General features: G+C 42.8%; 1 protein-coding gene across 1 annotated transcript; it reads right to left on the bottom strand.

The window, feature by feature from the left end:
• Positions 1–43713: 43713 nt before the first annotated feature.
• LOC106562896 (mitogen-activated protein kinase kinase kinase 1) lies at positions 43714–125276 on the bottom strand. The gene is made up of 19 exons (XM_082957558.1): positions 125262–125276; positions 124605–124826; positions 124009–124149; positions 119646–119762; positions 116446–116597; positions 115874–115995; positions 114650–114731; positions 103779–103965; positions 103226–103480; positions 101029–101150; positions 100295–100386; positions 98345–98537; positions 85655–87035; positions 67121–67273; positions 66573–66735; positions 65864–65995; positions 65420–65562; positions 64262–64393; positions 43714–51863 (listed from the first exon to the last, which is right to left on the bottom strand). The coding sequence occupies exons 1-19, from the start codon at positions 125274–125276 to the stop codon at positions 51714–51716; spliced, it is 3954 nt and encodes a 1317-aa protein (XP_082813684.1). The 3' UTR covers positions 43714–51713.
• Between the last annotated feature and the right edge of the window lie 18903 nt (positions 125277–144179).

Raw genomic sequence — 144179 nt, 5'->3', positions numbered from 1 at the left:
TCGGATGTAAACGTTTCCATCAGTGCGTATATGGACAACTATATGGACGAAGTCATTGTGGAATCCGTCCACAAGCCCCTTGAGTCAATCATGAGGAAACCACTAGCCGCAACCCCGCCAAGGCTACAGAGAATGATCTTTCAACTACAAAAATACAACTTCGCAATCACTCACCGTCCAGGCAAAGATCCCTGTCGCAGACACACTCTCCAGGAAGTTTCTTACCTACAAGCAGCTTCAGTGAAGGCATGGACATGCAAGTGCACACTTTGTACAGCAACTTACCAGTTAGTGACACAAAACTGAAGGAGATCCGAGCAGAAACAGAAAAGGACTCACAACTCACACAGCTGAGGAAAGTCATACAGGATGGATGGCCTGAGGAGAGGAGAAAATGCCCTCAGAGCGTCTCAGAATTCTGGAACCATCGTGATGAACTATCACAGATCAACAGAATAATTTTCAAAGGAGAGAAAATCATTATTCCTACCAGTCTCAGAGAAGAGATTTTGACAAAGATCCATGCTGGACACATGGGCATGGAAAAGTGCAAACAGAGAGCACGGGACATTTTGTTTTGGCCCTGAATGTGCAAACAAATAGAGGACATAGTTGGTAAATGCGCCATCTGTCTTGAACGACTCCCCTCAAACACCAAAGAGACAATGTTACCTCACTGTATCCCAGACCAACCCTGGCAGGTCGTGGCAATATCTGTTCACCTGGAACAACGAGGACTACATTGTAACAGTGGACTACTACAGCAGATACTTTGAACTCGACAAGCTTCACAGCATCACATCTGCAGCTGTGATACACAAGCTGAAAGCAGCCTTTGCCAGGCATGGCATTGTAGAGACTTTGATTTCTGACAATGGGCCCTGTTACAAATCAAATGAGTTTGAATCCTTCACAAAAGCGTGTGAGTTCACACATGTCACCACAAGCCCACATTCCCCTCAAAGTAATGGCTTTGCTGAAAAATCTGTGCAGATTGCTAAATCACTCATGGACAAAGCAAAAGCAGACAAGAGAGACCCCTACCTCAGTATCCTTGAATACCGAAACACTCCAGTTGACAACTTCAAATCACCAGCCCAGATGTTGATGAGCCGCAAACTTCGCTCAATCCTTCCCAGCACCAACCAGCAGCTGCAACCTGAGGTCGTCAGCTCAAGGCAATGCATGAAAAACATGCACAGAGACAACAACAACAAAAGTGAGACTATGACAGGTCAGCTAGACCACTGCCACCCCTGATCGACGGAGAGTCAGTTAGAATCCAGGAGCATGGCCTCTGGAAGCCAGCAGTCATCATCCAGCCAGCTAACACTGAACGTTCATATCACGTCCGCACCGCAGAAGGAGCGGTGTACCGCCGCAATCGTCGTCACCTACTGAACACAAAAGAACAACACACTGATGAGATTAACTGTTCCCCTGAAAGAGAACGTGATGGACTAGACACACACACAGCACAACATACACCATACACAGAAGCATGCTCAGCATCATATCGCACAAGGTCAGGAAGCGAGGTCAAGCCCAGAGCTGTCCTAGACCTGTGAAATGTCAAAGGGTGTAGCGGATCGCTGCCCTAAAAGAGTTCCAGACTGTAAACTTGTTATTGAAAGTGCACTTGAAATGCTTTGGTATTGTATTTGTTTGAAATGTTAAGATGTCATTTCTACAGTGAAAGAGGAGTTGCTGAGAATCCCTTGTTCGAAAAGTAACAGTATGTTGGATCATTGTTTCAGAGTCTATGTTGATTCAGTTGTAGTATGCAATGTAAGTGGTTACTTACCTTGAGTTCAAACTACAGAGCATGTATTCAAAAGAAACGCTTAGAATATGTAAACATTTTTCTTTTGTTTTAAAAGAAGGGGGATGTAATATTCACATGTGTAAACATACTGAATAAAAACAGTCCTGTAAGGCACACAGCTTACATACGGAACAACTACCCACAAAAACCCATAGAAAAACACCCCTACTAAATAGGACCTTCAATTAGAGGCAACGAGGAACAGCTGCCTCCAATTGAAGGTCAACACAATAAACTAAACATAGAAATAGAAAAACTAGAATGAACATAGAAATATACTAACAAAGAACATTAACCAAAAAACCCGAAACACATAAAACAAACACCCCCTGCCATGTCCTGACCAAACTACAATAACAAATAACCTCTTTACTGGTCAGGACGTGACAGTACCCCCCCCCCATAGGTGCAGACCCCGGATGCACCTCAAACAAAAAAAACACAAAAATAAACCCCAAAACAAAAATAATCCCAAACTAAAGGGAGGGAGGGTGGCCACCGTCACCGACGGTTCTTGTGCTACACCCCCCCCTCCCCAATCCTCCTACTATGGAGGTGGCTCAGGCTCTGGCCTTAGTCCCCAACCTAACCTGTCCACCACCGCTGAAGGCTCAGGGCAAAAGCGCGTCACTGGAGAACTCGGGCTGATGCGCGTCGCTGGAGAGCTCCGGACTGAAGGGCGACTCTGGGAGCTCCGGACTGAAGGGCGACTCTGGCTGCGCCGGTTCCGGACCGAAGGGCGACTCTGGCTGCGCCGGTTCCGGACCGTAGGGCGACTCTGGCTGCGCCGGTTCCGGACCGTAGGGCGACTCTGGCTGCGCCGGTTCCGGACCGTAGGGCGACTCTGGCTGCGCCGGTTCCGGACCGTAGGGCGACTCTGGCTGCGCCGGTTCCGGACCGTAGGGCGACTCTGGCTGCGCCGGTTCCGGACCGTAGGGCGACTCTGGCTGCGCCGGTTCCGGACCGTAGGGCGACTCTGGCTGCGCCGGTTCCGGACCGTAGGGCGACTCTGGCTGCGCCGGTTCCGGACCGTAGGGCGACTCTGGCTGCGCCGGTTCCGGACCGTAGGGCAACTCCGGCTGCGCCGGTTCCGGACCGTAGGGCGACTCCGGCTGCGCCGGTTCCGGACCGTGGGCCGTCTCCGGCTGCGCAGGCTCCGGACCGTGGGCCGGCTGCGCAGGCTCCGGACCGTGGGCCGTCTGCGCAGGCTCCGGACCGTGGGCCGTCTCCGCAGGCTCCGGACCGTGGGCCGTCTCCGCAGGCTCCGGACCGTGGGCCGTCTCCGCAGGCTCCGGACCGTGGGCCGTCTCCGCAGGCTCCGGACCGTGGGCCGTCTCCGCAGGCTCCGGACCGTGGGCCGTCTCCGCAGGCTCCGGACCGTGGGCCGTCTCCGCAGGCTCCGGACCGTGGGCCGTCTCCGCAGGCTCCGGAATGTGGGCCGTCTCCGCAGGCTCCGGAATGTGGGCCGTCTCCGCAGGCTCCGGACTGTGGGCCGTCTCCGCAGGCTCCGGACTGTGGGCCGTCTCCGCCGGCTCCGGACTGTGGGCCGTCTCCGCCGGCTCCGGACTGTGGGCCGTCTTTGCAGGCTCCGGACTGTAGGACGTTGCCGGAAGCACTGGACGGGGAACTGTCGCCGGAAACTCTGGACGGGGAACTGTCGCCGGAAGCTCTGGACGGGGAACTGTCGCCGGAAGCTCTGGACGGGGAACTGTCGCCGGAAGCTCTGGACGGGGAACTGTCGCCGGAAGCTCTGGACGGGGAACTGTCGCCGGAAGCTCTGGACGGGGAACTGTCGCCGGAAGCTCTGGACTGGGCTGACGCACTGGAGGCCTGGTGCGTGGTGCTGGCTTTGGAGGCGCCAGACTAGAGACACGCACCTCAGGGCTAGTACGAGGAGAAGGAACTGGATACACCGGGCCATGAACAAGCACTGGAGGTCTGGAGCGCACAGCCTGCACCACCCGTCCTGGCTGGGTAGTCACAGCAGCCCTGCACGAGCAGAGTGCTGGCACAGGGCGAACTGGGCTGTGCAGAGGCCTGATGGCTGCCGTGTGTAGAGCAGGCGCAGGGTAGCCTGGGGCTAGGAGACGTACTGGTGGCCAGATGTACTGCGCAGGCATACTCCTACCTGGCTGGATGCCCACTCTAGCACGGCACTTGCGAGGGGCTGGAATCGCTCGCACCGGACTGTGCGTGCGCATGGGCGAGATTGTGCGCACTTCCGCATAGACCGGCGCTCTCCTGATCCGCTGCTCCCCATAATAAGCATGGTGATTTGGCTTAGGTCTATTACCTGACCTAGCCACTCGTCCCGTGTGCCCCCCCCCCCCCCCCCCAATTTTTTTTATTGGGGCTGCCTCTCACACTTGCCAATCTGCGCGTATAATGCCTCGTAATGATGCCGCTCCGCCTTGGCTGCGTCCAGCTCCTCCTTAGGTAGCCGGTACTCCCCAGCCTGGTGCCAAGGTCCTGCCCCGTCCAAAATTTCCTCCCATGTCCATGACTCCAAATCCCTCTGCTGCTCCTTTCTCCGCTGCTTGGTCCGTTGGTGGTGGGTAGTTCTGTCACGTTCGTCGTAGGAATTGGACCAAGGCGCAGAGGGAATGTGTATACTCATCTCTTTGTTGTGAAGAAAGCCAAAATAAACACTTACACAAAAACAATGACAAAAAACAGTCCTGAAAGGCACACAGCTTACATACGGAACAACTACCCACAAAAACCCATAGAAAAACACCCCTACTAAATAGGACCTTCAATTAGAGGCAATAAGGAACAGCTGCCTCCAACTGAAGGTCAACCCAATAAACTAAACATAGAAATAGAAAAACTAGAACGAACATAGAAATATACTAACAAAGAACATTAACCAAAAAACCCCGAAACACATAAAACAAACACCCCCTGCCACGTCCTGACCAAACTACAATAACAAATAACCTCTTTACTGGTCAGGACGTGACAAATATATCAAAAAGCTTTATACAAGCACACTATTCCAGATCGATCTGCACGTGTTAAAGCTTGAATGACATTTCTAACTGAAACTGTGTAGGAGGAGTAGCGTTCAGAAGAAGAAGATTTAGAATGGGACATTTGCTTCGCAAGTCCCATTAACCCCTGTGCGGCCGGGACGGACATCCAGCGAAAAATCCTATCGCCATTAGCATAACAAAATGTAATATTTTTTTTTTTCAGTTTTTCTAAAAATTATATCGTTTTATAGATACACCTCTCCTGAATCGAACCACGTTGTCCGATTTCAAAAAGGCTTTACAGCAAAAGCAAAACATTAGATTATGTTAGAGGAGTATATCGTAAAAGTAGCCACATAGCCATTTTCCGACCAACCACATGCATCACAAATAACCAAAAAACAGCTAAATGCAGCACTAACCTTTGACAATCTTCATCAGATGACACACCTAGGACATCATGTTACACAATACATGCATTCTTTTGTTCGATAAAGTTCATATTTATATATAAAAACAGCATTTTACATCGGTGCGTAATGTTGACTAACTATTTTCCCTCAAATGCATCCGATGAAACAGCGCTACAATTTACTAAATTACTATTCAAAAACATTTTAAAAATGTAATATTGTCATTCTAAGATTTATAGATGAATATCTCTTGAAAGCACCTGTAATGCCAGATTTAAAAATAACTTTACTGGGTAATCACACTTTGCGATAAAAGGGGATGCGATACTCAGAACAATAGGCTAGCAATAGCAATAGGCTAGCCATCTTGGAACAATCGCATATAAAATCTAGTCTTGTATACTATTGTCAATAATCCCTTACCTTTGATTATCTTCATCCTTAGGCACTTCCAGGAATCCCAGGTCCACAACAAATGTATTTTCGTTCGAAAAAGTTCATCCTTTATGTTCCATTAGCTTGTTGTTGTTAGCGCGTTCTGAAGGCTGCACCAAAAGTTCTGACGTGCGCGGGGCTACTCTTTCAACAAAATGCATTTTTTTTAAATTTAGGTTCGTTCAAACATGTCAAATGTTGTATAACATAAATCTTTAGGGCCTTTTTCAACCAGAGCTCCAATAAGATTCGAGGAGGACGATTGCATTGTGTTTCAAAACGTTTCGAAAGGGGAGGGTAACCAGGGGCGCTGACGTCATAATGGTGATGGCCCTCTCCGTGTGACCACGTTCCACAGCGTGTCATTCTGTCAGTTTTCACAGTAGGAGTCTCAAATCACTTTGTAAAGACTGGGGACATCTAGTGGAAGCAATAGGAAGTGCTCAATGAACCATAGCTCACGGTGTGATTAATAGGCAACGTGATGAAGTTGAGTTCGCAATTCAGAATTCCACTTCCTGTTTCCATCTGTCTCGGGGTTTTGACTGCCATATGAGTTCTGTTATACTCACAGACACCATTCAAACAGTTTTAGAAACTTTAGGGTGTTTTCTATCCACAAGTATTAATTATATGCATATCCTAGCTTCTGAGTTTGAGTAGGAGGCCGTTGAAAATGGGCACGAATTTTTTTCAAAATGCGCTGTATCCTAGGCGACCGTCAAGAGGTTAATAATAACTTGATAGTCATTTTCCATGAAGGATTTATGTATTTTATTCATTTTCTAATGGGGGTGGATGTCACGCCCTGACCTTAGAGATCCCTTTTATTCTCTATTTGGTTAGGTCACAGTGTGACTAGGGTGGGACATCTATGTTTCTATTTCTTTGTTGGCCTAGTATGGTTCTCAATCAGAGACAGCTGTTTGTCATTGTCTCTGATTGGGGATCATACTTAGGCAGCCCTTTTTCCCACCTTAGATTGTGGGATCTTGATTTTGTTTAGTTGCTGTGTAGTCTGCAGAACTTTATGTTCGTTTTTGTACTTTGTTGTTTTTTTCGGTGTCATCAATAAAAGTAAGATGTACGCCTACCACGCTGCACCTTGGTCTCCTCATTCAAACGACGAGCGTAAGAGTGGATCAGCTTTAATAATGCAGATAGATTGTTGATTCCAGCCATGTAATTGTCTGCATCATTTCCAATCCCCCATATATACATTACCGTTCAAAAGTTTGGGGTCACTTAGAAATGTCCTTGGTTTTGAAAGAAAAGTAAAATACACCAGTTTCAAAGTCAACAGTGAAGAGGAGACTCCGGGATGTTGGCCTTCTAGGCAGAGTTCCTCTGTCCAGTGTCTGTATTCTTGTGCCCATCTTAATCTTTTCTATTTATTGGCCAGTCTGAGATATGGCTTTTTCTTTGCAACTCTGGCTAGAAGGCCAGCATCCCGGAGTCGCCTCTTCACTGTTGACATTGAGACTGGTGTTTTGCGGGTACTATTTAATGAAGCTGCCAGTTGAGGACTTGTGAGGCGTCTGTTTCTCAAACTAGACACTTTAATGTACTTGTCCTCTTGCTCAGTTGTGCACCGGGGCCTCCCACTCTTTCTATTCTGGCTAGAGCCAGTTTGCGCTCTTCTGTGAAGGGAGTAGTACACACGAGATCTTCAGTTTCTTGGCAATTTCTTGCATGGAATAGCATTTCTCAGAACAAGAATTGACTGACGAGTTTCAGAAGAAAGGTCTTTGTTTCTGGCCATTTGGAGCCTGTAATCGAACCCACAAATGCTGACGCTCCAGATACTGAACTAGTCTAAAGAAGGCCAGTTTTATTGCTGCTTTAATCAGGACAACAGTTTTCAGCTTTGCTAACATAATTGGGTTTTCTAATGATCAATTAGCCTTTTAAAATTATCAACCTGGATTAGCTAACACAACGTGCCATTGGAACACAGGAGTGATGGTTGCTGATAATGGGCCTCTGTAGGCCTATGTAGATATTCCATAAAAAATCTGCCGTTTCCAGCTACAATAGTCATTTACAAGATAAACAATGTCTACACTGTATTTCTGATCAATTTGATGTTATTTTAAATTGACAAAAAACGTGGTTTTCTTTCAAAAACAAGGACATTTCTAAGTGACCCCAAACTTTTGAACGGTAGTGTACATAGACTTAAAATCACTGGCCACTTTAATAATGGAACACTAGTCACTTTAACATTGCAAACATCTGAAAGCACTAAATAAACTTCAGCTAGTACTTAGTATGGCTGCTAGAATATTTTTACTCCTGTGCTAGCCTCTCTACGCTGGCTTGCTGGGGCTGAGTTTAAGGTTTTACTGCTAACCTACAAAGCCTTACATGGACTTGCTCCTACCTATTTCTCCGATTTGGTCCTGCCGTACATACTATACCTACACGTATGCTACAGTAACAAGGCGTAGGCCTCCTTATTGTTTCTAGAATTTCTAAGCAAACAGCTGGAGGCAGGGCTTCCTCCTATAGATCTCAATTTTAATGGGATGGTCTGACGATCCATGTGAGAGACGTTTACGTCTTTACTGAAGACTCATCTCTTTAGTAGGTCCGATGATTGAGTGTAGTCTGACCCAGGGGTGTAAAGGTGAACGGCAAGGCACTGGAGTGATGAACCTCTGCCTGGCTGGCTCTCCACTGGGATTCTCTGCCTCTGACCCTATTACGGGGGCTGATTCACTGGCTTGCTAGTGCTCTCCCATGCCGTCCCTAGGAGGGGTGCATCATGTTGTGCCAGGCTTTTTCCCCTATATTCGACTTGAGTGGGTTGAATCACTCAGGCTCGTGCCGTGAGGGAGATGTTTGTAGGCTATACTCCGTCTTGCCTTAGGGTAGTAAGTTGGTGGTCTGTAGATATCCCTCTGGTGGTGTGGGGGCTGTGCTTTGGTAAAGTGGGTGGAAGTTATATCCTACCTGGTTGGCTCTGTCCAGAAGTATTGTCGGAAGGGCCACAATGTCCCCCGACCCCCCCGACCCCCCGTCTCAATCTCCAGTATCTATACTATAGTAGTTTATGTGCCGGGGGGCTAGGGGCAGTCTTTCCTATCTTGTGTCCTGTGTGATCTTAAGTATGCTCCCTCTAATTCTCCCATCTTTCTCTCCCTTCCCGGGGGGCCTGAGTCCTCGGACCAAGCCTCATGAAAACCTGGCCTGACGACTCCTTGCTGTCCCAGTCCACCTGGTTGTGCTGCTGATCCAGTTTCTGCTGTCCTGCCTGCGGCTATGGAACTGTTCATCGGACGTGCTACCTTATCCCGTACCTACTGATTCAACCCTCTCTCTCCCTCTCTACTGCACTTCGTTGACCTGTCGTTGACCTCTGAATGCTCGGCTATGAAAAGCCGACTGACATTTACGCCTGAGGTGCTGACCTCTTTCACCCTCTATAACCACTGTGATTATTAGTTGACCCTGCTGGTCATCTATAAACATTTGAAAATCTTGAACGATCAGGCCTTTATAGCCATGTACTCTTATAATCTCCACCAGACAGCCAGAAGAGGACTGGCCATCCCTCAGAGACTCGTTCCTCTCGAGGTTCCTGCACTTCTAAGGAGTTTTTCCTAACTGTTGTGCTTCTACATCTGCATTGCTTGGTCTTTGGGGTTTTAGGCTGGGTTTCTGTATAAGCGCTCTGTGACATTTGCTAAAGTAAAAAGTGCTTTATACATTTGATTGATTAATTGATCCAAGACATCTAGTGAAAACGGTGCCTGAGGAAGGCCCGCAGCATCATCAAGAACCCCACACACCCCAGCCGTGAGCTGTTCACTACCTTTCTGTCAAAGCATGATGTCTGAACCAAAAGGCTCAGAGACAGTTTTATCAACAAGCCATCAGACCTCCGAATACTTAAATGATGCTTTCCTGTACTTTTTTATTGATCCGTTATTTTACCAGGTACGTTGACTGAGAACACATTCTCATTTACAGCAACAACCTGGGGAATAGTTACAGGGGATGAATGAGCCAATTGTTAACTGGGGATTATTAGGTGACCATGATGGTTTGAGGGCCAGATTGGGAATTTAGCCAGGACACCGGGGTTTACACCCCTACGATAAGTGCCATGGGATCTTTAATGACCTCAGAGAGTCAGGACACCCGTTTAACTTCCCATCCAAAAGACAGCACCCTACACAGGGCAGTGTCCCCAATCACTGGGGCATTGGGATATTTTTTAGGCCAGAGGAAAGAGTGCCTCCTACTGGCCCTCCAACACCACTTTCGGCAGCATCTGGTCTCCCATCCAGGGACTGACCAGGACCAACCCTGTTTAGCTTCAGAAGCAAACCAGCAGTGGTATGCAGGGTGGTATGCTGCTGGCATTATACTTCTGCTAAAATGTTTTTTCTATTCTACTTAGCCATTACTTTATGTTCGTATTCTTATCTTTTATTATTTCGTATTGTTGTTGCATTGTCAAGAAGGAACCTGCAAGTAAGCATTTTGTTGGACGGTGTATACCATGTGTATCCTGTAGATACGACTAATAAAATGTGAAACTTGAAACATCCATGACCACATTTTTAGGTTACTGTAACTAAATGTCTTATTATGTAATCATAGAAAGCGTGCATGTTCAAGATAGTATGCAACGGTCACAAGTCTGTGGAGATCTTCACAATTGCGATAATAATCTGTGCAGAGTCTTGAACAACATTGATCACTTGCAATATGGACTTTTAATGGAATCTCAACTGAAATCCAGGTAATTTGGTTGTGCTATTAAATGCAGCACAGTAATAACACATCAAGTTGTTGTTTAAATACAAAATATCTGAAATGTTATTCCTATTTGAACTTTTTTTGCACTTTTAAATTATTAAAAGTACAGTGATAACACATTTAGATGATAACAAAAAAAAAAAATCTGACATTTGTTTTTCCACTGAAATTTGGTTGTGCTTTTAGATGGTTGAAAGCACAGTGATAACACATTGAGAATTCACCAAACTTCTGGCTGTCTTTTTGAGTGGGTGAATAAAGGTAGAAATCTCATTGATAAACATCTCAAACAAATATAATCCACATTTCCACGTTGAAATGACATTATGTGCCCAGTAGGAAGTAACTTAATTTAGCAGCTGACTGCATAATTCCATCAGAAAACGATGTGCTGTATAAAATATGTGCTTCAATCACAATTACTTTTGGAAAAGTTGAAAGGTTGTTATTAAGATAGTTTGAACATGTTCAAATAAACACTTTCTTCTAGATAAAAACAATGGAGAAAATGCAATAGAGAATTTATCTGATATTTCCAGATACACAGCAAAGAACAAAATAATTTATGAAAATCAGGCCTATTTTATGCAAGTGTTTTCGTCCTATTCAGGCTTATGGATCCGTTTATGTTGCCGTCCTCACAAGTGAACGGTCCTCACAAGTGAATGATGAATGATCCAAAAACAGCAGGTTGACTAAAGTATCTTTCTCCATTAGATGGTGAAACACACAATGTTCCTCTGAAAGAGGAAAATAAACGTAGGCCTTTGCGTCCAGTCATTAAACGTGGTTAATTGTTAGGAGTATAAAAATGCACTGGGTTGACACAGCCCAACAGCTGGCAGTGAGAAAATGATCTCAAATCTCCAAAAAACTGGCTGAACTCTGAGGACATCAAGGAATGCAAGGAGACTTGTATAGAAGAGCTCGACACATTTTTTTCTAACATTGTGCTGTGTGGCAACTGGCAACTATATTTTTTAATCTGAAAGAAAAAAAGCATACTTTTCTTTTACATTATTTTCAATATAAATGTAGGTTATAAAACAACTTTGAAATGAAACTGGAACACATTGTAGCTAGGCATAATAGACCAGTAGCCTACACTATTTATTTAATGTAAAACTGTTAAATTAAATAAATGGCACATGATTTATGAATCTAAATGTGCTTAGCAATCTTAGCAATGAGCCGATGTTAAGAACATAATTATTATAGACTTATGATGGATTTTGTTTCCCACATCTCTGGCGTCATCTAGCGGTGAATGTTGTGTCACACGGAACAATTGTATGTCCAAGCCTATGGTCCAAATCAAATCAAATTGTATTTGTCACATACACGTGTTTAGCAGATGTTGTTATTGAGGGTGTAGCGAAATGCTTGTGTTTATAGCTCCAGCAGTGCAGTAATATCTAACAAGTAATAACTAACAATTCCACAACAACAAACACAAATCTAAAGTAAAGGAATGGAATTACAAATATATAAATATTTGGATGAGCAATGTCAGAGCGGCATAGACTAAGAGTAGAATAGGATAGAATACAGTATATTCAGTTGAAGTTGGAAGTTTACATACACCTTTGCCAAATACATTTCAATTCAGTTTTTCACAATTCCTGACATTTAATCCTAGTAAAAATTCCCTGTCTTAGGTCAGTTAGGATCACCACTTTATTTTAAAAATGTTAAATGTCAGAATAATAGTAGAGAGAATTATTTATTTCAGCTTTTATTTCTTTCATCACATTCCCAGTGGGTCAGAAGTTACCATACACTCAATTAGTAGTTGGTAGCATTGCATTTAAATTGTTTAACTTGGGTCAAACCTTTCGGGTAGACTTCCACAAGCTTCCCACAATAAATTGGGAGAATTTTGGCCCATTCCTACTGACAGAGCTGGTGTAACTGAGTCAGGCTTGTAGGCCTCCTTGCTCGCACATGCTTTTTCAGTTCTGCCCACAAATTTTCTATGGGATTGAGGTCAGGGCGTGGTGATGGCAACTCCAATACCTTGACTTTGTTGTCCTTAAGCCATTTTGCCACAACTTTGGAGGTATGCTTGGGGTCATTGTCCATTTGGAAGACCCATTTGCGACCAAGCTTTAACATCCTGACTGATGTCTTGAGATGTTGTTTCAATATATATACATAAATTCCCTTCCTCATGATGCCATCTATTTTGTGAAGTGCACCAGACCCTCCTGCAGAAATGCACCCCCACAACATGTTGCTGCCACCCCTGTGCTTCATGGTTGGGATGGTGTTCTTCGGCTAGCAAGTCTCCCCCTTTTTCCTCTGAACATAACGATGGTCATTACGGCCAAACAGTTCTATTTTTGTTACATCAGACATTTCTCCAAAAAGTACAATCTTTGTCCCCCTGTGCAGTTGCAAACCATAGTCTGGCTTTTTATGGCAGTTTTAGAGCAGTGGCCTCTTCCTTGCGGAGCGACCTTTCAGGTTAGGTCGATATAGGACTCATTTTACTGTGGATATAGATACTTTTGTACCTGTTTCCTCAAGCATCTTCACAAGGTCCTTTGCGTTTGTTCTGCGATTGATTTGCACTTTTCGCACCAAAGTACTTTCATCTCTAGGAGACAGAATGTGTCTCCTTCCTGAGCGGTATGATGGCTGCGTGGTCCCATGGTGTTTATACTTGCATACTATTGTTTGTACAGATGAACGTGGTACCTTCAGGCATTTGTAAATTGCTCCCAAGGATGAACCACACTTGTGGAGGTCTATCATTTTCTTTCTGAGGTCTTGGCTGATTTCTTTTGATTTTCCCATGATGTCAAGCAAAGAGGCACTGCGTTTGAAGGTAGGCCTTGAAATACATCCACAGGTACACCTCCAATTGACCTAAATTATGTCAATTAGCCTATCAGAAGCTTCTAAAGTCATGACATCATTTTCTGGAATTTTCCAAGCTGTTTAAAGGCACAGTCAACTTAGTGTATGTGAACTTCTGACCCACTGGAATTGTGATACAGTGAATTATAAATTAAATAATCTGTCTGTAAACAATTGTTGGAAAAATTACTGTGTCATGCACAAAGTAGATGTCCAACCCGACTTGCCAAAACTATAGTTAGTTAACAAGAAATGTGTGGAGTGGTTGAAAAACAAGTTTTAATGACTCCAACCTAAGTGTATGTAAACTTCCGACTTCCACTGTACATATGAGATGAGTAAAGCAATGTGGATGTGGAGGATGAGGGCTGCAGTAAATATCTCAGATAAGGGGGAGAGATACCAAAGAGGGTTTTACAAATAAGCATCAACCAGTGGGTCTTGCGACGGGTATACAGAGATGACCAGTTTACAGAGGAGTATAGAGTGCAGCGATGTGTCCTATAAGGAGCATTGGTGGCAAATCTGATGACCAAATGGTAAAGAACATCTAGCCGCTCGAGAGCACCCTTACCAGCCGATCTATAAATTAACTCTCCGTAATCTAGTATGGGTAGGATGGGCATCTGAATAAGGGTTAGTTTGGCAGCTGGGTTGAAAGAGGAGCAATTACGATAGAGGAAACCAAGTCTAGATTTAACTTTAGCCTGCAGCTTTGATATGTGCTGAGAGAAGGACAGTGTACCATCTAGCCATACTCCCAAGTACTTGTATGAGGTGACAACCTCAAGCTCTATACCCTCAGAAGAAGTAATCACACCTGTGGGGAGAGGGGCATTCTTCTTACCAAACCACATGACCTTTGTTTTGGAGGTGCTCAGAACAAGGTTAAGGGCAGAGAAAGCTTGTTGGACAGTAAGAAAGCTTTGTTGTAGAGCGTTTAACACAAAATCCGGGGAGGGGCCAGGTCTCATGCATATAAATGGATGAGAGAGCTTCATACTGCCTGAGCTATGTAGTTCATGTAAATTGAGAAGTGCGTGGGGCCTAGGATCGAGCTTTGGGGTACTCCCTTGGTGACAGGCAGTGGCTGAGGCAGCAGATGTTCTGACTTCATACACTGCACTCTTTGAGAGACGTAGTTAGCAAACCAGGCAAAAGACCCCTCAGAGATAGCAGTATTCCTTAGCCCACAAAAATGGAATTGGCTACCGTATCAAAAGCTTTGGCCAAGTCAATAAAAATAGCAGCACAACATTGCTTAGAATCAAGGGCAATGGTGACATCATTGAGCACCTTTAAGGTTGCAGTGACACATCCATAACCTGAGTGGAAACCAGATTGCATACCAGAGAGAATATTATAGACATCAAGAAAGCCAGTCAATTGATTATTGTCAAGTTTTCAACACTTTTGATAACCAGGGAAAAATAGACATAGGCCTATCAGCTTAATCTCCCCCTTTAAATAAAGGACGCACCGTGGCTGCCTTCCAAGCAATGGGAACCTCCCCAGAGAGAAGACACAGGTTAAAAAGGTCAGAGATTAGCTTGGTGATGATAGGGACAGCAACCTTAAAGAAGAAAGGGTCTAAACCATCTGACCGTGATGTTTTGTGACCGCCTGAAGGGAGAATCTTTGAAGCGGCGCAAGGGGAAAAAGGGAGAAGCATCGGGGATAGTTGCATTAGAAGGGATGGGAGATGAGGAAATGTTGGATGGGCAAGGAGGCATGGCTGAGTCAAATAGGAATCCTGACTTAATGAAGTGTTGATTGAAGTGCTCTGCCATGTGCTTTTTGTCAGTAATAAACATCAACATTAAGGGACATGGGCAGCTGTGAGGAGGAGGGTTTATTTATTCTCTTTAACCGTTTTCCAGAACTTCTTCGGGTTTGTCGTAGAATTACAACATTATGTTAATCACATTACTTTTATATTAGAATGTATTGCTATATTAGTACATTCACATTGTCTGTTTTTCTGAGAGGCAACATAATATGGTTTTTATAACTCTCATGTGTCTGTGTGAACTGAGATGAGCCTCTGAGATTTTACGCTGACAGTCGATTTACGATTGCTTGGTGATAAGACAACATTCCATTCCATTCCATGATTAGTGTCTGTGTGCCTGTCTGTCAGTGCCAGGGAGACCCAATCTCCAGTTTATTTTTTCCATATGGAAGATGAACACTGGACTTAATCATTTGAGGGAATGACCTAGTGTCCTAGGTTACATTAGTATTTCTGTATGAACAAGCAATAAAGGAACTAGAGACAGATATTTGGCGCCATGTCGATCTTGATGTCTGTTGCATAAGAGCACAATGTACCTTTGTCTAATTTCTATATCTGTTCTTCGTCACAAGGACTCAGGAAGAGTATAAAGAGTTGTAACCTAACCTTGTTTATTGGGGCTTTCACTCTACACCATCGGGTGACCGTTAACGCTCCGCTACTGCAGTAATTAATTAATAATAAAGTTTAATTGTTTAGAAGAAATCTAGAAGTCTCTCTCCTTTGATTAGAATAGTTACCATGACAGGTTAGACCTACAAAGAGAGAACTGCTCCTTAACCTGTTTAGGATAGGGGGCAGTATTTTCACGGCCGGATAAAAAACGTACCCGATTTAATCTGGTTATTACTCCTGCCCAGAAACTAGAATATGCATATAAGTATTAAGAGTACCCAGCCAGAAATAATCACACAGCCATTTTTCAAGCTAGCATATATGTCACAAAAACCAAAACCACAGCTAAATGCAGCACTAACCTTTGATGATCTTCATCAGATGACAACCCTAGGACATTATGTTATACAATACATGCATGTTTTGTTCAATAAAGTTCATATTTATATCAAAAACCAGCTTTTTACATTAGCATGTGACGTTCAGAACTAGCATACACACCGAAAACTTCCGGTGAATTTACTAAATTACTCTTGATAAACGTTTACAAGATACAGAACTCCTTTATGCAATCGCAGTGTCAGATTTTAAAATAGCTTTTCGGCAAAAGCACATTTTGCAATATTCTGAGTAGATAGCTCGGCCATCAAGGCTAGCTAAACAGACACTCGCCAACATCGAGGCTCAGTAAACTCAGAATTACTAGTAGAAAAATTGGATTACCTTTGCTGTTCTTCGTCAGAATGCACTCCCAGGACTTCTTCTTCAACCACAAATGTTGTTTTGGTTCAAAATAATCCATAGTTATGTTCAAATACCCTCCGTTTTGTTGCGTTCAGGTCACTATCCGAAGTGTGATGCGCGGACGCATGTCGTGACAAACAATTTCAAAATATTCCATTACCGTACTTAGAAACATGTCAAACGCTGTTTAAAATCAATTTTTATGCTGTTTTTTTCTCGTAAAATAGCGATAATATTCCAACCGGCGACGTTGTTTTCGTTCAAAGGCTGAAAGAAAAACATGGCCACTTCTCGGGGCCGCGCATCTCCTGTCTCTGAGCCACCTGCCTGACCACTCACAAACAGCGCTCCTGTACCTAGCCCAGAGACAGCAGAGATCTCATTCCACATTCTGGCGCCTTCAGAGAGCCTATGGGAGCCTTAGAAATTGTCGCGTTACAGCAGAGATGCTGTATTTTCGACAGAGATGCCACAGAAGCAATGGTCAGAGAGGGCACTTCCTGTATGGAATATTCTCAGGTTTTGGCCTGCCATATGAGTTATGTTATACTCACAGACACCATTCAAACAGTTTTATAAACTTTAGAGTGTTTTCTATCCAAATCTACCAATTATATGCATATTCTCGTTTCTGGAAAAGAGTAGTAACCAGTTTAAATCGGGTAAATTTTTTATCCGGCCATGAAAATACTGCCCCCTACCCTAGAGAGATTAACTAAGCCATGCCCGAATGAGGTCAGAAGAGCGTGTCAGTATGATGGAACCGCTCTTTTCGACCAGAGTGCTTAAAAGGACTCGCAAAGAGTTAACATATGCAGATCAGCAGACGTGAAGTGTGAGCTAAATGTAAAATGTTACATGAAACTCTGAAACGCAACACGAGAGCCTTACACCTATCAAGCCATTCCCCATAGTAGGATAGATTGGTTTCAACAGAGAGATGACAGATAAAGACATCTTCATGCAAATAAATTATATTTCTTACCCAAATGGGCAGGGACTCATGTGCAAGGTATATGGTTACTGTGAGCATAGTTACCAAATGTACGATAAATGTCCCTTTCTCTCTATCTCTCTATTTTCCACACCCCCTTCTCCATCTTTGTGTAATAAGTTGTCATATCTTGTCAGTCCACAAGGGACTTTTGTCTCATGTATGTGTATTCTGTGTTATTATTTAGTTAGTCAGTAAATAAATAATTAAATCAGTATAGTTAAATTAATTTGTGTAGAACTGAATAATCAAAAAAGGCTGGGATTCTTGCGGATTCAAGAAATCTGCAACGTTCAGAATGAGACTGACATGAGGTAATGATTAATAAGTAACTGTTACTGTTATCTATGATATATAACTGATATATATATATATATATATATATATATATATATATATATATACACTGCTCAAAAAAAAATAAAGATAACACTTTAACAACACATCCTAGATCTGAATGAAAGAAATAATCTTATTAAATACTTTTTTTCTTTACATAGTTGAATGTGCTGACAACAAAATCACACAAAAATAATCAATGTAAATCCAATTTATCAACCCATGGAGGTCTGGATTTGGAGTCACACTCAAAATTAAAGTGGAAAACCACACTACAGGCTGATCCAACTTTGATGTAATGTCCTTAAAACAAGTCAAAATGAGGCTCAGTAGTGTGTGTGGCCTCCACGTGCCTGTATGACCTCCCTACAACGTCTGGGCATGCTCCTGATGAGGTGGCGGATGGTCTCCTGGGGGATCTCCTCCCAGACCTGGACTAAAGCATCCGCCAACTCCTGGACAGTCTGTGGTGCAACGTGGCGTTGGTGGATGGAGCGAGACATGATGTCCCAGATGTGCTCAATTGGATTCAGGTCTGGGGAATGGGCGGGCCAGCCCATAGCATCAATGCCTTCCTCTTGCAGGAACTGCTGACACACTCCAGCCACATGAGGTCTAGCATTGTCTTGCATTAGGAGGAACCCAGGGCCAACCGCACCAGCATATGGTCTCACAAGGGGTCTGAGGATTTCATCTCGGTACCTAATGGCAGTCAGGCTACCTCTGGCGAGCACATGGAGGGCTGTGCGGCCCCCCAAAGAAATGCCACCCCACACCATGACTGACCCACCGCCAAACCGGTCATGCTGGAGGATGTTGCAGGCAGCAGTACGTTCTCCACGGCGTCTCCAGACTCTGTCACGTCTGTCACATGTGCTCAGTGTGAACCTGCTTTCATCTGTGAAGAGCACAGGGCGCCAGTGGCGAATTTGCCAATCTTGGTGTTCTCTGGCAAATGCCAAACGTCCTGCACGGTGTTGGGCTGTAAGCACAACCCCCACCTGTGGACGTCGGGCCCTCATACCACCCTCATGGAGTCTGTTTCTGACCGTTTGAGCAGACACATGCACATTTGTGGCCTGCTGGAGGTCATTATGCAGGGCTCTGGCAGTGCTCCTCCTGCTCCTCCTTGCACAAAGGCGGAGGTAGCGGTCCTGCTGTTGGGTTGTTGCCCTCCTACGGCCTCCTCCACGTCCCCTGATGTACTGGCCTGTCTCCTGGTAGCGCCTCCATGTTCTGGAAACTACGCTGACAGACACAGCAAACCTTCTTGCCACAGCTCGCATTGATGTGCCATCCTGGATGAGCTGCACTACCTGAGCCACTTGTGTGGGTTGTAGACGCCGTCTCATGCTACCACTAGAGTGAAAGCACCGCCAGCATTCAAAAGTGACCAAAACATCAGCCAGGAAGCATAGGAACTGAGAAGTGGTCTGTGGTCCCCACCTGCAGAACCACTCCTTTATGGGCAGTAACTAGAATATGCATATACTTATTACATATGGATAGAAAACACCCTAAAGTTTCTAAAACTGTTTGAATGGTGTCTGTGAGTATAACAGAACTCATTTGGCAGGCAAAAACCTGACAAGGTGTCGTTCTTCTTGTCTCTGTTTATTGAAGAGTGAGGATCTTAGCTGTCCCGTGACACTTCCTACGGCTGCCATAGGGTCTCAGAAGGCGGTAAAAAGCAGAATCGTGGCTTTGCAGGCTCTGGCTGAAAAAAAGTAGCGCGTTTGGGTAGTGGCTGGTTACAGTACTGTGAGACTCAGGCTCGTGCCCGCGTCGACCGAAAGCTTTGTTTACTTTCCTCTGTTTAGCTAAATGGACATTCCCGGTCGGAATATTATCGCTTTTTTACGAGAAAAATGGCATAAAATGGATTTTAAACAGCGGTTGACATGCTTCGAAGTACGGTAATGGAATATTTAGATTTTTTTTGTCACGAATTGCGCCTTGCGCTCAACCCTTATTTACCCTTTCAGATAGTGTCTGGAACGCACGAACAAAACGCCGCAATTTGGATATAACGATGGATTATTTTGGACCAAACCAACATTTGTTATTGAAGTAGCAGTCCTGGGAGTGCATTCTGACGAAGACAACAAAAGGTAATCAAACTTTTATAATAGTAAACCTGATATTGGTGAGTGCTAAACTTGCTGGGTGTCTAAATAGCTAGCCCTGTGATATCGGGCTATGTACTTAGAATAGTGCAAAATGTGCTTTCACCAAAAAGCTATTTTAAAATCGGACATATCGAGTGCATAGAGGAGTTCTGTATCTATAATTCTTAAAATAATTGTTATGCTTTTTGTTAACGTTTATCGTGAGTAATTTAGTAAATTCTTAGCAAATTCCTCCGGAAGTTTGTGGGGGGTATGCTAGTTCTGAACGTCACATGCTAATGTAAAAAGCTGTTTTTTGATATAAATATGAACTTGATTGAACAAAACATGCATGTATTGTATAACATAATGTCCTAGGTGTGTCATCTGATGAAGATCATCAAAGGTTAGTGCTGCATTTAGCTGTCTTCTGGGTTTTTGTGACTGTGACGTAGAAGTCCGTCACTGGCCGCGGGCAGCATTTGGTATTTTAACGCACGCACACATTCATCACTCCTCCCTGCTCCGTTATCAGATAAGTTAACAATGTGGGTCGACACACAAGTTAACGTCTCTATCTTAGTACATACATTTCACACTTACTTCAGTAACCAGTTAGGGTATAAAGAAATAAAGACAGGTGTTCATATTTAATATAAGCAATATTTAGTATACTTATCGATGTTATGGATGAGCGCGGTTGTTTGTTCTGTTCCTCTCTCTCTCCATCTCTGTAGCTTCCAGGTATGCTGGATAAGGACCCGAGCTAAGGGAATTGGGCTTACTTTGTAGTGCCTGTCCGGAATGGCTCATTAATGTAAACGGGCATATTGGAAGACACTGTCAGTAGTGATGTAATTTTGTAAATGTTATATTGTGATGTTGTTTCATAAACGTGTTGCAATGTATATATTTTGGTATGTTTAGATAAATGGAAACTGTATGTTGAATAGGTAATTGCTTAATTAATTAGTGTTAATTGTTCTGAGGGGAGGGGCTACCCCTACAAAAGGAGCCTCTCTCAGTTCAAGGAGAGGCATTTTGGATTGAGCTGTGGGTGGGGCAGCTTTGTTTTTAAGCTGTCCCATAAGGTATACGTTTGATGGCAGTACTGTTGTTTTGTTCCGGAATCACTATGTAAATAAACACCGTTACACAGAAGAACTTTTGCGGCTCCGGCATCTTTTTATTTTTTATAGAGGTTAGGTTTTCCAGTTTAGCCTTCTGGCCTACTCTACGTGACATATGGTGGCAGCAGTGGGATGGCGCACCGCAAATCAGTGAATTCCAACAAGAGAGGTAAAGGAATGCGTACAGGATTGCGTTCTCAGCAGCAGCATCAACTGTCATAAAAGGTAATTGAAGTTGAAACTGGGTGGAATACCATGGAATCTTCTGGTGAAGAGGTTAATTATGAGAAACTAGGAGCCCGACCAAGGGGCCAAACACAACCAGAACTGTTTGAACTACCGGTTGAACCAGCAGATACAGCAATAAGAGACCAGCTGACTGAAGGAGCAGTTGGGGGACCAGAACCACACCCAACCATGGGAGCCCTTTTCCAGCAACTTTTCACCTGCCTTGAGAAGAGGGACGAAGACCTCAAGCAGGAGTTTCGGGGCCTACGCCAATCTATCCTCACAGCTCCTCACCAAGCGGAACTCGTCAGTGAGAGCCCAAGATTGGGTCTGCCAACACCAGGACGACAAAGGCTCGACGCAGCAGGGACTTCAACTCCACAGCAGGATCCCCAAGCAGTAATGAGGCCAGCCCCAGCACCAGGAGACCAGTCCAGCAGTGTTAACGTTCATCTTCCAGCATTCCTGAGGAAGGAGCCAAAGATGCCCTCATACCAGCAGGGGGAGGACATTGAAAACTACTTGCTGAGGTTTGAGCGAATGGCCAAGACGTGGCAGTGGCCGGAGGTAGAGTGGGCCTGCAGGCTTGTCCCATTGCTCACGGGCAAGGCCTTAGAGGCTTACACAGCAATGGATGAGGGGCTGTCCAACGTCTACAAGGGCTTGAAGGAAGCGCTGCTGATGAAGTTCGACATCTCCTCGGAGACCTACCGTCAACGCTTTAGAGCTGCATCGACGCCATCGGGTGAGTCACCGACAGAGACGTACCACCGCCTCAAGGGTCTCTACCGACGATGGGTTCGACCAGAGGAGAAGACACAGGACGAGATCGGTGAGGTCATCATCCTCGAGCAACTTCTACAAGTTCTACCACACGACATTCGAACCTGGGTTCGAGAGCACGAGCCCAAGGACGGGCTTATGGCGGCCAAGCTTGCGCTGCAGTACCTTAATGCACGTAAAGGGGGCCCACCACGACCTGCAGCACCCGCTCCAAGGAGTCTCCGAGACACAAGGGACATCAGAGATACCCGAGATGGTGGAGGTAACTCTGGGGGTTATGTGTCTGGGAGGAGGGAGGTAAGGGATTATGCAGTTCGCTCTGATGGGAGTGGTCTGACCTGTTTTTACTGCCGACAGCAGGGGCACAAGGCTTCAATGTGTCCACTACGTAAATCCAAGCTCTCAGGTTACTGTTATGTGCCCAGAGAGGGGGATGGTGTTCAGAATAGACTGGGGAAGGGTCAGTCTTGGTACCTGTAAAAGTGAATGGTAAAAGTCTTACTGCAATGATTGACACCGGCAGTTCACTGTCGTTGATCAGAAAATGTAATGTACCTGTTAATGACATTGATTACGGTCACCAGACACTGATCCAATGTGTCCATGGTGACCAGTCACAGCAGCCCACAGCTGAACTCACAGTGGAGATTCAGGGTCAGAAATACCTCCTCAAAGTTGGGGTAATGGAGAAGCTACCTTTTGAGATGATTTTGGGGAGGGATGTGCCTGTACTCTCTGATCTGTTGGGAAGTGTGGGGGGTCAGCTATATGAGCAGTCAGTTTGCCAGTCTGATGTTCAGGTGTCATGTTCAGTTGTCACTCGTGCACAGGCCAAAGCTGGTTTACAACCTCTGCCTGACTTGTGTGATAGTCTGTGTGAGGGGGGAACCAAAGGGCCCAGAAAGTCACGCCGCCAGCGGCGTCTTGAGAAGTATGTGGGAACCCCTGTACCTGTTGCTGATGTGTCTGGGTTAGAAGTGCAATGGGAAGTTCCACAAAATTTTGCTACACTGCAGAAGTCTGACGCAACCTTGAAAGGTTTATTTGATAAGGCCTTAGCTGGGGACAGCCAATCTTCATGTGGGGGAATATACACAGTAGACAACCACATACTCTACCTTGGGTCAGAAGCAGATAGCAGGAAGTTAGTGGTGCCATCTACATGTAGACCACTTGTTCTCAACCTTGCACATACAGTTCCATGGGCAGGCCATCTAGGGCAACATAAGACCTATCTTAGGCTAGGCTCCCGTTTCTTTTGGCCCTCCATGTATACTGATGTACAAACATACTGCAAAACATGCCCCACGTGCCAGAAAACCAGTGCTGTCCGTAGGTCTGACCGGGCTCCTCTATGTTCACTGCCAGTTATCTCTACCCCATTCAAGAGAATTGCAATGGACATTGTTGGACCCTTGGAGAAGAGTAGTGCAGGTTACCAGTATATATTGGTGATCTGTGACTATGCCACCCGGTTCCCAGAAGCCTTCCCACTCCGTTCCATAACCACTCCAAAAATAATCAGTGCTCTTGTTCAGCTCTTTTCTCGTGTAGGAATCCCAGATGAAATCCTGACGGACCAAGGCACAAACTTCACTTCACGACTGATGGTTCAACTCCACCGACAGCTGGGCATTAAAGGCTTGAGGACCACTCCCTACCATCCCCAAACGGATGGGCTTGTAGAGAGATTCAATCAAACGCTCAAGAATATGCTGAGGAAGTTTGTGGCTGACACTAGTAAAGACTGGGATAAGTGGTTACCCTTTCTGCTTTTTGCTTACAGGGAGGTGCCTCAGGCATCGACAGGTTTCTCACCATTCGAACTCCTCTATGGATGGCCAGTGCAGGGACCACTGGACCTGCTGAAGAAGTGCTGGGAAGGTTCCCCAGTAGCTACCTCAGGACAGGGGATTGTCCAGTACGTTCTCCAGATGCGAGACAGGCTGGAGCGGTACCGAGAGGAGGCTAGGGCAAATCTTCAGCAAGCCCAGAAGGCCCAGAAGCGAGGGTATGACCAGCACGCTCGCCACAGAGCGTTTGAGCCAGGACAGAAAGTCCTGCTCCTCCTTCCCTCGTCTACCAGCAAGCTCCTTGCGCAGTGGCAAGGGCCGTACCTAATCGGGAGGAAGATGGGCCCGGTGACCTACGAGGTGCTGCACCCGGACAAGGGTAAGGAGAAGCAAACCTACCATGTGAACCTCCTCAAGGCCTGGGAGGAGAAAGGGGAACTCTCCAAGGTAAAGTCCTTTCTGGTCCGCAGAGTAGAAGAAGAGGACGAGTCAGATGGGGTCACAGAGGCATGGAAAGGACGAGCAGAGGTCATACTGGCTCACCTAGAAGAAGACAAGCAAGATGAGCTGAAGCAGCTGTTTGGCAAGTATCCGGCCCTCTTCAGTCAGAGGCCAGGAAGAACCAAAGTCCTGGAACACGTCATTCGTTTGAAGCCTGGCCAGAACCCTGTCCGCCAGCATCCTTACCGTGGGCCTGAGAGGCTGGTGGTAGCCCTCAAAGAAGAGGTCCACACCATGATAGAGATGGATGTTGTCGAGCCATCATCAAGTGAATGGAGCAGCCCTATTGTCATTGTCCCAAAGAAGGATGGCTCTTTGCGTGTCTGCATGGACTTCCGTAAGGTGAATGCCATCTCCCAGTTTGATGCCTACCCCATGCCCCGCATTGACGACTTACTGGAGAGAATCGGTAGAGCTCATTACATCACCACATTGGATCTCTGCAAAGGGTACTGGCAGGTGCCCCTGGACGAACAATCCAAGGCCTACACTGCCTTCCGGACACCGATGGGCCTGTTCCAGTTTAAGGTCATGCCGTTTGGCCTTCATGGGGCCCCTGCAACTTTCCAGAGGCTTATGGACAAGGTCCTCCAGGACTGTGACGATTACTGTGCTGCTTACTTGGATGACGTGGTGATCTACAGCCACTCCTGGGAGGAGCACATACAGCATCTTAGCAGAGTCCTGGGGAAGATCCATGATGCAGGCCTCACGCTTAACCTCCTGAAGTGTGAGTGGGCAAAACAGGAGACTAAGTATCTGGGTTACCAGCTGGGTAAGGGTGAAGTTCGACCTCAGGTGGACAAAGTGGAGTCCATCAGGAACAGCCCTCAACCCAGAACCAAGACACAGGTGAAGTCCTTCCTAGGTCTGGCAGGATGGTACCGGAGATTCATTCCGCAGTTTTCGACCATCGCTGTCCCTCTAACCAACCTCACTTCAAAGGTGGCCAGCAACCCTGTGAAGTGGACTGAGGAGTGTGAGGAAGCCTTCAGGATACTGAAAACACGACTGTGCTCATTCCCTGTTCTCCAGACCCCTGATTTTCAGAAGAGGTTTCTCGTGCAGGTGGACGCTTCGGCTGTGGGAATTGGAGCTGTACTGGCCCAAGGGGAGCCAGGAGAAGAGCTTCCTGTACTGTACCTGAGTCGGAAGCTGTTGCCGAGGGAAACCAGGTATTCGACAATCGAGAAGGAGTGCCTGGCTATAAAGTGGGCCCTAGATAGCCTCCGTTACTACCTTCTTGGGAGGGAATTTGACCTGCACACAGACCACAGAGCACTGACCTGGATCCAGACCATGAAGGACCGGAATTCTCGTGTGACCAGGTGGTATCTGGAGCTCCAGCCTTTCAGGTTCTGTGTCCGTCATAAGGCAGGAAAAGAAAATGTCACGGCAGACTACCTATCCAGACTCCCGAACCTGGTCGCTTCAGGAGAGGAGGAAGGTAATGTGACGTAGAAGTCCGTCACTGGCCGCGGGCAGCATTTGGTATTTTAACGCACGCACACATTCATCACTCCTCCCTGCTCCGTTATCAGATAAGTTAACAATGTGGGTCGACACACAAGTTAACGTCTCTATCTTAGTACATACATTTCACACTTACTTCAGTAACCAGTTAGGGTATAAAGAAATAAAGACAGGTGTTCATATTTAATATAAGCAATATTTAGTATACTTATCGATGTTATGGATGAGCGCGGTTGTTTGTTCTGTTCCTCTCTCTCTCCATCTCTGTAGCTTCCAGGTATGCTGGATAAGGACCCGAGCTAAGGGAATTGGGCTTACTTTGTAGTGCCTGTCCGGAATGGCTCATTAATGTAAACGGGCATATTGGAAGACACTGTCAGTAGTGATGTAATTTTGTAAATGTTATATTGTGATGTTGTTTCATAAACGTGTTGCAATGTATATATTTTGGTATGTTTAGATAAATGGAAACTGTATGTTGAATAGGTAATTGCTTAATTAATTTGTGTTAATTGTTCTGAGGGGAGGGGCTACCCCTACAAAAGGAGCCTCTCTTTCAGTTCAAGGAGAGGCATTTTGGATTGAGCTGTGGGTGGGGCAGCTTTGTTTTTAAGCTGTCCCATAAGGTATACGTTTGATGGCAGTACTGTTGTTTTGTTCCGGAATCACTATGTAAATAAACACCGTTGCACAGAAGAACTTTTGCGGCTCCGCCATCTTTTTATTTTTTATAGAGGTTAGGTTTTCCAGTTTAGCCTTCTGGCCTACTCTACGTGACAGTGACATTATATGCTAGCTTGAAAAATGGGTGTCTGATTATTTCTGTCTGGGTACTCTGCTGACATAATCTAATGTTTTGCTTTCGCTGTAAAGCCTTTTTGAAAACGGACAGTGTGGTTAGATAAAGGAGAGTCTTGTCTTTAAAATGCTGTGAAATAGTCATATGTTTGAAAAATTGAAGTTTTTGTATTTTTGAGGAATTTGTAATTTGCGCCACGCCTATCATTGGATATTGGAGCAGGTGTTCCGCTAGCGGAACGTCTAGATGTATGAGGTTAACAAAACCACTGAAAATATAAAAAAAGAAGGTCCAAGCGTCTTCAACAGAGCGATCAAGCTGATTCTATACCAATTTACAGAGGTAAGGTCTTGAAGGAAGGCTTGCTCATTAAAGGTTTTTAGCAAGCGTCTATGACAAATCAGGACAGGTCGTTTCACTGAGCAGCCATTACGAACACAGGCTGTAAAACAGTGATCACTAAGGTCATTACAGAAAACACCAGACTGATACCTATCAGAATTATTTGTCAGGATAACATCGAGGAGAGTAGCCTTTTCTGTGTGTTTGGAGTCATACCTTGTGGGATTGGTAATAATCTCAGAAAGATTTAGGGAGTCCCATTGCTTTAGGACTTGGTCAGGTGGTTTAAATATGTCCCAGTTTAGGTCACATAGCAGGACAAATTCAGACTTACTGTAAGGGGCCAGGAGAGAGCTTAGGGCAGGTAGGGAACAGGGCGATGCTGATGGAGGACGATAACTCTCAGCAACAGTCAACAAAGAGCTATTTGAAAGTTTAATGCTTAAAACCAGCAAGTCAAATTGTTTGGGGACAGACTTGCTGGAGACAACCAAGCACTGAAGATGATCCTTAACGTAACGATTGCTACTCCCCCACCTTTAGAAGATCGGTCTTGCCAAAAAAGGTTATAACCACAAAGGTTAACATCAGTATTCAAAACACTCTTCCTTAACCATTTCTCAGTAATGACCAACACATCTGGATTGGAGCTGTGAACCCACACTTTCAATTGATCCATTTTTAGGTAATAAGCTTCTAGTGTTAACGTGCAGAAAACCCAGGCTTTTACGAGAGCAAAAATCAGTAAAGCAGATATCAGAGCACAAATTGGGCCTAGCAACAGTAGATGGGCCAGGGTGTACATGCACATTTCCAGATATCGTCAGCAGTAAGACAATCAAGGCACGGCAGAAGACAGGGAGACCTCTGCAGTGTTAATTTTTTACATTTGAATGTGCATTCAATGGCAACAAGATCATATTGTACAGCAATTTCATCAGGTAACATGAATACAAACCCGGCGAGAGATGGTTAGAATAGGATGGGAGGCCAAGAGTCTATTTAACCAATAGAGAGTCAGAGTCCCAAGTGTGGGAACAAACATAGTCTGTCCCATGGTTGGGTAAACAAGAAAGTTCATAGTCAAGAAAGCATGCAGGAGTCATGAAGCAAATAGCAAAATGCACAAGAAAAAATATATAATGACTTGAGGCTAGCCATTATAGGTTCAGAGTCACTCGCCCCAAAAGCGCGTGTGTGCTGGAGGCGAGCGAAAGTGAGAGGGGGGAGTGTGGTGGACCCAAAACAGCAGATGTGGAGGTGTTATATAGGCGGATGACGCTTGAGGGTTGAGGGTTGATGCTTGAGGGGGTTGTAGAGAGAAACGGAGAACACCATCGTGTTCGTGAGAGTCTCATCTTTCCATAGAGGCTTTCCCGTTGGGACATTACAAATTTCATGAGAAGACCGATTTTAGGGATGTCTCATGGTCTGACAAACACCTCTAGCTCTGTCACCTTTCACCGCAGATGTGGGGGTGTTACATAGGCGGATGCGGTGGATTGATATATATTTCTATCTTAAACTGACTGATTTTATGGGGGTTTGTTTATTATGCTAATTATATTTCTGCTGGGGTGCAGACATTAACCTTAGGGGGTTAAACACGCCATATTTATCTACTTACGGCATGAAAAGTTGAGGACGTGGTTCGTGAACCCAAAATAACACAGTAGCACATCCTCGCTCATGTTAATAGGCTTGTGTCAGTATGTAACATTTACATTTAAGTCATTTAGCAGACGCTCTTATCCGGAGCGACTTACAAATTGGTGCATTCACCTTATGATATCCAGTGGAACAACCACTTACAATAGTGCATCTAAATCTTTTAAGGGGGGGTTAGAAGGATTACTTTATCCTATCCCAGGTATTCCTTGAAGAGGTGGGGTTTCAGGTGTCTCCGGAAGGTGGTGATTGACTCCGCTGTCCTGGCGTCGTGAGGGAGCTTGTTCCACAATTGGGGTGCCAGAGCAGCGAACAGTTTTGACTGGGCTGAGCGGGAACTGTGCTTCCTCAGAGGTAGGGAGGCGAGCAGGCCAGAGGTGGATGAACGCAGTGCCCTTGTTTGGGTGTAGGGCCTGATCAGAGCCTGAAGGTACGGAGGTGCCATTCCCCTCACAGCTCCGTAGGCAAGCACCATGGTCTTGTAGCGGATGCAAGCTTCAACTGGAAGCCAGTGGAGAGAGCGGAGGAGCGGGGTGACGTGAGAGAACTTGGGAAGGTTGAACACCAGACGGGCTGCGGCGTTCTGGATGAGTTGTAGGGGTTTAATGGCACAGGCAGGGAGCCCAGCCAACAACGAGTTGCAGTAATCCAGACGGGAGATGACAAGTGCCTGGATTAGGACCTGCGCCGCATCCTGTGTGAGGCAGGGTCGTACTCTGCGAATGTTGTAGAGCATGAACCTACAGGATCGGGTCACCGCCTTGATGTTAGTGGAGAACGACAGGGTGTTGTCCAGGGTCACGCCGAGGCTCTTAGCACTCTGGGAGGAGGACACAGTATGTAACTCAAGCCTTCAACATCTAAATAGATAAAGGCATTTTAAGTGGACAGCATCATTACTGTGGGGGGTTCAAAGACGATAGCTAACAAGTCCAGGTGGTCTTTACCCTTTGGCTCAAGAGTGTGTGACTCTTCGCACAGGGAGTGTAGCACCAGCACACTGTCTCTTATCCTTAGGGGTAGGGTTAGTGTGGGACCCCAGAGAGGCTAAGCCGGCTTGTTCCCTTCCTTCTGCCCTCGTTTGATGCAGGTAACATATCTGGGTATAAGCAATATCTCTGTGTGGTTTCAGCCATAATCCCATCACCTATCCTGTTTTATTAAATCTGTGAAAGGTTAGCGAGCGGGGGCCGAAGGGGAGGGGACAGATCTGCTTAATGAACTACAGCCATGAGAAGCTGCCTTGCTGCCTCTCGGATAAGGAGGGGAGAGGTGGAAGGGCGACACATGGGAAATGTAGTTCTGTAGTAGCAAGAGCCTGTATGAGCTCGGTGACGGTGCCGGCCACGCACTTAGAGTAGTTGGTCAGCTCGCTGCTTGAGCTCATGGGACGGCTTTTGGATGATCTGTGGACAGGGGACAAAGGAGGGACAAAAACAGTAAGGCTATGTCTCTCTAGCTTTCTTTCTCCAACTACTAGGGTCTCTGTAGGACTGATAATGAATCTTTCCTCCAATCCTCTCTTCTCCTCAAAATGCATATGAGAAGAAGGAGAAGGGACTTTGGATCTTCTTCAATACGGTTTAGAAGAAGGTGAGGAGATAGGACGCAAGGAATCCCAGAAAGACTAATTGAGATAGAGCCACAGCACCCATATTGCCTATGCTTCAAGGCTTGGTTCACATCACGTGCTTGTCAGACACTGCAGTTTCATTGACACAATTCAATCATATTTTACCAGCTCTACCTACTTACACTGCTGTGTCTTCCATTTGGGACCATGAAAAGGCACCATAAGACTATTTTTAACTCACACATTTAAAGGTCTTTAAAAAAATAGGGTGAAAAATTAAGATAACAGGCTATTTACAGTTAGCAATCATAGCAAAGACACCTTGTCACTCATTTGAAACATGTTAATATAGACCACTCAGCCTCCACACTACAAAGCACCATTGCATTTTAGTCGAACATGTAGTTAGCGCTTACAAATTGGTAGTGGGAGAGTGTAAGATTCGTTTTGTTTAAAGGGTGGGCAATCCCAGAGCCATAGGCAGTGTCTGAATGTTTCCAGCCATCAAATCCTTGCTTCCCTGTATTTGTTTAAACAATTCCTCCCAAAACGCATTGGAGGAGAGGATCAAGATACCTCACTCAGTCCTCGTCCAATGACCTTTGAAACGAATTGAGGAAACAAGGATTTGACAGCTATTAACTTTTTCAGACACAGGCATAGATAGCCAGGTCTAAAATTATTGGCAGCCTTGATAAAGATGAGCAAAAAAATACTATAAAATAAATAATACAAATACTGACCTACAGTGGCAAGAAAAAGTATGTGAACCGTTTGGAATTACCTGGATTTCTGGATAACTTAGTCATAAAATGTGATATGATCTTCATCTTAGTCACAACAATAGACAAACACAGTGTGCTTAAACTAATAACATACAAATTATTGTATTTTTCTTGTCTATATTGAATACATCATTTAAACATTCACAGTGTAGGTTGGAAAAAGTATGTGAACCCCTACGCTAATGACTTCCAAAAGCTAATTGGAGTCAGGAGTCAGCTAACCTGGAGTCCAATCAATATGACCGAGATTGGAGATGTTGGTTAGAGCTGCCCTGCTCTATAAAAAACACTCACAAAATGTGAGTTTGCTATTCACAAGAAGCATTACCTGATTTTAACCATGCCTAGAACAAAAGAGATCACAGAAGACTTAATATTAAGAATTGTTGTCACGGCCTGACCTTAGAGAGCCTTTTAATTTCTCTATTTGGTTAGGTCAGGGTGTGATTTGGGTGAGCATTCTAGTTTTTCTATTTCTTTGTTTGCCGGGTAAGGTTCCCAATCAGAGGCAGCTGTCTATCGTTGTCTCTGATTGGGGATCATACTTAGGCAGCCTTTTTCCCACCTTAGTTTGTGGGATCTTGTTTTTGCATAGTTGCTGTGTAGCCTGCAGAACTTTACGTTCGTTTTGTATTTTGTTGTTTTGTCGGTGTTCATTTTAAGTAAAATGTTCGCCTACCACGCTGCACCTTGGTCCAATGTTTATGACGAGCGTAACAATTGTAGACTTGCATAAAGCTGGAGAGTGTTACAAAAGTATCTCTAAAAGCCTTGATGTTCATCGGTCCAAGGTAAGACAAATTGTCTATAAATAGAGAAAGAAAGTTCAGCACTGTTGCAACCCTCCCTCGGAGTGGCCGTCCTGCAAAGATGATTGCAAGAGCACAGCGCATAATGCTCAATGAGATTAAGTAGAATCCAAGACTGCCAGCTAAAGACAAATAGAAATCTCTGGAACATGCTAACATTTCTGTTGACGAGTGTACGACATGTAAAACACGAAACAAGAATGGTGTTCTTGGGAAGACACAATGGAAGAAGCCACTGCTGTCCGAAAAAAAACATTGCTACATGTCTAAAGTTTGCAAAAGAACACCTGGATTTTCCACAGCGCTTCTGGCAAAATAATCTGTGGACAGATTAAACTAAAATTGAGTCCATGAATGCTGTAAACAACACTATCTACCTAGAGAGTTTTCATCTACATACCACCACAGACCGATGCTGGCACCAGAACTCACTCAATGAGCTGTATACCGCCGTAAGCAAACAGGAAAACGCTCATCCAGAGGCGGCGCTCCTAGTGGCCGGGGACTTGAGTGCAGGAAAACTTAAATCAGTTTTACCTCATTTCAATCAAGATCTAAAATGTGCAAATAGAGGGGAAAAAAACTCTAGACCACCTTTACTTCACACACAGAGACACCTACAAAGCTCTCCCTCACCCTCTATTTGGCAAATCTGATCATAATTCTATCCTCCTGATTCCTGATTACAAGCTAAATTTAAAGCAGGAAGCAACTGTGACTCGGTCAGTAAAAAAGTGGTCAATGAAGCAGATGACAAACTACAGAACTGTTTTGCTAGCACAGACTGGAATATGTTCCTGGATTCTTCCAGAGTACACCACATCAGTCACTGGCTTCATCAATAAGTGCATCGATGACGTCGTCCCCACAGTGACTGTACGTACATACCCCAACCAGAAGCCATGGATTACAGGCAACATCCGCACTGAGCTAAAGGGTAGAGCTGCCGCTTTCAAGGAGCGGGACTCTAACCCAGAAGCTTATAAGAAATCCCGCTATGCCCTCCGACGAACCATCAAACAAGCAAAGTGTCAATACAGGACTAAGATCGAGTCGTACTTCACCTGCTCTGACGCTCGTCGTATATGGCAGGGCTTGCAAACTATTATAGACTACAAAGGGAAGCACAGCCGAGAGCTGCCCAGTGACACAAGCCTACCAGATGAGCTAAATAACTTCTATGCTCGCTTCGAGGCAAGTAACACTGAAACATGCATGAGAGCATCAGCTGCTCCGGACGACTGTGTGATCACGCACTTCGCAGCCGATGTGAGTAGGACCTTTAAACAGGTCAACATTCACAAGGCCACAGGGCCAGACAGATTGCCAGGACGTGTACTCTGAGCATGCGCTGACCAACTGTCAACTGTCTTCACTGAAATGTTCATCCTCTCCCTGTCCGAGGCTGTAATACCAACATGTTTCAAGCAGACCACCATAGTCCCTGCGCCCAAGAACACTAAGGTAATCTGCCTAAATGACTACCGACCCATAGCACTCACGTCTGTAGCCATGAAGTGCTTTGAAAGGCTGGTCATTGCTCACATCAACACCATTATCCCAGAAACCCTAGACCCACTCCAATTTACATACTGCCCCAACAGATCCACAGATGATGCAATCTCTTTTGCACTCCGGACTATCCTTTCACACCTGGACAAAATTAAAGTGGCCAGTGATTTTAAGTCTATGTACACTACCATTCAAAAGTTTGGGGTCACCTAGAAATGTCCTTGTTTTCGAAAGAAAAGCACATTTTATGTCCATTAAAATAACATGAAATTGATAAGAAAATTATCTAATAAAGGTAAATGAATCAATAATTCATTATTGATTATTAGTTAGGTAGCATGGATATATATATAGCCTGTAACAAAAGTAACTAAAGGGTTAAGTATAAGTCTCATGAGATTGACGAGGATAAGAGAGAAATGGAGGTCTGTGTGTTTAAGTAAACATAAATAACTGTTAAACTGTGGTTGACCTGACCTAGCTCGGACCCTCCAGGTTTCCCTAATCTCAGAGTACTAAAAACTGTCAGCTGGGTAAGAATTTCCGGTGTTGAGAGTTCTGAGGAAGAACAAAAAACTCTCCTTAGTGTGTAATGTGTGTGTGTAAATGAGGAGCCTGGTATATAATGGTGTTTTGTTATTTGGACTTCAGAACGTTCTCTGAATAAAGCTGTACAGATCTTTTGCAGAAAGCTGAGTCCTTGCCTAATTCTTACAAACCCTGGGGATTAGTCAAGGCTTAATGATTGTTAATTATTATCATTAAGATATAAAATTCTGTTAACAGAAATACAGTGTAGACATTTTTTATTTTGTAAATAACTATTGTAGCTGGAAACAGCAGATTTTTTATGGAATATCTACATAGGCGTACAGAGGCCCATTATCAGCACCATCACTCCTATGTTCCAATGGCACATTGGGTTAGCTAATCCAAGTTTATGAATTTAATAGGCTAATTGATCATCAGAAATCCCTTTTGCAATTATGTTAGCACAGCTGAAAACTGTTGTGCTGATTAAAGCAGCAATAAAACTGGTCTTCTGTAGTTGACTAGTTGAATATCTGGAGCATCAGCATTTGTGGGTTCGATTACAGGCTCAAAATGGTCAGAAACAAAACACTTTCTTCTGAAACTCGTCAGTCTATTCTTGTTCTGAGAAATGAATACTATTCCATGCGAGAAATTGCCAAGAAACTGAAGATCTCATACAATGATGTGTACTTCTCCCTAGACAGAACAGCGCAGACTGGCTCTAACCAGAATAGAAAGAGGAGTGGGAGGCCCCGGTGCACATTTGAGCAAGAGGACAAGTACGTTAGAGTGTCTAGTTTGAGAAACAGACGCCTCACAAGTCCTCAACTGGCAGCTTATTAAATAGTACCCGCAAAACACCAGTCTCAACGTCAACAGTGAAGAGGCGACTCCGGGATGCTGGCCTTCTAGCCAGAGTTGCAAAGAAAAAGCCATATCTCAGATTGGCCAATAAAAGAAAAGATTAAGATGGGCAAAAGAACACAGACACTGGACAGAGGACGATTGGAAAAAATTGTTATGGACAGACGAATCAAAGTTTGAGGTGTTCGGATCACAAAGAAGAACATCCGTGAGATGCAGAAAAAATGAAAAGATGCTGGAGGTGTCAAGCATGGTCTGTCAAGCCATGGTGGAGGCAATGTGATGGTCTGGGGGTGCTTTGGTGGTGGTGAAGTGGGAGATTTGTACAGGGTAAAAGGGATCTTGAAGAAGGAAGGCTATCACTCCATTTTGCAACACCATGTCATACCCTTTGGACGGCGCTTAATTGGAGCCAATTTCCTCCTACAACAGGACAATGACCCAAAGCACAGCTCCAAACTATGCAAGAACTATTTAGGGAAGAAGTAGTCAGCTGGTATTCTGTCTATAATGGAGTGGCCAGCACAGTCACCGGATCTCAACCCCATTGAGAAGCTTGACCCTATGGTACGTAAGAAGTGCCCATCAAACCAATCCAACTTGTGGGGGGTGCTTCATGAAGCATGGGGTGAAATCTCTTCAGATTACCTAAACAAATTGACAACTAGAATGCCAAAGGTCTGCAAGGCTGTAATTGCTGCAAATGGATGATTCTTTGACGAACGCAAAGTTTGAACGACACAATTATTAATTAAATTTAAAATCATTATTTATGACCTATATTTCCTATTCAGTTTGCAACTCATTTCATGTATGTTTTCATGGAAAACAAGGACATTTCTAAGTAACCCCAAACTTTTGAACGGTAGTGTGTGTGAGAATGCTATTCATTGACTACAGCTTAGCGTTCAACACCATAGTGCCCTCAAAGCTCATCACTAAGCCAAGGACCCTGGGACCAAACACCTCCCTCTGCAACTGGAACCTGGACTTCCTGACGGGCCGCTCCCAGGTGGTAAGGGTAGGTAACAACACATCCGTCACGTTGATAGTCAACACAGGGGGCCCCTCGGGTGCTTGCTCAGTCCCCTCCATTACTCCCTGTTCACTCACGACTGCACGGCCAGGCACGACTCCAACACTATCATTAAGTTTGCTGATGACACAACAGTGGTAGGCCTGATCACCGACAACGATGAGACAGCCTATAGGAGGTCAGAGACCTGACCATGTGGTGCAAGAACAACAACCTCTCCCTCAACGTGATCAAGACAAAGGAGATGATTGTGGACTACAGGAAAGGAGGACCGAGCACGCCCCATTCTCATCAATGAGGCTGTGGTGGAGCAGGTTGAGAGCTTCAAGTTCCTTGGAGTCCACATCACCAACAAACTAACATGGTCCAAGCACACCAAGACAGTCGTGAAGAGGGCAAGACAAAACCTATTCCCCTTCAGGAAACTGAAAAGATTTGGCATGGGTCCTGAGATCCTCAAAAGGTTTTAGAGCTGCACCATCAAGAGTATCCTGACTGGTTGCATCACTGCTTGGTATGGCAACTGCTCGGCCTCCAGCCGCAAGGCAATACAGAGGGTGGTGCGTACGGCCCAGTACATCACCGTGGCCAAGCTTCCTGCCATCCACGACCTCTATACCAGGCAGTGTCAGAGGAAGGCCATAAAAATTGTCAAAGACTCCAGCCACCCTAGTCATAGACTGTTCTCTCTGCTACCGGTACCGGAGCGCCAAGTCTAGGTCCAAGAGGCTTCTAAACAGCTTCTACCCCAAGCCATAAGACTCCTGAACATCTAATCAAATGGCTACCCAGACTATTTGCATTCCCCCCCCCCCATCTTCTAAGCTGCTGCTACTCTGTTATTGTCTATGCGTAGTCACTTTAATAACTCTACCTACATGTCCATATTACCTCAATTACTTCGACACCGGTGCCCCCGCACATTGACTCTGTACCGGTAACCTCTGTATATAGCCCCGCTGTTGTTATTTACTGCTGCTTCTAATTATTTGTTATTCTTATCTCTTACTTTTTTTAGGTATTTTCTTGAAACGTTTATCAATTATAACTATATAAATTTGCATAAAATAACTCACCAACAGTAGCTTGAACCGTTCAAGCGAGAGACACATCCTATAAAAAAGCTAGCATGCACACCACATTCTCTTCAGGAAACTTAAGCTATTAACACGAAACCAACATCCAAATGTGCAGACTGCCCCAACTTTGCTTGAGAAAATCGTTTTGATATTATTTCGGATTTTTGTATTACAACAAAACTTAAATGAGCTCCCAATGCATTTCAAAGGGAATAAAGTTGCCATAGACTTACAGTTGAACTTGGAAGTTTACATACACCTTAGCCAAATACATTTAAACTCAGTTTTTCACAATTCCTGACATTTAATCCTACTAAGAATTCCCTGTTTTAGGTCAGGTAGGATCACCACTTTATCTTAAGAATGTGAAATGTCAAAATAATAGTAGAGAGAATAATTTATTTCAGATTTCATTTCTTTCATCACATGCCAGTGGGTCAGAAGTATACATACACTCAATTAGTATTTGGTAGCATTGCCTTAAAATTATTTAACTTGGGTCAAACGTTTTGGGTAGCCTTCCACAAGCTTCCCACAATAAGTTGGGTGAATTGGGCCCATTCCTCCTGACAGAGCTGGAGAAACTGAGTCAGGTTTGTAGGCCTTCTTGCTCTCACAAGCTTTTTCAGTTCTGCCCACAACTTTTCAATAGGATTGAGGTCAGGGCTTTGTGATGGCCACTCCAATACCTTGACTTTGTTGTCCTTTGTTGTCCTTTGGAAGTATGCTTGGGGTCATTGTCCATTTGGAAGACCCATTTGCGACCAAGCTTTAACTTCCTGACTGATTTCTTGAGATGTTGCTTCAATATATCTACATAATTTTCCTCCCTGATGATGCCATCTATTTTGTGAAGTGCACCAGTCCCTCCTGCAGCAAAGCACCCCCACAACATGATGCTGCCACCCCCGGGCTTCACTATTGCTGCCACCCCCATGCTTCACGCCTCACCAATATCCAATGGTAGCACCTGGCGCGAAATACGAAAAACCTTAAAAATGCTATAATTTCAATTTCTCTAACATATGACTATTTTACACCATTTGAAAGATAAGACTCTCCTTTATCTAACCACATTGTCCGATTTCAAAAAGCCTTTACAGCGAAAGCAAAACATTAGATTATGTCAGGAGAGTACCCAGCCAGAAATAATCACACACCCATTTTTCAAGCTAGCATATATGTCACAAAAACCAAAACCACAGCTAAATGCAGCACTAACCTTTGATGATCATCAGATGACACTCCTAGGACATTATGTTATACAATACATGCATGTTTTGTTCAATCAAGTTCATATTTCTATCAAAAACCAGCTTTTTACATTAGCATGATTTGTTCAGAACTAGCATACCCACCGCAAACTTCCTTGAATTTACTAAATTACTCACGATTAACGTTGACAAAAAACACAACAATTATTTTAAGAATTATAGATACAGAACTCCTTTATGCAATTGCGGTGTCAGATTTTAAAATAGCTTTTTGGTGAAAGCACATTTTGTAATAATCTGTGTAGATAGCCCGGCCATCATGGCTAGCTAATTTGACACCCACCAAGTTTGGCCCTCACCAAACTCAGATTTACTATAAGAAAAATTGGATTACCTTTGCTGTTCTTCGTCAGAATGCACTCCCAGGACTTCTACTTCAACAACAAATGTTGTTTTGGTTCGAAATAATCCATAGTAATATCCAAATAGCTCCGTTTTGTTCGTGCGTTCAAGTCACTATCCGAAGGGTGACGCGCCGGTGCGTTTCGTGACAAAAAAATTAAAAATATTCCATTACCGTACTTCGAAGCATGTCAAACGCTGTTTAAAATAAATTTGTGATTTTTCTCGTAAAATAGCGATAATATTCCAACCGCGTGACGTTGTATTCGTTCAAATACTGAAAGAAAAAAATGGAGTCGTCTCGTGCACGCGCGCGCCAGTTTCATTGTTCCCAGAAGGACCACTCACCAAAACCCCTGCTGTTTTTCGCCCAGAGACTGCAGAGAAGTCATTCCACTTTCTGGCGCCTTCTGAGAGCCATTGAAAGCCTTAGAAAATGTCTTGTTACAGCAGAGATGCTGTATTTTTATAGAGATGCCCTAGAAGTAGAACAAATTGTCAGACAGGGCACTTCCTGTATAGAATCTTCTCAGGTTTTGGCCTGCCATATGAGTTCTGTTATACTCACAGACACCATTCAAAACGTTTTAGAAACTTTAGAGTGTTTTCTATCCAAATCTACTAATTATATGCATATTCTAGTTTCTGGGCAGGAGTAGTAACCAGATTAAATCGGGTACGTTTTTTTATCCGGCCGTGAAAATACTGCCCCCTATCCCAAACAGGTTAAAGGCACAGTAGTGTATGTAAACTTCTGACCCACTGGAATTGTGATACAGTGAATTATAAGTGAAATAATCTTTCTGTAAACAATTGTTGGAAAAATGACGTGTCATGCACAAAGTAGATGTCCTAACTGACTTGCTAAAACCATAGTTTGCTAACAAGAATTTTGTGGAGTGGTTGAAAAACAAGTTTTAATGACTCCAACCTAAGTGTATGTAAACTTCTGACTTCAACTGTACATGGGGAAAATGTTGAAATGTTGGTGTGTATCTCCTTTTACACCATTTAAGCTATCAACACCAAACCAACTTTGAGATGTTCACACTGACCCAACTTATATTGCTTGTGTTTATTATAACTATATAAATGTTTATAACATTTGCCTAAAATAACTCACTAACAGTAACTCTTCAACCGTTCAAGCTAGAGACACTAAACCAACTTTCACATGTTCAGGCTATCCTAACCTCCAATTCTTAAAAACGTTTATCAATTATGACTATATATATTTGCATAAAATGACTCACCAACAGTAACTCTTATACCGTTCAAGGTGGAGACACCAAACCAATTTTCTCATGTTCAGTCTGTCATAACTTCAAATGGGTCAGCTTTATGCAAGCCCTAACAGTTTGTGGGCACAGTTTGTGGGCACAGTTTGTCACTGCAATAGTACAATGAATGTACAGTCGTGGCAAAAGTTTTGAGAATGACACAAATACTAATTTTCACAAAGTCTGCTGCCTCAGTTTGTATGATGGCAATTTCATATACTCCAGAATGTTATGAAGAGTGATCATGCAAATGAACTGAATCCCCAAAAAACATTTCCACTGCATTTCAGCCCTGTCACAAAAGGACCAGCTGACATTATGTCAGTGATTCTCTCGTTAACACAGGTGTGTTAGGTGTGGACAGGTGTGGACAAGGCTGGAGATCACTTTGTCATGCTGATTGAGTTTGAATAACAGACTGGAAGCTTCAAAAGGAGGGTGGTGCTTGGAATCATTGTTCTTCCTCTGTCAACCATGGTTACCTGCAAGGAAACGCGTGCCGTCATCATTGCTTTGCACAAAAAGGGCTTCACAGGCAAGGATATTTCTGCCAGTAAGATTGCACCTAAATCAACCATTTATCAGATCATCAAGAACTTCAAGGAGAGCGGTTCAATTGTTGTGAAGAAGGCTTCAGGGAGCCCAAGAAAGTCCAGCAAGCGCCAGGACCGTCTCCTAAAGTTGATTTAGCTGTGGGATCAGGGCGAAATCTTTTGAAGGATGGCCTGGTATCAAGAAGGGCAGCAAAGAAGCCACTTCTCTCCAGGAAAAACATGAGGGACAGACTGATATTCTGCAAAAGGTACAGAGTTTGGACTGATGAGGACTGGGGTGAAGTCCTTTTCTCTGATGAATCCCCTTTCCGATTGTTTGGGGCATCCTGAAAAAAGCTTGTCCGGAGAAGACAAGGTGAGCGCTACCATCAGTCCTGTGTCATCCCAACAGTAAAGCATCCTGAGACCATTCATGTGTGGGGTTGCTTCTCAGCCAAGGGAGTGGGCTCACTCACAATTTTGCCTAAGAACACAGCCATGAATAAAGAATGGTACCAACACATTCCCCGAGAGCAACTTCTCCCAACCATCCAGGAAGAGTTTGGTGACGAACAATGCCTTTTCCGGCATGATGGAGCACCTTGCCATAAGGCAAAAGTGATAACTAAGTGGCTCGGGGAACAAAACATCGATATTTTGGGTCCATGGCCAGGAAACTCCCCAGACCTTAATCCCATTGAGAACTTGTGGTCAACCCTCAAGAGGCGGGGGGACAAACAAAAACCCACAAATTCTGACAAACTCCAAGCATTGATTGTGCAAGTATGGGCTGCCATCAGTCAGGATGTGGCCCAGAAATTAATTGACAGCATGCCACGGCGGATTGCAGAGGTCGTGAAAAATATTGACTCTTTGCATCAACTTCATGTAATTGTCAATAAAATAAACTTTAGACACTTGTGAAATGCTTGTAATTATACTTCAGTATTCCATAGTAACATCTGACAAAAATATCTAAAGACACTGAAGCAGCAAACTTTGTGGAAATTAATATTTGTGTCATTCTCAAAACTTTTGGCCACGACTGTATTGTCACGGGTATCGTCCGTGAAGGAGGACCAAAATGCAGCAGGACTGTGTTTGTTCATTTTGAACATTTATTAAATCAAAACGAAACACAAAAACAACAAACAAGAGAACGAACGATCCACTGACAGTCTGGCAAGGCACAAGGCTAAACACAGAACATTTTCCCACAAACACACAGACAAACACACCCAACTAATATAGGACTTCCAATCAAAGGCAACACCACACAGCTGCCTTCAATTGGAAGTCCACCCCAATTAACTCCACATAGAAACACACTTACTAGACTACACATAGAAATACATAAACATAGACCAAAAACCCGGAAATACTAAATCAAACACCCTTTTTCCAAAACACCACCCCGGACCACATAAAACAAATACCCTCTGCCACGTCCTGACCAAACTACAATAACAATTAACCCTTATACTGGCCAGGACGTGACATGTATTGTTTAGTTTTGTGGCTTTGCTGGCATGCATAAAAAACATACATATTTTTTTGCCCTACCAAGATTTACAAGCTAAAATTGCCACTAATAACAACACAACTACAGACTTTAACTCCTGACCACAACCACAGAACTCCTGACAAAAATGAATGACCCCAATTACTGACCACAATCACACAACTACTGGCCACAACCACACAATTACTGACCACACAACTCCTGAACACAACTCCTAACCACAACTACTACTAACTATACATTTGCATCAAATAACTCCTGAACTGTTCAAGCTAGAAACACCAAACCAACTTTCACATGTTCAGGGTATCCTTACTTCCAATTCGTAAAAATGTTTATTAATTGTAACTTTATACATTTTCATAAAATAACTCACCAACAGTAACTCTTATACCGTTCAAGTTAGAGACACCAAACCAACTTTCTCATGTTCAATCTGTCATAACTTCAAATTCTTACAAACTTGTATGAACTCTAAATGTATAACTTAGCATAAAATAACCAACTGAACCTTTTAAGCTAGACATCAAACCAATGTTTGTTCAGGCTATCCTAAATTGAAATTGAAATTCTTTAAAACTTTTATAAATTATAATTATATAAATGTGCACAAATTAGCATCCCACCAACATTAACTCTTGATCTGTTCAAGACACCAAACCAACTTTCACATGTACAGCTTATTTCAACTTCCAAACATATCAACTATAACTATATACATTTGCATAAATCTGGACATGCTTCTCCTTCTACACCATTTAAGATATCAACACCAAACCAATGTTGAGATGTTCAGAATGACCCAACTATGTTGCTTGTGTTTATTATACAGTGCATTCGGAAAGTATTCAGACACCTTCACCTTTTGTTATGTTACAGCCTTACTCTAAAATGGATTAAATAGTTGTTTCAACCTCATCAATCTACACACAATACCCTATAATGACAAAGCAAAAGCAGGTTTTTAGAAAAGTTTGCAAATGTATTAAAAATTAAAATCTGAAATATTACATTTACAAAAGTATTCAGACCCTTTACTAAGTACTTTGTTGAAGCACCTTTTGTTGCGATATACAGCCTCGAGTCTTCTTGGGTATGATGCTACAAGCTTGGCACACCTGTATTTGGGGAGTTTCTCCCATTCTTCTCTGCAGATCCTCTCAAGCTCTGTCAGGTTGGATGGGGAGTGTTGCTGCATAGCTATGTTCAGGTTTCTCCAGAGATGTTTGATCGGGTTCAAGTCCGAGTGCTAGCTGGGCCACACAGTGATTTTCAGAGACTTGTCCCAAAGCCAACAAAAACAACCTGTTTTCACTTTGTCACTTTATGGGGTATTGTGTGTAGATTGATGAGAAAAAAAATCTATAATTTCATAAATTTTAGAATAAGGTAAAATGTGACAAAATATGGAAAAAGTGAAGGGTCTGAATACTTAAATGTTTTTATTTAACCTTTATTTAACTAGGCAAGTCAGTTAAGAACAAATTCTTATTTACAATGACGGCCTACACCGGCCAAACCCTAAAGACACTGGGCCAATTGTGCGCCACCCTATGGGACTCTCAATCACAGCCGGTTGTGATACAGCCTGGAATCTAACCAGGGTCTGTAGTGAAATGCAGTGCCTTATAATACTTTCCAAATGCACTGTAGTTACTGTATGTGCATCTTTCCCCACCTCATCTCGGAAACTCAGTTGAGCAGGTTTGACTGAAAAGGACTCTGTCTGAAGTATGTTTTTGTTTTGCTTAAAGAGAACCACATTCCTAACACCTTTTGTATTTGTATTATTTTTATGACAGGATAGGAGCAGAAGCAGGAAAACAGAATTGAGGGAGAATAAATGTGTATGCAGGGATTCCCACACCCAGACTCCGGGCCCTGCCTGCTTCAGTAATTCATATTAAAGTGAATAATACTTGTCTGTATTGATAAATGTAACACATGGTACATTGGCAAAACGACAGGAGGAACAAGAAACTTTTCCCCAAATGTGTTGTTTATTTACTATAAAGACAAACACCAAAATAACTTCCAATTTATGATATAAAATGCTTCGAATAGGGTAAAGATTTTAATAATTAAAATATCTTGATATATTGTAACTTACAGGATATAGCTTAATTAAAAAAAAAATCATAACCCAGAGATTTCATGAGATTCTTGCAAGAAAAATTTGCTAATATAAGTTAGCCCCTAGCCCTGGAATTCTTTTAAAAGAAAAACCAAAAAACACAATCGTCAATAAAAAAATAATATACTGTATATTTATATATATATTTAGAAAGTGAACTTTGGTAGAAGAGACTCTATAGGACACATGAGGTAGTGGAGACTGGAATAAAAGAGCAATAGACATTCTTTACAAATAAAAAGGTACCACCAAGTGGCATAGGAAACAGCATACAATTTCACACACATTTCAGTCCAGCTCAGATCCAAAAAAGGACATAAGATTACATCACATCAGCATAAAATAAGAAAATAAAATGCATAAAGACTAGAAAGCTGACTGAGACACAGGTGGATAAGAGGAGGATTCAGAAGGCATTGAGAGATTGGTCAGAATTATAGACATGACAAATTGAAGTAATTTCTTCGAGTGTATAAAAAAGACATGAGTGCATAACTTTAAAGTTTGTAAAAATACATTGAAAGGTAAGATAAGAAAAATAACCAGAAGCAGGAACAAAAACTAATATTTATGGAAAATAGTGTGGTATAAAAATACAGTCAAGTACAGTAATTTTAACTACCAAACTTCACATTTATTTACATTTAAGTCTTTAAGCTTGATCAGCTTATACTCCACATAAAGAAATATGATTAGTATTAAATATATACAATTTTATGCAACAAAAAAACAGTATTTTTGAAACTGTCTCAAACCATTGCCATTAAGGGATTCGAACTCTTGAACCCTTTAAACTAGAGATTCAAATATAAAAATAGCAATTAAATGCATATTTCCAATAAAAAATTTTTTAAACTTTCTTCATCTTAATTATCATCATTTTACTTTCTTAACTGATTACAACGAGAACAACAACACTTGAAGAGTTATAGTTCATACAAGTAACACAATTTAGGATCCTGCTTGAGAAAGAACTCCAATAAAAAAAAGAGAAAAAAGTTTACAAGCTAAAAAGTCTAGCTTGAGTTAAAAAATATCACTTGACTCAAAAAAACTACATTGAACAGCATTTATATTCATCAAATAGGAAAACCCCCATGGAAAATACAAGTCTGAGAAAACCTCAGATATACACGGATTTTATAACATATTAAAAAAACAAATAGTTCCCAGATCAAAAATAAACTGAATTGTTGTGTGACATTCTACAAAGGAATAGCACCAAAAGAATGGTAGATTAATATTGAAAATAGAGGTTTTGAAGGTTCATTAAATTATAAACAAATACAAAAATATGCGTGACGCACACAGCTCAATCGTAACAGTGAAAGTTTTAAGAGGCCGACGAGGGGTTTTCTTTTAACGCCGTGGCCCGACATCAAAACGTTGTTGGGAGACCTTACCTCCATACTCAGCAGATGTCTCAAGTTGTAAGGATAGTTTTGAAGAGAGAATAACATCCAAAAAGCTAAGAAACATATCCGTTTATATATATATATACATACTGCTCAAAAAAATAAAGGGAACACTTAAACAACACATCCTAGATCTGAATGAAATAAATAATCTTATTAAATACTTTTTTCTTTACATAGTTGAATGTGCTGACAACAAAATCACACAAAAATAATCAATGGAAATCCAATTTATCAACCCATGGAGGTCTGGATTTGGAGTCACACTCAAAATTAAAGTGGAAAACCACACTACAGGCTGATCCAACTTTGATGTAATGTCCTTAAAACAAGTCAAAATGAGGCTCAGTAGTGTGTGTGGCCTCCACGTGCCTGTATGACCTCCCTACAACACCTGGGCATGCTCCTGATGAGGTGGCGGATGGTCTCCTGAGGGATCTCCTCCCAGACCTGGACTAAAGCATCCGCCAACTCCTGGACAGTCTGTGGTGCAACGTGGCGTTGGTGGATGGAGTGAGACATGATGTCCCAGATGTGCTCAATTGGATTCAGGTCTGGGGAATGGCGGGCCAGTCCATAGCATCAATGCCTTCCTCTTGCAGGAACTGCTGACACACTCCAGCCACATGAGGTCTAGCATTGTCTTGCATTAGGAGGAACCCAGGGCCAACCGCACCAGCATATGGTCTCACAAGGGGTCTGAGGATCTCATCTCGGTACCTAATGGCAGTCAGGCTACCTCTGGCAAGCACATGGAGGGCTGTGCGGCCCCCCAAAGAAATGCCACCCCACACCATGACTGACCCACCGCCAAACCGGTCATGCTGGAGGATGTTGCAGGCAGCAGAACATTCTCCACGGCGTCTCCAGACTCTGTCACGTCTATCACGTGCTCAGTGTGAACCTGCTTTCATCTGTGAAGAGCACAGGGCGCCAGTGGCGAATTTGCCAATCTTGGTGTTCTCTGGCAAATGCCAAACGTCCTGCACGGTGTTGGGCTGTAAGCACAACCCCCACCTGTGGACGTCGGGCCCTCATACCACCCTCATGGAGTCTGTTTCTGACCGTTTGAGCAGACACATGCACATTTGTGGCCTGCTGGAGGTCATTTTGCAGGGCTCTGGCAGTGCTTCTCCTGCTCCTCCTTGCACAAAGGCGGAGGTAGCGGTCCTGCTGCTGGGTTGTTGCCCTCCTACGGCCTCCTCCACGTCCCCTGATGTACTGGCCTGTCTCCTGGAAGCGCCTCCATGCTCTGGACACTACGCTGACAGACACAGCAAACCTTCTTGCCACAGCTCACATTGATGTGCCATCCTGGATGAGCTGCACTACCTGAGCCACTTGTGTGGGTTGTAGACTCCGTCTCATGCTACCACTAGAGTGAAAGCACCGCCAGCATTCAAAAGTGACCAAAACATCAGCCAGGAAGCATAGGAACTGAGAAGTGGTCTGTGGTCCCCACCTGCAGAACCACTCCTTTATTGGGGGTGTCTTGCGAATTGCCTATAATTTCCACCTGTTGTCTATTCCATTTGCACAACAGCATGTGAAATGTATTGTCAATCAGTGTTGCTTCCTAAGTGGACAGTTTGATTTCACAGAAGTGCGATTGACTTTGAGTTACATTGTGTTGTTTAAGTGTTCCCTTAATTTTTTTGAGCAGTGTATATATATATATATATATATATATATTATACACTGAGCATACCAAACATTAGGAGCACCTTATTTAACCTGTCTCCTACTCTTCACCTACACTGATTGAAGTGAATTAAACAAGTGACATCAATGATGGATCATAGCTTTCACCTGGATTCACCTGGTCAATTCAAGGGTTTTTCTTCATTTTTACTATTTTCTACATTGTAGAATAATAGTAAAGACATGAAAACTATGAAATAACACATATGTAGTAACCAAAAAAGCATTAACTTCACCAGGTTAGGGGGCACTATTTTCACCTCCGTATGAAAAGCGTGCCCAAAGCCTGCTACTCAGGCCCAGCAGCTAGGATATGCATATAATTGGTAGATTTGGATTGAAAACACTCTAAAGTTTCCAAAACTGTTAAAATAATGTCTGTGAGTATAGCAGAACTGGTATGGCAAGCGGAAACCTGAGAAAAATCCATCCAGGAAGTGGAATTTTCTTTATTTTTGTAGTTTTCTATTGAATGCCATTACAGTATCCATTAACTTAGGACTCAAATTGCACTTCCTATGGCTTCCACTAGATGTCAACAGTCTTTAGAAATTGTTTCAGGCTTGTATTCTGAAAAATGAGGGAGTAAGACCACTTTGAATGAGTGGACACTGCTTTGTCCCAGAGGTTTTTCATGTGTCTGACGGAGAGCACGCGATTCTTGTTTTCCTTTTATATTGACGAAGCTATTGTCCAGTTGAAATGTTATTGATTATTATGACTAAAAACAACCTGAGGATTGATTATAAACATCGTTTGACATGTTTCTACGAACTTTATTGATACTTTTCAGATTTTTCGTCTGTCCGTTGTGACTGCCTTTGAGCCTGTGGATTACTGAACAAAACGCACGAACAAAACTAAGGTTTTTGGATATAAAGAGGGACTTTATCGAACAAAACAAACATTTATTGAGTAAATGGGAGTCTTGTGAGTGCAACCATATGAAGATCATCAGAGGTAAGAGATTCATTTTATCACTATTTCTGACTTGTGTAACTCCTCTACTTGACTGGTAACTGTTTGTAATGATTTGTCTGCTGGGCGCTGTTCTCAGATAATCGCATGGTATGCTTTCGCCGTAAAGCCTTTTTGAAATCTGACACCGTGGTTGGATTAACAAGAAGTTCATCTTTAAACCGATGTATAACACTTGTATGTTTTATGAATTTTTATAATGTGTATTTCTGTTTTTGAATTTGTCGCTCTGCAATTTTACTGGATGTTGGCCAGGTGGGACGGTAGCGTCCCACACCCCCTAGAGAGGTTAAACAAATCAAAATATATTTTATATTTCAGATTCTTCAAAGTAGCCAACCTTCGTCTTGATGACAGCTTTGCACACTCTTGGCATTCTCTCAACCAGCTTCACCTGGAATGCTTTTCCAAGAGTTTTGAAGGAGTTCCCACATATGCTGAGCCCTTGTTGGCTGCTTTTCCTTCACTCCAGGGTCCAACTCTTCTCAAACCCTCTCAATTGGGTTGCAGCACTACCTCACTCTCCTTCTTGGTTAAATAGCCCTTGCACAGCCTGGAGGTGTGTTGGGTCATTGTTCTGTTGAAAAACAAATTATAGTCCCACTAAGCGCAAACCAGATGGGATGGCGTATCACTGCAGAATGCTGTGGTAGCCATGCTGGTTAAGTGTGTCTTAAATTCAAAATAAATCACTGACAGTGTCACCGGGCAAAGCACCCCCACACCATCACACCTCCTCCTCCATGCTTCACGGTGGGAACCACACATGTGGAGATCATCCGCTCACCTACTCTGCGTCACACAAAGACAAGGCGGTTGGAACCAAAAATCTCAGATTTTGACAGATTTCCACTGGTCTAATGTTCATTGCTCGTGTCTCTTCTTGTTATTGGTGTTCTTTAGTAATGGTTTCTTTGCAGCAGTTCGACCATGAAGGCCTGATTCACACAGTCTCCTCTGAACAGCTGATGTTGAGATGAGGCTGATAACTCTAATGAACTTATCCTCTGCAGCAGAGTTAACTCTGGGTCTTCCTTTCCTGTGGTGGTCCTCATGAGAGCCGGTTTCATGATGGTGCTTGACATTTTCCGGCTTGACTGACTTTCATGTCTTAAAGTAATGATGGACTGTTGCTTTTCTTTGCTTATTTGAGCTGTTCTTGCCATAATATGGATTTAGTCTTTTACCAAATAGGGCTATCTTCTGTATACCACCCCTACCTTGTCACAACACAACTGATTGGCTCAAACACATTAAGAAGGTAAGAAATTCCACAAATTAACTTTTAAGAAGGCACACCTGTTAATTGAAATGCATTCCAGGTGACAACCTCATGAAGTTGGTTGAGAGAATGCCAAGAGTGTGCAAAGCTGACATCAAGGCAAAGGGTGGCTATTTGAAGAATCTCAAATATAAAATATATTTTGATTTGTTTAACACTTTTTTGGTTCCTACTTGATTCCATACGTGTCATTTCATAGTTTTGATGTCTTCACTATTATTCTACAATGTAGAAAATAGTAAAAATAAAGAAAAACCCTTGATGTCTTTTCATGTCTTAAAAACAAAAAAACATTTTAGACAAATACCGGCATCATAAGCGTTCACATTCAGTGTTAAGCTTGCCAAACTAGCAAAGTTTCTGTTAGATATGTCACCAATCCCTGAAACACTTAAGTGATCTTCATGATTATTCGACTAAGCTTGATGGCCCAACAGTAAAATGCACATTTTAAAGGCATCTTTGTAGAAACGCACAAAATCAACCGATTAAACCGCTTCATTATGCCTTTCTTCTACACATCTAAAAAGACTTATGACCAGACGATACAACATAAGTGATAAAAAACATCTATACTCCATCGTCTTCCGTTTGCGGTTCTAAGGCCTTATTTTTGACTCACGAGTTAAAATGGGAATAACTTCTTGAAAACCTTTGCGGCACTGCAAAATGACTAGGGGCTAGGGGGCAGTATTTTCACGGCCGGATGAAAAACGTACCCAATTTAAACAGGTTACTACTCTGGCCCAGAAAATAGAATATGCATACTATTTGGATTATTTGGATTTGGATAGAAAACACTGAAGTTTCTAAAACTGTTTGAATGGTGTCTCTAAGTATAACAGAACCTGAGAAAAAATACAAGCAGGAAATGAAAATCTTGTGGCTGTACTATTTTCAAGTCATTGCCAATAAAACACACAGTGACAAAGGATTCATTTTGCACTTCCTATGGCTTCCACTAGATGTCAACAGTCTTTATAAAGTTGTTTGAAGTGTCTATGATGAACAGAGACCGGATGAGAAGGAAGGGAAGTTGATGTCCCTGGCATGTCGTCACTTCATTATTGCGCGTTCATGCGCATTCATGTGGGTTGAGACCTTTTTCAAAACGTTTTTCAAGACACAGGAAAGGTCCGGTTGAAATATTACTGATGTTTCACGTTAAAATGGCCCTAAAGATTGATGCTAAACAACGTTTGACATGTTTGAACGAACGTAAATAGATTTTTTTTTGACTTTTCTACATTTTGAGTAGCCTACCGAACGCGCTAACAACACGGAACAACATGGAGTTATTTGGACATAAATTATGAACTTCATCGAAAAAAAACAACATTTGTTGTGGACCTGGGATCCCTGGAAGTGCCTTCTGATGAAGATTATTAAAGGTAAGGGAATATTTCTAATGTTATTTATGATTTTAGATGATTCCAACATGGCGGCTATCTGTATTGCGTAGTTTATTTTTCTGAGCAGAGTACTCAGATTATTGCAAAATGTGCTTTCCCAGTAAAGATATTTTGAAATCTGTCAATGCGGTTGCATTCAGGAGATGTTAATCTATAATTCTTTGAATAACAGTTTAATACTTTAACCACGTTTTATAATGAGTGTATTTTGTAAATTCACTGGCAGTTTTGGGGGAGACACATTTTCTCAACGACACGCGCCGATGTAAAATGCTGTTTTTGGATATACATATGAACTTGATAGAACAAAAAATGCATGTATTGTCTAACATAATGTCCTAGGAGTGTCATCTGATGAAGATTGTCAAAGGTTAGAGCATAATTTTAGCTGGTTTTCTGCTTTTGGTGACGCCTGTCCTTGAATTGAAAATGGATGTGTGTACTTTTTTGGCTATGTACTCGCCTAACATAATCTAACTTTATGCTTTCGCCGTAAAGCCTCTTTGAAATCGGACAATGTGGTTCGATTAAGGAGATGTTTATCTTTTAAATGGTGTAAAATAGTTGATTGTTTGAGAAATTGAAATTATTAGAATTTTGCTGTTTTGAATTTCCCGCCATGCTAGCAATCCCGTCAGTGGGATTCTATCCCCAAGAGGTTTTAAGGAGCCATTTCATTAACAGAACAAAGCCTTGAAGAGCAATACAGACTACAGTATACCAACATGGCCCTCTGACTAAGAATGCACCATTTTCGTAGGAGAAATTTTGCGACTTGCTTTTTGCATTTTGTGCTAAGATACAGCAGTTTGAGGCCACAGTAGAAGGGAGGGAGAGAGGAGAGCCCAGATACTACTGTCCATTCCAGGCCCTCCACTCATGACTGGGAAAGGTCTGGGGTGCAAGGAAGGTGGTAATGGTAGCGGTTAGGGAGGTTATTCTGATTGGCAGCGTTTAAAGGAGGAGAGAAAGCAGGCTTGGCTCGGCCTTCAGTAGTATTTCCGTGCGGACGCTTTGGGATAGGGAGGGTAGGGGACTGGGGGAGGATGTTGGGGACTACCAGTTGAGACGGAAGATGGGGTGCTTGAGGAGTTCCCTGGAGGGGGGGCGGTCCGTGGGCTGCAGCTCCAGGCAGCACAGGGTGACATCCCTCAGGCCCGCGGTCAGCTGGGGAGGGATGGAGGGTGCACAGGTGGCACTCGCAATCTGGGGGAGAGGGAGAGAGGAGGTGAGGGTGAAGTTATGATACTGTAGAAACCCAATCACCCACAAGGTCTTTGGATGAAAGAGGAAGGCCAATAGGGTGCTTTTTCAGCTATATATACAGTGGGGTCCGAAATTATTGACACCCTCGATAAAGATGAGCAAAAATAAATAATTGAAATACTGAGCTATAGGGGATCATGTGACCCTTGAACGAGATGGCAGCATGAACTAAGAGCTCCGCACAAGTAGTTTACAATTCTTAATCTGACCTCCACTTCAAATTAAAACTCCATTAGCTTTAGTCAAAAAGTCATGGTGGCTACAAAAGGCGACATTACAGGTGACATTTTTACCCGGACTCGACCAATAGCCGCGGAAAAAGCCTTGAAGAAACAGCTAGCTTCAGAAAAAGATAGTGCCATTAGTCAGGAGCAAGAGGAACCGTCCCCATGTGAGGGCCAACAACTGCCAATCTCGCACTCTGTTGAAGACATCCTTTCTGAGCTAAGATCCCAACGTACAGAACTCAACATCAAATTAGATCACAATTATCTCAGCTCAGTGTGATGGGGGCAAGGTGACAACCCTGGAAAATGCTTTGCCTAACATCCACAACAAGATAACCATCAACGCGGGGCGCCTGGATGAAGCAGAGGGGCGAATCCTATCCATGGAAAAGTCACTGGCAGACGCCATGGAAACAACAGCATCTGCTAAAAAGAAAATAGAGCATCTGGAAGAGAAAACAGAGGACCTGGAAAATAGGGGGCGAAGGAATAACTGTGTTCTATTAAACCTGGCCAAAAAAGAAGAGGGAAACATGCCACTGATCCGCTACCTGCAAGACAAACTTCCCGAGTGGCTCCACCTGTCCACCGACAGGCCCATAGAACTGGAGAGAGCTCACCGAGCACTGAGGCCCCCACCAGCAGCCAGACAACCACCGTGCCCAATCATCATACGATTCCTGAGATTCACCAACAAGGAACGAGTCCTACAGGCGGCGAAAATCAACACCATTACAGTGGGTAATGCCAAACTCACCTTACACCAAGACCCGTCCGCTGGAATACGGCAAAAGCGCAGAGAGTTTGACGAGGTGAAGAAATACTCCATTAACCGAGGCATCTTTAGGGGATTCAAATACCAAAACAAGCTCAGGATTCTTCACCAAGGAGCCCTGTGACACTTCAAAACTCCCGAAGAGGCAAAAAGTTTTTTGAAGGACAATGCTGGCCACTGAGAAATGGACCAATGATTAATAGTGATTACTGTTATTACTAAAGGAGGTAAGACAACATATAGCCGCCATACAATGACCCACCCGCCACGCTAAATGTCATTATAGCCGTCTAATTTGTATTTATTTTCTTTTAGCTGAGAGAGGGATAGGCCCTATAGCCTAACCTAGGCCTACTAAACTTTTATCCTACTTTATTTTTACCCTTTTTCATTATTATTTACATAGGCCTCCACCATTTATAGCCTGTGGATTATGACACATTTACAGACGTAACGAGAGGCTCAATGTGTCAATTTTATGCCTATGGCCTTATCCTGTTGATACTTTGTTTTAATAAAAGCAAACAACTTATCCTAAAGATCCATCTTAAGGATTTGCTCCATCATTTCTGTTTTATTTGGTCCAAAACTGTTCCCGTTTTTCGGTACACAGAATTGAGACTGAGCGTGGGGTTAATAGATCCAACGGGATATATCGAGTTGTTTGGGAACTCGGCTGGGGTGTTCAGAGATTGGTCTTTTATGTACACCATTTATTTTATGTGATCGCAGCTGTGACTATTATCCACCTATACCCAGAGATGACGAGCACTAGAGTTTGATTACTGCTTGATGACATTGACTAGTACCTTAAATCTACTGACATGGAACTGCCATGGTCTAGGTCATGCAATAAAACGGAAAAAGATACTATGTGCTCTAAAAAAGGAAAAAGCAAACATCACACTATTACAAGAGACGCACCTCTGTGATGCCGAACATGCTAAACTCCGCAGAGCTTGGGTGGGACAGGTGTATTTCTCGTCTTTCAAATCAAACAGTAGAGGTACAGCCATTCTTATCCATAAGCATGTTCCATTCATAAATGACAAAAACATATCTGATCCGGGGGGAGATTTATTCTGATAACTGAGTCACTGTATGGGCAATCAGTTACTATCTTAAACATATACGCCCCTAACACAGATACTCCTGCTTTCATGTCGAAAATGATAACCCTGTTCAATGAGCATTGTGTTTCCTTTGGAGTGCTGGCTGGAGATTTTAATTGTACCCTCAACCCAACCCTGGACAAATCATCTCAAGTCCCCACCACAAACCCTAAATCTGCAAAGATGTTGAACTCTCTTACTAAAGAGATGGGACTGATAGGGCGGCAGGTAGCCTAGTGGTTAGAGCGTTGGACTAGTAATGGAAAGGTTGCAAGATCGAATCCCTGAGCTGACAAGGTAAAAATCTGTCGAACTGCCCCTGAACAAGGCAGTTAACCCACTGTTCCTAGGACGTCATTCTAAATAAGAATTTGTTCTTAACTGACTTGCCTAGTTAAATGAAGGTAAAATAGATATCTGGAGAGAGACTAATAGCTCATCTATGGACTATAAATACTACTCTAATGTCCATAACACCTACTATTGTATACAGTTGAAGTCGGAAGTTTACATACACTTAGGTTGGAATCATTAAAACTAGTTTTTCAACCACTCCACACATTTCTTGTCTACAAACTATAGGTTTGGCAAGTTGGTTAGGACATCTACTTTGTGCATGACACAAGCAATTTTTCCAACAATTGTATACAGTGTGTCACAATTCCAGTTTACATACACTAAGCTGACTGTCCCTTTAAACAGCTTGGAAAATTCTTTAGGATTTAGAAGCTTCTGATAGGCTAATTGACATCATTTGAGTCAATTGGAGGTGTACCTGTGGATGTATTTCAAGGCCTACCTTCAAACTCAGTGCCTCTTTGCTTGAAATCATGGGAAAATCAAAGGAAATCAGCCAAGACCTCAGAAAATAAATTGTAGACCTCCACAAGTCTGGTTTATTCTTGGGAGCAATTTCCAAATGTCTGAAGGTATCACGTTCATCTGTACAAACAATAGTACGCATGTATAAACACCATGGGACCATGCAGCCATCATACCACTCAGGAAGGAGACGTGTTCTATCTCCTAGAGATGAATGTACTTTGGTGCGAAAAGTACAAATCAATCCCAGAACAACAGCAAAGGACCTTGTGAAGATGCTGGAGGAAACAGGTACAAAAGTATCTATATCCACAGTAAAACGAGTTCTACACCAACATAACCTGAAAGGCCGCTCAGCAAGGAAGAAGCCACTGCTCCAAAACCGCCCTAAAAATGCCAGACTACGGTTTTCAACTGCACATGGGGACAAAGATAGTACTTTTGGAGAAATGTCACCTGGTCTGATGGAGTAAAAATAGAACTGTTTGGCTATAATGACCATCATTATGTTTGGAGGAAAACACTTGCAAGCCGAAGAACACCATCCCATTAGTGAAGCACGGCGGTGGCAGCATCATGTTGTGGGGGTGCGTTGCTGCAGGAGGGACTGGTGCACTTCACAAAATAGATGGCATCATGAAGGAGGAAAATTATGTGGATATATTGAAGCAACATCTCAAGTCATCAGTCAGGAAGTTAAAGCTTGGTCGCAAATGGATCTTCCCAAATGGACAATGACCCCAAGCATACTTCCAAAGTTGTGGCAAAATGGCTTAAGGACAACAAAGTGAAGGTATTGGAGTGGCCATCACAAAGCCCTGACCTCAATCCTATAAAATATTTGTGGGCAGAACTGAAAAAGCATGTGCGAGCAAGGAGGCCTACAAACCTGACACAGTTACACCAGCTCTGTCAGGAGGAATGGGCCAAAATTCACCCAACTTGTTGTGAGAAGCTTGTGGAAGGCCTCCCGAAATGTTTGACCTAAGTTAAACAATTTGAAGGCAACACTACCAAATACTAATTGAGGTATGTAAACTTCTGACCCACTTGGAATGTGATGAAAGAAAGAAAAGCTGAAATAAATAATTCTCTCAACTATTATTCTGACATTTCACATTCTTAAAATAAAATGGTGATCCTAACTGACCTAAGACAGGGATTTTTAATAGTTTTAAATGTATTTGTCTAAGGTGTATGTAAACTTCCGACTTCAACTGTAGATGACATTTTTATCCCAGAGATTTTCATAAATTCTGCCACGTGTACAAATCGGACCCATAGCACTTTCAGATCACGCCTTTGTCCACCTCCGCTTAGACCTCTGCAAAAATATCCTGAGGTCAAAGAGCTAGAAATTCAACACCTCCATGTTATCAAACGAAGCGTTCCATACATTGGTTAGTACAAGAATAGACAACTACACACAAGACAACAAAGACTCCTGTTTCTCCGGCCACAATGTGGGACGCTGCCAAAGCCACACTAAGAGGTCATATAATTGCATATGCTCCCTCTAATAAAAAAGCAATGGAAGCACACAGGTTAGATCTTGAGAGGGAGCTGGAACGATGTGAAAAAAGTACATAAATAATCCCCAGACAGAGCCTCCTGGAGTCAACTTAAAGCAGCCAAAGCCAAACTGAACTTGGACTATACTCGGGAGATAAAAAAATATGTTTTCTTTACTAAACAGAAATACCATGAGTATAGCAATAGGCCTAGTAGATTGCTTGCTTACCAATTAAAAAAAAGAGCAGTCAGTGCGTACAATCATGGCCATCCGAACAGCAGATGACGAGGTCACATTTTATTTATTTATTTGTTTAACCTTTATTTAACCAGGAAAAGCCCATTGAGACCCAGAGTCTCTTTTTCAACGGAGACCTGGCCAAGAAGGCAGCAACAATCAATACATTACAGAATTAAATATACAACATGATCCAGCCTAAAAAAGCATTTACACTCCTCCGTAACAGAGTCTCCCATCAATATTTTAAATTAATTCAGTGGCACTAACATCTAGATGAAGCATGGATTGTAGATTATTCTATGCATCTGGTGAGCAAGCAGAGAAGGCAGTCTTGCCTAATACTGTGAATGTCCTGGGGACTTTAAGTAGCAACCACCTAGCAGACCAGGTATGGTAACTGCTGGTGGTGAAGGAGACCAGACTACAGAGGTAAAGAGCGAGTTTACCCAAAAGGCCTTTGTAGATGAACACATACAAATCTATCTTTCTGTGCATAAAAAATGAGGTCCAACCTACCATTTGGTACAATGTGCAATGGTGGGCGAGTGACTTGGCATTTGTAATAAAGCGCAAGGCTGCATGATAAACAGAGTCCAGTCTCTGTAAGACGGAGGAGGTTGCATGCATATACAACAAGTCACTATAATCAATTACAGAGAGAAAAGTGACCTGAACAAGCTTCTTTCTAGCCATAAGCGGGAAGCAAGCCTTATTATGAAAAGAAAAACCCAATTTCAATTTAAGCTTTGTCACAAGATTATCCACATGAACTTTAAAGGACAACTTGTCATCCAACCAAATACCTAGGTATTTGTAGGATGACACTTTTTCAATGGATAAGCCACCAGATGTGACAATGCTAACGTTCTCTGGCAGAGTTCTAGCTCTGGTAAAGGTCATGAATTTAGTTTTTTGTATATTCAAGACCAGTTTGAGACCATAAAGGGAGGCCTGCAGTGACTGAAAAGCAGTCTGGAGCTCTTCAACAGCCGGAACCAGAGAAGGAGCACATGAATATATAACTGCATCATCTGCATATAGATGTAGCTTTGCTGGTTGCATCCCATTTCTCAAATCATTAATACAAATTGAGAACAACACAGGAGCTAAAATGGAACACTGGGGCACACCTCTATTAATCTCAAGAAAGCTAGACTTGTGATTGTCAGTATATACGTATTGTGTTCTGTCAGAAAGGTAGTTCCTAAACCAATTTACTGCCCCTTCACTGAGATAAATCCACAAACAGAGCAGCACAATGTTGCTTTTTATATCAAGTGCATTTCTGATGTCTTTTCCCACTGCCATAGCTGCAGTTGTGGTGCTGTGCCCCGATCTAAAGCCAGACTGAACCCCGCCCAGTATGTTATTTTCATTGAAGAAGTTTTTTTTAACTGTGAGTTCACTAGGGATTCATAGACCTTGGACAGGATAGGGAGTTAGAGAGAGGACGATAGTTATTAGCATCTGAGGGATCTCCACCCTTTAGCAGTGGGAGGATGTAAGCTGATTTCCAAATGCTGGGTATGGAATTGGTCAAGAGACTCAAGTTGAAATTGTGAGCCACAGGTTCAGTAATAATACCAGCTGCTATCTTTAAAAGGTAGGGGTCCAGGTTGTCTGGACCTGAAGACTTTTTAGTGTCTATTGCCTTTAGTGATTTATAGACCTCAGTATAAGAAACGGGATCAAAGTTAAATGGTTCACATGAGGGCCTATATCATAGTTTACTGTAATAGAGCTTACATTAGAGGCCTGGGCCCCACCATTATCAAAATCTGAATCAGCAGATATGAAGTGCTTGTTAAAAACCCCTACAATATCGGCTTTATCCTTCACTTCACACATATGATCCAAATAAGATCAATTTAACTTTTCATGATTTTTAGAGCAAACTATATACTTCTGAGAGAAAACATACTGATGCAGAACTCCATTCCTTCCTAGAGGGAATCTTGCTACCAAAACTATCAGAGACCGACCCAAGAAGATCTCAACTCCACCTTCACTCCTGAGGAGGTCCTGGAGGCAATTACCTCCATGCCACCTAAAAAGTCACCAGGCCCAGACGGATTTCCCAGAGAGTTCTGCAAAGTTTTTTAGCACCAGTTTAGCCCTATTTTCATGCCAATGCTGGCTGATTTTTCCAAAAACCGAGCTCTCTCAGACTCAATGTAAACAGCCCTAATTACAGTGTTGCTCAAAAAAGACAAGGACCCTCTATCCTGCTTGCCCTTCCGGCCCATAAGCTTGTTGGATTTCCACTGCAAAATAATTACCAAATTGCTCGCCAAAAGACTAAATACTCTTATTCCCAAAATAATAAAAGCGGACCAAACTGGATTTATTAGAGACAGGTACTCTTCTGATAACATTGCCGTATTTTTGATATTATTGATCAAGTAAACGCACAGAAGACCCCTGTCCTGCTGGCTTCACTGGATGCTGAGAAGGAGTTCGACAGGATGGAGTGGAGCTTTCTGTTCTCAGTCTTAGAAAAGTTCAATATGGGCCCAAACTTTATTAAATGGATTAAGTCCCTATACTCTCATCCAAATGCCATGGTGACTATTAACGGACTGAACTCTGACAGATTCCCTTTGGGACATGGCACAAGACAAGGATGCTCGCTGTCCCCACTGCTCTACTTGTTGGGGGCGGAGCCTTTGGCAGAGTTGATAAGGAGCAATCCAAGTATTATGGGTGTTTCTGCAAGCGGCCTGCAGCACAGGATTTCGCTCTACGCGGATGACGTCTTGCTCTACATATCCAACCCTGAGAAATCCCTCCCTTCCATTTTAGACACAATTTCTCAGTACGGCAAGTTGTCAGGATATAAGATACATTTTAACAAATCCACTGTTTGCCCTCTCAATCTTACACTCAACAGCTCTATGAAGAGTTCAATATACTGCTCCTGAAGACACTGTCCGTTCCAATGGAAGACACAGGGGTTTCAATACCTTGGGATCTTTGCAACCAGACAAATGCAGCAGTATGAATAATTTTGCACGGCCAATTTTTCAGTTTTTTATTTGTTAAAAAAGTTTGAAATATCCAATAAATTTCGTTCCACTTCATAATTGTGTCCCACTTGTTGTTGATTCTTCACAAAAAATTACAGTTTTATATCTTTATGTTTGAAGCCTGAAATGTGGCAAAAGGTCGAAAAGTTCAAGGGGGCCGAATACTTTCGCAAGGCACTGTATGTCTGCCACATCTGTGAATGTGGAATGTGTTTTGTTGCTTGATTGAAAAACAAGAAAACAATAAAACTTTGAATTGGAAATACTGAGCTATATTGTATGATCCAAAAAGTGGGGAAATTATATTATTTTATACTAATATAATTGCTCAGAGAAAAATATTTAGTTTAATAGTAATATTATTTTTTCTCAAAAAGCTAGGGATCAAAATTATTGATAACCCTGTTTTGAATACCTTTCAATAACTCACCTTGCGAGGAGAACGGCACTGAGGATTGGGAGGGATCTTAGACCATTCCTCCATACAAAATCTTTCCAGATTCTTGATATCCTTTATCTGCGCTTATGGACTGCCCTCTTCAATTCAAACCACAGGTTTTCAATGGGGTTCAAGTCCAGAGGGAGACTGAAATATTGATTTTGTGGTCAATTAACCATTTCTTAATGGATTTTGATGTGTGCTTGGGGTTACTGTCTTGCTGGAAGATCCACTTGCAGAGTGTCAGCCTCCTTCCTGGCAGAGGCAACTAGGTTGTTGGGTAAAATGTCCTGGTACAGGGCAAAGTTCATGATGTTGTTGACCTTAACAAGGGCTCCAGGACCAGAAGAAGCAAAATAGCCCCATAACATCAAAGATCCACCACCCTGTTTTACAGAAGGTATGGGGTTCTTATCTGCTTTTGCATCTTTCTTTCGACCCAAAATCCACCACAAAGTGTTCTATTTTCATGTCATCTGATCAGTTTAAGTGCCAAAGCCAAGACCTCAGAAATATTATTGTAGACCTCTACAAGTCTGATTCATCCTTGGAAGCAATTTCCAAACGCCTGAAGGTACCACGTTCATCTGTACAAACAAAAGTACGCAAGTATAAACATCATGGGACCACGCAGCCATCATACCGCTCAGGAAGGAGACGTGTTCTGTCTCCTAGAGATGAACGTACTTTGGTGCGAAGAGTGCAAATCAATCCCAGAACAACAGTAAAAAGGACCTTGTGAAGATTCTGGAGGAAACAGATACAAAAGTATCTATATCCACAGTAAAACATGTCCTATATCGACATAACCTGAAAGGCCGCTCAGCAAGGAAGAAGCCACTGCTCCAAAACCGCCATAAAAATGCCAGACTATGGTTTGCAACTACACATGGGGACAAAAATCGTAATTTTGGAGAAATGTCTTCTGGTCTGATGAAACAAAAATTGAACTGTTTGGCCATAATGACCATTGTTATGTTTGGAGGGAAAAGGGTGAGGCTTGCAAGCCGAAGACCACCATCCCAATAGTGAAGCACAGGGGTGGCAGCATCATGTTGTTTGGGTGCGTTGCTGCAGGAGGGACTGGTGCACTTCACAAAATAGATGGCATCATGAGGTAGGAAAATGATGTGGATATCTTGAAGTAACATCTCAAGACATCAGTCAGGAAGTTAAAGCTTGGTTTGAAATGGGTCTTCCAAATGGAAAATGACCCCAAGCATACTTCCAAAGTTGTGGCAAAATGGCTTAAGGACAACAAAGTGAAGGTATTGGAGTGGCCATCACAAAGCCCTGATCTCAATCCTATAGAAAATTTGTGGGCAGAACTGAAAGAGCGTGTGCGCGCAAGGAGGCCTACAAACCTGACTCAGTTCACCAGCTCTGTCAGGAGGAATGGGCCAAAATTCACCCAACTTATTGTGGGAAGCTTGTGGAAGGCAACCCAACATATTTGACCCAAGTTAAACAATTTAAAGGCAATGCTACGAAATACTAATTGAGTGTTTGAAACTTCTGACCCACTGGGAATGTGATGAAAGAAATAAAATCTGAAATAAATAATTCCCTCTACTATTACATTCTCTCGACATTTCACATTCTTAAAATAAAGTGGTGATCCTAATTGACCTAAGACAGAGGATTTTTACTAGGATTAAATATCAGGAAATGTGAAAAACTGAGTTTAAATGTATTTGGCTAAGGTGTATGTAAACTTCCAACTTCAACTGTACATGATGAGATTATTATGGACAGCCAAGCATCGATCATCATGTCACCAGAATAAGATATTTATTGGAAAGGAGTGTGAAGCTCATTACCCTGTGAAGTTCATCATAATTTATTTAATCTGCAGACTAATAAACTGCATGCTTTCCAAAGTCATAGTGGGAGGACCAGACAATATCACTGTGTGGGTCGAATTTACTTCAATATGATGGTTGTTATATCAATATTTGCGCATAAAAGCGTTTTTATTTCTCGCATAAAAATATCCCACCTTTTCTAGCGTATTTTTTTGTGTCAATATGTGTAAAGTTTACTGTCAAAATTGCTGATCCCATCAAGCTTGTCATGACATGTTTTATCCGCAATGTACTTTAGGTTGGATGTACTTTAGGTTGGATGGAAACCTAGTTATTGAAAACCTGTGGTTTGAATTGAAGAAAGGGGGATACCTAGTCAGTGGTACAACTGAATGGATTCAACTGAAATGTGTCTTCCACATTTAACCCAACCCCTCTGAATCAGAGAGGTGCGGGGGGCTGCCATAATCGACATCTACGTCTTCGGCGGCAGGGAACAGTGGGTTAACTGCCTTGTTCAGTGGCAGAAAAACAGATTTTTACCTTGTCAGCTCAGGGATTCAATCCAGCAACCTTTCAGATACTGGCCCAATGCTCTAACCACTAGGCTACCTGCCGGGCAGTCCATCAGCGCAGACGAAGGATATCAAGGATCTGGAAAGATTCTGCATAGAGGAATGATCTAAAATCACTTACAATGTGTTCTCCAATCTCATAAAATTCTGCCTGAAAATGGAATTATGTGGAATTATGTTTTTCGAAATGACCTTAACATTTATCTGTACGGTCTCAGTCAAGCAGTACATTTTAAAACACAGATTCAACCACAGAAATCAGGGAGGTATTCCAAAACCTCGCAAATAAGGGCACCTATCGGTAGATGGGTTAAAGGAAAAAAAGCAGACATTGAATATCTCTTTGAGCATGGTGAAGTTAATTATACTTTGGATGGTGTATCAATACACCCAGTCACTACAAAGATACAGGCGTCCTTCCTAACTCAGTTGCCGGAAAGAGGCCAATGGTGACTTTAAAACAGCTACAGAGTTAAATGGCTGTGATAGAAGAAAACTGAGGATGGATCAACAACATTGCAGTTACTCCACAATACTAACCTAATAGACAAAGTGAAAAGGAAGGAAACCTATACAGAATAAAAAAATATTCCAAAACATGCTGTTTGCAACAAGGCACTAAAGTAATACTACAAAAAATGTGGCAAAGGAATTCACGTTTTGTCCTGAATACAAACTGTTATGTTTGGGGCAAATCCAATACAACACATTACTGAGTACCACGCCCCATATTTTCAAGTATAGTTATGGGTATGCTTGTAACTCTTAAGGACTGGGGAGTTTTTCAGGATAAAAAATAAATGGAATGGAGCTAAGCACAGGCAAAATCCTAGAGGAAAACATGTCTGCTTTCCATCAGACACTGGGAGATGAATGAACTTTTCAGCAAGAGAATAACCTAAAACACAAGGCCAAATCTACACTGGAGTTGCTTAGCAAGAAGACAGTGAGTGTTCCTGAGTGGCTAAGTTGTTGTCTAGCAATGATAAACAACCAATTTGACAGAGATTGAATACTTAGAGACAGTTGTAATCGCTGCCGAAGGTGCTTCTATGAAGTATTGACTTAGGTGTCTGAATATAGAATATAATATATAGATTTTTCTGTATTTCATTATTTTCAAACAATTAGCAAACATTTTTAAAAACATGTTTTCACTTTGTCATTATGGGGTATTGGTGAGAAGAAGAAAAAAATATTTAATACATTTTGAATTCAGGCTGTAACACAAAAAAAATTGGAACAATTCAAGGGGTATGAATGCTTTCTGAAGTCACTAGAGTACTGTATGTCTTTTACAACCATACGTGAGTCTTTACAGCTATATGTGTACTTTTTCAGCTATATGTGTGTACATCAATCAATATAAAGTAATGTTGTGGCAGTATATCGTGTGAATTCTTTCAGTTCAAGCCTTACAAGCAGAGAGTGCCAACTCCATCTAGTTGGGGAAAACACTGATTGTGCAGTTTTTTGTGGGTCGCATATTCAATGATAATGCTAAAGACCAACAATAAAATGTCTAGCTATAGGATATTTCTGGTCCTGAAGACAAATTGATCACATATCTAAGTGACTGGACATGGTTTCCTTAAAATCCTAACTTTGTGGCTTTAATTATAATAATAATAATAATAATATATGCCCTTTAGCAGACACTTTTATTCAAAGAGACTTGTAGTCATGCGTGCACACATTTTTCACATTGGGTGGCCCCAGGAATCAAACCCACAATCCTAACATTTCAAGCGCCATGCTCTACCAACTGAGCCATACAGGACCACACTACTTGTATTGACGGTACCTTGAATATGAGGGCCAGATGGTTGGAGTGTTTTTCAGCGTTCCAGGGGGGCTTGGCACACGACATCTCAATGATGGCACAGCCCACACTCCACACATCACAGCTCCGGCCGTACTGCTGTCCACGTAGCACCTACAGAGTCAACCATACACTGAATGTATCAACATATGGACAAATACATTACGTTTATTGAATTTAAGCATTTAATGCACGCACCCACTAAACACTCACACTTAACTCTACTCCATTCATAGTATTTAATGTGCAAATAGTGGCAGAATGGACCGAAATGGCAAGCCATTATTTTACAGCACTTGACTGGGTGTTGTTGAGGAGTGGCATAGTTACACAACAGACTTATTTTTGGTGGATGGACACATAATGTCAAACCAAAGGATGTGACTCGGCCAACGAGTTAAATTTATCACGGAGCCTCCCATCATGTTTTGTTGGGTCTGTATTTAGTTGCCCTCTTTCTTCATTCTTTATCACGACTATGGCTTCAATTAATTCTGAGGCCAAATCTTGCTTTCTTATGTTTGGGGTAGGATATTTAAATGTCAATGGCTTCTGACAAATATTTTTTTCCGCGGCGAAACACAGCCGCCATTATGCAGGCCATTCATAATCACGTGTCCGCTGGGGAACTGAATTAAAGTGAATTTAGATTTCTCAGTAAATCCCAAATGAAAGAAAATGATAATCCCTTTTGAGAGAGGGCCCCCACAATGGAGTCCGGACCTTTAATGCCTTGTTACTACTGTGGCTCCCAAAACCTTGTTAAATTAGGAGGGAGTTCAGCTGTGAAATGCCTATCACAGCACAGCAGCCCAGTTCATTATCAGCATCCTCAGGGACCTCTTCAAAAAAACAGCCCCCACAGAAGGCTACTGCTTCTGCCACTGTTTCTTCTTTCTCTTTCAGATCCTCTCCACAAACAGGATACAGAGGATTGAGAGGTTTTGATCTTAGGGCATTCGTTTAAGTGGCAGAATTTTCTAGCTTTATGCTCACAAGCTTCATGCCAGCCATCACTTGTACACAGTGTGTGTGTTTGAAATGCTCTGTGGCTCTGGTTAAAAGTAGTGTACTATAAATGCCGGGAAGAGAGTGCTAATTCTGACACAGATTTAGTCTCTCTCTCTCATCCATGTTTACCTCGGGGGCCATGAAGGCGATGGTTCCCAGGAGTTGGCCTTGGAACTCCCCTGCTCCAGTGCCCTTAGAGGCCAGTCTGGCAGCAGCCCCGAAGTCGGCTATACGTAGCCTCTGACCTGTGCTGTCAATCAGCAGGTTGGCACCTGGGGGAGAGAGAGAGAGTGGAGTGGGGGAAGGGTAGTTATTGAAGAGATAGGATGTCCTGACCAGTAAAAATCCCAAGCCCTTATTATAGTAAGCCCCCACAGTCAAAAGCTAAAATGTGGAACACATAAATGAGTTTGTTTCTGTCCTGGGTCAAGCACATAGGGGCTTGCCATCCCCCCTCCTTCAGCTCTGTGACAGGCAGCACAATTTCAGCAGGGATTTCCTGTGTGCTGGTGGTTGTTTGTTTGTTTTTGTGTTTGTGTTTGTGTTTGTGTGTGTGTGTGTGTGTGTACTCACCTTTGATGTCTCTGTGGATGATCTGATTCTCATGGAGGTAGGCCAGGCCTCGGAGCAGCTGCTCCGTGTAGTTGATGATCACAGCCTCCTTGAAGGCCCCGTACTTGTTCAGGAGATGGGACACACTCCCACCTGGACACAACAGAGAGAGGATAAACCATAGAGATAGAATTACTATAACCTAATCATTCTATTTCTAAGGGAGCAACAAGTGTGATTGTTATAGGAGGGAGGACAATGCTTCATGGTAGGAGGGATAGGGTCAAAAGTTACAATATCTACTATGACGTTAAACTTCTGGCATTTCTTAATTAGTTACATGAAGTTATTGCAGCTGATACATATTCATCCCATAACTTGGTAGTTCACTCATTAGTAATACATTTTAGTCATTTAGCAGACGCTCTTATCCAGAGCGACTTACAGTAGTGAATGCATACATTTCATAATTTTTTTCCCGTACTGGTCCCCCGTGGGAATACAAGTTCAATTAATACTATACATTTTGAAAAGTAAAAAAATAAATAATGAATGATCATGTCACAAAGATAAAAAGCAGGAAACAATAATCTATCAAATTAGATTAAAAAAAATAAAAAATCTATATTTTCTAGAGGCTAAATCAAACTGGATTGATTTGAATTGAACAAAGGATGAAAGCGGGAAACGTTTTTTCAACGTTAGATCTGTCATCATCAAAGGCCCTTACCTGCCATCCACTCTACCATCAGGTTGTAGTTGCTCTTCTCGCAGGTGGCCCCCATCATGCGGATTATGTTGGGGTGGTTGAGGTGGGCAATCATCCGGATCTCCTCCCTCAGAGCCTCCACCACCTCCTCCTGCTCCGACGATGTGTTCCTCACATACGTCACCTAGATGGAGAGGACACACACACTCATGGTTATTAGGGGATGAAAGAGCTGGACATTCTCTTTACGAGCTACATCTCAGTTTGATGTCACTTGTTAAAATTGAATCAACTCTGAAATGGAATCCATAGGCCCCACCTAGAAACAACACCTAGCTACTAATTCTAGACAATCCTGCAAATCTGAAAGAATTGAATCGGTATAGAAAATATGGTAATAGGTCCCCCTTGCCCTCTGAACGGCTTGGATGAATTTTCACAATATTGCTTATACCTATCCATTTCTATCATATCAACAGGAGTACATAGGGGTTGTTTGGAATTCATCATAGGATAATCAGCCCTAGGATAGGATCTCTGATTGCCTTGTATGTGTCTCCTCTTCTCACCTGTTTGACTGCCAGCAGGGTGCCAGTGCCCACGTCCTGGGCCTGGTAGCAGGAGGAGAAGGCCCCCAAGCCAATCTGCTGGCCCTTCAGCCATTCGTGGCCCTCCCTGTAGGGCTGCTTTGCTTTGGTAAGGCCAGGCAGAGTCTCTGGGTTCTGGGGAACCATAGAAGACATCATGTCAGTATGCCATCCCATACCAAGGCAGGATACAATGTTGTGGAACACTATGATAGATATTATGTGGAACAAACATGCATTTCTGACAGGAATCACGTCAGTTCTATTTATGACGTTTCTATCTGCAACGTTTCACGTCTGTCGACTGAACGTGGCCTAGGCCTATTGTCACAACTTGCAGACTTGTTTACGTGCTGCTGTGCGTTTTGTTGCCAATCTTATTTTGCTACCTGACTACTTCACGGTTTTTACTTTTTCATTACTGTATAATTTTAGTTTTTCCCTCACTCAACTTTTTTCATTCAACTTTTTCACCCCGGAGGTTTTATCTGGACATGGTTCGTCAGGACTTCAAACAGCCGAAGCTAAGTAACATTAACATGATGCCTTCTAATTGCAGTCGTTGTACTTATAATATACAGGAGAACGATCGCCTTACGGCGAGGATAGCTGTGCTGCAAGCCCAGCTTCAGACGCAATCGTTAGGCAAGGGCAATTTCAGTGTAGGAAAGGATGAAACAGCGTCTGTGCCACCAGTAAGTACAGATAGTAACGTTAGTATAAACCCCCTCGTACGGTCCCCGCAGCCGGACAACTTTCTCATGGCTTCTGGAGGGAAACGCTGTAGGAATGCTCAACCGGTGTCGCTTATTCAGCCGACAGAAACTTTCAACCGGTTCTCCCCATTAAGCGAGTCGGAGTCGGAGGCCGAGACTTCTCTGGTCTCTGCTCCTCCCGTTATGGGGTCTGAGACGCCGAAGCCTCCCACCATTAGCTCTGACAAATTGAAAACCCTAGTCATTGGCGACTCCATTACCGGCAGTATTAGACTTAAAACGAATCATCCAGCGATCATACACTGTTTACCAGGGGGCAGGGCTACCGACGTTAAGGCTAATCTAAAGACGGTGCTGGCTAAAGCTAAAACTGGCGAGTGTAGAGAGTATAGAGATATTGTTATCCATGTCGCACCAACGATGTTAGGATGAAACAGTCAGAGGTCACCAAGCGCAACATAGCTTCAGCGTGTAAATCAGCTAGAAAGATTTGTCGGCATCGATTAATTGTCTCTGGCCCCCTCCCAGTTAGGGGGAGTGATGAGCTCTACAGCAGAGTCTCACAACTCAATTGCTGGTTGAAAACTGTTTTCTGCCCCTCCCAAAAGATAGAATTTGTAGATAATTGGCCCTCTTTTTGGGACTCACCCACAAACAGGACCAAGCCTGGCCTGTTAAGGAGTGACGGACTCCATCCTAGCTGGAGGGGTGCTCTCATCTTATCTACGAACATAGACAGGGCTCTAACTCCTCTAGCTCCACAATGAAATAGGGTGCAGGCCAGGCAGCAGGCTGTTAGCCAGCCTGCCAGTTTAGTGGAGTCTGCCACTAGCACAGTCAGTGTAGTCAGCTCAGCTATCCCCATTGAGACCGTGTCTGTGCCTCGATCTAGGTTGGGCAAAATTAAAGATGGCGGTGTTCACCTTAGCAATCTCACTAGTATAAAGACCTCCTCCATCCCTGCCATTATTGAAAGAGATTGTGATACCTCACATCTCAAAATAGGGCTACTTAATGTTAGATCCCTCACTTCAAAGGCAGTTATAGTCAATGAACTAATCACTGATCATAAGCTTGAGGTGATTGGCCTGACTGAAACATGGCTTAAGCCTGATGAATTTACTGTGTTAAATGAGGCCTCACTTCCTGGTTACACTAGTGACCATATCCCCCGCGCATCCCGCAAAGCCGGAGGTGTTGCTAACATTTACGATAGCAAATTTAAATTTACCCCCCAAAAAAACAACAACGACGTTTTCCTCTTTTGAGCTTCTAGTCATGAAATCTATGCAGCCTACTCAATCACTTTTTATAGCTACTGTTTACAGGCCTCCTGGGCCATATGCAGCGTTCCTCACTGAGTTCCCTGAATTCCTATCGGACCTTGTAGTCATCGCAGATAATATTCTAATTTTTGGTGACTTTAATATTCACATGGAAAAGTCCACAGACCCACTCCAAAAGGCTTTCGGAGCCATCATCGACTCAGTGGGTTTTGTCCAACATGTCTCTGGACCTACTCACTGCCACAGTCATACTCTGGACCTAGTTTTGTCCCATGGAATAAATGTTGTGGATCTTAATGTTTTTCCTCATAATCCTGGACTATCGGACCACCATTTTTTTTTGTTTCTAAATCGCAATAAATAATCTGCTCAGACCCCAACCAAGAAGCATTAAAAGTCGTGCTATAAATTCTCAGACAACCCAAAGACTCCTTGATGCCCTTCCAGACTCCCTCTGCCTACCCAAGGACGTCAGAGGACAAAGATCAGTTAACCACCTAACCGAGGAACTCAATTTAACCTTGCGCAATACCCTAGATGCAGTTGCACCCCTAAAAACTAAAAACATTTGTCATAAGAAACTAGCTCCCTGGTATACAGAAAAAACACGAGCTCTGAAGCAAGCTCCAGAAAATTGGAACGGAAATGGCGCCACACCAAACTGGAAGTCTTCCAACTAGCTTGGAAAGACAGTACCGTGCACTATCGAAGAGCCCTCACTGCTGCTCGATCATCCTATTTTTCCAACTTAATTGAGGAAAATAAAAACAATCCGAAATTTATTTTTGATACAAAGTTAACTAAAAAGCAGCATTCCTCAAGAGAGGATGGCTCTCACTTCAGCAGTAATGAATTCATGAACTTCTTTGAGGAAAAGATCATGATCATTAGAAAGCAAATTACGGACTCCTCTTTAAATCTGCGTATTCCTCCAAAGCTCCGTTGTCCTGAGTCTTCACAACCTTGCCAGGACCTAGGATCAAGGGAGACACTAAAGTATTTTAGTACTATATCTCTTGACACAATGATGAAAATAATCATGGCCTCTAAACCTTCAAGCTGCATACTGGACCCTATTCCAACTAAACTACTGAAAGAGCTGCTTTTTGTGCTTGGCTCTCCTATGTTGAACATAATAAACGTCTCAGTATCCACCGGATGTGTACCAAACTCACTAAAAGTGGCAGTAATAAAGCCTCTCTTGAAAAAGCCAAATCTTGACCCAGAAATTATAAAAAAACTATCGGCCTATATCGAATCTTCCATTCCTCTCAAAAAAAATTTAAAAAGCTGTTGCGCTGAAAACAAACAACATATGCGAAATGCCTCAGTCTGGTTTTAGACCGCATCATAGCACTGAGACTGCACTTGTGAAGGTGGTAAATGATCTTTTAATGACGTCAGACCGAGGCTCTGCGTCTGTCCTCGTGCTCCTAGATCTTAGTGCTGCTTTTGATACCATCGATCACCACATTCTTTTGGAGAGATTTGAAGCCCAAATTGGTCTACATGGACAAGTTCTGGCCTGGTTTAGGTCTTATCTGTCGGAAAGATATCAGTTTGTCTCTGTGAATGGTTTGTCCTCTGACAAATCAGCTTTAAATTTCGGTGTTCCTTAAGGTTCCGTTTTAGGACCACTATTGTTTTCACAATATATTTTACCTCTTGGGGATGTCATTCGAAAACATAATGTTAAATTTCACTGCTATGCGGATGACACACAGCTGTACATTTCAATGAAACATGGTGAAGCCCCAAAATTGCCCTCGCTAGAAGCCTGTGTCTCAGACATAAGGAAGTGGATGGCTGCAAACTTTCTACTTTTAAACTCGGACAAAACAGAGATGCTTGTTCTAGGTCCCAAGAAACGAAGACATTTTCTGTTGAATCTGACAATTAATATGGATGGTTGTACAGTCGTCTCAAATAAAACTGTGAAGGACCTCGGCATTACTCTGGACCCTGATCTCTCTTTTGAAGAACATATCAAGACTGTTTCAAGGACAGCTTTTTTCCATCTACGTAACATTGCAAAAATCTGAAACTTTCTGTCCAAAAATGATGCAGAAAAATTAATCCATGCCTTTGTTACTTCTAGGTTGGATTACTGCAATGCTGTACTTTCCGGCTACCCGGATAAAGCACTAAATAAACTTCAGTTAGTGCTAAATACGGCTGTTAGAATCCTGACTAGAACCAAAGAATTTGATCATATTACTCCAGTGCTAGCCTCCCTACACTGGCTTCCTGTTAAGGCAAGGGCTGATTTCAAGGTTTTACTGCTAACATACTAAGCATTACATGGGCTTGCTCCTACCTATCTTTCCGATTTGGTCCTGCCGTACATACCTACACATACGCTACGGTCACAAGACGCGGGCCTCCTAATTGTTCCTAGAATTTCTAAGCAAACAGCTAGAGGCAGGGCTTTCTCCTATAGAGCTCCATTTTTATGGAATAGTCTGCCTACCCATGTGAGAGATGCAGACTCAGTCTCAACCTTTAAGTCTTTACTGAAGACACATCTCTTCAGTAGGTCCTATGATTAAGTGTAGTCTGGCCCAGGGGTGTGAAGGTGAACGGAAAGGCTGGAGCAACGAACCGCCCTTGCTGTCTCTGCCTGGCCGGTTTCCCCTCTTTCCACTGGGATTCTCTGCCTCTACCCCTATTACGGGGCTGAGTCACTGGCTTACTGGTGTTCTTCCATGCCGTCCCTGGGAGGGGTGCGTCACTTGAGTGGGTTGAGTCACTGATGTGGTCTTCCTGTCTGGCTTGGCGCCACCCCTTGGGTTGTGCCGTGGCGGAGATCTTTGTGGGCTATACTCGGCCTTGTCCCGGGATGGTATGTTGGTGGTTGGAGATATTCCTCCAGTGGTGTGGAGGCTGTGCTTTGGTAAAGTGGTTATATCCTGCCTGTTTGGCCCTGTCCAGGGGTTTCATCGGATGGGGCCACGGTGTCTCCTGACCCCTCCTGTCTCAGCCTCCAGTATTTATGCTGCAGTAGTTTATGTGTCGGGGGGCTAGGGTCAGTCTGTCACATCTGGAGTATTTCTCTTGTCTTTTCCAGTGTCCTGTGTGAATTTAAATATACTCTCTCTAATTCTCTCTTTCTCTCTTTCTTTCTTTCTTTCTTTCTCTCTCTCGGAGGACCTGAGCCCTAGGACCATGCCTCAGGACTACCTGGCTTGATGACTCCTTGCTGTCCCCAGTTCACCTGGCCGTGCTGCTGCTCCAGTTCCAACTGTTCTGCCTGCAGCTATGGAACCCTGACCTGTTCACCGGACGTGCTACCTGTCCCAGACCTGCTGTCCCAGACCTGCTGGAACCCTGACGTGTTCACCGGACGTGCTACCTGTCCCAGACCTGCAGTTTTCAACTCTCTAGAGACAGCAGGAGCGGTAGAGATACTCTCAAAGATCGGCTATGAAAAAGCCAACTGACACTTACTCTTGTGTTACTGACTTGTTTCACCCTCGACAACTACTATGATTATTATTATTTGACCATGCTGGTCATTTATGAACATTTGAACATCTAGGCCATGTGCTGTTATAATCTCCACCCGGCACAGCCAGAAGAGTACTGGCCACCCCTCAAAGCCTGGTTCCTCTCTAGGTTTCTTCCTAGGTTTTGGCCTTTCTAGGGAGTTTTTCCTAACCACCGTGCTTCTACACCTGCATTGCTTGCTGTTTGGGGTTTTAGGCTGGGTTTCTGTACAGCACTTTGAGATATCAGCTGATGTAAGAAGGGCTATATAAATATATTTGATTTGATATTGCCTATACACATACAATTAACTGCCAAAATAAAGAAACACCAACATAAACTGCTTAATAGGGCGTTGGGCCACCACAAGCCAGAACAGCTTCAATGCACCTAGGCATAGATTCTACAAGTGTCTGGAACTCTATTGGAGGGATGCGACACCATTCTTCCACAATAAATTCCATGATTTGGTGTTTTATTGATGGTGGTGGAAAACGTTGTCGGAGGCGCTGTTCCAGAATCTCCCATAAGTGTCCAATTAGGTTGAGATCTGGTGACTGAGACGGCCATTGTAAAAACAGCCAGCTTCAGTCAGCTATTTAGTGCTTTCTACATAGACAGTTCAGCCTCCTATTCACAAGACCCAAACTTCTTTAGTTCTTATTGGTCAAGGTCATGCCAGACAGCATTATGTTAGCCTATCAGCAGTTAGTATTCCTGGGACGTTCAGTGTAGCACGAGCAGGGCAGATGTCAGAAAAGTGCTTCAGTCAGAAACTTACTTTCACCATACTGACAGCATTTCATGTTTTCCATCCTACTAGTCTTTCTCCTATGGTTAAAATACCTTTGCTGTCTGATATTTTATTGTGTGTGCATCTAAAAGTGCCATAAGATGTTTATATCTTGTTGTTTTCAGAGCTCAATATTAACTATTGTTATAACTGCCATTTGTATTGAGGGTGTTAGCTAGCTCGCAGTCTCGCTAGCGTTAGCTCTAGCATTAACAATTGAATTCAGAATGTATTAGGATTTAGCACGCTTATTAGCATTTAGCCATTTGTTAGCATTTCTCATGCATGGTGCTATGCTAGATTATTTGTGTATATCGCTCATGCTATATTTAAGCAATAAGGCATGCTTGGGTGGGTGTGGTATATGGCCAATATACCATGGCTAAGGGCTATTCTTAGGCAAGATGCAACACCTTTAGCTGTGGTATATTGGCCATATGTCACAAACCCCTGAGGTGCCTTATTGCTATTAAAAACTGATTCCCAATGCCAGTCAACATTCAGGGCTCGAACCACCCAGTTTATAATCTGGGTTATATTCGTAGACATTTCTACATTGCTGTACTTGCTATACAGTGCCTTGGGAAAGTATTCAGACACCTTGACTTTTTCCACCTTTTGTTACGTTACAGCCTTATTTTAAAACTGATGAGAAAAAAAAATCCTCATCAATCTACACACAATACTGAAATATTACATTTATGTAAGTATTCAGACCCTTTACTCAGTACTTTGTTGAAGCATCTTTGGCAGCGATTACAGAGTTGAGTCTTTTTGGGTATAACACTACAAGCTTGGCACACCTGTTTTGGGGGAGTTTCTCCCATTCTTCTCTGCAGATCCTCTCAAGCTCTGTCAGGTTGGATGTGGAGCGTAGCTGCACAGCTATTTTCAGGTCTCTCCTGAGATGCTCGATCGGGTTCAAGTCCTGGCTCTGGCTGGGCCACTCAAGGACATTGAGACTTGTCCCGAAGCCACTCCTGCGTTGTCTTGGCTGTGTGTTTAGGGTCGGTGTCTGGTTGGAAGGTGAACATTCCCACAGTGTGAGGATCTGAGCGCTCTGGAGCAGGTTTTCATCAAGGATATCTCTGTACTTTTCTCAGTTCATCTTTCCCTCGATCCTGACAAGTTTCCCAGTCCCTGCCGCTGAAAAACCTCTCAACAGCATGATGCTGCCACCACCATGCTTCACCGTAGGGATGGTGCCAGGTTTCCTCCAGACGTGAAGCTTGGCATTCAGGCCAAAGTGTTTAATCTTGGGTTCATCAGACCAGAGAATCTTGTTTCTCATGGTGTGAGTCTTTAGGTGCCTTTTGGCAAACTCCAAGTGGGCTGTCATGTGCCTTTTACTGAGGTGTGTCTTCCGTCTGGCCACTCTACCATAAAGACCTGATTGGTGGAGTGCTGCAGAGATGGTTGTCCTTCTGGAAGGTTCTCCCATCTTCACAGAGAAACTCCAGAGCTCTGTCAGAGTGACCATCGGGTTCTTGGTCACCTTCCTCCCCCGATTGCTCAGTTTGGCCGGACGGCCAGCTCTAGAAAGAGTCTAGGTGGTTCCAAACGTCTTCCATTTAAGAATGATGGAGGCCACTGTGTGTCTTCAATGTTGAAGACATTTTTGGTACCCTTCCCTAGATCTGTTCCTCGACACAATGCTGTCTCGGAGTTCTACAGACAATTCCTTCATCCTCATGGCTAGGATTTTGCTCTGACATGCACTGTCAACTGTGGAACCTTTATATATATATATATATATATATTTTTTTTTTAATTTTAATATATTAGCACAAATTTCTAAAAACCTGTTTTCGCTTTGTCATAATGGAGTAGTGTGTGTAGATTGCTGTGTATTTAAAAAAAAATCCATTTTAGAATAAGGCTGTAACGTAACAAAATGTGGAAAAAGTCTAGGTGTCTGAATACATTCCAAATGCACTGTATAAAGTAAAATATTGTTGGTTGCATTGGGAATTTTGGGGGTGGTTGCCTATGGCTACAGCCCTGCATGCGCACCTTAACCTGTTAGGGCTCGGGGGCAGTATTGACACGGCTGGATAAAAAACGTACCCGATTTAATCTGGTTACTACTCCTGCCCAGTAACTAGAATATGCATATAATTATTGGCTTTGGATAGAAAACACTCCAAAGTTTCTAAAACTGTTTGAATGGTGTCTGTGAGTATAACAGAACTCAAATGGCAGGTCAAAACCTGAGAGATTCCTTTACAGGAAGTGGCCTGTCTGACCATTTATTGTCTTTCTTTGACATCTCATTCAATTACAAAGGATCTCTGCGGTAACGTGACACTTCCCACGGCTCCAATAGGCTCTCAGAGCCCGGGAAAAACCTGAATGTCGTCATTTCAGCCCCAGGCTGAAACACATTATCGCCTTTCTCAAGTGGCCGATCAAGGGACTGTGGGCTTAGGCGCGTGCACTGGCCGCCCCCGTCTTTGTGTTTTTTCCTCTGTTTGCCGAAAAGGAGATTCCCGGTCGGAATATTATCGCTTTTTTACGAGATAAATTGCATAAAAATTGATTTTAAACAGCGGTTGACATGCTTCGAAGTACGGTAATGGAATATTTAGATTTTTTTTGTCACGAATTGCGCCATGCGCACGACCCTGATTTACCATTTCGGATAGTGTCTGGGACGCACGAACAAAACGCCGCTATTCGGATATAACGATGGATTATTTTGGACCAAACCAACATTTGTTATTGAAGTAGCAGTCCTGGGAGTGCATTCTGACGAAGACAACAAAAGGTAATCAAACTTTTAAATCTGATTTTGGTGAAGGCTAAACTTGCCGGGTGTCTAAATAGCTAGCCCGTGATGGCTGGGCTATGTACTTAGAATATTGCAAAATGTGCTTTCACCAAAAAGCTATTTTAAAATCGGACATATCGAGTGCATAGAGGAGTTCTGTATCTATAATTCTTAAAATAATTGTTATGCTTTTTGTGAACGTTTATCATGAGTAATTTAGTAAATTGTTAGTAAATTCCCCGGAAGTTTGCGGGGGGTATGCTAGTTCTGAACGTCACATGCTAATGTAAAAAGCTGTTTTTTGATATAAATATGAACTTGATTGAACAAAACATGCATGTATTGTATAACATAATGTCCTAGGGTTGTCATCTGATGAAGATCATCAAAGGTTAGTGCTGCATTTAGCTGTCTTCTGGGTTTTTGTGACATTATATGCTATCTTGAAAAATGGGTGTCTGATTATTTCTGGCTGGGTACTTTCATGTCATGCATATCAGTGCTACAATTGAAGTTGATTTATTCTTTCTTTTCAGAACCACAATCATTGTCAGTCACAAGTCAGACTCAGAGTGGTCTTGGATGTGTGTTTGTATCATCATTAAACCTGCTTAAATTGGTCTCCTTGTTCTGGACGGACATTGCTGAAGGATTTGTATTTTGTATTTATTATGGATCCCCATTCCTGTGGTCCAGCAAAATTAAGGCAGTTACTCAGGCCCCTGTTTAAGCCTACTAGAAAGTGTGTGTCCTCAGGCCTGGAGGGAAGCTAAAGTCATTCCTCTACCCAAGAATAGTAAAGCCCCCTTTACGGGCTCAAATAGCCGACCAATTAGTCTGTTACCAACCCTTGGTAAACTTCTGGAAAAAATTGTGTTTGACCAGATACAATGCTATTTCACAGTAAATAAATTGACAACAGACTTTCAGCACGCATATAGGGAAAGACACTCAAAAAGCACGGCACTTACACAAATTAATGATGATTGGCTGAGAGAAATTGATGATAAAATGATTGTGGGGCTGTCTTGTTAGTCTTCAGTGAAGCTTTCGACTTTATGGATCATCATCGTCTGCTGCTGTAAAAACATGTGTGTTATGGCTTTACACCCCCTGCTATAATGTGGATAAAGAGTTACTTGTCTAACAGAACACAGAGGGTGATGTTTATTTATTTATTTCACCTTTATTTAACCAGGTAGGCAAGTTGAGAACAAGTTCTCATTTACAATTGCGACCTGGCCAAGATAAAGCAAAGCAGTTCGACAACATACAAAAACACAGAGTTACACATGGAGTAAAACAACATACAATCAATGATACAGTAGAAAAAATAAGACTATATACAATGTGAGCAAATGATGTGAGATAAGGGAGGTAAAGGCAAAATGGAAGCCTTAATGGAAGCCTCTCAAACATAATCCAGGTAGAAGCAGGAATTCCACAGGGTAGCTGTTTAGGCCCCTTGATTTTTTCAATCTTTACTAACAACATGCCACTGGTTTTGAGTAAAGCCAGGGTGTCTGTGTATGCGGATGACTCAACACTATACACCTCAGGTACTACAGCGAAATGACTGCAATACTTAACAAAGAGTTACAGTTAGTTTCAGAGTGGGTGGCAAGGAATAAGTTAGTTCTAAATATTACTAAAACTAAAAGCATTGTATTTGGGACAAATCATTCACTAAACCCTAAACCACAACTAAATCTCGTAATGAATAATGTGGAAATTGAGCAAGTTGAGGTGACTAAACTGCGTGGAGTAAACCTGGATTGTAAACTGTCATGGTCAAAACATATTGATACAACAGTAGCTAAGATGGGGAGAAGTCTGTCCATAATAAAGCGCTGTTCTGCCTTCTTAACAACACTATTAACAAGGCAGGTCCTACAGGTCCTGGTTTTGTCACACCTGGACTACTGTTCAGTCGTGTGGTTAGGTGCCACAAAGAGTGACTTGGGAAAATTGCAGTTGGCTCAGAACAGGGCAGCATGGCTGGCCCTTATAAGTATACAGAGAGCGCAATCTCTCATGGCTCAAAGTGGAAGAGAGATTGACTTCCTCATTACTTGTTTTTGTAAGAGGTGTTGACAAGCTGAAGGTACCGAGCTGTCTGTTTAAAATACTAGCACACAGCTCGGACACCCATGCATACCCCACAAGACATGCCACAAGAGGTCTCTTCACAGTCCCCAAGTCCAGAACAGACTATGGGAGGTGCACAGTACTACATAGAGCCATGACTACATGGAATTCTATTCCACATCAGGTAACCGATTCAAGCAGTAGAATCAGATTTAAAAAGCAGGTAAAAATACACCTTATGGAACAGCTGGGACTGTGAAGTAACACAAACATAGGCACAGACACATGCATACATACACATGATAACATACGTACTATACACACACTTACACATGGATTTTGTGCTGTAGATATGTGGTAGTGGAGTATGGGCCAGAAGGCACACACTTAGTGTGTTGTGAATTCTGTAATTAATGTATTGTAATGTTTTTAAAATTGTATAACTGCCTTAATTTTTTCAGACTCCAGGAAGAGTAGACGCTGCCTTGGCAGCATCTCATGGGGATCCATAATAAATACAAATATAAATCTGTTGTGAAGCCAGACTTATTTGCCATTTCTTTTGCCTCATCTCTCTCAACCATAACATTTTTCAATTTCTCATCAATCCACGGGGATTTAACAGTTTTTACAGTCATTTTCTTAATGAGTGTGTGCTTATTAGTAACTGTGATAAGCAATTTCATAAATGTGTCAAGTGCAGTGTCTGGTTGCTTCTCATTACACACCACAGATCAACAAATATTCTTTACATCATCAACATATGAATCACTACAAAACGTATTGTATGACATCCTATACACTATATTAGCCACAGCCTTCGGAACTTTGGTTTTCCTAGATATGGCAACTATATTGTGATCACTATATCCGATGGATTTGGATACTGCTTTGAAGCTAATTTCTGCAGCATTAGTAAAGATGTGAACAATGTTGATGATTTCATTCCTATGCTGTTTGTAACTACCCTGGTAGGTTGACTGAGAACCTGAACCAGGTTGCAGGCACTGGTTACAGTTTGAAGCTTTCGCTTGAATGGGCAGCCTGATGAAAGCCAGTCAATATTTAAATCCCTCAGAAAATATACCCCTCTGTTGATATCACATACATTATCAAGCATTTCACACATGTTATCCAAATACTGACTGTTAGCACTTGGTGGTCTATAGCAGCTTCCCACCAGAATGGGCTTTAGGTGAGGCAGATGAACCTGTAGCCATATTACTTCAACATTATTTTAAACATGAAATCCTCTCTTATCTTTACAGGAATGTGGTTCTGAATATGAATGGCCACACCTACACCTTTTGTATTTCTTTCTTTTCTATAGATCTTATAACCATGTATTGCTACCAATGTGTCATCAAAGGTATTATCTAAGTGAGTTTCAGAGATTGTCAGAATGCAAATGTCATCTGTTACTAGCAAATTATTGATTTCATTTGACCTTGTTTCTTAAGCTACATATGTTAACATGGGTTATTTTTAGCACTTTTCTGAGATGCTTGATTGTTTTTATTGCTTTTCTGGTGTCGTGTCTTCGGCTAAGGATTAAGTGATATGACATGCTATTCTATAAAATCCTTTCTCTGTAATTAATATTACCTGATTGAGCTAATCATGTAAATTTAATTAACTAGAAAGTCAGGGCACCACGAAAGAGTGTTTATAGAGTTGTTATCTTCCGAATAAACTCTGAAAGACCTAGTAATATTTTACATCAATAGCAGTCAATATTAATCGTCACCTTATTTCAGTCTCATCTGAAAGTTGTACATTCTTGGTCATCTTCACGAACCCTGGCTAACAAGTTGAATCAGCAATACAAAATTGGGTTTAATTATTTATTTACTAAATACCTAACTAATCACACAGAATTACATATACACAGAATGCAAATGATGTCATACAGAAAACGTCCCTGGTGGACAGAACCTGTATGATGGCTTGTTACACAAAGAGAGGGGGTTGGGCTTGAATGAAAGAGCGGGAAGACTGAGGAACAAAGGGAGAAGCTAAGCTTTCATAAATACAGTATCTTAGGCATTCTAAATTACCGGCCATTTGGAAAAGGGAAATGCAATAAATATTTACTCTGAGCTGCGCTTCGGTAGGTTGGTCGTAGATGCTGGTCGTGTTGGCCAACAGAGATCATGCTGTCCTCGGAAGAATGTCTCTGGTGGTAAATTGAATACATTGTAGTATCTTCGTTGTGTGTTAGACTGGATACGTCGACCGTCCTTTCCTAGCCCACGTTTACAGCTGCTGTTGCTAACTCAAAGGCTAGGATGTCTCACTTCTTTAGTGAATAAGAGTTCAAAGTTCATACCATTCACAACCAAAGCTCACGCTGAGGTTGGCTTAGTTCTGTAGTTGACATGTTAGTCCTTTTTAACGTATGGACCGTCGTCCTTTCATCCTCGGAACAGAAAGTTATTCGCCCTTTTAACGCAGAGGCTGCAGGCCTCGCATACTCGTAACAGAAAGTTACATTTTCGTCACAGGCTTATATAGTGGAGGGAGAGAAGAGTGTGTTTCATAGTTTATAACCAATGTCTCTTCACAAGGGCGGGCCACTGATTGAACAGAGCTCTAACCTTATGAAAACCCAATTCTCTCATTTGGAAGCTAAAATTACATTTAATCTTTTCACAAATAGTTTCATTTAAATTGCATTGATATTGCACAACAATTCCATGTGAATCTGATAACTATAATCTGTAGACTTTCCCAGATACAGTTTATGTCATCCTGTCATCCGTCATAATGTCTCAGATGACAACCGAACTGACATCATATTCATTAAGTACCAACGCATATTTACAACTGGTTCTATTACTGAAATATGGTTCCTTTCCCCCCACTTGTTTGATGTTCCCAGACTCTCTATGTTTAACAAAGGCTATTCAAGAGTCCTTCAGTAGTCAGAGAGAGAGGGAAGGGAGAAAGGTATTTATGGGGGGGGGGGGGGGGGGTCATAAACCTTACCCACAGGCCAACGTCATGACACTGGGAAGCTTAGCAGAGGTAGACATGCTCAGGTTATTTATGTTAGTGCAGGGTGAGATGCACACAGTGGACTTCCTGCTATGGCACACCACCTCAGTTCTAACAGTATAACTATGGTTCATAGGCACAGGTCGCAATTGTAAATGAGAACTTGTTCTCAACTTGCCTACCTGGTTAAATAAAGGTGAAATAAAAAAATTAAAAAAACATGATTACTGCATACAATAGCTGTAGGATCAGCAGAGGCATTCAGGGCAGGACAAGGGACATAAATTATGTTACTTACATTGTGTCTTCCAACGCCCCTGGGATAATGTACATTTGCTGAAGCATTATGACAACTCAGCAACACAATGGTAGGTATTGACTGAGCTGGGCTTGGGTCAATGATAAGTCATTGTCTCAATGTAGCCTTATAATGCTGTGAAAGGATCCAGGAACCTAAATGATTTGGGTGGATCCCATCCTCCTTATAATACAAGCTTTGTTTCCAATAGGTATCAACATTGTCAATAAATGTTCCACCCACAGAGCTGCAATAGTCTCGTAGCCACTTATGGAGGGCTAAAATTCTTCTGAACCATTCCTTGCTATGATTTAGGGAGGGCAGAGGGCCAGATATTATGGGACTTTTGCTGGTGTCAAGTAGTGTCAATTAGTTCTTTAAAATCAATTTTCAGCTGTTCTGTGTTGCCCTTCATAATGTCATTGAATCCCACATGAACATTGATAGACTCAATTTCCTGATGCTGGTTTAACATGTTTGGGAGAAGCTTATTGATGTCCTGTACTCATGCTCCTGGATAGCACAACATTTTTGCTCCAGAGGACTGAGACATTTCTCACCATTGAACTGCCCAATACAACGGCCGGAGAAGGGAATTGAGAAATCCGCCCATTCTCACCCCTCACACAATTTCGTTGAGCCTTTCAAGGGCCCACAAGTAGCAGGATAACGTTTGACCGCTGCTCCTGGCGATATGTCCAAACCTCCCACAGCAGTGGTTACTACTGGCCTCGAAACCAGCACCTGAGTTTTCTATCTATTTTAATGGTCCTTCGATTTTGTAACCAACCACAATTTTAACTTTTTAGTGACGGGGCAGTATTCGGAAATTCAGATGAATGACGCGCTCAAATTAAACTGCCTGCTACTCGGGCCCAGAAGGTAGGATATGCATATTATTAGTAGATTTTGATAGAAAACACTCTGAAGTTTCTAAAACTGTTTGAATGATGTCTGTGAGTATAACAGAACTCATATGGCAGGCAAAAACCTGAGAAAAATCCAACCAGGAAGTGTGGAAATCTGAGGTTTGTAGTTTTTCAAGTGATTCACTATCCAGTATAGAGTGACTTAGGAAGTGCAAAATGAACCCTAAGGCTTCCACTAGATGTAAACAGTCTTTAGAACCTTGTTTCATGCTTCTATTCTTACTGGGGAGAGAATAAGAGCCCATTCAACCAGTGGACCAGCCTGAGACCAATGAGTTGCTTACTGGGCGGTCACACAGGCGCACCGTTCCTTCTTTTTCCTCTGTAATGAATACGCTATTGTCCGGTTGGAATATTATCGAATATTTATGATAAAAAGACCCTAAGGATGTATTGTAAACATTGTTTGACATGTTTCAACGAATGGTAATGGAACTTTTTGACTTTTCGTCTCGGGTTTTGCGCTCGCGCAATATGCCTTTGGAACAGTGATCTGAACGCGTGAACAAAACAGAGGTATTTGGACATAAATATGGAGTTTATCGAACAAAACTAACATTTCTTGTGGAAGTGGGAGTCCTGGGAATGCATTCTGACAAAGATCAGCAAAGGTAAGTGAAGATTTATAATACTATTTCTGAGTTTTGTTGACTCCAGAACTTGGCGGGTAACTGTATAGCTTGCTTTGATGGTTGAGCTCTGTACTCAGAATATTGAACAATGTGCTTTCGCCGTAAAGCTATTTTGAAATCTGACACAGCGGTTGCATTAAGGAGAAGTGTATCTTAGCTAGCGTCCCACATGTCCCAGAAAGGTTATTAATGTTCCTTCGATTTTGGAACCAACCAATATTTTTCAGTCATGACTTATGGTTTATATCGTTTTCATGCTAATCAAACTATTCAATGACCACTCATGCCCATTGTCTTCCTATGGGGGCATAGCCATGGTAGCCAAAATAATGGCCTGCCCAGCATTTTTATATATGACCGTAAACATGATGGGATGGGCTAGGGGGCAGTATTTTCACGGCCGGATGAAAAACATACCCAATTTAAACAGGTTACTACTCTGTCCCAGAAACTAGAATATGCATATTATTAGTAGATTTGGATAGAAAACACTCTGCCGTTTCTAAAACTGTTTGAATGGTGTCTGTGAGTATAACAGAACTCATATGGCAGGCAAAAACCTGAGAAAAAGTAAAGCAGGAAGTGGGAAGTCTGGTGCTTGTAGTCCTTTCAAGTGATTGCCTTGACTGTATACAGTGACTTAGGGTTCATTTTGCACTTCCTAAAGCTTCCACTAGATGTCAGCAGTCTTTAGAACGGTGGTTGAAGATTCTATGGTGAATTTGAAGGGAATACCAGCTGTGGTAAACTGGTGTCCCATTATAAGGCATGGGCTCAAGTCACGCGCAATGACTTGGGAGCGAGCTGAGTTCATATTCACTCCTAAAGAGAACGGATAGGTCCGGTTGGAATTTTATTCAAGGTATATGATAAAAACAACCTAAAGATTGATTCTATACATCGTTTGACATGTTTCTACAAACTGTAGTATAACTTTTTTGACTTTTCGTCTGGACTAAGTAAGCACGCGCGTAGTGGATTTGGATAGTGAACCTAACGCGCGAACAAAATGGATTATTAGGAAATAAATATGAACTTTATCGAACATTTATTGTGGAGCTGGGAATCCTGGGAGTGCCTTCTGATGAAGATAATCAAAGGTAAGTAAATATTTATAATGTCATTTCTTAGTTTTATTGACTCCAAGATGGCGGGTTTCTGTTTGCTAGTTGTTAGTGTCATCTGGGCTGTACTCAGATTATTGCAAATTGTGCTTTCGCCGTGAACCTTTTTTGAAATCTGACAAAGCGATTACATTTAGGAGAAGTGTATCTAGAATTCTGTACATAACAGTTCTATATTGATCAATGTTTACGATGAGAATTTAAGTACTATGTGTGCTCATTGTGCTGATTCACCGGTGGGTTTGGAGGGAAAACATTTCTCAACATTACGCGCCAATGTAAAATGCTGTTTTTGGATATAAATATGAACATTATCGAGCAAAACATACATGTGTTGTGTAACATAATGTCCTAGGAGTGTCATCTGATGAAGATCGTCAAAGGTTAGTGCTTCATTTAGCTGTGTTTTGGGTTTTTGTGATGCATCTAGTTGCTTGGAAAATGGCTGTGTGGTGTTTCTTGTGAAGTTTATGTCCTAACATAATCTAATTTTATGCTTTCGCCATAAAGCCTTTTTGAAATCAGACAATGTGGTTAGATTAACGAGAAGTTGATTGTTTGAGAAAATGGAATTATGAGATTATAGCTGTTTTAAATTTGGCGCTCTGATTTTCCACTGGCTGTTGTCAACATCAATCCCGTTAACGGGATGAGAACGGGAAGGGGTCCCATAGAGGTTAATTGTTTAATTTACTCAGGAACCACACCTGTGTGAAAGCATCTGCTTTCAATATACTTTGTATCCATCATTTACTCAAGCGTTTCCATTATTTTAGAAGTTACCTGTACATGCTACATGTTAGACTTTTTGGGCTTTTCTGGAGAGCTGGTGGGGGATACTATTTGTAAATCATGGTTTATTTAAGCAAAAAGGCCAATATAACACAGCTAAGGGCTGTTCTTAGCCGTGGTATACTGGCCATACACCACAACCCGAGGTGCCTTATTGCAATTATAAACTGGTTACCAACCTAAATAAAACAGTAAGCAAGTATTTTTGTGTCATACCCGTGGTATATTGTCTGATATACACAAGGCGGAAATGCTGTTTCAACCAATCAGCATCCAGGTCCCAAACTAACCGGTTTATAATACGGTTTAGCAGTCAACAGGTTGATATGTATGATATAATTCAGATGAAGTCTATGAGCTTTGGTGTAACAATGTTCAATGTTCTCTACTCGTCTGCCAGTTATTATGTCTACTCAACCTTGTATTGTTAAGGTAAACATTTTATTGAGTCTAAACCTTTATTGGTTAATTTGCCGGACCTGGACTAAGAAGCAAGCTTAATGAAGATTCTCAGTTCAAAGTATTTTTTTGTCCAGTTTTACACTAAATCTGTGTCTGGGAAATTGGTCTTATGTAAGTTCCTGAGGGTGTTTTAATTAACTCACATCTGCCTGGACGATGATGCAGTCCTGGTCCTTGTCCACCTGTAGCTGGGGGATGACGGGCAGCGCATCCTGTGACTCCGACATGGCCATGACCACGGCCAGCGCCTCTTCCTCCTCCATCTTCTCCTTGCACTTCTGGTGCTGCGTCACATCCTCACTGTACGTCCCCACAGCCCCCCCTCCCCCTGGCATGTCCCCGACTTGCTCTGGCGATAGCACGGCCACCTCCGACTGGAAGGTGATGGTGGTGGCATCGCCGGCTACCGATATTGAGGTTTCCAGGAGGTCTTCCATGGAGGAATTGAGCTCGGCTGAGGCGTTCAAGCCGCATAACTTCTCCTCCATGGGGGTGAAGCAGCTGTCCTCGCTGGTGATAAGGGTGGTGGCTCCCTCCATGTGGCCCTCTGTGGAGAGGCCTTCGCCTCCGGAGGTGCTAGTAGAAAGGCTGGTTGACTCCCCCTGGAGGTCCAGCTTCAAGCTGCTCTTAGAGACTCTTGGTGTGGATGGGGTGCAGAGGACCTTGGGCAACTCGGGGGTGGTGGATCGGGAGGGCTTTGGTCTGTGGATCTGGCTGGAGGGGACGTGTTGCGCCTGGGTGAAGCAGGTGGAGGGGAGCTGCTTCTCAGGGTCCTTGCTGCTACAGGGCTTCTGCTGGTGGAACATGCACTGGGCGCCAGGGGAGCAGGAGGAGGCAGAAGATGCCAGCTTGCTGGGGACGAAACTCTGGGGTCGGGGTTTGGGATTGCTGTCAGGGCCCGGGAAGGAGGTGGAGGGTGAGGGGAGGCTAGGGGCTTGGCTGGAAGAGGAGGAGTTCAGAAACTGGCTGAGGGGGCAGTTACGTGCCCGAACAGGAAGCTTTGGGTGCCCGGCCTGGGCCCCACTGCACGCGGAAGCTGCCATATCGGGATGCCAGGTGCTAGTTGAAATGGCCGCTAACCTCTCAGTAATATCCTCAGGACTTGCTCCCACCTTGCCAAAGCAACCTCTCACTCCCTTTCCACTGGCTAGCTGAATCGTATGCGTTGGTGTGTTGCTCTCGGTCATGTTGGGCGAGTTCTGAGGTGCGGAGGGCTCCAGGAAGGCGGCGCTGACCAGTTCATGTGCCTCACTGGTGCTGTAGTCCATGATCTCCAGGCCCAGGTTGATGGCGTCCAGGATGTCCATCTCCTCGGCGATGGCGAGCAAGCAGCGGCGCATGCGGGCGTAGTGCGTGGAGCTGATGATGCTAAGCATGTCCAGGAGTTTGACGAAGACATGCGGCACGCGGGCCACCATGCGTGCGGCGCTCAGGAAAACGCGGCGAGACAGCTTACCCACCATGGAGTGGGAGTTGTCGGTGGACTGCAGCGTGAAGCTCAGCAAGGGAAGCAGCTTCTGATACCTGGAGAGAGGAGAAGGACAACTTAAAAGGCTGTGTCTCAAATGACTCCCTATTCCCTAGAGAGTGTACAATGTTTTGCAATAAATGCACTGTGTGAGATACAAATGTATGATTCAAGAAAGAAATCCAGAATGGAGAGTGGTTATGAGTCTATATATTCTTACTTGAAAAAAAGGTTTAGCATTTCCATAATGCTACCAACATTACAAATAGCCCAAAATACTGAATAACAAACTACTAATCAGGACACCATTTCTAATAAAGTTTGAGGTGTTTATTAAAAGGCCCAGAGAATATATAATAGAACCTTAGGAGTCTGGCAATGAACATTTAGATTAATGGACCAGGTCAAGGCTATGTGTCAAAGGATACGCACTCCAGTCTAAAAGGTCTTGACCTTGTTTCGGTGGTCGAGGATATACCAGGCTATACCTACTCAGTGGCCTTGTGGTTAGAGTGTCTGCCCTGAGACTGGGAGTTCAATTCCCGGCCGAGTCATACCAAAGACAGTAAAAATGGGACCGGGGCGGCAGGTGGCGCTATTTTAACTCATATTAGGCTGTCAACCATGTCCAATCACCATCTCCATGTCCATGTTTCAAAAGCCAATCATGTATTGCTTCTCATTCTTTGGAAGAAGGACACAGCCTCACACCACTCCATATTTTGAACAATGGAGGCTATTGGATGACTCATTCAACCACTTGGGAAAAAAAGAGCAACGTCCAGACAGTGCACGATTGAGACAGAACTGTAGCTCGCTAGCTAGCCAACCTTCTCCAACTTTCTCTTGGACTATCAGATTAAAAACATGAATTATACTGCAATGCTGATATTAACCACAGCCAACTTGTTTTCCAACAATAGAATTTAAATAGTAACCGCTAACTTGTGGCTATCAATAGCTGCTACATAGCTTAGCTACCTGGCAAGCTAGCTAGCTAGCATGGTAACAGTATAGTACATTTACAGTAGCTCTCATTTTCATAGGTAAGAGAACTGTCCAAGTAAAATATAACGCAATCTGCTAACATTACCATGGTTAAGTTATTGCCCATTTTAATAAATGCTATTCAACTAGCTAAGTTCATTAGCTATCTAGCTAAAGTTTTCTATCTATGTAAACAGCTTTGCTATCTATGTAAACAGGTCACAGGTTTTTTTTTTAAACTACACTTACAATATCACATTTATGTAAGTATTCAGACCCTTTACTCAATACTTTGTTGAAGTACCTTTGGCAGTGATTACAGCCTTGAGTCTTCTTACGTATGACACTACAAGCTTGGCACACCTGTTTTTGGGGAGTTTGTCCCATTCTTCTCTGCAGATCCTCTCAAGCTCTGTCAGGCTGGATGGGGAGCATCGCTGCACAGCTATTTTCAGGTATGTCCAGAGATGTTCGATTGGGTTCAAGTCCGGGCTCTGGCTGGGCCACTCAAGGACATTCAGAGACTTGTCCCGAAGCCACTCCTGCATTGTCTTGGCTGTGTGCTTAGGGTCGGTATCCTATTGGAAGGTGAACCTTCGTCCCAGTCTGTGATTCTGAGTGCTCTGGAGCAGGTTTTCATCAAGGATCTCTCTGGACTTTGCTCCGTTCATCTTTCCCTCGATCCTGACTAGTCTCCCAGTACCTGCCGATGAAAAACATCCCCACAACATGATGCTGTCTCCAACATGTTTCACCGTAGGGATGGTGCCAGGTTTCCTCCAGACGTAACGTTTGGCATTCAGGCCAAAGAGTTCAATCTTGGTTTCATCAGACCAGAGAATCTTGTTTCTCATGGTCTGAGAATCCTTTAGGTGCCTTTTTGGCAGACTCTAAGCCGGCTGTCATGTGCCTTTTACAGAGGAATGGCTTCCATCTGGGTACTCTACCACAAAGGCCTGATTGTTGGAGTGCTGCAGAGATGATTGTCCTTCTGGAAGGTTCTCCCATCTCCACAGAGGAACTCTGGAGCTCTGTCAGAGTGACCATTGGGTTCTTGGTCACCGCCCTGGCCAATCTCCCGATTGCTCAGTTTGGCCAGGCGGCCAGCTCTAGGAAGAGTCTTGGTGGTTCCAAACTTTTTCCCTTTAAGAATGATGGAGGCCACTGTGTTCTTGGGGACCTTCAATACTGCAGAATTTCTTTTGGTACCCTTCCCCAGATCTGTGCTGCCACACAATCCTATCTCGGAGCTCTACGGACAATTTCTTCGAACTCATTGCTTGGTTTTTGCTCTGACATGCACTGTCATTTGTGGGACCTTATATAGACAGGTGTGTGCCTTTGCAAATCATGTCCAATCAATAGAATGTACCACAGGTGGACTCCAATCAAGTTGTAGAAACATTTCAAGGATGATCAATGGAAACAGAATGCACCTGAGCTATTTCTGTATTGTTTTTTATTTTTGCAAAAATTTCTAAAAACTTATTTTCTCTTTGTCATTATGGGGTATTGTGTGTAGATTGATGAGGATATGTTTTATTTAATCCATTTTACAATAAGTCTGTAATGTAGCAAAATGTGGAAAAAGTCAAGGGATCAGAATACTTTCTGAATGCAAATTATATACTTACGTATTTGTTTATGAATTAAAATCAGTCAGTCCATGATATAGTCTCACCACATTCTTTTGGAGAGATTGGAAACCCAAATTGGTCTACATGGACAAGTTCTGGCCTGGTTTAGATCTTATCTGTCGGAAAGATATCAGTTTGTCTCTGTGAATGGTTTGTCCTCTGACAAATCAATTGTAAATTTCGGTGTTCCTCAAGGTTCCGTTTTAGGACCACTATTGTTTTCACTATATATTTTACCTCTTGGGGATGTCATTCGAAAACATAATGTTAAATTTCACTGCTATGCGGACGACACACAGCTGTACATTTCAATGAAACATGGTGAAGCCCCAAAATTGCCCTCGCTAGAAGCCTGTGTTTCAGACATAAAGAAGTGGATGGCTGCAAACTTTCTACTTTTAAACTCGGACTAAACAGAGATGCTTGTTCTAGGTCCCAAGAAACAAAGAGATCTTCTGTTGAATCTGACAATTAATCTGGATGGTTGTACAGTCGTCTCAAATAAAACTGTGAAGGACCTCGGCGTTACTCTGGACCCTGATCTCTCTTTTGAAGAACATATCAAGACTGTTTCAAGGACAGCTTTTTTCCATCTACGTAACATTGCAAAAATCAGAAACTTTCTGTCCAAAAATGACGCAGAAAAATGTATCCATGCTTTTGTTACTTCTAGGCTGGACTACTGCAATGCTCTACTTTCCGGCTACCCGGATAAAGCACTAAACAAACTTCAGTTAGTGCTAAATACGGCTGCTAGAATCCTGACTAGAACCAAAAAATGTGATCATATTACTCCAGTGCTAGCCTCCCTACACTGGCTTCCTGTTAAGGCAAGGGCTGATTTCAAGGTTTTACTGCTAACCTACAAAGCATTACATGGGCTTGCTCCTACCTATCTTTCCGATTTGGTCCTGCCGTACATACCTACACGTACGCTACGGTCACAAGACGCAGGCCTCCTAATTGTCCCTAGAATTTCTAAGCAAACGGCTGGAGGCAGGGCTTTCTCCTATAGAGCTCCATTTTTATGGAATGGTCTGCCTACCAATGTGAGAGACGCAGACTCAGTCTCAACCTTTAAGTCTTTACTGTAGACTTATCTCTTCAGTAGGTCCTATGATTAAGTATAGTCTGGCCCAGGAGTGTGAAGGTGAACGGAAAGGCTGGAGCAACGAACCGCCCTTGCTGTCTCTGCCTTGCCGGTTCCCCTCTTTCCACTGGGATTCTCTGCCTCTAACCCTTTTACAGGGGCTGAGTCACTGGCTTACTGGTGTTCTTCCATGCCGTCCATGGGAGGGGTGCGTCACTTGAGTGGGTTGAGTCAATGACGTGGTCTTCCTGTCTGGGTTGGCGCCCCCCCTTGGGTTGTGCCATGGCGGAGATCGTTGTGGGCTATACTCGGCCTTGTCTTAGGACGGTAAGTTGGTGGTTGGAGACATACCTCTAGTGGTGTGGGGGCTGTGCTTTGGCAAAGTGGGTGGGGTTATATCCTGCCTGTTTGGCCCTGTCCGGGGGTATCATCGGATGGGGCCACAGTGTCTTCTGATCCCTCCTGTCTCAGCCTCCAGTATTTATGCTGCAGTAGTTTATGTGTCGGGGGGCTAGGGTCAGTCTGTTACATCTGGAGTATTTCTCTTGTCTTATCCGGTGTCCTGTGTGAATTTAAATATGCTCTCTCTAATTCTCTCTTTCTCTCTTTCTGTCTTTCTCTCGGAGGACCTGAGCCCTAGGACCATGCCTCAGGACTACCTGGTATGATGACTCCTTGCTGTCCCCAGTCCACCTGGCCGTGCTGCTGCTCCAGTTTCAACTGTTCTGCCTGCGGCTATGGAACCCTGACCTGTTCACCGGACGTGCTTGTTGCACCCTCGACAACTACTATGATTATTATTATTTGACCATGCTGGTCATTTATGAACATTTTAACATCTTGACCATGTTCTGTTATAATATCCACCCTGCACAGCCAGAAGAGGACTGGCCACCCCTCATAGCCTGGTTCCTCTCTAGGTTTCTTCCTAGGTTTTTGGCCTTTCTAGGGAGTTTTTCCTAGGGAGTTTTTCCTAGCCACCGTGCTTCTTTCACATGCTTTGCTTGCTGTTTGGGGTTTTAGGCTGGGTTTCTGTACAGCACTTTGAGATATCAGCTGATGTACGAAGGGCTATATAAAAATACATTTGATTTGATTTGATATAGCCTGTTGACTAATTTGCCATGATGCTTGATTAGCCTATTTGCTTGAATACAGAAAATGTTCCAATAATACCATGGATTCTTATAGGCTTACTATTTTAGCCTAGTTTACATTAGGTTTGACATGTATTGCTAGTTGTTCTTGTGGTAGTCTGATACATTCATCCTGTTCATTTTAGATGTCCAAAAAGCCCCATAAGGGAGTGGATGTCTCGCTTGCGGACATTTGCCACCACAGGGGATTGGTTTGCTGATGCGGGCAACAGGCCAGCTCTGAGGCAGGTATGACCTCTTTCAGAAGGCATATGGTAAATGGCAAAACATGCATTGGCCTATAACATTTGAACTGTGTGTTCATCCAGAAAACATGCTGTGTTACTAGAAATACCTGTCATTAAATGTAGGCCTTTACTACTAATGAACATCAACTTTATTATAATATCTGGCCATCAAATTGTCATTGCATTTTGTAACAAAGTATACACAGTGTCAAAGTCCCAAGCTGTGATCTTGTCAACCAACAAAAACAGGTTAAGGAAAGTTCCAGAGAGAGCTAGAGTTCATCACCCCTTGACTCCTGGTTTCGGGTGTGGGGGATGGGTAGTGGGGTGAGCTGCTTGAGAGTGCTGTGAGATGGTGAAGTCACCAGCAGGGGCCCTTCTGGTAACACTTTACTTGACACTTAGTGCCATCACACGTTATGACACATTCCTAACCATGTCATAATGTCATAACAGCTGACATGGAGGCGAAAGAAATGCACACCTGTTTAGGTGAGGTGCTGGCTAGCGGAGTAAAACACTTGAAAAAGAAAAGGAGAGCCGCACACTCTAGGAGCTCAGATGCAATAATTTAACTTCTATGGGAAACGTGGGACGTGAGCGTACCACTCTATTCAACAGCCAGTGGAAGACCGTGGTGCGAAATACAAAACCTTAAAAATGCTATAACTTCAATTTCTCAAACATATGTCTATTTTACACCATTTGAAAGATAAGACTCTCGTTAATCCAACCACATTACAAAAACATGCAAAAATCTCTGAAACTGGAAACACTTATCTCCCTCACTAGCTTTAATCACCAGCTGTCAGAGCAGCTCACAGATCACTGCACCTGTACATAGCCCATCTATAATTTAGCCCAAACTACTACCTCTTCCCCTACTGTATTTATTTATTTTATTTATTTAAATATTTAAATATTTTCATATTTATATAAAAAAACAGCTTTTTACATTAGCATGTGATGTTCAGAACTAGCATACACACCGAAAACATCCGGTGAATTTACTAAATTACTCAGCATAAACGTTCACAAAATACATAACAATTATTTTAAGAATTATAGATACAGAACTCCTTTATGCAATCGCGGTGTCAGATTTTAAAATAGCTATTCGGCAAAAGCACATTTTGCAATATTCTGAGTACATAGCTCGGCCATCACGGCTAGCTATTCAGACACTCGCCAACGTCGAGGCTCAGTAAACTCAGAATTACTATTACAAAAATTGGATTACCTTTGCTGTTCTTCATCAGAATGCACTCCCAGGACTTCTACTTCAACAACAAATGTTGTTTTGGTCCCAAATAATCCATAGTTATATTCAAATAGCTCCGTTTTGTTCGTGCGTTCAGGTCTCTATCCGAAGGGTGACGCGTGGGCGCATTTCGTGACAGAAATTTTTTAAATATTCCATTACCGTACTTAGAAGCATGTCAACCGCTGTTTAAAATCAATTTTTATGCTATTTTTCTCGTAAAATAGCGATAATATTCCAACCGGGCAACGTTGTATTCATTCAAAGGCAGAAAGAAAAAAATGGCCACATCTCATGAACGCGCATCTCCTGCCTCTGAGCAGACCACTCACAAACAGAGCTCCTGTACTTAGCCCAGAGACAGCAGACACCCCATTCGACTTTCTGGTGGCTTCAGAGAGCCAATGGAAGCCTTAGAAAATGTCACATTACAGCAGAGATGCTGTATTTTCGATAGAGATGCAACCGAAGGCCAACAAATTGTCAGACAGGGCACTTCCTGTATGAAATCTTCTCAGGTTTTGGCCTGCCATATGAGTTCTGTTATACTCACAGACACCATTCAAACAGTTGTAGAAACTTTAGAGTGTTTTCTATCCAAATATACTAATTATATGCATATTCTAGTTTCTGGGCAGGAGTAGTAACCAGATTAAATCGGGTAAGTTTTTTATCCGGCTGTGAAAATACTGCCCCCTATCCCAAAGAAGTTTTAAGAATGTGAAATGTCAGAATAATAGTATAAAGAATTATTTATTTCAGATTTTATTTCTTTCATCACATTCCCAGTGGGTCAGAAGTTTACATACACTCTATAGTATTTGGTAGCATTGCCTTTAAATAGTTTACCTTGGGTCAAACGTTTCAGGTAGCCTTCCACAAGCTTCCCACGAAAAGTTGGGTCAATTTTGGCCCATTCCTCCTGACAGAACTGGTGTAACTGAGTCAGGTTTGTAGGCCTCTTTGCTCGCACACACTTTTTCAGATCTGCCCACAAATTTTCTATAGGATTGAGGTCAGGGCTTTGTGATGGCCACTCCAAAACCATGACTTTGTTGTCCTTAAGCCATTTTGCCACAACTTTGGAGGTATGCTTGGGGTCATTGTCCATTTGGATGACCCATTTGCGACCAAGCTTTAACTTCCTGACTGATGTCTTGAGATGTTGCTTCAATATACCCACATAATTTTCCTACCTCATGATTCCATCTATTTTGTGAAGTGTACCAGTCCCTCCTGCAGCAAAGCACCCCCACAACATGATGCTGCCACCCCCGTGCTTCACGGTTGGGATGGTGTTCTTCGGTTTGCAAGCCCCTCCCCCCTTTATCCTCCTAACATAACGGTGGTATAATGATGGTCATTATGGCCAAACAGTTCTATTTTTGTTTCATCAGACCAGAGAACATTTCTCCAAAAAGTACGATCTTTGTCCCCATGTGCAGTTGCAAACCGTAGTCTGGCTTTTTTATGGCGGTTTAGAGCAGTTGCCTCTTCCTTGCTGAGCGGCCTTTCAGGTTATGTTGATATAGGACTTGTTTTACTGTGGATATAGATACTTTTGTACCTGTTTCCTCCAGCATCTTCACAGGTGTGCCTTTGCTGTTGCTCTGGGATTGATTTGCACTTTACGCACCAAAGTGCGTTAATCTCTAGGAAAAAGAACACATCTCCTTCCTGAGCGGTATGACGTTTGCGTGGTCCCATGTTGTTTATACTTGCGTACTATTGTTTGTTCAGATGAACGTAGTACCTTCAGGCGTTTGGAAATTGCTCCCAAGGATGAACCAGACTTGTGGAGGGCTACAATTTATTTTTTGAGGTCTTGGCTGATTTCTTTTGATTTTCCCATGATTTCAAGCAAAGAGGCACTGAGTTTGAAGGTAGGCCTTGAAATACATCAGCAGGTACACCTCCAATTGACTCAAATGATGTCAATTAGCCTATCAGAGGCTTCTAAAGCCATGACATCATTTTATGGAATTTTCCAAGCTGTTTAAAGGCACAATCAACTTAGTGTATGTAAACTTCTGACCCACTGGAATTGTGATATAGTGAATTATAAGTGAAATAATCTGTCTGTAAACAATTGTTGGACAAATTACTTGTATCATGCACAAAGTACATGTCCTAACCGACTTGCCAAATCTATAGTTGGTTAACAAGTAATTTGTGGAGTGGTTGAAAAACGAGTTTTAATGACTCCAACCTAAGTGTATGTAAACTTCTGACTTCAACTGTATGTATGGCAGAAAAACATAAAACGTATTTAAGATGTTTTGGTACTTAATTGGTCTAGCCTATACTCCAAAATTTGAGTAATCACTGTTGTGTGCACTGTATTATCGCATTTTGTTGCGAAAACATTGACGTCCCGAACAGATAACACTTGGTTTCCCAAACTAAGCACTGGGTAGCTGCAGGAACAAGGTTGGAGAGAGACCATGGCATAGAGTTTGGGAGAATATCACCTATCGAGCAGCGAGAGCATGCTCGTCAAACAGTGGTTGATGCATGGAGTGAAGTAAGTGTTCTTATATTTATTTCTCAGTTGCTCATATTATATATTAAGCATATGCTCCGCTATTAAACCGAAGTAACCTACATAACAGACCGGCGGGAAAGCGTGCAGCCTACATTCACTAGGCTATTTGAGTGCATACAGATGACATGTCTTTTTTCCACTGTCCCTGTTCCTGCCCATTTGATAATGGGCCATTGTAAATCAAAAATAATTAGTAAAGACAAGATCAAATTGAGAATAGTCTGATGCGTGAAAATATGATCAGTTGATGAGAAAGTAGCTGTGCAGCCTGAGACAAGGAACAGAGCAATCTGTTTTTGCTACTTTCTCAAATCATCAATAGTGTCACGACTTCCACTGAAGTCGGTCCCTCTCCTTGTTCGGGCGGCGTTTGGCGGTCGACGTCACTGGTCTTCTAGCCATCGCCGCTCCACCTTTCATTTTCCATTTGTTTTGTCTTGTTTTCCCGCACACCTGGTTCACATTCCCTCATAAGACTAAATGTATATTACCCTCTGTTTCCCCCATGTCTGTGTGTGGAATTGTTCTTTGTTTAGGGTGTTACGCTACAGGCTGGCTTGCGCTAGGTTTGATTCAAACCTAGGTTTGTTTGTTTCGTTTATCCGGTTCATGTTACTGTGGTTGTGCTTTGTGCTGCCTCGCCTGTGCCTTTGGGCCAGGGTGTATATTAAAGTTCTCCTGTTATCACCCATCTCTGCTCTCCTGCGCCTGACTTCCCGGCAACCAGTCACTCACCCCGTTACAAATAGCCTATAGTCACACCATGCAGCCCATATATGTTTTGATTTCCAAGATATTCTAAGGTTTGTATCATTCACAACTAAAGTTGCCAAATAACTCTAAATCTAGCATATAGGACTTGTTCAAATTTTCACTTATAGCAATATATAGCAACTTCATATGCGCGCAGGCAATCTGTAATGGGAAAAATATCCTTTCTATTTTATTCAGCTAAGTTCAACTATATTCATTTTACTATAAAATCAGATAAAATACAATAATGGCATATGAACCATATCTTGTCATCTAAATGAACAAGCCTACAGCCTATGGCATGGAGCATAGCCAGATAACTTAGGTCTACAGTAGGCCAACACATATTCTCTTCTTTGGAAATACATTATTTTCATATTATAATGTTTCTTTAGATCTGACTAAAATAAATAATGGATTTGTTGTGATGGTGTTTATTAAATTGATTTATTAGCCTTTTTTTAATGTAGATGTTCCAAAGGCACGCAACAGCGGCTTGTATGGCTAGAGGCCTGGAGATGGTAAACATGTTTAAGTTAATTACTGTGAGACCAGCAGTCTTTTGCATGGCAATAACCGGCTGACAAAATTTCATGACCGCCACAGCCCTGTGTACGGCCCCATGTTGCAAGGATTTGTACACAATTCCTGGAAGATGAAAATGTCCCAGTTCTTCCATGGCCTGTATACTCACCAGACAGGTCACCCATTGAGCATGTTTGGGATGCTCTGGATCGACGTGTATAACAGCGTGACCCAGTTCCCGCCAATATCCAGCAACTTCACACAACCATTGAAGACGAGTGGGACAACATTCCACAGGCCAAAATCAACAGCCTGATCAACTCTATGCAAAGGAGATGTGTCACGCTGCACGGCGGTCACACCAGATACTGATTGGTTTTCTGATCCAGGCCCCTACCTTTTTATTTAAGGTATCTGTGGCCAACAGATGCATATCTGTATTCCCAGTCATGTGAAATCCATAGATTCATGCCTAATGAATATATTTAAATTGACTGTTTTCCTTTGATGAACTGTAACTCAGTAAAATCGTTGAAATTGTTGCATGTTGCGTTTGTTTTTGTTCAGTATATTTACAATTATATCTGGTAATATGCAGTCCACAAGAAACCGCAGCAGATAACTGATAATTTAAGATACTAATTGCATAAACAAGGTAATGGGAGTATAGTACAGCAATAAAGCAACCTCATTAGAACAACACTTCTATATGTTATGATAATCGTTCCATTAACTTAGGTGATTTTAAATTCACTAATGTGAAAAAGAACACTTTTGAAGACTAAAGTGGTTGTTTAGAAATTTAAATTCTGGCCGAGGTGGGATTCGAACTGTGGACCTTTGGGTCTACCCTTCCCCTTCCTCAAACACAGGGAAAAATACATTGTCTTGTTTTTCAGCTATCATAATACATAATTAATGATAAAAAGTTATATTACGAAGAAGAACCCTACATTTTTCAATTGTCCTCCTTTTTTCCTAATTGCTCCAGGGTCGATGTTGATAATGACAGACTGGCCGTGACCCCAGGATATGCAACAAAAAAATATCTCAAATTCACACATGTATACTTGTGCATGTGTGAAATAGAACAAATATAAGCACCCACCAAATTGTTTTTCCAAGGTCACCAACTCAAGGCTGTGCGCTCAAGGCTATATGATATGACTATAAAATCACGGACCTCTCCCCCAGGGTCTGAGACTGGCGGCAGTCCCCTCCGGAAACTACGTGGGGGTAGAACTCAGCAGGGAACTCTAGCAGGAGCCTGTCAATCAGACAAAGGCGGCCCAGCAGGGCCTGCCAGTTATTGGCCTCCATCTGGGGCCCCAGGATGCAGTTCAGGACATAGTCCACCCCGCCAATACCGATGGACCCTGGGAGAAAGGTAGAGACGTTTACAATGAGTAGCCAGTTTAATCTTTTTTAAATTTGTAAACTGTTGTTAAGTCACATACAGTGCCTTGCAAAAGTATTCATCCTCTTGGCGTTTTTCCTATTTTGTTGCATTACAACCTGTAATTGAAATTGAGTTTTATTTGGATTTAATGTGAAATGGAAAAAAATATTATTTCAAAAAATAAAAATAAAAATTTAATGGAAAAGTGGTGCGTGTAAATGTATTCACCCCCTTTGCTATGAAGCCCCTAAATAAGATCTGGTGCAACCAATTACCTTCAAAAGTAACATAATTAGTTAAATAAAGTTCACCTGTGTGCAATCTAAGTGTCACATGATCTGTCACATGATCTCAGTATAAATACACCTGTTCTGAATGGCCCCAGAGTCTGCAACACCACTAAGCAAGGGGCACCACCAAGCAAGCGGCATGAAAACCAAGGAGCTCTCCAAACAGGTCAGGGAAAAATGTATGGAGAAGTACAGATCAGGGTTGGGTTATAAAAAAATATCTGAAACTTTGAACATCCCACAGAGCACCATTAAATCCATTATTAAAAAAATGGAAAGAATATGTCACCACAAACTTGCCAAGAGAGGGCCGCTGACCAAAACTCACGGACCAGGCAAGGAGGGCATTAATCAGAGAGGCAACAAAGAGACCAAAGATAACCCTGAAGGAGCTGCAAAGCTCCACAGCGGAGATTTGAGTATCTGTCCATAGGACCACTTTAAGCCGTACATTCCACACAGCTGGGCTTTATGGAAGAGGGGCCAGAAAAAAGCCATTGCTTAAAGAAAATAATAAGCAAACACGTTTGGTGTTCACCAAAAGGCATGTGGGAGACTCCCCAGACATATGGAAGAAGGTCCTCTGGTCAGATGAGACAAAAATTGAGCTATTTGGCCATCAAGGAAAATGCTATTTCTGGCGCAAACCCAACACCACTCACCACCCCAAGAATACCATCCCCATAGTGGTGGCAGCATCATGCTGTGGGGATGTTTTTCATCGGCAGGGACTGGGAAACTGGTCAGAATTGAAGGAATGATGGATGGTGCTAAATACAGGGAAATTCTGAAACCTGTTTCAGTCTTCCAGAGATTTGAGATTGGGACGGAGGTTCACCTTGCAGCAGGAAAATGACCCTAAGCATACTGCTAAAGCCACACTCAAATGGTTTAAGGGGATACATTTAAATGTCTTGGAATGGCCTAGCCAAAGCCCAGATCTCAATCCAATTGAGAATCTGTGGTATGACTTAAAGATTGCTGTACACCACCGGAACCCATCCAACTTGAAGGAGCTGAAGCAGTTTTCCCTTGAAGAATGGGCAAAAATCCCAGTGGCTAGATGTCCCAAGCTTGTAGAAACATACCCCAAGAGACTTGCAGCTGTAATTGGTGCAAAAGGTGACTCTACAAAGTATTGACTTTGGGGGGGTGAATAGTTATTTACGCTCAAGTTTTCAGTTTTTTTGTGTTATTTCTTGTTTATTTCACTGTAAAAAATATTTTGCATCTTCAAAGTGGTAGGCATGTTGTGTAAATCAAATGATACAAACCCCCCAAAAATCAATTTTAATTCCAGGTTGTAAGGCCACAAAATAGGAAAAATGCCAAGGGGGTTGAATACTTTCGCAAGCCACTGTACATCAATTTAAGTGATATGGGGAGAGATAGTGCTATTTCAGTTGAGCTCCCAGCGGGGATAAATGGGATTTGTAGTTTTTACCTGCTTTGAGGATCTCTCTGCCCACGGCCAGCTCTCCCACCTGGGCTTTACACAGCTCCAGTAGTGTTGACACTGACAGCTGGCTGGTATGACTGGATATGACATAGAGAAACGACACTCAAAATGTATTTATGTCCATGCTAGACTGCTAATGCTTTTCATTAATTTTGAAATCATACTTTTTTTACAGTTTGTAATCTATCGTGGACAGACTACGTAAACATATCTGACCAGTGAGATTGTAGTTCTGGGTTAACCAAGATTATACATTGTGCAATTGAGACATTGAAATGAGACATGGGGAATGTAATCTGTTAATTCATGTACTATCAACCTAATGAATACAGTATTATATCATAAGAAAAGGTGGTCATGTTTGAGTCAGTTCTTGAAGATGTATATCAGACAAATTCTAATCTGGACTTCAATGCCAGTTCCACTGCTGATTTTCATTCGTCCCCTCTAATCAGGGATTGATTTAGAGCTGGGACACCCGGTGGGTGCAATTAATTACAAGGTAGAACAGAAAAGAAGCAGTGCTCTGGACCTCCTGGCTCATATTTGAATACCCCTGATATACAGTACATCATACAGTATGATCAGTGTGGGGAGTTCTAACAAGTGCATGTCATATTTGATATTCCCCACCAAAGGGCACTAGCTACTAGCAGTTGCAGTGAACCACTGACAGGCTCGCATATCTATCCCACTACTTAGTTTGAGACGGACTTTACCTGTTGGCGTCGGCACATTTGACAAGGATAGTCTCCACCACGGGCCGGAGCAGCTGCTGCAGCCGTGAGCACTCAGACACCGAGTGGCAGGGCGTGTACACCAGCATGGCCCGCAAGGTTTTCTACAGAAAGGGGACAAGAGACCAGGGTTCACATTTACAACTCAAACATAAAGTACCAATATTGTTACTGTGTGTCCAGTGTGTGGAAAGTTAAAAAGGAGATATGGTGATGTGTAGTGAAAAGCATCACAAAATATTAGATGGGCTGGTCAAACTAATGACTGAGAACTTACTATCAAGTATGAGTTGAGAATTCTATATATCAAGCGAAAAAAGTATAGGCCTAAAAAGTTAAAGTTGTTGGAAAACACGAGACAGAGAGAAAACAAATCTCTGGGCATTTAGTAGAGTCAATGAGAAACACAAGACCTCTTGGAGCTCCCTAACATAACACTGTGGTTCGATGGTGGGAGGAATTGCACTTTTGACCCCACCAAGTTACAACTCTGTCTATTCCTGTGACAATATGGCTGTCTGGGCCTGACCTCAAGGCCATTAGAGAGGCCTCTGTGGCCTTGGCAGGAGGTGGAGAATTGGTGGTGCTCCGCCTCAGCCTGACTCCCAGAGAGAGAGAAGAGGCGTGGGAACTGGTGACTGATAGAGCGTTGCACTGGAACGCTGCCCAGAGACTGATTCAAAGTTCTTTCTCACTCTCCGTCTGCCAGGAATGCAAGGTTACTCCTTCCTCCCCCTCATGCTTCCCTCCCTCTAACTACTTTGTCCCACTCGCTCTTTCATGCTCACACACACAATGCACACTATCTCTCCCTCTCAACCCCCATTACTCCATGCTCCCCAGTCTACTCCACTCCCTCTCAACCCCCATTACTCCATGCTCCCCGGTCTACTCCACTCTTAGCAGACAGATCATATCAATAAACAAGTGTTTACTTCCAATAGGGAGGGCCACATCACATGGTACGAAAAGGTAAGAAAATAAGAGCCCAACTTCTCTAAGTTCTTGAAATGGTGGCTCTGGTGTTTTCACTTGCTACAAGGTCCCAGGTAGTTCACACGTAGCTAACGACTTTGCCCCGTGATGCGAGTGCACTCTTCAACCTCAAACAAAATAGATCCTTTTCAAAGCGACAATTTAAGTCGATCTGGCCCACTCCAAATCTGGTGGTGCCCGTGGTATTCTTTGTCCACCCGCCATCACCACCATCCTCTTCTTGGTCTTGATAGAAGAATACAGTAAACACCAAAGTCTGTCTGCTACTAAACACCCAGGAAAACCCCCAAGAGGACAGAACTTTTTTGTTTTCCATAACTGCTGCTCTGCTGAAGCAAAGTGCTGCGTGGAAATGTTGATTGTCCAGAGGGCCTGCATTTTTTGAAACACGCACCAGAACTAGGATCCCGTGTGTCTAGGTAGGTAGAGCATAGCGCTTGCAACGCCAGGTTGTGGGCTCGATTCCCACAAGGGATCAGTAAAAAAAAGTAAGAGGTAAGAGTGTCTCCTAAATGACAAATACATTTTTTTTTAAATCAACTATTATTCAAAGAGACCAAGTAAATAAATAGCGAGAAAGACCTTTTTTTCTCGCTCAGTCTGTCCCTGGAGAATCCCTGCTGGTTTGACTCTGTTGAGACTTCCTGGATGTTCAGTGGACTTTAGAGCTAACCAGACTACCTTGTTGTTGAAGTGAACTTCAGCACAATTCAAGAGATAACTTTCATCAATATTGGGTGGGAGGGAGAAGGGCCAAAGGGTGAACGCAGAGATCGGGTAGCGCTAATCAACTAATCAAGTGAAGATATATTTTATATATGGGCCTTTCACTTATCAGGAACACGTATGAATATCAAAAGGCCCAGTCCAGAAACAACCACTAGATGGATCTACAACCATATTTCTTAGACATATCCAATTCTTTCCTTTGATCAAATTACAGAAGTTAGTTTGATTTTCTATCATTTAATACATGGGGTCCCAACCCCAAGATTAGCTGTCATCATGGCATCCTAATAAAGATAAACTTTTGGGAATCGCTGGGCTAGGGCCTAAGACTTTAAGGGGTCCAAAATGCTTTCCCTGACAGCTGGAGTATGGTACAGTTATAGAATTACACAGTAAAACTTGATTCTTAATTTCATAGGATCTGTGGGGTTACAGTAATATTAAAGAGTCTCACCAGTGCGGCCACGTAGACCTTGTAGACAGGGTCGGCACACACCATGGAGAGGACATTGCAGCATGACTCCAACACCACATCACCTGACACCTCTGTACAGCCCGCCCCGGCCCCCAGCCCGGCCCCCGGGCAGGAGTGCTCACCATTGGCCAGGAGGAGCGCGCTGCTGACGTCGTGCAACAGCCGCCGCAGGGCCATCTCCCGGATGTTCCAGTTCCTGGAGAACAGGCAGCCCACCAACTCCATGCCAAACACCTGGAGAAGAGGACACACTCAAAATTATAACTACGAACGGAATATGGCACTGATCTGATACAGACATCAACTACATGTAAACCCTCTTGGTATGCAAAGGGATGAAGGCAGTTGGTTTGGTTTGCCTAGTGCAATGGAACACAATCCCAAAATGGAATGGAATAGTCCCAAAATGCAAGCTCAAAAGGTAAATCAAGTATTTGAAAGTATTGTACATATGTGTTTGATCCAGGTCTGGTCCACATTATTAGACCCCACATCTATTTTTCCACCACATCTATTTTTCCACCCCTCTCACCTTGATCCAGGGTTTGACCAGTTCTTTGTAGGTCTGGGGGACCTGCTGGACCCCGAATTGGGGCAGGGTGAAGTCCCCATCCTGGGACGGTGACCAGCCTCTGGAATCCCCCTCGCTGTGGGACGATGATGACGCCTGGGGATGACCCACCGCTGCCGCGTTCTCAATGGAGACAGAGGGGTCATGGCTGCCGAGAAAGATGCCAAAGTCAGCCAGTGAGGATTTAGCAACTTTTGGGGGACTTTTTAAAATGGTTGCAGTAGAGTCAAGGTTTGAATTGTAAATTTGAGTATTAGCATTTTCATGTTTTGAGCAACTGATATTACAAATAGCCTTGGTCAAGAATATGCTGATACAGGCATGGTCAGGAATATAGTTTTCCAAACAGGATGAAATGGGGGGAATTTAGTCAAAGGAGAGGGCGGTAAAATTCCCTTTTCTGAAGACAGCAGTCACCAAACTGGTGAAAAAATCCTAATCTCTTCTTTCGAAACTATATTCTACCTGTTGGATTGGCACAAGGGTCATGTGACATTGCAGATCATTATCATAATTGCGGTTCGACATTTTTCAGCAAAAAACAACTGGTTACAGTTTCAGTGCACTGCGGAAGCGGAGGGGGTAACACAGACCCTTTCTGATTGTATTCATGTCTTGAGGGGGAAAAACAACAAGAAATGGGCTTCTATCATTTCATCCCAGGCAGACGCACAAAACAAGGGCTGGTGCCTGGCTGTCTAGCTCATCTAACCAAGCCGTGGAGAGGATCCAGCTCACAACAAACCTACAAGCACACACACAAACGCAGACGCGCACACTTGCTCATAAACGCACGTAAACACACACACTCACACACAGAGAGCCAGGGCACCAGCATAGGCCCTGGGTAAGCCCTGCTGAGCATTCTACCTTAACCTGTGGTACTTAAAGTTCAAAGATATTCTTGAGGCTAGTGTATTTAGCATACATGCATGTACTTATGGTAGGGCATGAGCTCATTCAGTGGTATGCAATATTATATATTTCTTGTTAACAAACTATAGCTTTGGCAAGTCCATTAGGACAACTACTTTGTGCATGACACAAGTAATCTTTCCAACAATTGTTTACAGACAGATTATTTCACTTATAATTCACTGTATCACAATTCCAGTGGGTCAGAAGTTTACATACACTAAATTGACTGTGCCTTTAAACAGCTTGGAAAATTCCATAAAATGATGTCATGGCTTTAGAAGCCTCTGATAGGCTAATTGACATAATTTGAGTCAATTGGAGGTGCACCTGTGGATGTATTTCAAGGCCTACCTTCAAACTCAGTGCCTCTTTGGGAAAATCAAAAGAAATCAGCCAAGACTGTACAAACAATAGTACGCAAGTATTGTATTCGGCGCTCGTGACAAATAAACTTTGATTTGATTTGTGTCTTTCATCCCTTGGCTGTAAGGATTGAGAGCTAAGAGGTCTCTAATAGTGGTGTGCAGGGTCTAATTTGGGGCCTGATTCCTGAATTCCTACCCTGGGCTCAGTTGTTGGCTTTTATTAAGAGTTACTGGATGGTCGCCGTTTTGGAAGCTCCGACACAACTTTGCTATTTTGTGAAATGTATCTGCTATAATTTTTTTCAACTGACAAGTACTGTTGAACACCATAGTACCCTCCAAGCTCATCATTAAGCTCGGGGGCCTGGGTCTGAACCCCACCTTGTGCAACTGGGTCCTGGACTTCCTGACGGGCCAGCCCACTGGTTAAATAAATAAATGCAAAAATAAGCATAGAGAAACAACAGTCCATCAAGACATGGTCAGTCAATCCGAAAAACTTCAGGAACTTTTAACGTTTCTTCAAGTGCAGTCGCAAAAACAGTGAAGAGTAGGATGAAACTGGCTCTCATGAGGACCGCCACAGGAAAGGAAGACCCAGAGTTACATCTCCTGCAGAGGATAAGTTCATTAGAGTTACCAGCCTCAGAAAGTGCACCCCAAATAAATGCTTCACAGAGTTCAAGTAACAGACACATCTCATCATCAACTGTTCAGAGGAGACTGTGAATCAGGACTTCATTTTTATGAATTTATTTATTTATTTCACTTTTATTTAACCAGGTAGACCAGTTGAGAACAAGTTCTCATTTACAACTGCAACCTGGCCAAGATGAAGCAAAGCAGTGCGACAAAACAACAACACAGAGTTACACATAAACAAACGTACAATCAATAACACAAAAGAAAAGAAAAATAGAAAAACCTATGTACAGTGTGTTCAAATGTAGAAGAGTAGGGAGGTAGGCAATAAATAGGCCATAGAGGCAAAAATAATTACAATTTAGCATTAATACTGGAGTGATAGATGTGCAGATGATGATGTGCAAGTAGAGATACTGGGGTGCAAAAGAGCAAGAGGGTAAGTAATAAAATGGAGATTAGGTAGTTGGGTGTGCTATTTACAGATTGGCTGTGTACAGGTAAGCTGCTCTGACAGCTGATGCTTAAAGTTAGTGAGGGAGATATAAGACTCCAGCTTCAGAGATTTTTGCAATTCGTTCCAGTCATTGGCAGCAGAGAACTGGAAGGAAAGGTGGCCAAAGGAGGTGTTGGCTTTGCGGATGACGAGTGCAAAATACCTGCTGGAGCGCGTGCTACGGGTGGGTGTTGCTATGGTGACCAGTGAGCTGAGAAAAGGCGGGGCTTTACCTAGCAAAGACTTATAGATGACCTGGAGCCAGTGGGTTTGGCGACGGATAAGTAGTGAGGGCCAGCCAACGAGAGAATACAGATCGCAGTGGTGGGTAGTATATGGGACTTTGGTGACAAATCGGATGGCACTGTGATAGCCTCCAACACTCTACTCAGCAAACTGGATGTAGTCTGTTTTGTAAATGACATTGCCGAAATCAAGGATTGGTAGGATAGTCAGTTTCACAAGGGTGTGTTTGGCAGCATGAGTGAAGGAGGCTTTGTTGCGAAATAGGAAATCGATTCTAGATTTAATTTTGGATCGGAGATGCTTACTGTGAGTCTGGAAGGACAGTTTACAGTCTAACCAGACACCTACATATTTTGTAGTTGTCCACATATTCCAGGTCAGAAATGTCAAGAGGAGTGATGTTAGTCGGGCGGGAGGGTGCGGGCAGCAATCGGTTGAAGAGCATGCACTTAGTTTTACTAGCATTTAAAAGCAGTTGGAGGCCACGGAAGGAGTGTTGTATGGCGTTGAAGCTCGTTTGGAGGTATGTTAGCACAGTGTCCAGAGAAGGGTCAGATGTATACAGAATGGTGTCGTCTGCGTAGAGGTTGATCAGAGAATCACCAGCAGCAAGAGCGACATCATTGACGTATACAGAGAAAAGAGTCGGCCCGAGAATTGAACCCTGTGGCACCCCCATAGCGACTGCCAGAGGTCCGGACAACAGGCTCTCCAATTTTAGAAAGGCAGGGCAGGATGGATATAGGTCAGTTAAGAGTTTGGGTCTAGAGTGTCTCCCCCTTTAAAGAGGGGGATGACCGTGGCAGCTTTCCAATCTTTGGGGATCTCAGGCTAGAAATTGGGGTTGCAACAATTTCGCCGGATAATTTTAGAAAGAGAGGGTCCAGATTGCCTGGCCAAGCATATTTGTATGGATCCAGATTTTGCAGCTCTTTCAGAACATCAGCAGTCTGGATTTGGGTGAAGTGGAAGCAGGGGGGGGGGTTTGGGGAAGTTGCTGATTTTTCCAGCCGTGGAAAAATGCTTATTGAAATAATCGATTATCGTACATTTATTGGTGGTGACAGTGTATCCTATCCTCAGTGCAGTGGGCAGCTGGGAGGAGGTGCTCTTATTCTCCATGGACACAAAACGTTTTGGAATTAGTGCTACAGGAATCAAATCTCTGTTTGAAAAAGCTAGCCTTAGCTTTCCTAACTGACTATATTGGTTCCTGACTTCCCTGAAAAGGTGCATATCGCGGGGGCTATTCGATGCTATTGCAGAACGCCACAGGATGTTTTTGTGCTGGTCACTGGCAGTCAAGTCTGGGGTGAACCAAGGACTATATCTGTTCTTAGTTCTACATATTTTGGAAGGGGCATGCTTATTTAAGATGGAGAGGAAAGCACTTTTGAAGCGCAACCAGGCATCCTCTACTGACGGGATGTGGTCAATATCCTTCCAGGAAACCTGGGCCAGGTCAATTAGAAAGGCCTGCTCCCTGAAGTGTTTTAGGGAGCGTTTGACAGTGATGAGGGGTGGTCGTTTGACCACGGACCCATTACGCACGTAGGCAATGAGGCAGTGATCACTGAGATCCTGTTTGAAGACAGCAGAGGTGTATTTAGAGGGCAAGTTGGTCAGGATGATATCTAAGTGGGTGCCCATGTTTACGGATTTAGGGTTGTACCTGGTAGGTTCCTTGATAATTTGTGTGAGATTGAGGGCATCTTGCTTAGATTGTAGGACAGCATGGTGTTATGCATGTCCCAGTTTAGGTCACCTAACAGTATGAACTATGAAGATAGATGGGGGGTGATAAATTCACATATGGTGTCCAGGGCACAGCTGGGGGATGAAGGGGGTCTATAACAAGTGGCAACGGTGAGAGACTTGTTTCTGGAAAGGTGGATTTTTAAAAGTAGAAGCTCGAATTGTTTGGGCACAGACCTGGATAGTATGATAGCTGCAGAGTTCTATCTCTGCAGTAGATTGCAACTCTGCCCCATTTGGCAGTTCTATCTTGTCGGAAAATGTTATAGGTAGTGATGGAAATTTCTGGATTTTTGGTGGCCTTCCTAAGCCAGGATTCAGACACGGCTAGGACATCCGGGTTGGCGGAGTGTGCTAAAGCAGTGAATAAAACAAACTTAGGGAGGAGGCTTCTAATGTTAACATGCATGAAACCAATGCTTTTACGGTTACAGAAGTCAACAAATGAGAGCACCTGGGGAATTGAAGTGTTGCTGGGGGCTGCAGGGCCTGGGTTAACCTCTACATCACCAGAGGAACAGAGGACAAGTAGGATAAGTGTACGGCTAAAGGCTAAAAGAACTGGTCATCTAGGGCGTTCGGAACAGAGAGTAAAAGGAGCAGGTTTCTGGGCGGGGAAGAATAGATTCAAGGCATAATGTACAGACAAGGGTATGGTAGGATGTGAGTACAGTGGAGGTAAGGCACTGAGTGACAATGAGAGAGGTTTGGTCTCTAGAGGCACATTATAAGCCAGGTGCGGTCACCGCATATGTGGGGGGTGGGACAAAAGGGCTAGCTGAGGCATATCGAGCAGGGCTGGAGGCTTTATAGTGAAATACGACAAAAATACTTACCAAAATAGCAATAGACAAGGCATACTGACATTAGGGAGAGCATGTGTAGCCGAGTGATCATAGGGTCCAGTGAGTAGCTAGGTGAGCTGGAGGCACGGCGATTCAGACAGCTAGCAGGCCGGGGCTAGCAGGCTAGCAGATGGGCCTCAGGGGTACATCGCAACGGGAGAGCCTGTTGAAACCCCCTCGGACGGTTACGTCGGCAGACCAGTCGTGATGGATCGACGGGGCTCCGTGTCGGCAGCAAGCAAATTCATGGTCATATTTCTGCAAAGAAGCCACTACTAAAGGACACCAATAATAAGAAGAGACCTGCTAGGGCCAAGAAACACGAGCAATGGACATTAGACCAGTGGAAATCTGTTCTTTTGCCTGATGAGTCCAAATTTGAGATTTGTGTCTTTGTGAGAAGCAGAGGAGGTCGATGATCGGATGATCTCTGCATGTGTAGTTTCCACCGTGAAACATGGAGGAGGAGGTATGATGGTGCTTTGCTGGTGATGCTGTCTGTGATTTAATTATAATTTAACCTCTTGGGGCTAGGTGGGACGCTAGCGTGCCACCCGTGGTGCACTCCATCAACAGCAGGTGCATTTCAAGAGCGGCAAATTTGAATCCAAATAAATGTCAAAATTCAAATTTTTCAAAAATACAACTATGTTACACCATTTGAAAGATAAACATCTCCTTAATCTAACAACGTTTTACGATTTCAAAAAGGTTTTACGGCGAAAGCATAAATTTAGAGTATGTTAGGACAGTACATTTACAAGAGTTGTGTGTAATGTTTTGTCAAGTCAAAGACAGGGTCACCAAAACCATAAAACCAGCTAAAATGATACACTAACCTTTTACAATCTCCATCAGATGACACTCCTAGGACATTATGTTAGACAATGCATGCATTTTTAGTTCTATCAAGTTGATATTTATATCCAAAAACAGCGTTTTACTATGGCATTGATGTTGAGGAAATCGTTTCCCTCCAATAACCGGCAGTCAAGTCAGCGTCACAAATTAAATAATTAAAATTAGAAAACATTGGTAAAATATTATATTGTCATTTAAAGAATTATAGATTTACATCTTTTGAACGCAATCAACTTGCCAGATTTAAAAATAACCTTACTGGGAAATCACACTTTGCAATAATCTGAGCACTGTGCCCAGAAAAATACGCGTTGCGATACAGACTAGACGTCATGTTGGGGAGATCTAAAATCGAAAATACTATGTAAATAATCCATTACCTTTGATTCTCTTCATCAGATGTCACTTCCAGGTATCACAGGTCCATAACGAATGTAGTTTTGTTCAAAAAAGCTCATCATTTATGTCCAAAAATCTCCGTCTCGTTAGCACATGATGTAAGCCAGCCGGACTTCTCGTCATGAACGAGGGGAAAAAATATATTTCCGTTCGTTCAAACATGTCAAACGTTGTATAGCATAAATCATTAGGGCCTTTTTTAACCAGAACATGAATAATATTCAAGTTGGACGAATGCATACTCTTTTATAACATATTGGAACGAGGGTACCCAACATGAAGTAGCGCGCCAGGTGTCTAATGGGACATCATCGTTCCATGGCTCTTGTTCGGTCAGATCTCCCTCCAGAAGACTCAAAACACTTTGTAAAGGCTGGTGACATCTAGTGGAAGCAATAGGAAGTGCCAAAATATTCCTAAACCCCTGTGTTTTTCAATGGGATAGGTTTAAAGTCAATACAACACATCAGGTATCCACTTCCTGTCAGAAAATGTCTCAGGGTTTTGCCTGCCAAATGAGTTCTGTTATACTCACAGACACCATTCAAACAGTTTTGGAAACTTTAGAGTGTTTTCTATCCATATATAATAAGTATATGCATATTGTAGTTACTGGGTAGGATTAGTAACCAGATTAAATCGGGTACATTTTTTTTATCCAGACGTGCAAATGCTGCCCCCTAGACCCAACAGGTTAAGGAACACTTAACCAGAATTGCTACCACAGCATTCTGCAGCGATACGCCATCCCATCTGGTTTGCGTTTAGTGGGATTATCATCTGTTTAGTGGGACTATCATCCAATTTATCAACCCATGGAGGTCTGGATTTGGAGTCACACTGGAAAACCACACTACAGGCTGATCCAACTTTGATGTAATGTCCTTAAAACAAGTCAAAATGAGGCTCAGTAGTGTGTGTGGCCTCCACGTGCCTGTATGACCTCCCTACAACACCTGGGCATGCTCCTGATGAGGTGGCGGATGGTCTCCTGAGGGATCTCCTCCCAGACCTGGACTAAAGCATCCGCCAACTCCTGGACAGTCTGTGGTGCAACGTGGCGTTGGTGGATGGAGCGAGACATGATGTCCCATATGTGCTCAATTGGATTCAGGTCTGGGGAACGGGCGGGCCAGTCCATAGCATCAATGCCTTCCTCTTGCAGGAACTGCTGACACACTCCAGCCACATGAGGTCTAGCATTGTCTTGCATTAGGAGGAACCCAGGGCCAACCGCACCAGCATATGGTCTCACAAGGGGTCTGAGGATCTCATCTCGGTACCTAATGGCAGTCAGGCTACCTCTGGCGAGCACATGGAGGGCTGTGCGGCCCCCCAAAGAAATGCCACCCCACACCATGACTGACCCACCGCCAAACCGGTCATGCTGGAGGATGTTGCAGGCAGCAGAACGTTCTCCACAGCGTCTCCAGACTCTGTCACGTCTGTCACATGTGCTCAGTGTGATCCCGCTTCATCTGTGAAGAGCACAGGGCGCCATTGGCGAATTTGCCAATCTTGGTGTTCTCTGGCAAACGCCAAACGTCCTGCACGGTGTTGGGCTGTAAGCACAACCCGCACCTGTGGACGTCGGGCCCTCATACCACCCTCATGGAGTCTGTTTCTGACCGTTTGAGCAGACACATGCACATTTGTGGCCTGCTGGAGGTCATTTTGCAGGGCTCTGGCAGTGCTCCTCCTGCTCCTCCTTGCACAAAGGCGGAGGTAGCGGTCCTGCTGCTGGGTTGTTGCCCTCCTACGGCCTCCTCCACGTCTTCTGATGTACTGGCCTGTCTCCTGGTAGCGCCTCCATGCTCTGGACACTACGCTGACAGACACAGCAAACCTTCTTGCCACAGCTCACATTGATATGCCATCCTGGATGAGCTGCACTACCTGAGCCACTTGTGTGGGTTGTAGACTCCGTCTCATGCTACCACTAGAGTGAAAGCACCGCCAGCATTCAAAAGTGACCAAAACATCAGCCAGGAAGCATAAGAACTGAGAAGTGGTCTGTGGTCACCACCTGCCGAACCACTCCTTTATTGGGGGTGTCTTGCTAATTGCCTATAATTTCCACCTGTTGTCTATTCCATTTGCACAATAGCATGTTACATTTATTGTCAATCGGTGTTGCTTCCTAAGTGGACAGTTTGATTTCACAGAAGTGTGATTGACTTGGAGTTACATTGTGTTGCTTAAGTGTTCCCTTTATTTTTTTGAGCAGTATACATTTGCAGACCTTTTAGATATTTATTTACCATCACAAGAGGAAAATAAAAAAATATGATGAAATGGGAAATAAGAGAAAAAACACAAAGGTAAACACCAGCAACATGTGAATGAGGACGTATAAAACAACGGCACAAAAAAATGACCCACTACCCTAAAGTATGGATAAGAAAAAAAAGCACAGAGCAACAGTTTTTGAGCTCCCGAGTGTCGCAGTGGTCTAAGGCACTGCATCTCAGTGTTAGAGGCGTCACTACAGACACCCTGGTTCGAATCCAGGCTGTATCACAACCGGCCGTGATTGGTAGTCCCATAGGGCGGTGCACAATTGGCCCAGCATCATCCGGGTTTGGCTAGTGTAGGCTGTCATTGTAAATAAGAATTTGTTCTTAACTGACTTGCCTAGTTAAATAAAGGTTAAATAAATAAAAACGGGGTGAGACAAACGGGAGATATAGATCAGCAGGAATAGACACCATCCATGGTACCACGATGTTGTAGACAGACTTTGCTGGACACTGTTTCTGCGCTGGACTGTGCAGGCGCACTGGAAGCCTGATGCGTGGGGCTGGCTTTGGGGGCGCCAGACTAGTGACACGCACCTCAGGGTTAGTGCGAGGAGCAGGAACAGGATGTACTGGACTGGGCAGGCGCACTAGAGGCCTGATGCGTAGGGCTGGTTTTGGAGGCGCCAGCCTAGTAACATGCACCTCAGGGCTAGTGCGAGGAGCAGGAACAGGGTAAACTGGACCGAGGAGATGCACTGGTGGCCAGATGCGCTGCACCGGCGCACTTCTCCCTGGCTGCCGGCTAACTCTCGCCTGGCAACGCTGCGCAGCCCTTATTGATTGCACCGGACTGTGCTTGCGTATGGGCAACACAGTGCGTATCTCCACATAACAAGGTGCTTGCTTGATCCGTCGCTCCCCATAATAAGCACGGGGAGTTGGCTCAGGTCTCCATCCTGACTCTGCCCAACTCCCCGTGTGCCCCCCTCCCTTAGTTTCCTCTCCCAGAAACGTCATTCTGCCTCCCACGTCCATCCTTCTCGTCGGTGCTCCAATCCCCGCTGCTTGGTCCTTGTTTGGTGCTCCAATCCCCACTGCTTGGTCCTTGTTTGGTGGGTGGTTCTGTCATAGGCATCGTACCGATTGGACCAAGGCGCAGCAGGTAAAGTGCTCATCTTCTTTCTTTATTAAAGAACACACTTAAACAAAATAAACTGACGACGAAAACAGTCCAGTAAGGTGCACAGACTATACTGGAAACAACCACCCACAAAACACAAGAGAAAACATTTACATTTACATTTAAGTCATTTAGCAGACGCTCTTATCCAGAGCGACACAACAAACCCAACTAAATATGGCCTCCAATTAGAGACAACGACAACCAGCTGCCTCTAATTGGAGGTCATTGCCAAAAACCCAACACAGAAATACAAAACTAGATAAACACATAGAAATAGATAACATAGAACCTAAAGCAAAAACACCGAAACACACAAAAGAAACACCCCCTGCCACGCACTGACCAAACTACAATGACAAATAACCCCTTTTACTGGTCAGTACGTGACAAATATAGCCTAGTGCCATGCTAAAATGCTAATGTAATGACACACTGTTAGCTATGTGAGGCATAGTCTAATATAGCTTATCTCACCGCTAAACACTCAAGGCTCTTTCCTGTCTCTAGGCTACTGTGCGCCATTGACGTAGCCTACAATAAATCCATCACAGGTTTGAGTGCATTTCCACACGAAATGCTCTAGTTTAAATCATTAACACTTTGTGAGCATACAGTATAAATAGCTTATAAACCATTGAATAGTTAGATAACTTTAAGTTGACCATAACTCGCATTCAGCTCGCATGAGATTTGCAAAACTGAAAAGCTGTTCTGACGTCTCAGACTGAGGCAGGTGTTTCCCACAAATATAGTGAAGCCGCTTCCCCCGTGTTTCACACAACAATACCAGATACCAGCTGGTAGGCTGCTGAATTCATCCCCCACTCCAGGAGTCTTGACAAGTAGTTCCTAGATCCTAGCCCGCATACATTTTAAAATTACCTGTAAAAACCATGGGACTTCCACTTGGCTCTACAGAGGGGGCAAATGAGCGTCTCGTGGTTCTGCCGGCATTCCTCAGCCCCTGCGAGACACAGACAGAGAGACAGACAAAATTAGCTCTATCCCCAGTTTAGATAGGGGACAATGCACCGACTGGCTGTCAAGGAAGTCAAGGCTCTGATAAAATGGAGCAAAAATTAGACTGGAGTTTAAAGAGAGAAGGGAAGGGCCTCGGGATGAACATATAAGACTTCTATCGAGGGGGCTATAGTGTGAGTGTGTGTGTGTGTGTGTGTGTGTGTGTGTGTGTGTGTGTGTGTGTGTGTGTGTGTGTGTGTGTGTGTGTGTGTGTGTGTGTGTGTGTCTGAACATTGTATCCAACATTGTATCCAAAAATAAACTGGTCACATTCAGGACATTGTAAGGACTGTGTTTGTGCTAAATGTTTCTGTGAAAAAAACAGTGTAGCCAGCACAAACGCTGACTGCTGGGTCAATTTAAACTGGACGTTCTAAATAAGCATTCTAATCACACTGGTTTGAGCATACTCTGCAAGGACCACAATAGAATGATCACACCCTTTTGTTGGTACGTGTCAAATGGTTAAGAGGAGATGACCACTCCACTCAAATTTCAGTGTCAACTCTCTGATATGAACTGAAGCCATGTGTCTCATGTGTCCTCTCATCCATTGGCACATTGAATGTATACTTTTCAAGCATTGGGAGTAGCCCTGTCAATTTTCTCTCATTACTGTATGTAGAGTCAATCACATACACAATCACATTATTACAAATCAATGTGATTTTAATCCATGCTTAGACTAGCTCATTCTTAGCTCTTTTGTATAACTGTGTTGTTGTTTTTGTCTTCTCAGTCAAATCCTGTCCTGCCCTCAGTGGAAGAGTAGAGCTCTTCTCTAACACCATCTGTCCATGATGAGCCTGTCCTGCACTGAAGTCAAGCCTCTGAACACCTCAACTCATGCCTCATACCCTCATTTTATCACTGCTGTGATCCCTTCCCGACACTGTAAGTAGCCCTCATTCACACTCCCATAATATGTTACTATAAATATCTTTATTAAATGTTTTAGGTTAAAATAGTTTGAAACACACTTTGTCGTTTTTGTGCGGTCCACGCCTATACCGTGGGTCTCCCATTCTCCTCAATTTGTCAAGTCACCAGCCTCCACCGTTTCTGATAGTGTACAGTTGTCCTCACAAATGGACATGCAGTGGTGGTGCAGTTTGTTCCTGCAGCCCTCCTCACACACAGTCAGACTCTCCTCATCCAGCATGTCCAACAGACAGATAGGACACATCTGCTCCTCCTCCTCCTTCAGACTACTGACAGAGAGGGGGGAGAGAGGGGAAGATGGATAGAGAGAGAGAAATCGATTAAGGGAAAGAAAGAGGGATGAAGAAAGACATGGGAGATAGGGACAAAGGGAGAAAGAGTGAGAGAGAGCACAAAAGAGCGCGAGAGAGAGCACGAGAGAGAGCGCGGAGAGAGAGGTATAGGGGAGAGAAACATTAAGAGACAGAGAGACGGAAAGGAAAGGAAAGATACAAATAAAGGAAAAATTAGCAAGTAACATTTTTGGTTCTCCAAAGAATCAGTGTACCGTTAATGTAAAAATCTAAACATCTATCAAAACATGTATCAAAATACAACTTGGATGTATTCAAGGGCCTTCTGGCAAAATAGGTTTTACAGTACAACAGCTAAACCTGGTGTATCTGTGTGCTTTATGTGCGATTGACTGTTCATGTGCGTGCGTGTGTCTACTCTACCTGCTCCCATTGCTGGAGGCGCTGGAGGTGCTGGATGGACAGGACGTGTGGGGGTTAGACATGCGCAACACAAACATCTGGATGGTATTGCGCGATGGCGCCTTGATGCGCGAACTGCGGCGATTGTGATACTTCTGGAACAAGCTCTCCACCTGGATGACGTGGAGACAATGATACAGTTAGATGCTGATCTTGGGTCAGTTTAGCATTTTCCCCACTTGTGATTAAGGCTAGGATTGGGGCAGAGGAAGAGGATCCTAGATCTGTCCCTAGGGGAAACTTTACCCCGGAGCCAGTTTACCATTGAGGTCAACCTTAACCATCATGAAGTATCTACGTATATCTAACGTGCATTCAATACAGTGCAAGTCACTGAAAGTTATCCTCAATGTAAATGGACATATGCGACCCGATTCAGGAAACTAGACAAGTCACGACTTCACACAAGAGCCGTTTGAACGTAAAAAATATGTTTTTTTAATCAAAATGCATTTTTTGGGAAGAAATGCCTTCTCGAACATGTGAACTTTCATGTGCCGTAATAACAAACTTGTATGTCATCTGTAAATATGAATACATTTGCTAAATTACGAGCCTTGTTGGTTAAGCCACAGAAAAAGTCAGCAACCTTCCCACTAGCCATAATTGGCTGAGCTAATGAGTGGGCTGAACATGCTGAGAGAGGAAAGAGGATTCGTCTGCCATATAGAGGACTTCTGTCTATTTGTGCTGGTCAGTCTGTTGGTAATCCTGTCGAGCACAGTTTTTTGGAGCTGCATAGCTAAGTGTCCACTCTCTGGAGGATCAAGTTTTGAAATCAGTGGAATTAGAGTTGGATAGCTAAAGAGATGGAGAAAACCGGATTACATCTTCAAACTAAGGGCAACTGTGGCATGTCATCCATGACAGGGAGACACGTCCATCATGCATGATGATGTATACAGGTAAGATAGTCTAGCATTAGCTAGCAGAATTTTTTGATATTACATGTTTCTAATTTTGACAGAAAGTGGCTTCATTTCAAGCTAAAGTGTACTGTTAGCTAGCTAGCTAACGTTAGCTGGCTGGTTCCCAACTGATGTTATTATTCGTATTCCAGAGCTGTTTGCTTTGCTAGTTAGAGCCTAATTTTAGCTAGCTAACATTGAACCTGGTTGGTTATCTCCCAGCATATTCATGCAGTGTAGTAACGACATGATTTGGCACTATGCTCATTGTTGTTTAACTATGTTAGCTGGTTGGCTCGTTACCTAACATTGCGTGACATCTGGTTTTACACGTTGTTTACCTAGCTAGGTTCATTGTTTACCTAACTAGGTACTATAGCTACATGTCTTAAGCTAAAGTGTATTGTTAGCTAGCTAGCTAACGTTAGCTGGTTGGCTAACATTGAACCTGGTTGGTTAACTCCCAGCATATTCATGCAGTGTAGTAACGATATGATTTGGCACTATGTGTCACGTCCTGACCAGTATAAGGGTTATTTGTTATTATAGTTTGGTCAGGACGTGGCAGAGGGTATTTGTTTTATGTGGTTCGGGGTGGTGGTTTATTTAGTAGGGCGTTTGATTTATTATTTCCGGGTTTTTGGGTAATGTTCTATGTTTGTATTTCTATGTGGTCTCTGGTCTTTTGTATTTCTATGTCTGGTTTATTGGGGTTGGACTCTCAATTGGAGGCAGGTGTTTTCTCGTTGCCTCTGATTGGGAGTGCTATATATGGGTATGTGTTTGGTTTAGTGTTTGTGGGAGATTGTTTCTTGTTTTGCGTGTGTGAGCCTGACAAGACTGTTTTGTTGTTCGTCCGTTCTTCATTTTGTTATTTCGGTGTTTTCTTGGTTTAAAATAAAATACAAGATGAGCATCCACATTCCTGCTGCGTTTTGGTCCTCCATTCCCGACGACAACCGTTACAGAATCTCTCACCACAAATGGACCAAGCAGCGGAGTAAGGAGCAAGGGGAATTCAATATGGACTGGCGGGAGAGATGGACGTGGGAGCAGATTCTGGCCAGAGAGGGCCCATGGAGGAAGTCTAGTGAGGACCGGGAAAGCTACCGGGGAACACGACTGGCGTTTAAGCCTGAGAGGCAGCCCCAATAAAAAAAATTGGGGGGGGCACATGGGTAGTTTGGCTGGGCGAGGAGTGAGCCCCAGGCCAAATCCCCGTACCTTTTCTGGGCAACCAGTGAATGGACAGGTCCCGTGCTTCAGGGTAATGGGTACTGTGGCGAGGCCAAGTATTTTTAGGCCGATACGCGCAATACCAGCGCCCCGCATTTGCCAGGGGGAAGTGGGCATCCAGCCAGAAAGAGCGATGCCAGTTCTGCGCTCGAGACCACCAGTATGCCTCTACGGTCCAATGCATCGACATTCCTGCTGCGTTTTGGTCCTCCATTCCTGACGACAACCGTTACACTATGTTCATTGTTGTTTAACTAGCTAACGTTAGCTGGCTGGATCGTTAGCTAACGTTACGTGATGTGTGTGGTTTTACACATTGTTTACCTAGCTAGCTACATGTCTTAAGCTAATGTGTACATCACGTGTTGAACATTGCCCGTGTCTGTAAACGTCTACAAAGAAGCGTAATGAAATTGTTGCCAGCAGAGCTGGTTAGACTATTTTCATGTTATCCATAAGTAAACAAATCATTGGCCAAAGCGTCAAGTGTGTGCTCGAAACAAGATGGGTGGGGCTACATTTTAAGAGGGTGTGAACGATGCTGAATGGGTGAAGACAAAAAAGAGCTTTTCACTAGGTACCAAAACATTCAAATGCCATTGAGTTTACAAGTTTATCAACTTTCAAAGAAGAATTACTTTCCCATTGTTGCCCAACAATGCAGTATGATATACCATTTTGTAGCTCTGAGTCTCTACTTTAATCGAATGTAAAAAAAAAAAAAAAAACACAATTTCAAGTTTTGCTACATAAGACCGAATCCAGGTGGTGAGTCACATATTCTAAAGTGGACATATTCTGGCTCTTAAGTTTTTAGAAAATTGGTCATTACATACAATGGGTTCAACAAATCATGTATACCCCTTTCACACCATTGTGCTGAGCCGAACCATACTGTGCTGGCACGGATATTGCCTTTCCACATTTTCCCGTCCAGCACAGTTCAAGCACTATGGTGGATAAGGGGAATTATACAGATTGGTTAGAGGGCATGTCAGTTGGTTGCTGGAAGGTTACCTCAAAGTTTTTTAGGCTTTTCCTCCAGAGCATTGGGTCTGAGGGCTCCAGCTGGAAGACTCGGAGCATGACGAAGAGGACGTGGATACAGAATGCCCCTCGGCCACAGCTACAGGTCTACAGAGAGAGGGGAGGATGAACTTAGACCGGGGGTTACTCACGAATGTGTGTGTATATACATACAGTGGTCACATACACAGTCCATTATGGTCGCAAACACACACATCTTCAGCGACTTCCCTTTTTCGACAGAACACTAAGTCAAAAATCACTCAGGAGAGCCCAATTTAATCTACACCTGATTAAGAATCATTGGATGCGTTCCAAATGGCACCGTAATCCACATATAGTGCACTACTTTTGACAAAGGTAGTGCACTATATAGGAAGCAGAGTGCCATTTGGGACGTAGACCTTTAGTAAGAGGAGCTCTACATCAATCCAGCTCTATAGTAGCAAATGGCTGGGTAAAAAAAACAAGCTGGCCAATGTACAAGTAAAGTAAATTCTTAAGGGATACTTCAGGATTTTGGCAATGAGGCTCTTTATCTACTTCCCCAGAGTAAGTGGAACTCATGGATATCTTTTTTTATGTCTTTGCAAGCAGTTTGAAGGAAGTTGCATGCTAGTAGATACCATAGACTTCTAGTCATTGCGTTAACACTAGTTAGCATTGGCTCGCAAAACTACCTCTTAACTTCCTTCATACTGGATGCAGAGACATAAAAATGAAATACATGACTTCATCTGACTCTGTGGGAGTAGATCAAATATAATAAAATCAAATGTTAATTGTCACATGCGCCAAATACAACAGGTGTAGACCTTACCGTGAAACGCTTACTTACAAGCCCTTACCCAACAATGCAGTTCAATAAAAAGAGTTAAGAAAATATGTACTAAATAAACTAAAGTAAAAATAAAAGAAAAAGTAACACAAGAAAATTACATAACAATAACGAGGCTATATACAGGGGGTACCAGTACCTGTTAAGGAGCCTTTTGGACCTAGACTTTGCGCTCCGGTACCACTTGCCTTGCGGTAGCAGAGAGAACAGTCTATGACTTGGGTGACTGGAGTCTTTGACCATTTTTTGGGCCTTCCTCTGACACCGCCTAGTGTAAAGGTCCTGGATGGCAGGAAGCTTGGCCCTAGTTATGTACTGGGCCTTACTGTCAGATGCTGAGCAGTTGCGATACCAGGCGGTGTTGCAACCGGTCAGGATGCCCTCGATGGTGCAGCTGTAGAACTTTTTGAGGATCTGGGGACCCACGCCAAATCTTTTCATTCTGCTGAGGGCGTTGTCGTGCCCTCTTCACGACTGTCTTGGTTTGTTTGGACCATGATAGTTAGTTGGTGATGTGGACACCAATGAACTTGAAATTCTCGACCTGCTCCACTACAGCACCGTCTATGTGAATGGGGGCCTGTTCGGCCCTCCTCTTCCTATAGTCCACGATCAGCTCGTTTGTCTTGCTCACATTGAGGGAGAGGTTGTTGTCCTGGCACCACACTGCCAGGTCTCTGACCTCCTCCCTATAGGCTGTCTCATCGTTGTCAGTGATTAGACCTACTACTGTTGTGTCGTCAGCAAACTTAATGATAGTGTTGGAGTCGTGCTTGGCCACTCAGTAGTGGGTGAACAGAGAGTACAGGAGGGGACTAAGCATGCACCTTTGAGGGGCCCCAGTGTTGAGGATCAGTGTGGCAGATGTGTTGTTGTCTACCCTTACCACCTGGGGTAAGGAAGTCCAGGATACAGTTGCAGAGGGAGGTGTTAAGTCCCAGGGTCATTAGCTTAGTGATGAGCTTTGTGGGAACTATGGTGTTGAATGCTGAGCTGTAGTCAATGAACAACATTATCACATAGGTGTTCCTATTGTCCAGGTGGGAAAGGGCAGTGTAGAGTGCGATAGAGATTGCATCATCTGTGGATCTGTTGGGGCGGTATGCGAATTGGAATGGGTCTAGGGTTTCCGGCATGATGGTGTTGATGTGAGCCATAACCAGCCTTTCAAAGCACTTCATGGCTACCGACGTGAGTGCTATGGGGCGGTAATCATTTGGGCAGGTTACCTTCACTTTCTTGGGCACAGGGACTATGGTAGTCTGTTTGAAACATGTAGGTATTACAGGCTCGGTCAGGGAGAGGTTGAAAGTAGACACTTGCCAGTTCGTCCGTGCATACTTGGAGTACACATCCTGGTAATCCATCTGGCCCAGCAGCTTTGTGAATGTTGACCTGTTTAAAGGTCGTGCTCACATCAGCTACGGAGAGCGTGATCACACAGTCGTCAGTAACAGCTGGTGCTCTCATGTATGCTTCAGTGTTGATTGCCTCAAAGCGAGCATAAAAGGCATTTAGCTCATCTGGTAGGCTCTCGTCACTGGGCAGCTCGTGGCTGGGTTTCCCTTTGTAGTCCGTAATAGTTTGCAAGCCCTGCCACATCCAACGAGCGTCAGAGCCAGTGTTGTAGGATTCAATCTTAGTCCTGTGTTGATGCTTTGCCTGTTTGATGGTTCGTCTGAGGGCATAGTGGAATGTCTTATAAGCTTCCGGGTTAGAGTCCTGCTCCTTGAAAGCGGCAGCTTTAGCTCAGTGTGGATGTTGCCTGTAATCCATGACTTCTGGTTGGGATATGTGCGTACGGTCACCGTGGGGACGACATCGTCGATGCACTTGTTTATGCAGCCGGTGACTGAGGTAGTATACTTCTCAATGCCATTGGATGAATTCCGGAACGTATTTCAATCTGTGCTAGCAAAACAGTCCTGTAGCGTAGCATCTGCAAAATCTGACCACTTCCTCATTGAGCGAGTCACTGGTACTTCCTGATTTTGTTTTAGCTTGTAAGCAGAATCATGGTAGATATGCCAAATGGAGGGCAAGGGAGAGCTTTATATATGGGTCTCTGTGTGTGGAGTAAAGGTGGTCTAGAGTGTTTCAAATTCTGGTTGCACATATTACATGCTGGTAGAAATGAGGTAAAATGGATTTTAGGTTACCCTGCATTAAATTCCACGGTACTAGGAGCGCCGCTTCTGGATGAGCATTGTCTTGTTTGCTTATTGCCTTACACAGCTCGTTGACTGCGGTCTTAGTGCCAGCATCGGTTTGTGGTGGGAAATAGACAGCTACGAATAATATAGATGAGAACTCTATTGGTAGATAGTGTGGTCTATTGCTTATCATGAAGTATTCTACCTCAGGCGAGCAATACTTCGAGACTTCTTTAATATTAGACATCACGCACCAGCAGACATTGACAAATAGACACACACACCCACCCCTCGTCTTACCACGTAGCTGCTCTGTCCTGCCGATGCACGGAAAACCCAGCCAGCTCTGTATTATCCGTGTCGTCATTCAGCCACGACTCGGTGAAACATAAGATATTGCAGATTTTATTGTCCCGTTGGTAGGATAATCTTAAATCGTAGATCGTCCAGTTTATTTTCCAATGATTGCACGTTGGCCAATAGTACGGAGGGTAGTAGTGGTTTACCTACTCGTTGACTAATTTTTACAAGGCACCCCACCCTCCTCCCCCCTTTTCTCCATCTTTTCTTCACGCTAATGACAGGGATTTGGGCCTGGTCTAAAGAAAGCAGTATATCCTTCGCGTCAGACTCATTAAAGAAAACATCTTTGTCCAGTTCAAGGTGAGTAATCGCTGTTCTGATGTCCAGAAGATCTTTTTGCTCATAAGAGATGGTAGCAGCAACATTATGTACAAAATAATTTACAAACAATGCAAAAAACAAACAAAATAGCACAGTTGGTTCAGAGCCCGTAAAACAGCAGCCATCCCTACCGGCGCCATTATAACAATGGAATAAAGGGCTTCATTCCAAGTGTCCCTTTAAAACTAAAATCTATTGCTGTAAATGCAATTTGGTAAAAGTTGGGGTCTTGTTGCAGCTTAGCCTCAATCTTGCCAGACCGTTGTAATCTCGCAAACTTGCATCAGCTAAATCAAACTGACACAAAAGGCCCAATTCCAACTAGCTACTTATACATTTGAAAGAACTGTATAAGCATAATAGGTAATACAGTGACCTTGTCTTCTGATAGGCTAGGTGGAATTTCTGTAATATTGAACACCTATCCAATAATTTTGATTACCTAGAGGGTAGAGGGAGTCAATTTGAAATTGAGCGTGAGTCTTTTAATTCTGTCTAATCTTTTTTCATTGGTCTGAGTGGACTGCGAGCACTTCTTATCTGTGGGCCAATGAATAATTCTGTCAATTTTTTTTTTCATTGGTCTGAGTGGACTGCGAGCACTTCTTACCTGTGGGCCAATTAATAATTCAGTCTAATCTTTTTTCATTGGTCTGAGTGGACTGCGAGCACTTCTAACCTGTGGGCCAATGAACACCCTGTATTTGTTGTCAGGGCTGTCTCCTCCAATCAGGAAGGAGTTGGGGCCTATCTGCTGCAGTAGGTAGAGGCGGGCCCTCATGACCTTGTTGACACGGCGATTAGTCTCCTCAACAACAACAAATCAACAATAACAAAATTACATTAATATTAGATCAAGACAGCCTCAGAGAAAAACTAGTCTTAATCCTCTCCCATTCATAGTTATTGTCTAATAAATAGTCACTTAGGACTTAACAATTCTTCAAACCCAAAGTGAAGAGGGTTAATATCTAATCAATGGTATATTATTATAAAATGTCTTGCATTCTCATGTTTCTTTAACTCACATCATAGTTCATCGTAAAATCTATATTATTATCACTGCATTCTTGGGAAAGAGCTATGAAGTCAAGGTAAGAATTTCCCTGTACTGTTTTACATCTGTTGTATCCTGTGCACGTGGCGAATAAACTTTGAAACTTGAAACTATATGTCTATGCATTCTCAAATAATATGAAGTACGCTTAAACACGTAGCTGATGTTCTCATATGTGTGTGTGTGCATGCTACGTATGTGTGTGTGTGGCTAATCACTGGCACGGGCGAGGCCCTCTTCCTGTGCACCCCTGGGGACTCAGGCTTCTCGCAGGCCCTGCCAGAGGAAGAGGAGGAGGAGGAAGAGGGGTGTCCGGGGGAGGGGCTGCGGCAGCCACCGCTCTGCTGGGGGGCAGCGCTGGTGAGCGTGTTGGATTCATCCTCGGCCCCCTTGCAGCCTGCCTTGCTCCCGTCCGGTCGCAGGAAGACGGGCTTCACCACCTGAGAGGGAGGGAGGGAGGGAGTTAGAGGGGGAATGGGATGTCAGTAGGCCAAATGAGGGCCAAATGACAGTTCCATTACAGTGGCTAAATGCAAAATACGGCCAAAACCCTATTCCCTAGCCACTCCTGTAGATCTTAGAGAATTGTCAATCAGAAGGCAAGATGTAGCTATATTACCATAATACTTACATTGAGTATACCATATATTAGGGACACCTTCCTAATATTGAGTTGTTCGGGGCATGGACACTACAAGGTGTCAAACGCGTTCCACATGTTGACTTCAATGCTTCCCACAGTTGTGTCAAGTTGGCTGGATGGCCTTTGGGTGGTGGACCATTCTTGATACACACGGGAAACTGTTGAGTGTGAAAAACCCAGCAGCTTTGCAGTTCTTGAGACAAAACAGTGTGGCTGATACCGACTACCATACCCCGTTCAAAGGCATTTAAATCTTTTGTCTTGCCCATTCTCCCTCTGAATGGCACACAGGGGCTAGACTAAAGGTACATTTAGAAGTCAGCATCTGTGTCTGCTGTGATAGACTGGCTGCAATTTAATAGAGCAATGCCCAGAGTTGGAAAATGTCCAATTCCCTTAGTCTGCTAGATTTCACTTAGTCATGAAAAAAAAATCTTTATTTCAAAGCAATAACAGTATCATATCAGTCTTTAGTAGAGTAGGGAATATTTGATAGTCGCTTGTATCTATAATGTTGAGTGTGACACAGTAAGCAAAGCACATATGTACTGTTTGTGTTGTTCTGTGATGTTTGTGTGTGTGTATCGGTTTGTATATTTCATGTGTGTAACATTCCTGCATGTGAGTGTATATTTATATGGACATGTGTTTATGCATGTGGAGATACATGGATTTATATGTTAATGTGTGGACATATGAGGGCTTATCTTTATATGCGTTTGGACGTACATGTTTATATATATGCTTCTGTTGGTGTCGGTGTTTGTGTGTGTCTCTCCATGTGTAACAGTGTGTGTGTGTGTCTCTCAGTGTGTGTTTATAGGGCTGGAACAATTACCGTATAACCATGTAACCATGGTTATGGATGAAGACCATCATAATATGATAAACACTACATGAACAAAAGTATGGGGACACCTGATCGTCGAACATCTCATTCCAAAATCATGGGCATTAATATGGAGTTGGTCTCCCCTTTGCTGTTAGAACAGCCTCCACTCTTCTGGGAAGGCATTCCACTAGATGTTCGAACATTGCTGCAGGGACTTGCTTCCATTCAGCAACAAGAGCATTAGTGAGGTCAGGCACTGATGTTGGGAAATTAGGCCTGGCTCACAGTCGGCGTTCCAATTCATCTGCCATGCTGAAACAGGAAAGGGCCTTCCCTAAGCTTGGAAGCACAGAATTGTCTAGAATATCATTGTATGCTGTAGTGTCCAGCATATTGACTGGTACTTGTGTAATTAATTAACAATTTATTTGATTAATATTACGTTTTTTCTATTCCAAGAAAAACAAAAAACCCTCAGTTTCCATTAGAATGGAACAGACAATATGGTGCTGTACAACGTAACTGTCGGCAGTACAGTACTGGGCTATATAGCTAAAGAATAGGCTGTTCTTGTAAATAAGAATTTGTTCTTAACTGACTTGCCTAGTTAAATAAAGGTTACGCTAAGAGCATAACATTTCTGCAACCTAGTTTTATAATTCTAATAATTACATTTAGAGGATTGGAGGACTCTAAATGAATATCTAAGGGGCATTTTCCATTAGGATCTGTGAGAATATCTGAGAATATCTAAGGGGCTTTTATATATTTATAAATGTATTAATAATAATCGCTTTGTTTAAAAAGTAACAATATTTTGGAGATTTTGTTTTCATTTAACCTAGAGTGAGCGAGAAAAAGGCAATTCTTGAACATGGGGTGAGACATTCTCACTAATTTGTACATAAAGCCAATCTTATTTAGAATAATTTATTTCTGGAGAAACCTAACTTGATTATTTAGCAGACATGACTTGCTTATATTCATGAAGACGATAACATTTACATTTTACATTTACGTCATTTAGCAGACGCTCTTATCCAGCGCGATTGGCAAAGGCAATCTGTAATCTGCTGGCATCACGGCACGACATCAACATCGTTCTAATTACACTCAGAAGAGAGTTGAAGAAACTTGCGTGGACTTATGGATAGGCTTGGTAAGAAATGTTATATATACAGTGGGGAGAACAAGTATTTGATACACTGCCGATTTTGCAGGTTTTCCTACTTACAAAGAATGTAGAGGTCTGTAATTTTTATCATAGGTACACTTCAACTGTGAGAGACGGAATCTAAAACAAAAATCCAGAAAAATCACATTGTATGATTTTTAACCTGTTAGGGCTAGGGGGCAGTATTGACACGGCCGGATAAAAAATGTACCCGATTTAATCTGGTTACTACTCCTGCCCTTTGGATAGAAAACACCCTAAAGTTTCTAAAACTGTTTGAATGGTGTCTGTGAGTATAACAGAACTCATATGGCAGGCCAAAACCTGAGAAGATTCCATGCAGGAAGTGGCCTGTCTGACAAGTTGTGTTTCATCTTGGCTCTTTTTATTGAAGACTGAGGATCTTTGCTATAACGTGACACTTCCTACGGCTCCCATAGGCTCTCAGAGCCCGGGAAAAAGCTGAACGATATCGAGGCAGGCTCTGGCTGAAACACATTATCGCTTTTGGCAAGTGGCCGATCAGAGTACTATGGGCTTAGGCGCGTGCCCGAGTCGACCCCATGCTTTATTTTCTTTCGTCTGTTTACCTAAACGCAGATTCCCGGTCGGAATATTATCGCTTTTTATGAGAAAAATGGCATAAAAATGGATTTTAAACAGCGGTTGACATGCTTCGAAGTACGGTAATGGAACATTTAGAAATGTTTTGTGACAAATTGCGCCATGCTCGTCACCCTTATTTACCCTTTCGGATAGTGTCTTGAACGCACGAACAAAACGCCGCTATTTGGATATAACAATGGATTATTTGGGACCAAACCAACATTTGTTATTGAAGTAGAAGTCCTGGGAGTGCATTCTGACGAAGACAGCAAAGGTAATAACATTTTTCTTATAGTAAATCTGACTTTGGTGAGTGCTAAACTTGCTGGGTGTCTAAATAGCTAGCCCTGTGATGCCGGGCTATCTACTGAGAATATTGCAAAATGTGCTTTCACCGAAAAGCTATTTTAAAATCGGACATATCGAGTGCATAGAGGAGTTCTGTATCTATAATTCTTAAAATAATTGTTATGTTTTTTGTGAACGTTTATCGTCAGTAATTTAGTAAATTCACCGGCAGTGTTCGGTGGGAATGCTAGTCACATGCTAGTCACATGCTAATGTAAAAAGCTGGTTTTTGATATAAATATGAACTTGATTGAACAAAACATGCATGTATTGTATAACATAATGTCCTAGGAGTGTCATCTGATGAAGATCATCAAAGGTTAGTGCTGCATTTAGCTCTGGTTTTGGTTTTTGTGACATTATATGCTAGCTTGAAAAATGGGTGTCTGATTATTTCTGGCTGGGTACTCTCCTGACATAATCTAATGTTTTGCTTTCGTTGTAAAGCCTTTTTGAAATCGGACAATGTGGTTAGATTAACGAGAGTCTTATCTTTAAATGGTGTAAAATAGTCATATGTTTGAAAAATTGAAGTTTTTGCATTTTTGAGGAATTTGAATAACGTGCCACGGGATTAAACTGGCTACTACATCTCTATCTGTATTTCAATGTAAAGCATCTATTTTTAATAATACTTCCTGTTGACCTGACCTCTCACCTATGATCATGCTCTGCCCTCTGTGTCAGCCAGTATAACAGAACTCATATGGCAGCCAAAAACCTGAGAAGATTACAAGCAGGAAGTGGCCTGTCTGACAATTTGTGGTCCAACTGTTGCATCTCTATCGAAATTACAGTATCTTTGGGGTTACGTGACATGTTCTAAGGCTTCCATTGGCTCTCTGAAGGCGCCAGAAGTGGATTGGAGCGTCTGCTGTCTCTGGGCAAGGTACATGAACTCTGTTTGAGAGTGGTCTGCCTGGTGGCTCAGAGCCTGGAAATGCGCAGTCACGAGAGACCACCATTTTTTTTCTTTACCTATTTGAATGAATACAAAGTTGTCCGGTTGGAATATTATCGCTATTTTACGAGAAAAATCGCATAAAAATTGATTTTAAACAGCGTTTGACATGCTTCTAAGTACGGTAAAGGAACATTTTGAATTTTTTTGTCACGAAATGCGCCCGCGCGTCGCCCTTTGGATAGTGACCTGAACGCACAAACAAAACGAAGCTATTTGAATATAACTATGGATTATTTGGAACCAAAACAACATTTGTTGTTGAAGTAGAAGTCCTGGGAGTGCATTCTGACGAAGAACAGCAAAGGTAATCTAATTTTTCTAATAGTAATTCTGAGTTTACTGAGCCTCGACGTTGGCGAGTGTCTGAATAGCTAGCCGTGATGGCCGAGCTATGTACTCACAATATTGCAAAATGTGCTTTTGACAAAAAGCTATTTTAAAATCTGACACCGCGATTGCATAAAGGAGTTCTGTATCTATAATTCTTAAAATAATTGTTATGTATTTTGTGAACGTTTATGCTGAGTAATTTAGTAAATTCACCGGATGTTTTCGGTGTGTATGCTAGTTCTGAACATCACATGCTAATGTAAAAAGCTGTTTTTTAATATAAATATGAACTTGATTGAACAAAACATGCATAACATAATGTCCTAGGAGTGTCATCTGATGAAGATCATCAAAGGTTAGTGCTGCATTTAGCTGTGGTTTGGGTTTTTGTGACATATATGCTTGCTTTGAAAATGGCTGTGTGATTATTTCCGGCTGGGTACTCTCCTGACATAATCTAATGTTTTGCTTCCGCTGTAAAGCCTTTTTGAAATCGGATAATGTGGTTGGATTAACGAGAGTCTTGTCTTTCAAATGGTGTAAAATAGTCATATGTTTGAGAAATTTAAGTTATAGCATTTTTAAGGTTTTGTATTTCGCGCCACGGTCTTCCACTGGCTGTTGAATAGAGTGGGACGCTCACGTCCCACGTTTCCCATAGAAGTTAACTTCCTCGCAGGCAAGCAAACAAAACAGCAGTTTAGGTCAGAAAGGGGAAATAAGTCCAAGCCGATATCCTGCAATATACATGCCTGACAGACTGAAACTGGTCAACCAATATCAAGAGGAGCAATTCCCCACTTCCGCTTCAGATCACGTGGACAGGCGAGGGAAAAAACAACAGCATGACCTGAGATATTTCACAAGATTTTGAAAGATGCATTCCACAAGCTGCCGGTTTGAAACCATACACTGCCACCCCTGTCAATTCAGATAAAGAGTTGGTAAGATAGGAAGAACAAAAATGAATGAGGGCCTCAAAAGCAATCTGATGCAAAGATGGAAAAATCAAGCTTCCCTGCCTCAGACTTTTTTAAGAGATTTACTACAGACAGAGGTGATGTCATTGGGCGGAAATGCTACCGGTAGGTACAGTTGAAGTCGGAAGTTTACATACACCTTTGCCAAATACATTTAAACTCAGTTTTCCACAATTCCTGACATTTAATCCTTGTAAAAATTCCCTGTTTTAGGTCAGTTAGGATCACCACTTTATTTTAAGAATGTGAAATGTCAGAATAATAGTAGAGAGAATTATTTATTTCAGATTTTATTTATTTCATCACATTCCCAGTGGGTCAGAGGTTTACATACACTCAAATAGTATTTGGTAGCATTGCCTTTAAATTGTTTAACTTGGGTCAAACGTTTCGGGTAGCCTTCCACAAGCTTCTCACAATAAGTTGGACGAATTTTGGCCCATTCCTACTGACAGAGCTGGTGTAACTGAGTCAGGTTTGAAGGCCTCCTTGCTCGCACACGCTTTTCAGTTCTGCCCACACATTTTCTATAGGTTTGAGGACAGGGCTTTGTGATGGCCACTCCAATACCTTGACGTTGCTGTCCTTAAGACATTTTGCCACAACTTTGGAAGTATGCTTGGGGTCATTGTCCATTTGGAAGACCCATTTGCGACCAAGCTTTAACTTCCTGACTGATGTCTTGAGATGTTGCTTCAATATATCCACATCATTTTCCCTCATGATGCCATCTATTTTGTGAAGTGCACCAGTCCCTCCTGCAGCAAAGCACCACCACAACATGATGTTGCCACCCCTGTGCTTCACGGTTGGGATGGTGTTCTTCGGCTTGCAAGCTTCCTCCTTTTTCCTCCAAAAATAACGATGGTCATTATGGCCAAACAGTTCTATTTTGTTTCATCAGACCAGAGGACATTTCTCCAAAAAGTACAATCTTTGTCCCCATGTGCAGTTGCAAATCGTAGTCTGGCTTTTGTATGGCGGTTTTGGAGCAGTGGCTTCTCCTTGCTGAGCAGCCTTTCAGGTTATGTCGTTTTACTGTGGATATAGATAATTTTGTACCTGTTTCCTCCAGCATCTTCACAAGGTCCTTTGCTGTTGTTCTGGAATTGATTTGCACTTTTCGCACCAAAGTACGTTCATCTCTAGGGGAGAGAACGTGTCTCCTTCTTGAGCGGTATGTTGGCTGTGTGGTCCCATGGTGGTTATACTTGCGTACTATTGTTTGTACAGATGAACGTGGTACCTTCAGGTGTTTGGAAATTGCTCCCAAGGATGAACCAGACTTGTGGAGGTCTACAATTTTTTTTCTGAGGTCTTGGCTGATTTCTTTTCATTTTCCCATGATGTCAAGCAAAGAGGCACTGAGTTTGAAGGTAGGCCTTGGAATACATCCACAGGTACACCTCCAATTGACTCAAATGATGTCAATTACCCTATCAGAAGCTTCTAAAGCCATGACATCATTTTCTGGAATTTTCCAAGCTGTTTAAAGGCACAGTCAACTTAGTGTATGTAAACTTCTGACACACGGAATTGTGATAGAGTCAATTATAAGTGAAATAATGGGTCAGTAAATAATTGTTGGAAAATGACTTGTGTCATGCACAAAGTAGATGTCCTAACCGACTTGCCAAAACTATAGTTTGTTAACAAGAAATTTGTGGAGTTGTTGAAAAACTAGTTTTAATGACTCAAACCTAAGTGTATGTAAACTTCTGACTTCAGCTGTACGTAAAAAAAATTGATTTCCTAAAGATGATGCAACAAACACAACCACGACTTATTAAGAAAGCCAATACCATGAAAAGGTTTGAGCAGAGTCGGTCGGACATATCTGCACAGACTCATTTTGTCCCTCTCTGACATAAACTGCTGTTTTGTTTGCTGGCCTGAAGAGGTTTGGGTCCAAATCCCATCCCTGGTTGGGAGTGTAACTGGGTCACCTTGCAAGAGGTAAAAGCTGAGTTCATGTCAAATATTATGCAAAACAGGAAACTGGACTCTGGTGTACCTTTGGAGACTTGAAGAACCAACTAACCTCTAGAAACATTGACTTTCTGCTGAAATTACCACAAGATTGATATCTTGGCTACAATAGATTTACCTCAAGTGCTCTTTTAATGCTCTGAAAACAAAATATTATCCAACTTGCAATTGACCTATAGTATGTATCAGCATACTTGGTGCAGAGCACTTAAAGATGCACATCATGGAAGTTATAATATATTGACCAATTTCTCATCTCATGAAACCACACAAATCCGTAGTTTAAGGCAAATAATGAATTTAGCCTCTCAGTATCTGACAACAAGACATGTTCAATTCACAGTTGAGATTTAATGCCCAACTATGCTTGAGTAATGACAGGTCTACCCATTTAATAGCAATTTAGTTTGTTTCCCAATATTTTTCTAGCTGAGTTCTCTAGTTTTGATTTGAAACAAATACAAGAGTAGAAATCTATCAAATGTTGGACTAAAGCTGTAACCCTGCCTTTGAAAGATCTCTCTATTCCATAATCACAAATGATTTAGGCTGCTGACAGAATTAACTCATCAGGCATTCACTTTCTCTAGATCATATATTTGGAAATAATCTGAAGCTTTCATTTAAGTGTTGCTAACTTCTGAATTTAGTGCTAGTAAGGCAGCATGCCATTGTCTCGCCTTTAAAGTCACAAAAGTAGCTACACAATCAGTTTGTCTGAGTCATACCACTACAACTGACGCAGGTGGCAAGTGGGAGCTTTGTGCGCTCATTGCTTAGTTCAGTGCCCATTGCTTGGCTCTGGAATGTAGATGGAATGCAGAGAAATTCCTCCCAACCAGAGTCTTTCAGAGCGCTCGGCCCCCACTGTGGTGGGGTGTATGGGGGGGACGTCAGGACCCCACCATCTCCAAACCTTACCTCTCACAGCGGGGGAATCCCCACTAACCTCACCTGGGAGCCCTCAGCATTCTCATCAACACACAAACCAGGCAATATGGTCCAATTCACGCACCTATCAATATAACGCGTTGTCATCCCAACTGCCTCTAATCTGGCGGACTCACTAAACACAAATACTGTGTTTGAAAATTATTTTGTTGGAGTGTGCCCCTGGAATATATAAATAAATTGTGCCATCTGGTTTGCTTAATACAAGGAATTTTATGACAATTGAGTACTTTTTCCACCACTGTAGTACATTTAAAACCATATACTTTGACTTTTACTCAAGTAATATTTTACTGGGTGACTTTCACTTGAGTCATTTTCTATTAAGGAATCTTTACTTTTACTCAAGTATGACAACTGAGTACTTTTTCCACCACTGCCTACCAGCAGCAGCCCCCCTCTTCCCCAGGGCTCTCTTTCCCCCCAGCGTATCAGTGTGATTGTGCGCAGTGCCCTGACGAGCACACACGAGCACACATTAATGGCCCACTCCGCTGAAAGTGGAGCATGGCCTCCAAAGAGCAGGGTGCTCATGAGGTAGGATGAACACTGGTTCTAGGGGGGGGGGTTGGCTGGCTCAATCTCATTCTCTCTCTCCCTTTTCAAACAAGGCTTGGACAATCCCAATGCACGTGTCAAAGGCAGGTAGAGGACGCTATAGAAGGAATTCCAATGACAGCTGCAAAGAGAATAACTATGCAAAGTAGCTATTTCCTAGCTGGAAATGCAGTCAATATGGCTCCTGGTGTCGTAGAACACAAAAACCCAAGCTACAGAGAACTATGAGAACATCAGTTCTCCAAACAATGCTAAAACACTAACATCTCAAGGTCTCTGGAACATTCTAGACAAAGACACACACAACCACCAAACAAACTTGTGCTAGATGCCCTTTTGAGGGCCAATCTTGGTCTAAAGTTCACAAAGCCATAATGTCTCTCTAATGAGACTCCATGGTTTCTTTGTTCCATGTTACACGGTATAGTCCCACTTGCATGTTAATTTCACAAACAAAACATGACTTCCATGACTTCCTCTGCTGTGCATTCTAGTCATACCGGAGCTAAAGTAGACAGCTGCTGGTATCTTATGTATCTGACCTGCAAACATGGTAGGTGTTACATCACTTTGCTGCCTCAGAAGTACAGTGGCCATAAAAGTGCAAACATAGCAGGCATAGGTAATTTCCCCAAGTTAATAAATACTTTCAGTGGATACATAAATAGTACAAAGTTCGTAAAACCACATGACATGTTCTGTGAATTTCAAAGGCGTTTCAGTTAATTGACGTTTTCTTATTAGATTGTCACAATTAATGGGCCGGCCTTGACCGTAATTCTTCAACCGACTGGCAAGCTATTGGACAGACAGAATGGAAATTGTCTTCTGCAAACTGTGTAATCATTGATATAACTCAAATTTACACATTGTTCATACCGCAAGACAGCCCATGCATCCACCATTTAAAATCTTAACATCCAAGTGTGGTAGTGTCACATGTTCCCAATTCAGCTGGGAATATTATCACCATCCAGCCCTGACATTGCTCCCTAGGATACTGTTCCTAGGATATTGTTAAAGCACTCTTAAGGGGTCTGTCTACACAGAATAAGCAAACGGACCGTAACGCAGTGTTGCAATGTCGTTTTTCGCCACAAAAGGGGTGGCTCCTTGTAGTGCGCTCCAACATTTGACGTACTCCTGTGCCACATGAACATTTTACCACACTGTATCATCCCTTCCGTAGCCGTTGGAGTAGTCTTGTGTAGGCAATGAAGCTTTCTTGGTTCCCTGATCTGATCTATAGGCTATGCATCAAAGTAGCCAATTTTGCATTGATAAACAAATATAATCTCAGCGACTGTTCAAACAATAAACCAAACAACATTGTAGATTTATTAGAATCCATCCAAAAAATGTATTTTGTTTAAAAGTAATAGAGATTTCAGGCTACTAGTAAATACAGCTGCGAAATGTGTGCTTTTTCTCCACGACCAAAACATGATAACATTCTATTTTTAGTTGATATGGGAGTGAATACACTCAAGCAGCATTTTAAACTGGGATAATGTTACAGGTTACACTGGCAAGTATAAGAATATTTGCCAGTGCATATTATTTAATTATGAATGTGATTATTTCACACAGAGCTGTGGGGAGCTAAAAGGCTAGCGAGCTTGCTTTGTTTTTAGCCTAGCTAAAGCCAGCTACAGTGGTTCCTCTTTTAAAAGTTGCGTCATACTGCGGCACTCCTTGCGAGCTGCTGCAGCATTCTGTGGCACGTCATTTAATTCTCAGCTATTTTTTCTGTTACTGCAAGATATTGCTAGTTTGACCACCAGAGGGCATCTTTGAGAAGCATTTGATAGTCTTCCATATTGCACAGACGCTGGAGACCGGGGTTCAAATCCCCGTTGGGGAGGAAGGAGTAGAGTGTCCTTGTAAATAAGAATGAGTTCTTAACTGATTCCACATGTGTTATTTATAGTTGTGTCTTCACTATTATTCTACAATGTAGAAAATAGTAAAAATATAGAAACATCATGGAATGAGTAGGTGTGTCCAAACCTTTGACTGGTACTTGCTTAATTCATTTGATTAATATTATGGTGTTTCTATTCCATGAAAAACGAAAAACGCTCTGGGTAAATTCAGACAGTTTCGCTCTGGTTTATATTATTTGGTTTATATTGCCCATTCATTGTCAGTTAGAGACAGTAGTGCATTGCTACCCAAAAGCATAATCAGTGCTCTAACTCCCCCTTAGTCGGCAAATCTGATCTGTGATAAACCCCTGTCCTTTCACACCTAGCTCGGCTATTAGACTATTCTTTAGTAAAGGTTGAATAGTCTATTGTTCAGCTATTAGCACTCTCCCAAACTTGCAACAAATGGATGTCTTTTTGTCGAGAGCAAAGCTTTTTTATTTTCAAGTCAAAAATAATTTTTCTGAAAGTAACTTTATTTTCAATCAAATATAATTGTTCTGAAAGCAAAAACGAGGGTTCAAAGTTAAAAAAAATGTTTTCAATCAAATATTTTGTAATAGAGCGCAAAACTTTATGCATTTTATTCCCTAAAAATATTTTGAGAACAAAAAATGTATTTGAAAACAAAACTCCAATTTCATTTCGCTATCAACCACCCTCCATTTTGATCATTTTCCGAGTGTCAATTTCTTTCCTTTCTTTCCGACACAAAGGAAGTCATAGCGGACACCAACGAAGAAGGACTGTGTGATGATGGCATCTCAGGTAAGCAGCACTGGGCGTTCTTCTGTCTAACACCTACGAAGGACTGTGATGATGGCATCTCAGGTAAGCAGCACTGGGCGTTCTTCCATCCAATTTTTACATAGCTAGTAGTTAGCTCCTACGATTCAGTGTCGGTTCATAACATTTTACTATATTACATAGATACATACATACCGTAGAATGATAAATCATGCAATTATTATTCTCAAGCCAGCCAAAGCATTTAGCTACGAACACCTGTTCTCGCCATTTTCAGTTGAATTAATGTAACATTATCTCATGGCAACTCAGAAGCAGGCCATGTCGTATTTGTTTCATAGTCGATATATAATCATATTTCATGACAGTGTAACGGTTAGCTTTATTTACAGAAGGATAAAAGAACACTGTCTGTCAGGGAACGCTATTCTGATATGTCAGATGAAGAGTTAGACCAGAAAGTCAGTGCCATTAAGGCAAGGATGCCCCATGCGGGCTTTAGAATGGTCAAAGGAAGTCATCGTGTACAATGGCAAAGAGGCTTTGCAGCTTGTAGATGGTGCAGGTATCATTGCCAGAATGATCCAGCTTCGTTGCATTGCTCGGCAAAAATACTCTGATCCTGCTCCCCTGTCTCTCGTCCACATTGATACAAATCATAAATTGATATGGTACTAAGATGTATAATGTCTCCATCAAATCTAAGAAGTTATTTAACTTTTTTATTCTTACTTATTCGTAGACAAATTTTCAATGATGTATGAAATTGGAGTTGTCCTTCATCAACTGGTAATACATAAATAATGAAGCAGGTTAATAGGTTAAACATTTCACTTTTAATTCCAATGCTTCAAGGAAGGTAAGTATAGTATTTTGTATATATATTGCATTTTTCCCATCACATAATGAACAACCACAATACCAGTCTGGTGTTAAGCTTTCTGTGCTGTATTGACATATCCTGAAAATGACATCTGCTGCTTTAGACTGAACGGTCATCTCAGTTATTGTTTTCATATCTACAAAAAATAAGCTATTTTCTTTACTTTCAGAGTGCGAGCTGATCAAGGGGTCGAAAATGTAGATACTGCCAGATGTATGTTCACTGTCCGAGGAACAGGCCGTGGAAGCTTTATTGCTGGCAAAAGTGACCATAACCTGAGGTAATTAAACTGTCTGTGTTCTGTTTCTCTCTTCCTCTCTGCCTGTCTTGTTGTACATGGATCCTGTCTCACATGCACAGTTTGGAAGAAGAATACCTTGACCTGTCAAATTCTATCCACCTCTTCTGTGTGGGATATGTGTTCCTACCTCGTCTGCGGGCAGATCTGCAGCATTTCACAGAGAGATGGAATAATCCCCCTTAAGTACAGAGGCCTGACACCTCACCAGCTGTGGCATATCAGAATGCTCCAAACACCTGTGCACATTTTTGTTTTTGCCTTAGCACTATACAGCTGATTCAAATGATCAAGTCATCATCAAGCTTCAAGTGGTATTTATGTTTAATAATGACATTATCTTCTATTGTTTGACCTCATGTGTCTGTTTTTCAGCATAAAGTACTCTTTGGCCACTTAGTGTGGACACCAGGTGAGACCACACACACACAATAACAGTCTCTCTCCTTCACTTCATCCCTCTCCCCCTTTTCCCTAAATCCTCTAGGTTATATCAGCTGTGTCGGTGAACCCCTCCCGCATCTGAACTGGCTGACACAGAGGGCAGAGCATGATCATAGGTGAGAGGTCAGGTCAACAGGAAGTATTATTAAAAATAGATGCTTTACATTGAAATACAGATAGAGATGTAGTAGTCCCAGAGTTAATGATCCAAGGTCAGTTTTGCATTTCACCTCCTGATGATTATGATAACTGAAAAAAAACAAGGCTTAATCATGCGCTCTCTCTATCCATCTGTCTCTCATCTGCAGGTATGTTTTGAGGTGAGAGGACGCCAGTCCCGTCATCACCACCCCACCCGCTCTTAAGATAACCTTCGGGCTGACTGGGAGCCCAAGGCTGGTTAGGAGACACTGTTAGAGACACTATGTAATTGTGATTAACTGAGAGAATATTAGGGTAGCACTGTAATTCATTAATCATATGCTGTCTGCCTCTGTTCTTACCCCTTTCCCTTTCTGTCTTCTACACCTCTCTCCCCACCTCATCTTTCTTACTCGTTTTATAATGCACAGCATATGTGCATTGAAGGACAGAGTGAACTTGTATTTATAATATAACATTACTGTCACGACTTCCGCCGAAGTCGGCTCCTCTCCTTGTTCGGGCGGCGTCCGGTGGTCGACGTCACCGGCTTTCTAGCCGTCGCCGCTCCATTTTTCATGTATCCATTTGTTTTGTCCTGTTCCCTGCACACCTGGTTTTCATTCCCCAATCAATTCATATGTATTTATTCCTCTGTTCCCCATCATGTCTTTGTGTAGGACTGTTTGTGTTACGTGTATTTTGATATTGTGGATATTGTATCGCGCATTACTTTTTGTCTATGTTCCGTGTTTTGGGCACATTTTATGTTATTTTGTGCTGTCATTTTGACCGGAATAAAGAGTGCGCCTGTTCACTACACTCTGCTCTCCTGTACCTGACTTCGCCTCCGATACACACTCCTAACAATTACAATTATCATAATTATAATGCATGTATTATGAATTTCAAACACCTGGATAATGAACTTCTTTCAATAAAGCATTTCACATTCTCCACTAGTTGAAATTAAGTATCTCATTGAAATACTATCCCGTGTCCTCAGATGAATGCTGATGAAGGGAGTTAGATATGCATTTTTTTTTCTTTCTGTATATATGAATTACAAATCAGCCATATACTTAAATCATGTTTCTAGTCTATTGCATAGTACCAATGTGTAATCATTGATGTTCCAGCAGTAGGAGTGGTAAACACCGTTGAAGTGTGTAATTGTAATACATACATGCAGACACAGCATCATTCAACAAATGACGTTTGATACACCTGGTATTGGATATGAGTGTACATGATCAGTGAATATATTCGATGTACAGGCTACATTGTGGGGATCTCATGCGTGGTAATAACTACAGTACATGTATATAGGACTTGCATCCTTGCCACAATAAAGTTATTATATTCTACTCAATCCATAGGCTTCATTAATGCCATTCAGACTTGAAGTTGATACAACAACTATGATAGCTGAGGTTCATAGATTGGTGTGATTAGTAGAGGTCGACCAATTATGATTTTTCAACGCCGATACCGATTATTGGAGGGCCAAAAAAGCCGATACCGATTAATCGGCCGTTTTTTTATTTTATTTATAATAATGACAATTACAACAATACTGAATGAACACTTATTTTAACCTAATATAATACATCAATAAAATCAATTTAGCCTAAAATAAATAATGAAACATGTTCAATTTGGTTTAAATAATGCAAAAACAAAGTGTTGGAGAAGAAAGTAAAAGTGCAATATGTGCCATGTAAGAAAGCTAATGTTTAAGTTCCTTGCTCAGAACATGAGAACATATGAAAGCTGGTGGTTCCTTTTAACATGAGTCTTCAATATTCCCAGGTAAGAAGTTTTAGGTTGTAGTTATTATAGGACTATTTCTCTCTATACGATTTGTATTTCATATACCTTTGACTATTTGATGTTCTTATAGGCACTTTAGTATTGCCAGTGTAACAGTATAGCTTCCGTCCCTCTCCTCGCTCCTACTTGGGCTCGAACCAGGAACACATCGACAACAGCCACCCTCGAAGCATCGTTACCCATGCAGAGCAAGGGGAACAACTACTCCAAGTCTCAGAGCGAGTGACATTTGAAACGCTATTAGCGTGCACCCCGCTAACTAGCTAGCCATTTCACATCGGTTACACCAGCGTAATCTTGGGAGTTGATAGGCTTGAAGTCATAAACAGCGCAATGCTTGAAGCACAGCGAAGAGCTGCTGGCAAAACGCACGAAAGTGCTGTTTGAATTAATGCTTACAAGCCTGCTGCTGCCTACCACCGCTCAGTCAGACTGCTCTATCAAATCATAGACTTAATTATAATATAATAAACACACAGAAATACGAGCCTTTGGTTATGAATATGGTCGAATCCGGAAACTATCATCTCGAAAATAAAACATTTTTCCTTTCAGTGAAATATGGAACCGTTCCGTATTTTATCTAACGGGTGGCATCCCTAAGTCTAAATATTCCTGTTACATTGCCCAACGTTCAGTGTTATGTCATAATTACGTAAAATTCTGGCAAATTAGTTCGCAACGAGCCAGGCGGCCCAAACTGTTGCATATACCCTGACTCTGCGTGCAATGAACGCAAGAGAAGTGACACAATTTCACCTGGTTAATATTGCCTGCTAACCTGGATTTCTTTTAGCTAAATATGCAGGTTTAAAAATATATACTTCTGCGTATTGATTTTAAGAAAGGCATTGATGTTTATGGTTAGGTACAGTCGTGCAACGATTGTGCTTTTTTCGCAAATGCGCTTCTGTTAAATCATCCCCCGTTTGGCCAAGTCGGCTGTCTTTGTTAGGAAGAAATAGTCTTCACAGTTCGCAACGAGCCAGGCAGCCCAAACTGCTGCATATACCCTGACTCTGTTGCAAGAGAAGTGACACATTTTCCCTAGTTAAAAGAAATTCATGTTAGCAGGCAATATTAACTAAATATGAAGGTTTAAAAATATATGCTTGTGTATTGATTTTAAGAAAGGCATTGATGTTTATGGTTAGGTACATGTTGGAGCAACGTGTACCTAAGCGATTATATGCAACGCAGGACAGGCTAGATAAACTAGTAATATCATCAACCATGTGTAGTTAACTAGTGATGATTGATTGATTGTTTTTTATAAGATAAGTTTAATGCTAGCTAGCAACTTACCTTGGCTTCTTACTGCATTCGCGTAACAGGCAGGCTCGTGGAGTGCAATGTAAAGCAGGTGGTTAGAGCGTTGGACTAGTTAACCGTAAGGTTGCAAGATTGAATCCACGAGCTGACAAGGTAAAAATCTGTCGTTCTGCCCCTGAACAAGGCAGTTAACTCACCGTTCCTAGGCCATCATTGAAAATAAGAATGTGTTCTTAACTGGCTTGCCTAGTTAAATAAAGGTGTAAAAATAAATAAATAAATCGGCCAAATCGGCGTCCAAAATACCGATTTCCGATTGTTATGAAAACTTGAAATTGGCACTAATTAAATCGGCCATTCCGATTAATCGGTCGACCTCTAGTGATTAGTTCAGAACCTAACATTTTGGGGTCCATACACAGATCGGCTACATACTGTAGCAAGCTACAGATCCATAGGCACAAAGATTGGCTACATACTGTAGCTAGCTACACATCCATAAGCATACAGTTATTTTTATCCTCCACTACACATTAAGCAAGTAAATAGTTAGCTAACGTTAGCTATGTTACTTAAGCTGCATTACACGGCAAGGCAAGCTTTCACATTTGTACATTCAATTTGCAGTAAATGCTTTAGCTAGCTAGATTGTTTACATCCACTGTTTACATCCACTGTTTCCCAAGACGACAGCCTGGTTAGCTAGTTTTCTCAGGAGTCCCTAAAACAACACGAATTACAAGTCATACTGTACTCATGTCATAACACCAGCTAGCTAGCTGGCTAATGTTAGCTAGTCAGTTAACTTGCAAAGTCGGGATTTTCATAAATTACCTTTATGACAAAAAAACATGCACAATCGTTTGTCTCTACATTAACATATTCCTCTCAACTGTAAGTTTTTAGCTTGACTCGTTATGACGTTATAACTACTTATATCTGCTTCCCCCGTAATGTTTTGTCAGCCATCTTTGCTGAAGAATGTCACCAGGGACGGGAGGCTTGCGTCAAATTCGTCATTGGAACCACTCGATATGATTGGGCATATAAAAACCTTGGGACCCAAATGCATAATGAGTGCTCTAACTCCACCTTGTGGTGGTCTGGAGCAATGAAGCCGTGACGCTGGGTACCTCGAAGTCCCGCGGTGTAAGCGCACAACTTTTAAAGGAGGAACCACTGTAGCTACTACTAGCAAGGAAAGGCGACTCTTCCTTGTTTTCACAAAATGAAGACAAATAAAATACGTTGCCACTGCCCCCTTGTGAATGGGAGTGGGACCTGCAAGGACATCATGTTACCAAAAGGTGTCCCCGCTACTCCAAAAATCCCACTCCACCCACGTGCATGCATGCACACATAGATCAGCGGAATGGAGCTTGTAGTAACCTTTAATCTGTAGCTGGATAACTGTGTATATAGCAGAGAAGCAAGCATGGGAGTCTGTAGATATAGTTAATGAACTGCCCATGACTTTTCCTAATTTATATTGGATGAGATACTGGCTGCTGCAGTCATGAGTCTCTCTCTGAGAATGTTTGGAGCTGCTGTCCTTGTGCACATCAGGATCCTCGCGGGAGAGGAAAGCTAACAGGGGGAAAACAATGGAGCTCGCACAGGGCCTACAGGGGTACATGCATGAAACGCACAGCACAAAACACTTGAAAAAAAATGTCCAAACACAAAAACCCAGAACCCCATGGGAGTCCCTCTCAGGGCAAGGGTGGCTAGTACATGGGGAAGTGGTTGACACCCCCCTACCCTCTAACTATCCCTCTTTCTTTCATTCTCCCTCGCTCGCTCCACTCACCCATCCTCACAGTGAGCAGAGGCAACAGCAGCAGCACATTTCACAGGATTTCAGAGGGCCCTCCCCAGTCACATGTGAGAGCGACTCGATTCATAGGAGAATCTGGGCCAAATCTACCCAGAGAATTACATGCATGGCCTCTCCTCTAGCACTACTGACAGGGAGGAAGAGAGAAAGGAGAGAAGGAGAGAAAGCGAGAAAGAGAGGGAGAGCAATATGCAAAGTTGGCACTGCAGAACTGGAAAGTTCTCTTCTCTGTGGAGCGGTAGATAAGTGAGGCTGACTGTCAGAGGCTACCAGAAGTTGTTTTTGACTAGACTACCAGGCAACAGCTCTATCGTAAGACAATATAGTATCTCGCTAAGAAACTCAGAGCCTCTAACATGTGTAATCTCTTCCGAGACTCATTCAAACTGGCTCGTGGATAGTTGAAGAAAAGTGCTTGAGGGTGAAAAGATGAATATTGTAACAGCATTCAGCCAGGCACAAGCCAGCGTTTTCAGCAATCTGCTTGAGGAAACGTGGCTTGAAACAAAACAACTTGATCTGGTGGAGTGTGAGGAGGCCAAGGCAGCTGCCCAGATGAACACACTGTGGAAGAAAGGCGTGGCTAAGTAAGCATTTCCAAGCCCTTCCATAAACAGCTCAGGCTGTAACTAATGAGGGGTAAAGTAGAGTCAAGGGACCCTCCTCGTTACGTTACAAGAGGGGCTTGGAATCAGAAGAGAGGGCCCCACAATGTAAGCCTTTGTCCAGTGTTGATCTGCAAGCTACCCCCCTATGGACATACATGGAGCATGTGCCTGGGAGAGGACCAATCAACTGGCTCTGACACCGTCTTGTTTACAAGCTGATCGCCCATGGCGAAACCCAGAGGGGATCGGGAGTGAAAATAACAATCAAATCACCCAAGCTACTATTACAACTTTCAGTTTATCAACACGTAATGTGGTTGTAAAATTATATTTAGCAATCTGGGCCAGAACAGCCTCTGTGATGGAACACAAGAGCTATTGATAAATTTTTTTCTGATATTACAGAATTCCCCACTGAGGTTACAGT

This window comes from Salmo salar, chromosome 11, assembly GCF_965601325.2.
Source record: "Salmo salar chromosome 11, fSalSal1, whole genome shotgun sequence".
Lineage (NCBI taxonomy): Eukaryota > Metazoa > Chordata > Actinopteri > Salmoniformes > Salmonidae > Salmo > Salmo salar.
Note: the sequence above shows the minus strand (reverse complement) of the source record. Positions and strands in the feature narration are given on the sequence as shown.

Bases quoted from the DNA above. Each gene is read 5' to 3' on its own strand.
- LOC106562896 (XM_082957558.1), bottom strand. The intron at 98,538-100,294 runs GTAAAAACTACA...CCTTTCTCCCAG, and splicing joins CAGAGAGATCCTCAAAGCAG to GGTCCATCGGTATTGGCGGG. The intron at 64,394-65,419 runs GTAAACATGGAT...TTGACTCTGTAG, and splicing joins TCGCCTTCATGGCCCCCGAG to GTGCTACGTGGACAGCAGTA.